Genomic DNA, 118,098 nt, shown 5'->3' with positions numbered 1-118,098 from the left:
GCTGGTTATTTTGCCCATTAATTGATATGGTTTCTTCATAGTGTCGATAGTCTTTACAATTTGCCCTGTTTTTGCAGTGGCTGGTACTCGTTGTTCCTTTCCATGTTTAGTGCTTCCTTCAGGAGCTCTTGTAAGGCAGGTCTGGTGGTGACAAAATCTCTCAGCATTTGCTTATTTGTAAAGGATTTTATTTCTCCTTCACTTGTGAAGCTTAGTTTGGCTGGATATGAGATTCTGGGTTGAAATTTGTTTTCTTTAAGAATGTTGAATATTGGCCCCCACTCTCTTCTGGCTTGTAGGGTTTCTGCCGAGAGAGCCACTGTTAGTCTGATGGACTTCCCTTTGTGGGTAACCTGACCTTTCTCTCTGGCTGCCCTTAACATTTTTTCCTTCATTTCAACCTTGGTGAATCTGACAATTATGTGTCTTGGGGTTGCTTTTCTCAAGGAGTATCTTTGTGGTGTTCTCTTTATTTCCTGAATTTGAATGTTGGCCTGCTTTGCTAGGTTAGGGAAGTTCTCCTGGATGATATCCTGAAGAGTGTTTTCCAGCTTGGTTCCATTCTCCCTGTCACTTTCAGGTACACCAGTCAAATGTAGATTTGGTCTTTTCACATAGTCTCATATTTCTTGGAGGCTTTGTTTGTTTCTTTTCACTCTTTTTTCTCTAATCTTGTCTTCTCACTTGATTTCATTAATTTGATCTTCAATCACTGATAGCCTTTCTTCCACTTGATTGAATCAGCTACTTAAGCTTGTGCATGCATCATGAACTTCTTATGCCATGGTTTTCAGCTTCATCATGTCATTTTTGGTCTTCTCTACACTGTTTATTCTAGTTAGTCATTCATCTAACCCTTTTTCAAGGTTTTTAGCTTCTTTGTGGTGGGTTAGAACATGCTCCTTTAGCTCGGAGAAGTTTGTTATTACCGACCTTCTGAAGCCTACTTCCATCACCTTGTCAAATTCATTCTTTGTCCAGTTTTGTTTCCTTGCTGGCGAGGAGCTGTGATCCTTTGGAGGAGAAGAGCGCTCTGTTTTTTGGAATTTTCAGCTTTTCTGCTCTGGTTTCTCCCATCTTTGTGGTTTTATCTACCTTTGGTCTTTGATGTTGGTGACCTACAGATGGGGTTTTGTTGTGGATGTCCTTTTTGTTGATGTTGATGCTATTCCTTTCTGTTTGTTAGTTTTCCTTCTAATAGACCCCTAAGCTGCAGGTCTGTTGGAGTTTGCTGGAGGTCCACTCCAGACTCTGTTTGCCTGGGTATCACCAGCGGAGGCTGCAGAACAGCGAATATTGCTGCCGGATCCTTCCTCTGGAAGCTTTGTCCCAGAGGGACACCCGCCTGCTTGAGGTGTATTTCGGCCCCTACTGGGAGGTGTTTCCCAGTCAGGTTACAGAGGGGTCAGGGACCTGCTTGAGGAGCCAGTCTTTCTGTTCCTGGAGCTTGAACACCATGCTGAGAGAACCACTGCTGTCTTCAGAGATGTGAGACAGGGACATTTAAGTCTGCAGAAGCTGTTTGCTGCCTTTTGTTCTACTATGCCCTCCCCGCAGAGGTGGAATCCATAGAGGCAGTAGGCTTTGCTGAACTGCAGTGGGCTCCACCCAGTTCGTGCTTCCTGGCCTCTTTGTTTACACTGTGAGCAACTCAAGCCTCAGCAATGGCAGACGCCCCTCCCCCAGTCAAGCTGCAGTGTTGCAGGTGGATCTCAGGCTGCTGTGCTAGCAGTGGGCAAGGCTCCATGGGCGTGGCACCCACCGAGCCAGGCACGGGATGGTATCTTCTGGTCTGCGGGTTGCTAAGACTGTGGGAAAAGTGCAGTATTTGGTCAGAAGTGTACCGTTTCTCCGAGTACAGTCTGTCATAGCTTCCCTTGGCTAGGAAAGGGAAATCCCCTGCCCCTTGTGCTTCCCAGGTGAGGCGATGCCCCGCCCTGCTTCAACTTGCCTTCCGTGGGCTGCAGCCACTGTCCAACCAGTCCCAATGAGATAGACCAGGTACCTCAGTTGGAAATGCAGAAATCACCCGTTTTTTTTGCATCAGTCTCGCTGGGAGCTGCAGACTGGAGTTTTTCCTATTTGGCCATCTTGGAAGCGCCCCTAATTATTTATTTTTAAGACTAGGTCTTGCTCTGTTACCTGGGCCAGTGTGCAGTGGTGCAATCATAGCTCACTGCAGCCTTGAACTCCTAACCTCAAGCAATCCTCCCACCTCAGCCTCCTGAGTAGCTACACGTGCATGCCACCGTGCCCAGCTAATTTTTTAATGTTTTGTAGAGAAAGGGGTCTTGCTGTGTTGCCCAGGATGGTCTTGAACTCCAGACTCAAGCGATCCTCTCACCTTGGCCACGGAATTGCCTTTTAATATCTCAGAATATCCGTGTTATTCAAATACAGTTTGGGAAAATCTTTTTTTTTTTTTTTTTTTTTTTTTTTTTTTCCTGAGATGGAGTCTCGCTCTGTCACCCAGGCTGGAGTGCAGTGGTGTGATCTCGGCTCACTGCAAGCTCCGCCTCCCGGGTTCACACCATTCTCCTGCCTCAGCCTCTGGAGTAGCTGGGACTACAGGCACCCGCCACCACGCCTGGCTAATCTTTTTGTATTTTTAGTAGAGATGGGGTTTCACCAGGTTAACCAGGATGGTCTCGATCTCCTGACCTCGTGATCCACCTGCTTTGGCCTCCCAAAGTGCTGGGATTACAGGCTTGAGCCACCGCGCCCACCCGGGAAATTCTCTATGCTGGCTTTTTAATGTCTTTAATCTGGTTCTCAATTGCTTGAAGACAGGAGTTGTGCATTATTCATCACTGCAGCTCCAGGGCATCCCACAGGGCCTGACTCCAGTACTGACTCAGTAGATGTGTGTTAACCAAATGAGTGGGCATACAGTAAGTGCTGATTTGGCTATTGCCATGATAGCACTCACAGTTGGGACCCAGGAGCCATATGCCCCATAGTTCTGTCAGCTTGCTGTAGATAATCATGCCCCATGAGTCAAAAGCCCTAAAGACAGCACATGTGGCCAGAATTCAGTGTCTTCATCAAATTGGACTTTAAATGAAGTAGTGCTGACCAATTTGTAGCTATAATCATCATGGCATGGCCTTTGGGCTCAAATGAAGAGCAGTTTACAGAAGCAACAGGTTTATGCAGCCAAACCAAACATTTATGTGGTCATCTAGCAGACGCAAACTCCTAGCAGAAAGATTCATGGCACCACCATGCCTGGCTAATTTTTTATTTTTTGTAGAGACAGAGTCTCACTATGTTGCCCAGGCTGGTATCAAACTACTGGACTAAAGCGATCTTCCCCTTCCTACCTTGGCCTCCCACAGGGCTGGGGTTATAGGCATGAGCCACCATGCACAGCTGAGAAAATTTATTAAAAGAAAATCTTTTCGGTAATCTTAGCTGTGCAGAGGCCTCAAGAGTTGCGTTTAATATGACACAATCCACTGAGGCACAAATTCCTACAAAGGCAAAGGGAGCACCCCCTCCCCCTGTGATAAGGCTGCAATGAAGGAGGCAGGATGTCTCTGTGATGTGAGGGAAAGACAGAAGAAAGATGGGAAGTAATTCCTACACCAAGGGATGGAGCCTGTATTTGTTTGCCAGGGCTGCCATAACAAAGTGCCACAAACCAAGTGGCCTAAACATCAGAAATGTATCACCTTGGCCAGGCGCGGTGCCTCAGGCCTGTAATTCCAGCACATGGGGAGGCTGAGGCAGGCTGATCACCTGAGGTCAGGAGTTTGAAACCAGCCTGACCAATGTGGTGAAACCCATCTCTACTAAAAATACAAAAACTTAGCCAGGCATGGTGGTCCATGCCTGTAATCCCAGCTACTCAGGAGGCTGAAGCAGAAGAATCACTTGAACCCAGGAGATGGAAGTTGCAGTGAGCCGAGACTGCACCATTGCACTCTAGCTTGGGCAACAAGGGGGAAACTCCATCTCAAAACAAACAAACAAACAAATAAAAACCAGAAAAGAAATGTATCACCTCACAGTGCTGGAGGCTCAAAGTCTAAGACCAAGATCTCAGGGGCTGGTTTCTTCTCAGGGATGTCAGGAAGAATCTGTTCCCTATCTTTTGTTAGTTTCCCGGCAAGCTTTGGTGTTTCTTGGAGTGTAGATGCATTACCTGATTGGTCTTCATGTTCACATGGTATTCTCTCTGTGTTCATATCTGTGTCCAAACTTCCCCTTTGATTAATAGAATGGGTACCGATCATATTGGATTAGGGCCCACCCTCGTGACCTCATCTTAACTGGTTACATTTGAAACCCTATTTCTAAGGAGGATCACATTCTTAAGTACTGGGACTTAGGACTTCAACGTCTGAAATTTGGGGGCACGAGGGCACACTTCAACCCACAACAAAACCCTGCTGGGGTTCTCCAGAAACAACCCCTAAGGCTGAACCAAGAAAAGACCCTATTAATTCTGGGGGAAGACAGCAAGCCCCTCTGCACATGAGCACAAAATGCAACAAAATCTCTCTTTTCATGGTAGGAGAATCACAAAGCAGCCAGCACCTGATCACTGGCTCTGCTCACGCTTTCCCACCTCCTCGCACAGGACTCTGAGCCTGCCTATCTAAAGGGTCTCCAGGCCAGTGGCAGAGGGGATTACCGCCAGGGAGGGTCTGGGCTGGCCCAGGATGGCTATAGGCAGGCGGTCTGTGGTGATGGTCATAGGCTGTCCTGGGCCCAGGATGCCCTGTAGCCACATGCAGGGCATCTTGAGCAGACATAAGGCGGTAACCACAGCCTGCTCCCCGGCATCCTTGTCAGTGCTGCTTTTCATTCTTCAGCCATTCTGAAGGTGCCACAGCCCACTGAGTTTCCTGCACCTGTCAGGAGCTTGTTTTGGGTTTACCACAGCTTCTGAGAGAAGTGGAGCTACCTAGAATGTATTGTTATATTCTACGCCCCGGTCATAGGTGGGCTTGAGTTGCAACCAAAGCTTTTTTCGGGATGAAACAGTCTGGTTGGAGATCATCTTGTCCTGATATAAAAGGGGAGGTATTAGCTCATTTTACTGAATTCAAGTTCACAGATGAACAGCAAATCCCTTTTTTCTTCTTCCTCTCCCAAAGTAGTTTCCAGATGTCATATATACGTTTGCACTTAACTGGGTGCATGCATGGTTATTGTTAGCAAATTACTTAGATTTGGGCTTGGGGGAAATGCAAAATGGTAAAAAAAAAAAAAAAAAAAAAAAAAAAAAGGAGTCCTCAGAATTTTGGGTCATTTCTTTCCAGTCCAGGGAGCAGGGAAATTTAAGCACGTTATTGTATACATTTTAAGAAAGGTGTTGGGGGCTTACCTGGGGGTGTAAATACAGGACAAGAGTCTCATTTCTCCCCCATTAGGGCAGGGCAAGAGTGTCTCTGATCAGAATGGTGCTGCTTAGGAATGGCGTAGTTGTAAAACCTTGAGTAGAGATTTAGCCAGGGAGATACGAAGTTAGAACACTGTTCCACGGTGAGCAGGTCTGTGCAAACCTATCCCAAAGTCTGAGGAAGCTGAGAGGCCAAAGAAAGAGATTGTTTCTTAGACAGAAACATTGAATAGGGACTTACGTACAGAGGCCACGTCTGTGACTCAGGTAACCGCAAGACTAGGTGGTGGATAGCGGTACTACTACCCCCTAGACTCAGGGCTTATATACCACAGGAGAGGGGCATGTAGGACAATTGAAGTCCACCCCCCAGGTAAAGGTAAGAAGGCACTGTGAATCTTCCTAAGGGGAGGATTTATGGTCAAAGTTGTTTTGACTTAAGGACAAGATTTACTTTAAGTACATGCTCTTACACAAGAAACAAAATATAAAATAAAAATCTTAGAGGCATTCCTGGAACTCAGGTTAATCAGATATCAGTATGGCTGATTAGCATCCTGAGATGGAGCTGCTTTCACTACCAAAAACATTTAACAAAGGAATGGTTGATTTGCTTCCCCAAGGAGTGGGTCATCCCCAGTAGAAACTGTGATACTCTTGCTTTGAGGTTGGAGAGCCCAGGCCTCCTTCTACTGGCTATATATTCTCTGGCGATTGCATGTTGGGAGCAAATGGAGGTAATGGTAAATGACTTTTATCTACTTTCAACTTCCTCCCAGATGTAAAACACGTATGCTAACACCATCAATCTTCACACACTCACCACTGCGTGGTTAATGCTTCTGCAGCTTGACTACACCAGGAAAAACACAGATTCAATTCAGAAGGCCTGAGTTTGAGTTCTGGCTCTGCCAGTAACTGTATGGCTATATAACCTTTGCTAAGTAAGACTCTTAGTTGTCTGGACTCATCTCTAAAGTGTAAAATGATACCTGTCACCCAGGATCATGGTGAGCTGCAAATGAAATTGCTCGTGTTCAAATGAAATTGTGTATGTCAACATACCCTGTAGGCTTCAAAGCAGCTCCACAGGGATGAAAGTTGGGACTACATCTTACTGTATTTTTATAACTTGGCATCGAATTCACAATGAATCCAAAAATAATAGCAATGGTTAAGCAAAATGTACTATACCCATATTTATTAGGGTTCTCTAGAGGGACAGAATTTAATTTATATATATATAATATTAAGGGGAATTTGGTATTAACTCACATGATCACAAGGTCCTACAATAGGCCGTCTGCAGGCTGAGGAGCAAAGAGAGCCAGTCTGAGTTCCAAAACTGAAGAACTTGGAGTCTGATGTTCGAGGGCAGGAAGCATCCAGCATGGGAGAACGATGTAGGCTGGGAGGCTAGGCCAGTCTCTCCTTTCACATTTTTCTGCCTGCTTATATTCTAGTCATGCTGGCAGCTGATTAGATTGTTCTCAGTCAGATAAGGGTGAGTCTGCCTTTCCCAGCCCAGTGACTCAAATGTTAATCTCCTTTGGCAGCACCCTCACAGACACACCTAGGATCAATACTTTGCATCCTTCAATTCAATCAAGTTGACAGTATTAATGATCACACCATACAATAGGATATAATTCATCAATAAAAGCAGTAAGTCTTGATACATGCTACAACATGGGTGAGCCTTGAAGACACTGGGCTAAGTGAAAAAAGCTCATCCTAAGAGACTATGTATTATATGGGTCCATTGATATGAAATGTCCAGAACAGGTAAATCGATAGACACAGAAAGTTTATGGCTAAGAGGAATGGAGGGATTGGGACATGTTAGGTATTAGGTACAGGGCTTCTTTCTATAATAATACAAATGTTCTAAAATTGTGGTGATGGTTGCACAACTCTTTGAACATACTAAAAGCCATCAAATTGTATACTTAAAATGAGTGAATCTTATGGTTTGTGAATTATATCTTAATAAAGCTGTTAACAACAACAACAAAAGCAGCAATTGAAATTACTATTTTTTTTTTTTTTTTTTTAAACAGAGTCTTGCTCTGTTGCTCAGGGTGGAGTGCAATGGCGTGATCTTGGCTCACTGTAACCTCCACCTTCCAGGTTCAAGCGATTCTCCTGCCTCAGCCTCTCGAGTAGCTGGGACTACAGGCACGTGCCACCACAACTGGCTAGGTTTTGTATTTTTAGCAGAAATGGGGGTTCACCCCATTGGCAGGCTGGTCTTGAACTCCTGACCTCAGGTAATTCGCCCACCTCGGCCTCCCAAAGTGCTGGGAATACAGGCGTGAGCCACCTTGCCCAGCCACTGTAGGGTTCTTAATATGAAAATGTATCCTTCTTTCTTTAAACTCATTAAAAATATTTAGGTTCCTCTATTGAAAATAATAGTAGCTAAATTTAACAAGCACTCATAAAGTGCCAGGTACTGAGCTAAGCATGTTATACACATTCTCTCTGTTATCCTTACAACACAGATTTTTGTCCCTGTTTTAGAGATATGTAGCAGAAACTCAGAGGGGTTAAGCAAGTTGCCCTAGATCACACAACTAGTAAGTTGCCAAGCTGGCATTTGAAACCAGGCAGATGGACTCCACAGCCGCCATCCTATTACCCAGGTCTGCCTTTGTCTTCATTGAGAACCACTGTTGAAACATCTTTACCTTCTAAATACCGGGCTACTTAGGTCTGCCTTTGTCTTCACTGACAGCCTCCACTGAAATATCTTTACCTACTCAGTACTGGGCTTTATTCTGTCCTATGAGCTTTCAACTGAGTTTAAATGGATATGGCTAATTCTGCTTAAATATTTACTATGTGATTTACCATTAGGGAATAAAAGCAGAATCTATGTTTTCTGGGGACTAATTATTATAGAAAGGTATAAACTTGGTCCCAGAAACTCCATCTGACTCTACTACTGCCCAGCATATGTTTTGGTCTGGGGATCGTTCCAGGAAGGTGGGAGTTTCTTAGTCCCTTTTTTTCTCTACCCACCTTGTTAGAAAGCCGGAGTTTCTGACCATTTAAAGCCTCTGTATATACCTTTTTTTTAGAGAGAAAGTTAGGCAGGCTAGGTTGATTCTTCCTGGGGAATCATTTAATATTTTTGTAAGATATTTGTGGCTCACATATTTTGTGACAGAACTCACCATGAATACAAAAGCCACAACTGATCTGAGGCTCCTCGACATGCTGGAGATTGCTTTCCCCTTCGACGCAGGGTCGGATGCTGTTTTCCAGCCCGATGGCAGGCCTTGCCATCAGAATAGATTAATTTTGTCATTACCCTTTCTCAATTTCTGCCTTTGACCAGAAAAAGGAGGTTAATTGTGTGCCATTTCTCAGGAGAATGAGGTATCAGCATTTTAATTCCTGATATTTTATGAATTGTGGGCAGCTAATTAAAACTTAAAGATTAGAGGAGCTATTTTGACTAAGAGGCCATTTGCAGGATTGTGAAATAAAGAGAACAAAGGGTTGTCTTTTCTTTTTATTCCTACAGCTTAAATGGAACTTCATGCTGAAATAGAGCCTTGAATTGTTTTGCATACTGAGTACTCGTATTGACTCTAATTTTAATTTTGCAGCAAATGGTATAATATCTGAAAGCTATTGAGGGGCTAACACTGAGATTATTGAGAATGTTAAATAGCAAGATTTGTGTTTTGAGGCTCTGTTTGACCCTTCTTGACCTCAGAGAGACATCTTAAAGTCAGATAGGGACCACTTAAAGATTCTATTAGATGTCCTTAATTGCTACCTTAGAACTCAATATGTATTTAGACTTTCTCGTCAGTTCTCCCTCATAGTTAACTGTTTGAGTAGCATAATAGTAGAATAATGGACATATCTCAAACCTGGGGCTTTTTCTGGGTTCTACTACTACCTGTCTGAATTTTAGGCTATTGCATTTCTTTAAGCACCACCAAAATCACCCAGGACCCACATGTTTGGAATGTGAATCAAGGCAACCACTGGCCTCTACCATACCTTTGCACAAGTTAGAAAAAGGACCTAAAACCATAAAAATCCTAGAAGAAAACCTAGGCAGTACCACTCAGGACATAGGCATGGGCAAGGACTTCATGTCTAAAACACCAAAAGCAACGGCAACAAAAGCCAAAATTGACAAATGGGATCTAATTAAACTGAAGAGCTTCTGCACAGCAAAAGAAACTAACAGCAGAGTAAACAGGCAACCTACAGAATGGGAGAAAATTTTTGCAATCTACTCATCTGACAAAGGGCTAATATCCAGAACCTACAAAGAACTCAAACAAATTTACAAGAAAAAAACAAACAACCCCATCAAAAAGTGGGCAAAGCATATGAACAGACACTTCTCAAAAGAAGATATTTATGCAGCCAACAGAGACATGAAAAAATGCTCATCATCACTCACCATCAGAGAAATGCAAATCAAAACCACAATGAAATACCATCTCATACCAGTTAGAATGGTGATCATTAAAAAGTCAGGAAACAACAAGTGTTGGAGAGGATGTGGAGAAATAGGAACGTTTTTACACTGTTGTTGGGACTGTAAACTAGTTCAACCATTGTGGAAGACAGTGTGGTGATTTCTCAAGGATCTAGAACTGGAAATACCATTTGACCCAGCCATCCCATTACTGGGTATATACCCAAAGGATTATAAATCATGCTGCTATAAAGACACATGCACACATATGTTTATTGTGGCACTATCCACAATAGCAAAGACTTGGAACCAACCCAAATGTCCATCAATGACAGATTGGATTAAGAAAATGTGGCACATATACACCATGGAGTACTATGCAGTCACAAAAAAGGATGAGTTCATGTCCTTTGTAGGGACATGGATGCAGCTGGAAACCGTCATTCTCAGCAAACTATCACAAGAACAGAAAACCAAACACTGCATGTTCTCACTCACAGGTGGGAACTGAACAATGAGAACACTTGGACACAGGAAGGGGAACATCACATACTGGGGCCTGTCGTGGGGTGGGGGGAGGTGGGGAGGGATAGCATTAGGAAATATATCTAATGTAAATGACAAGTTAATGGGTGCAGCACACCAACAGGGCACATGTATACATATGTAACAAACCTACACGTTGTGCACATGTACCCTAGAACTTAAAGTATAATAAAAAAAAAAAAAAGAAAAAGAAAAAGAAAAAGGACATCTTCAGCAGATGCAGTCCCTACTGATGTGTAGCTGGGAAAGCTGAGCATTGTTGGATTGAAGCTCCTAACCCACCTCCTGGCACCGTTTCCTTGTGCAGTGTAAACCCCACATAATTTTATAGTGGCCATGCTGAAATAACCCTTTTTAAATTGCTTAGGTACTCATCTCAATATGCTTCTTGATAAACAGTCATTTCTTTTTTCTGGTATGGGGTTAGATGAAATGAGATTTGAACAAGTATCCAAATGCAAACTCCTTGGGTACAAAACCAGGTCTTGCTCATCTTTTATAACTCCCAAGCTTCTAAGTTTTCCATTCCATCCAAAACTGAATAAGCACTCACCTACCTACTAGGGCCCAAGCACTGTTCTAGGTGCTGGAGAGTCACCAGGAATGAGATAGACAAGGCTCCAGACCTTATAGAAATTATAACCTAGGAAAATGAGATACATTAAATGAATCAAATACCCAAGTAGTTCACAATTTCACTTGGGTATGTGCCATAAAGGTGAAGCATAGGAGGGCCTTAGGAGGATATCATTAGCAGATGTGACCTAGACAGGGAGGTGGTAGAGATTTCCATGAGAAGGTGACATTTGTGCTGGAATTTAAAGGAGGAATAAGAAATAACGAGGTTAGGTGGAGGGGGCAAGGGTGGGTGGGGCAAGGAAGAAAGAACATTCCATCCAAATAGAAGAGTGTAGGCAAAGGTCCTGGAGCTGGAAAGAACTTGATGCATTCTAAGAATTGAGATAAGGCCAGCAAGGCTGCAGCTTAAAGGGATGAAGGAGAAGCACAAATCAAAATGAGGCCAAAGAGAGAAGAGGCCAAATCATGAAGCAGGGCTGGAGTCCATGATAAGGATTTGGGACATCTATGAAGAACTGGAATCTATTCAGATACTCAATTTTAAGCAGAGAGTCAAAATGATTAAACTTGTATTTTAAACAATAACTCTGCTCATGACAAATGAACCAACAGGAGGAAAGCAAGAATGGATGCAGAGATGTGTACAGAGGCTATTGTCCCAGCTCAGACAATTGATGACAGTGAATTGAACATTACATTGGTAAAAAGTGGAGAAATGTGAACAGGTTTTAGAAACTTTGAGGCACTGAAATCAACAGAATTTGATGATGGATTGGCCAAGGGATGAGGGAAGAAAAATGTCAAGGATTCTGACATGAATACCTGGACAGTATTAGGGCCATTTTCTGAGCTGTGGAACATGGAGAAGTAGGTTTGGAGAGTGAGATCATGAGAAAAGTTTTGGATACATTGAATTTAAAGTGCCTCTGTGACTCCCATGTTGAGTTGACAGCGATATACATATAGTCTAGAACATGGCTGAGGGTAAGCAGATGGAGGGTTCAGCTGAGGTTCCCAGATGTCAGTTTTGGGTGGTATCAATCTTCCTGGTTGTATAATTGTTTTTTTAAACAACACTTAGTTGCCAGTTGCTGACACAAAGACGACCAATGGTGGGGCTCACTGATGACAGTGAGGAGGGAGGAACAAGGGAATTATGAATATTTGCAACATAGTAATGATGGACAATGGAACTTAGGATGGATAAGAAAGGAAGTGAAGTCAAGTAGGAGGAGAAGAGGGCAGCAAGAAAGCAGATGAGTTGTGGAACTGAATAATGCTTGCAGCACAAGTATGCGTTAGTTTTCTGTGGCTGCTATAACAAACTACAACAGAAGTCATTCTTTAATCCTTCCCTCTCCTCCATTCCCCTCCTCTCCCCTCCCCTCTCTCCCTCCCTCCCTCTTTTCTTTTTATTTTTTCTTTTCTTTATTTTCTCCTTCCTTCCTTCCTTCCTTCCTTCCTTCCTTCCTTCCTTCCTTCCTTCCTTCCTTCCTTCCTTCCTTCCTTCTTTCTTTTCTCTTCTCTTTTATTGCCCAGACCGGTCTTGAACTTCTGGACTCAAGTGATCCTCCCACCTCGGCTGCTCAAAGTGCTGGGATTTGAGGTGTGAGCCACTGTGTCTGGCCCTGAAATCATCTTCAATGGGGTGAAATCAGTGGGGACCATGCTTTCCTTTGAGGCTCTAGTAGGGAGAATTCATTCCTTGCCTCTTCTAACTTCTGGTGGCTATCAGCATTCTTTTTAAATTTTTAAAATCTAATTAATTAGTCAATTTATTTTGCTACTATCATTCTTTGGCTTGTGGTTGTGTCATTCCAATCTTTGCCTCTGTGTTCACATTGACTTCTGTCTTCTGTCTGTGTTAAATCTCTCTCTGCATATCTCATTTAAGGACACTTGTGATTTCATCTAGGGCCCACTGGGATAATCCAAGGATACTCTCCCCATCTCAAGATCCAGAATTTAATTGAATATGCAAAGTCTTTGCCATATAAGGCAACGCTTACAGGACTTAGGACTTGCTGTCTTTGGGTATAATTATTCAGCCTGTTACAGAATGCTTGAGCAAGGGAACTGGAAGGATGTGAGGGTATGGTCACAGAGGTGGATATTTACATGTTATAAATTTTAGAAGTCTCATTTTTGAAAATGACACAGTTTCGGGTGATGAGAGTCAAGAATGAGACCATGAGGGTGGTATCTGAGGTAGAGAAAAGGAGTAATTAACTAGAAATGAAGTCAAGAAGATGAAGGTCCAGGATATTGGGTGAGTGTCAACATGGACTTTGAACCCTCATTGGAAAATGGCAAAAATTGTTGAGGTTAATTGTCAGTCTTTGGATAGTGAGTAAAAGTGATCAGATGTTAGGAGACAGAAATGAAAAGATGTTGTTGGGTGGAATAAATAAAAAGGGTGGAAGATAAATTGCTAGAAAATCATTTCTAACCTATATAATTCTCCTCAATCCCTTACTTCGCTTACCCTCTTATATTTGGGAAATGACCATATTTGGGGGGAAATGTTAGAAACTACATAATTAGTATGCCTTGAGGTGCATTATTTGCAATAATGTATCTTTGTACAAACTTGTTTCGTAGAACACACTTTTGAAATTGGTTTTGACTTTCTTTGAACAATCTTGTAAATTACTTGGTTAGGAAATGTGGTTGTGTCTTAGTCTATTTTCTGTTGCTTATAACAGAATACCTGAAACTCAGTAATTTGTAAAGAAAAGGAATTTATTTTTTACAGTTGTAGGGGCTGAGAAGTCCAAGGTTGAGAGGCTACATTTGGTGAGGACCTCACTGCAGAGGCCCAAGCTGGCACAGGGCATCACATGGTGAGGGTGGGTGGACTCAAGTATCTGTTCCTCTTCTTATAAAGCCACCAGTCTCATTCCCATGATAACCCATGAATCCATTCATTCATACATGAATTAATCCATTCATGAAGGCAGAGCTCTCATGACCTGATCACCTCTTAAAGACCCTCCCTTTTGGTAATGTCACATTGGGGATTAAATTTCAACATGAGTTTTGGATGGGACAAATGTCCAAAACCATAGCAGGTTGTCTCTTAATGATTTATTCTCTTAAAAATTTTTCCCCCATTGCAAATGAGAAAAACCATGAAATCTTTAGCACAAAGAAAAATTGTTTATTTCACTTAGCTTGAACCATGTGATTTTCACCAGACGTACTTCTCTTCTGGGCAGCAGTTATAGCAAGGGTTGAAATTTAATATAGAAAATAGCCTACCTGATTTGTATCTTTCCTCCTAAAGCCTTAATTCTGCCAGAAGTTTTCCTTCCTACCCACCTGCACTTGACCATCATCTTTTCCTAGTTGGAGCAAATTCAGGCTTACACTATCTGCCAGGCACACTCAATCCATATGCCACCTCTTCCATATATAGCCCTGGTCATGCGCTAGAGAACATGAGACTGAGGGCTTGCACTGGGACCACCTGAATCTGGCTTCCCACCACGAGACAAAGGAGCTCCTAAAGTTAGAGGCTAGGTGGGGGTGGAGGCGGGGCAGCATCAAGAAGCTTGAGTTGCTGCTTATCATTGTCTTATTTGGACTCCTGTGGATACTGTCCTGTTCTTTCTCACTTTTCTGCCTATGTTCTCTCTGGGTGATTCCATTTATAAGCCCCATGACTCTCAAATCTGTCCTTCTAGTTCAGAACTCTCCCTTGTTATCTGTATGTGTGTATCAAACATCTTCCTTGGAGATCACGTTGCCTACCCCAACTCAACTTTCCATTCTCTAGCTGAACTCCCAGGTGAGTATCTGCTACAGTGCTGTAGGCAGTGTAGACAGCTGCAGTGGCTTCTTGGAGATGACCTGAATTGCTGCTGTAAGCTGAGGTCCAAGCTTTCTAGAAGTTCTTAAGATTCAAAGAAGCTTCTCTTTTTCTGAACAGCAGCTGTAGCACTTCTGAAAACCACTCCAAGCCCTCCTTGAGGTTTTGTAAACCTCTACTTCCTTGTATTAGAACCCATCATGCTTGGAATACATATAGCAGCTTAGCACTGACAAGTACTGATTCAGTATTTGGTAAGTGGCATTACCAGCTACTCAGTTAGCTAAGCCTTAACCATGGGGTTTACTTTACTTCTCTTGTTCCTCACCTTCCACATCCAATGGTTTGCAAATTCTGTGTATTCTTTTGTACCTCCTTGTTGCAGTTTGAATCTATCCCATCCTCTTCATTCCCCACTGTTGCCAATTTGGTTTAGAACCTTGTTTATTTAGTACTTGGATTATTGCAGCAGTTTTCTTACTAATTTTACTGCCTTCTGTATCCCCCTTGAACTCTGTCTTAGTCAGTTGGGGCTGCTACAGCCGAGTATCATAGACCAGGAGGCTTATAAACAACAGACATTTATTTCTTACAGTTCTGGAGGCTGGAAGTCCAAGATCAAGACACCAACATGGTTGGGTTCTGCCCAGGGTCCTCTTCCTGGTTCATAGACTGCCATCTTCTGGTTGTGTCCTCACAAGGTAGAGAGAGGGCTAAAGATTTCTCTGCAGTCTCTTTTCTAAGGGCACGAATCCTATTCATGAGGGCTCTACCCTCATGACCTAATTATCTCACAAAGGCCTCACCTGCTAATACCATCACATTGGGGTTTAGAGTTTTCAGCATATGCATTTGGGCAAGAAGTAGGGGGTACAAACATTCAGTCCCTAACAAACCTAGTTAACTTTTTCCATCCTGTCATCAGAGCAGTCTTTCTAAAATACAGCTCTAATTATGCTACATCTGCTGAACGCCTCTCTGTCTCCAGTCTAATTTGCAGGCTCCTTTGCCTGCCATGCAAGGCTAGGTCTCCACGTCCATCTTTTGTCTTCCCCCTTCCCACCCTGCCCTACAGCCGTATTGAGGGAACCGAAAGGCCCAGCCTTTCTCACATCCCTGCCTTTCTTCCTGCTGGTCCCTTTGCCCACGTGCTCCCCACTCTGCCTGGTTAACTCCTGTTTAGCTTTTGCATGTGAGTGCAGCCTCTTCTGACACTGCCCTGGAGTCTGGGCCACACGTCTTACCCTGTGCTGCAGCAGCCTCTGAACACACACAACCTTCCTGTCGCTCAGCCCAGCCAAGGCTGCTCGCTTTGCTTACTAGCTGCTAACTTTGCTTACTCCTCTCGGACTCTGCAATGGTCAGTACAGCCTCTCAGGGCAGGAAGGGAAACAAGAGGTTGGGGTTCAGAAAGGCTGCTTGAAGTCAGATGTAGTGAACCTCATCGATACCCACCCCTGTTCCTCTGTGAGGAAATTTGTATTTTGCCACCTCCCCTTCCTTGTACTGTCATTATGACGTCACATCTGCAGTCTCCATATTTCATTAGGATGGAAGTGGTGATGTTCCCGGCACAGTAGGCAGCTAGGTCTTATACTCAGAGCTAAGTGTCGCTGGCTTTTGCTTTCCATCTCTGGAAAGCCCAAATGCACAGCCCATGATCCTAGTCTCAGTGTTCTGGCTGCCCCATCTCCAATCCCTGACCTTTTACATCTAAATCAAGAAAAGAGATAGGTATCTATCTTGTGTGTGTGACAGAGTTTCATTCCTGTTGCCCAGACTGGAGTGCAATGGCACAATCTTGGCTCACTACAACTTCTGCCTCCTGGGTTTAAGCAATTCTCTTGCCTCAGCCTCCCTCAATAACTGAGAATACAGGCGCCCACCACCATGCCTGGCTAATTTTTGTATTTTAGTAAAGATGGGATTCCACCATGTTGGTCAGGCTAGTCTCGAACTCCTGACCTCAAGTGATCCACCCACCTTGGCCTCCCAAAGTGCTGGGATTACAGGTGTGACCCACCATGCCTGGCAGTATCTATCTTTATCTAAAGGCCATCTCCCAGCCTGACTCTCTGGGAACCGAGTAGAGTCTTTAGAGCCTGCCTAGCCCTAGTGTGTGGACCTCTGGCTGCTCCCTGCTTGTTTTGTCTCCCTGTAACAGAACATTCCCTGCCAAATCTCAGAGGTATAGTAAGTGCCTAACAAATGCTGCCCATTGTTTCATATACTGTTTCTGAAAATTAGATAATTGGAGGTTGGTTGTTATATAAATTGCTTGGTGTGCTAAAATTTACTCTAAGCTCAGGATTATTCCACAGACACCAATAAAACTGTAACAGACCATAGTTACCTCTCTACATGATAAATTCTTGTGCTCTACAAAGCACTTTGAGTGGAGAGAGTCATTTATATGCCCAGGTGGAACCAGTACACAAATCTGCTAACCAACTATAGACTGGAATGCGATCTGGAAAGTAGCCTGTTAGCATCTCAAAGGAGATAAAAAAGGATGCTTCCTTATTTTTATCTCTGACAGAGCTGTCGCCTTGGGAATGACTAGCACACATCAGAGAGGCACCTTCTTTCACCCAGCATCACAAGTGACACAAAAGCACAGACATGAATCAGGAGAAATGAAGAAACCAGCCCTTTGTGTCTTTAAAGACATGGGTGAGACTTTGACTTAATACAATGGCATGTTCTCTGAAAATGTTCATGGTCTCACTCATGCTTTTGCTTATGCTATTTCTGCTGCCTGGAAAGCCCTTCTTTCTACCTTCTGTATATTCAGCCTTCCACAGCTTCCTCTTCAAATCTTGTTACTTGTATGAAGGCTCCCCTGGCTACAATGATCCTCACTAATCTCTTCCTACTCTGAAGTTCTAATGGGTCTGAATACTTAGTTTGGCTTTGTTGTTTTAAATCTTTCATGTGTTTCTTTTCTAGCTCCTGTGTATTTTCACATAAATACACATAGGGGTGTGTGCATGTGTGTGTATATATATATACACACACATGAGATACCTATTCATTGGCATGTTGTATTGTAAATATTACATAGATTTGTTGGATTGATGAACTAACAGGGATTATTTAAGACTGAATAGAAACATTCCGTACTTAGTCAATGTTTTGGTGAACAAAGTCATGCCACACTACGTGTTTCACTAAATAGTTTGTAGTTTTTTCTCACTTCTGGCTTTTCAACTGTTCATAATAATTATAATTCCAGTTGACATATTTTTATTTTTAAATGGCAAGAACAACTCTTCCTTTAATAAATTAGAAGTTATCTGAATGTCTTTCGCTGGGTGGTAGTTTTGCTTGAAAGAATTGTGCACTATTTTTGTTACTTGATGATATTTCCAATTTCTTCAGATTAGAGAACCTGCTCCTTAGTGTGTCTTGTAGTGTTTAGCACAGTCCTAGGCCATGCTCAAATTTTATTATCTCAATATCTTCTAGAAAGTTATTATTAAAAGAGGCAATCCATGTGAAGCAGAGAGCAGTTTCTGACATGTAGTAACTGCTCAATCCCTGCTGCTATTATTAACGTTGTTATTATTGTTGCTGTTGTTATTATTATTATTATCATTTTTTGAGACGGAGTCTTGCTCTGTCGCCCAGGCTGGAGTGCAGTGGCCGGATCTCAGCTCACTGCAAGCTTCGCCTCCCAGGTTCACGCCATTCTCCTGCCTCAGCCTCCCGAGTAGCTGGGACTACAGGCGCCCGCCACCTCACCTGGCTAATTTTTTGCATTTTTAGTAGAGATGGGGTTTCACCGTGTTAGCCAGGATGGTCTTGATCTCCTGACCTCGTGATCCGCCCGTCTCGGCCTCCCAAAGTGCTGGGATTACAGGCTTGAGCCACCGCGCCCGGCCGCTGTTATTATTATGCTGTATCCGGTACTCGGTGAGGCACTGGGGATACAAAGGCAAGTCAGGAAGGGCTACTGCCTTTAAAAGCCTTATGGTCTAGTGGGAGTAGACAAAGTAAAAGGGCAATAAAAGGCCAGGCGTGGCGTCACGCACTTGTGGTCCCAGCTACTCAGGAGGTGGAGGGGGAAGTATTGTTTGAGCCCCAGAATTGGAGGCTGCAGTGAGCTATGATTGCACCGTTGCTCTCCAGCCTGAGTGACACGGCAAGACCCCCATCTCTTAAAACACACACACACACACACACACACACACACACACACACACACACACACACACAGAGACAGTGCTGGGCGTTGAGGTGTATAGTGGGAGGAGACAATACACCTATGGTATGAGAACATGGAGTGGGGTGAGAAAGAGTTTCTTCTTTAGTCAGAGGGAGGGGGTGGCTGGGGAAGTTTTCATGGAGAGCAAGCTGGGAGTCCTGAATGATGAAAGTTATGAGGCTGGGCGCGGTGGCTCACACCTGTAATCCTAGCACTTTGGGAGGCCGAGGCAGGTGGATCACTTGAGGTCAGGAGTTTGAGACCAGCCTGGCCAACATGGTAAAACCCTGTCTCTACAAAAAATACACAAATTAGCCAGGTGTAGTGGCACGCGCCTGTAGTCCCAGCTACTTGGGAGGCTGAGGTGCAAGAATCGCTTGAACCCAGGAGGTGGAGGTTGCAGTAAGCCAAGATCATGCCACTGCACTGCAGCCTGGGTGACGGTGAGACTCCATCTCAAAAGAAAAAAAAAAAAAGAGAGAGAGAGAGAAAGAAAGTTGTGTAGGTGCAGGGGAACAGGAAGAGCATTCCAGGAAGAGAGCAGTTTGTCCAAAGATCCAGGGTCCTGAGAGAGCAGAGTGTATTGGAGGAATCAGCAATTCAATGTAGCTGGAGGGGTAGGGCAGCCCCCATTTCTCAGGTGGGAATGTGGGAGAGAAAGGTAAGCACCTTATCAGGAAAGGCCTCATAGACATTGTTAGGACTTTAGATTTTATCCTCAAGTCCATTGGTGCCATGAAAGCATTTTTAAACAGAAGAGATTTGCATTTTGAAATGATCCATCTCTTGCTAGGTGTCTACAATAAATTAGAGGGAAGATAGACCACTGAAAGCCAGTGAGGACAGAAACAGTGGGAATGAAGAGCAATGCAGAGTTTTGAGAAATATTTAGGAAGTAGAATGCGCAGGAGGTGGTCCATGTGGTCGGGGGAAAATGTGGAGAAGTGGAAGGAATTGCAGGCTTTTGTCTGGTGAACAAGTAGATGTTGATGCTCCACAGGCGGCACCAGGAGGAGGAAGAGCCAATTTTGTGGAAGATGTGTGTTTGGGTTGGATGCGTGAGCTTGGAGCTCAAAAAGAAGTAGGTGCTGGAGAAGTATATTTGTGGATCATAATGTACAGTGGCAAAAGCCATGAGAAAGCTGGCACCACACAGCAGGAGTGTCTAAAGCAGCTCTGTCTACTAGAAATATAACATAAGCCACATATGTAATTTAAAATTTCCTGATAACCACATCAGAAAGTAAAAAAAAAAAAGGTAAAATTAATTTGAGTAATATATTTAACCCACTACATCCAAAGTATCATTGTTTCAACATGTGCTCAGTATGAAAATTAAGAATGAGTCAACTTCACATGCTTTTCTTCATAGGAGTCTTTGAAACCTTGTATGTATTTTACACTAACAGCACACCTCAGTTTGGACTCACCACAATGCAAATGCTTAATTGTCTTATTTGGTCATTGTGGTGGACAGTTCAGGTGCAGGGCATTAACTCTCCACTTTGGCTACACAGGACAATCACAAAGTATCACAATGATACTTTGGATGTAGTGGGTTAAATATATTACTCAAATTAATTTTACCTGTTTTTTTTTACTTTCTGATGTGGTTATCACATTAAATATCCTGATGCCTGTGATGCACCCTAGTCCAATTATATCAGGATACCTGCAGGTGGGAGCTGGGCATTAAGACTTTGTAGAGCCATCTAGTGACTCTGATGTGAAGAGGGCCAAAGACATAACTCTGGAGAATGCCGTTGATAGTAAGAGAGTAGAAAGAGGAACTGGAAAAGGGATTGAGGAGAGGCCAGAGATCTAGGAGGAAATCAGCCAGGAGGAATATCTTAGAAAACAAAGGAGTTTCAAGGAGGACGCTGCCATGAGTAAGATTACAACCGAATATCATTCATCAGATTAGCAATAGTGTGGTAGGTGTCACTGATGCTCCTTGTCAAGAATGACTTAATTTGATTTTTCAACAAATTGCTATTGATTGCCTGGTCAATAGCCACAAATTGCTATTGAGTGTCAGGCACGTGATTCCTGACCCAGTGGAGCTTATGGTATAGTGATCATAGTAGATAACATTTTTGAGCACTCACTTATAAACCAGGCACTGTGTTAAGACTTTGTAGGCATTAACTCTCTCACTTGATTCTCACAGCAGTCCTAGAAGATGAGTGCTATTATGATTCTATTTTATGTATAAGAAGTCTGAGATTTAGCAATGTCAAGTAACTGGCCCAGAGCCCATGTATCAGTCAGGGTAAGCTAAGTTATGCTAAGATAACACTCCTAAAATCTAAGTGGCTTAAGACAAGGATTTATTTCTCACTCATGCTGCATGTCCATTATGGTTGTCAGGGGGCTTTGCTCCACATTGTCCACTTTGGGGCCAGGCTGAAAATCACACACTGGCTTTACCTCTTTTATTTTACTGGCCAGAATGGGTCACATGGTCACATTCCTCTGTGTGTGTCGGGGGAGGGGGTGGTGGTGTGGGGGAGATGTCAATTCTTCCCAGGAGAAAAGATATGGAAATATTTGAGAGAACAATACCAGTGACTGCCACAGCCAGGAGATGGGAACCCAGGATTTGTTCCCAAGCAGGCTCTCCACAACTGACATCCTATCCACCATACTGCATGGCCTCCCACTTAGAGAAAAAGAAGAGAAGTTCACAAAGTTAAGAGTCTTCCAAATTTTAGATCTCATACAGGTCTCTGTCAGCTCTGAAAGACCTCACAGCAATGCATTGGTTGTCTGAGTCAGCCTCTTATCTCCAAATACCCATTGTTTCCTTCTCTCAACTCAACATAATAGGTAGCCCAAAGCTAAGACACCATGGAGGAAGGAGTTGGAAACTGACCTCTCTCAGTAGGGTCTGATTCAGTGGCAAAACAAAGGCTCAGAATTTCTCACAGAGCATCCTGACTAGAAGAGACCTTCAAAGTCATTTAATTTAAGTACCAATTCCCTGTTTTTATTCTTCTTCTCTGAGAGTTGGTCATCCAGCCTCCTCAGTAGCACTCATGGGACCAAGAGCTCAGCAAGTCCTGAGGCAGCATCTCCTGTAATTGGACTATCTGGTTAGAAAGTGTTTCTTTATAATGAGCTACAATGTGTCTGTGTGAACCTCCACCCATGGGCCCCATTCTTCTTTCTCAGGTCACACACAACAATTTGAATCCCCCTTTCCCAGAACAGCCCTTCACATTTTAAAAGCTGCCTTTCATGTTCCTCCTGAGTCTTTCTCCTCCAATTGGAAACTTCTCTAATTTTAAACACATCAAACTGAAAGTTATATTTTTATGACAAGGTTGAGACTCTTCAGACAATTTGAGATTTTTTTTCCTTCTTTCTTTCTTTCTTTCTTTCTTTCTTCCTCCTTCCCTCCATGCCTACTCCCCTTCCCCCAGTGCTAACAGAGTAAACTGATTTAAAAGACATAAATAGAAGAGAATTGATCAAATAGTGGCTGTTGCCATGACAACTCAGTCATTTCTCCAGCACAAACCTTTCCTGGGGTCCAGTGTAACCCACCTAGCTCTTTCTCTGATGTCAGATATTACTAGTGAATATATGTTTGCAGACTCATCTGTGCCTAACTCATAGTGTTATTGAAGGAATAAAAGAAATAATCTATAAAGTGGTCTGCTCAGTGCTTCCTATGTAATAGGAATAAAATGTTAGTTATTATGACAAATAATTAGGGCAATGACAGACAGTTTCTACCACCAACATAATACATAATAATTACTAGTTATCACTTTTTACTAACAGCATCATAAAATGAAGCATGCTATGATCTTTGCAAATAACTGATTATGTACGTATGATTATGTATGTCATAGTAAACAATGTAAACTTATAAAACTTATAAACTTATAAAAATGTGACTAAAGAGCAGTATATAGGGGCCTTTCATGTGCACATTTTTATCTTGGCTAAAGATTTGGATGAGCAGTTTCTTCTATCATGAATGAAGTGAAGGATAGAGACTAAAACCTGTAGACTCTTGACTCTATAAAGTTAGAAGTGATTAATTAAGACTGAGCTAATGTCTTCTAAGAGTTTAGATAAAAAATAGTCAATATACCAGAAATGCAAACTCCACCTGTTGTTCAAAAGCAGGCTGTTCTTTGATATGGGTTGATTACTGTCTGTCAAGGAGGGACTCTTTTGTAGCCCACATCAAAGGTGTTGCACCTGTTTGCTTGTGGTGTGAGACTGAAAGGCCACCAGAATGTCCCTTTAGAATACCAGATGTTTTTTATTATTAAACTTTTTATTTTGAAATAACTTTAGACTTGTAGAAAAGTTCCAAAAAAGAGTAGCAAGACTTTCTCTTTACTTTTTACCCCCAGCTTTTCCTTATGTCAATACTTTACATAACCCTAGCATAATTATCAAAGGTAGGAAATTAACATTGATACAATGATGTTTCCTCATCCAGAGATCTTACTTGAGCTTTGCCAGTTTTCCTTCTAATGTCCCTTTTCTGATTAAACATGTCATGTAGTTGTGTCTCCATAGACTCCTTGATCTGTGCAGTTCTTAGTCTTTGTCTTTATGACTTGAACACTTTTGAAGAATACTGGCCAGTCCAACACCCTTATTTTCCAGATAAAGAAACCAAGACTCAAAGAGCTCATTGGAGTAAGATAATAGTAAAAACTCTCGATGTGCATCAGCCTGATTTTTAAAATAAATGTTAATAGATTGAAGCTAAACATTTTTGGCAAAGTGATGCTGTGCCCTTCTTAGTGAATAACAGGATGTACCTGATGCTGATCTGTTACATCTTATCACCGGTGATGCTAAATTTGATCGCTAGGTTAAGGTGGTATCTTACAGATTTCCCCACTTTAAAAAATTATTTTTTTCTTTATAAGCAATAAATACAAGAAGATATTTTGAGACTATGTAAATACACTCTTTTGTCATGCAACAATGTAATCCATAATGATTCCTGTGGAATTTGTCTAATAGTTAGTTTCTATTTGCATCATTCTTTCTATATTTACTAATTAAATTCTGCTGTCCCTTCTCACATGTTTATTTTTTTATGTGTTTATTTATATAAGTATGAACTCATAATTATTTATTTTGTTCTATGGGTTATAATCTATTACAATTATTATTTAAATTCTTATTCACATTGTTTCAGATTTTACCACTGGGGGCTCTTCAAGTTGGTTTCTGTATCCTTTTGACTTGCCTCATCATTTTAGGGAGCACTCCTTACTTTGTTGCATCAAAAAATGTTTCAGGCTCTGCTTTTGCCTTTTTCTGCCCCAACCCTGGAATCAACTATTTCCCCAAGAGCCCTAGTTTGTTTTAATGGAGAATGGTATTTAGAAACAAAGAGCTAGGTGCTAGGTGACCAGATGGAGTTTTAAGCAATTAAGTAAACGCCAGAGGGAGAAACATAAGATAGTCACTGGTGTTTAGATATCTGTGGTAGCAGATAACAAACTATATGTGATTTCTCAATATCAAATATATTAGTTATATATTGCTGTGCAACAAATTACCCCCAAATTTAGCAGCTTAAAATACATGTATTATCTCACAGTTTCTGTGGATCAGGAATCCAGGCAGGGCTCAGCTGGTTCTCTACTCCCGCATTTCTAACAAGATGCAGTCAAGTCAGCTGCGGGGGGTCGTAATCTTAAAGCTCAGCTGGAGAGAATTCACTTCCAAGCTCACACAGATGTTTCCAAGATTTGGTTCCTTGTGGATTGCTGGACTGAGGGCCTTAGTTACTTGCTGGCTGTTGGTTGAAGACTGCTCTCAATTTCTTGCCACGTGGGTCTCTTCAACAAGGCAGCTTGCTTTATCAAATTGTTCAAGCTGAGAAGACAATAGGGTTGGCTAGCAAGATGGAAACCAAAGTTTTTTGTACCAGCTCACAAAGTGATGTCCCATCATGTTTGCCATTTTCTCTTCTCCCCACTTTTGTGCCATACTCACTTTCTTTCAACTCTGATTACGTAGAATAGCTCTTGATATCCTCCCTGCCTTCCTCAATGGCTGAAAAGGAAAATATGCTCCCATGGAAACCAGGATAACACATGACCACATAGCTTACATTCTCAAGCTAGGTACATTTGTTTCTAAAACTGTAGCTTCTACAAATGGACGTTCGGCCAAATCTAGACTCTGACATTAAATAAGATAATGACTTATGTTAGAGGATTAGTAGAAAATCTAAAAATAGCCTGCACTTGGCAATAGAACTATGGTGTCTAATCTTGAGGTAATATTATCTTTATCTAACAAAGAAGTAGAATTTTTGAAGCTGGAAGAGACCTTAGAATAATGCAGACCAAGCCCTAATTCCCCTTATTTTCCAGATGAAAAATCTAAGACCTAGTAAGATAATGATAAAATGCACGTGTCAAGAACCCTAGACCAGGATAGCAGATCTGGTGTCCTTTCCCCAAGACCAAACCAGGGCCTTCGGGATAACAAAGAGTATTTCTGTGACAAAAGAGACAATTCATTCTTGTGAACATTTTTTAACCTTTTTTGGTGTACCAGGCTTTTGTTTGTTTTCAGTCATCAAGCCTAACTGAGCATCCACTCTGTTGCTGAAATGCTGCTGGGGATACAAAGACGAATGAAGTGCCGTCTCTGTTCTGATGTCACACACAGACTAGAGGAAGATGAACATGTGAACGCACACAGTCCGATGAGAAAAGGTAGAAGGGAGTTATGCAGAAGGTGCCTTGAATACAAAGAGAAGAAGCCAATACAAGTCAGTTCTCATTATTTTTCGCACACCTAATAATAAATGGCATCACCTTGGCAAGTCACAAATGTTGTATTGGAAATCCTTAGCGAAATTTTTCAGAGGGTTGCTTATGGGCATTTTGGGTAGGATTACTCTGCCACCTGCCCATTGAATGCCAGTAGCAAGTATCCCCCCAGATCAAAAACAAATGCTGGCCAGATGTGGTGGCTCATGCCTGTAATCCCAGCACTTTGAAAGGCCGAGGTGGGTGGATCATCTGAGGTCAGGAGTTTGAGACTAGCCTGGTCAACAAAATGAAACCCCATCTCTACTAAAAATACAAAAAATTACCCGGGCATGGTGGCGGGCACCTGTAATCCCAGCTACTCAGGAGGCGGAGGCAGGAGAATCACTTGAACCCGGGAGGTGGAGGTTGCAGTGAGCTGAGACTGCACCACTGCACTCCAGCCTGGGCAACAAGAGTGAAACTCCATCTCAAGAAGAAAAACCAAAAAAACAAACAACAAACAAACAAACAAAAAAACCAAAAAAACCCCAAAACCAAAAAACTACGAAAGCCCCAGCACCACCAAAGTTGTGCACAGCGTCGGTTGAGAAGCTCTACCAAGGCTAACAGGTAACAAGAATCTACCTGCAGTACACAGAAGCAGAATGCTGCTTTGCAAACATATTGAAGCATTGAAAATGAGTGTAAATTTGGAACGGATGATTTTAGCTGCAGATTAATTACATTAGCCAAACACAAGAATCACAGTCTTTAAAAATAGCAAGGATTATACCACTTTTCAGCAGCATCTTATTAATTCCACATTTTGCAAATTTGACTTTGGATTAAGATGGACTAATGTTTATTTTTGCCTTCACTTTGATAAATGAGTTCACCAAGCAACAACATAAACAAGACAGAAAGAAAATGTTTACTTCACTTATGCACAACCAACACCATTCATTTTACAGGTAAAAAACAAACAGTAGTTCATCAATAACTCTAATAGTTATGAAAGCCAGGACCCCCACTTGAAAACTGTATGAGCAATTTTTAAAAAGAGAATAATGGGTACATACCTGTATTAGTTTTCTAGGGCTGCTGTCACAAATTACCATAAACTGGGTGACTTAAAACAACAGGAATTTATTCTGTCACCGTTGTGGAGGCCAGAAGTCTGAAATCAAGATATAGGTGGGTCCCCAGAGCTTCTAGGTCCCCAGAGGTTCTAGGGGAGAACCTGTCCTCTCTTCTAGCTTCTGGCAGCTCCAGGCAGTCTTTGGCTTGTGACAGTATCACTCCACTCTCTGCCTTTGTCTTCACATGGCCTTCTTCCTTGTGTCGCTCCAGTTTTCTGAGGCCTATTGTTTTATGAGGACACCAGTCAGATTTTGTGCCCACCCTAAATCCAGTACTGTATCATTTTAAGATCCTTAACTTTTCCCTTGCCTCTCCTCCCCTCCCCTCCCCTCCCCTCCCCTTCCCTTCTTTTTTTGAGATGGGGTCTCTGTCACCCTAGCTTTAGTACAGTGGCATGATCTTGGCTCACTGCAGCCTCGACCTCCCAGGCTTAGGTGACCCTCCTACCTCAGCTTCCTGAGTAGCTGGGACTACAGGCATTCACCACCATGCCCAGCTAATTTTTTTTTTTTTTTTTTTTGTATTTTTAGTAGAGATGGGGTTTTTGCTATGTTTCCCAGGCTGGCCTTGAACTCCTGGACTCAAGTAATCCATGTCCCCTTGGCCTCCTGAAGTGCTGGGATTATAGGCATGAGCTACCGCACCCAGCCTAACTATATTTTCAAAGACTTTATTTCCAAATAAAGTGACATTCACAGGTCCCAGAGCTTAGGACTCGAGGACATCATTTTGGCAGACATTATTTAAACCACCACAGTGTTTCTAACAATATTTTATAATTCACCTCTTTGCTAGTTAAACCAGGTTTTCCCTGCAATGAGCCTGACTTTGGGAAGCCTCACTGAGTCACAGTAAGGTGGGGACCTGGGGTGGCAGGCTCACAGTGGCTGGAAGTCAGAGGATTTGTCTGCATGAGCAGATGTGGGCTGAAGATACAGATTTTGGAGAGAGTGCAGTGAGGAAAGGACAGTCACACGTTGAAGGGCTAGCAGACGAGAAAGATTTATAAAGATGGCTAAGGAATATGAAGAAAAAAAAGGAGGACACAAGGAGAATGAGGTACCTGGAAGCCAAGGGAAAGGGGTGAACCAAGAAAGGAGAGAAGGGGGTCAGAAAGCTATGAAGAGGCCAAGCAAGCTAATGACTGGCCAGGTGCCTGCTGGGTGTCATCACAACGAGTTCACCAGCTCCTCACAACTGAGTGCTGAGGGCTGATGATTGAACGCAGGTGCAGTAGGTTAAGGAGTAAATGGAGAAAGAGCAGGTGGAGGCTGGGAGCTCAAGCCACTCTCTCAAAGAGTCTGGCTGGGAAAGTGAGCTGAGAACTATGGCAGTACCTGTTGGAGGAAGGTCCGTGTCCTGCCCCACCACAGAGTCAACTGGAAATGGCAGAGGCAACAGAATAACATGATGGTGAGGGAAAGGGACAAACTTCTTGGGAGGAGGGGGACATCAGGGAGGGCTGTGGAACAGTGAAGACGCCCTCAGCAGAGCCTCAGAAGTGGGGGCTGAGGCTATGGAAACAGTGGGAGACCCAGCAAGGGCAGAGTGAGGGAGACAATAATACTCACAAGATAGTGAACTTTGGGCTGCCTTCAGCTTCCTTAAGCTGAAACATGAGGGCTTTCCTGACATGGTCTCTACTCAGTCTGCAGCTTTGTCCCTCATGAACTCTTCCTTTCTTGTACCCAGTGCGTCACATTCTGATGGTTGGCCTTTTGTAATGCTGTGCCCTCTGCTTGGGACACCCTCCCTCACTCTCTCAGGTTTGGTGGTCTTGCCATGAGTTCCTGCAACCCTTCCCTTCCCTTCTCCCTTCCCTTCTCCCTTCTCCCTTCTCCCTTCCCTTCTCCCTTTTCCTTCCCCTTCTCCCTTCCCCTTCTCCCTTCCCCTTCTCCCTTCCCCTTCTCCCTTCCCCTTCTCCCTTCCCCTTCTCCCTTCCCCTTCTCCCTTCCCCTTCTCCCTTCCCCTTCTCCCTTCCCCTTCTCCCTTCCCCTTCTCCCTTCCCCTTCTCCCTTCCCCTTCTCCCTTCTCCCTTCTCCCTTCTCCCTTCTCCCTTCTCCCTTCCCCCTTCCCTTTTCCTTTCCCCTTTTCCTTCCCCTTTTCCTTCCCTTCCCTTCCCTCTGCATAAGTACCGTGACTGCAGGATCCATGGCTGTCTTCTTCCCCATCCTTGTGAGCCTGGTGCCTAGTGCAGGGTCAGGCATACAGCAGGTGCTTAATAAACATTTGTTCAAGGCATAAATATAAAAGGAAGGAAAGTAGAAAGGAGGAACAGATGGCGAGTAGAAAGGACAACTTAACTTTTTATGTACTAGAGGCACTAACTTATTTAATTTTTCCAACAGCCTGATCAGAGAGAGGTACTATGAACACCATCCACTTTTTATAAACAATGAAAATAAAGGCTCGGAGAGATGAACATGTCCAAATTCTTTTATTTATTTTTAATTAATGAATTTTGAGACGGAGTCTTGCTCTATCACCCAGGCTGGGGTGCAGTGGCATGATCTCTGCTCACTGCAAGCTCTGCCTCGCGGGTTCACGCCATTCTCCTGCCTCAGTCTCCTGAGTAGCTGGGATTCCAGGCGCCCGCCACCACGCCTGGCTAATTCTTTTTTGTATTTTTAGTAGAGACGGGGTTTTACCATGTTAGCCAGGATGGTCTCGATCTCCTGACCTTGTGATCCACACTCCTCGGGCTCCCAAAGTGCCAAATTCTTTTAGAACCTATAAAAGAACAATTATTTAGAAAAAAAAGAAACTAAAAATCACCGTGTGAGGATGGCAGTGGTAGACAAGTCTGGAAAGATTGTCACCAAATGTTAATGGGGTTGTCACAGAGTGGTGCATTGTGCTATTCTGCTTTTGTTCCGTTCGCCTATCTGAATGATTTTTTTAAATGAAAATATATTTAGAAAGTGAAGAGCAATGTTTACTGCAGCATTATTCTAATAGCCAAGAAAAAGAAACCAAGCTAAGTGTCCATAAACAGTTGAATGGACAAAGAAAATGTGGTACACAATGGAATAATATTCATCCTTAAAAAGCAAGAAGATTCTGTCATTTGCAACAGGATGGATGACTCTGAATGACACTGTGCTAAGTGAGATAAGCTGGGCATAGACAGACAAAATCTGCATGATCTCACTTATATATGGGATCTAAAAACATCAAACTCTTAGAAGTAGAGAGCAGAATGGTAGTGATATTGTTTGGTTGTATCCCCACCCAAATCTCATTTTGACTTGTAGCTCCATAATTTCCACATGTTGTGGGAGGGACCAGGTGGGAGATAATTGAGTCATGGGAGGGGTTTCTACCATACTCTTCTCGTAGTAGTGAATAAGTCTCACGAGATCTGGTGCTTTTCTAAGGGGCTCCCCCTGTTGGTTGACTCTCATTTTCACTCTTGCCTTCTGCCATGATCGTGAGGCCTTCACAACCACGGGGAACTGTGAGTTCATTAAACCTCTTTTTCTTTATAAATTACCCAGTCTCGGCTATGTCTTTGTCAGCAGCATGAGAACAGGCTAATACAGGTTGTTGTCAGGGATGGGAAGTGAGGGAAACAGGGAGATGTTGATGAAAGGGTACAAAGCTTCAGATGTGTAGGATGAATAAGCTCTGGAGATCTAGTGGATAGCCCGGTGACCATACTTAACTATACTCTATTGTATACTTGAAATTTGCCCAAAGAATAGATCTTAATTGTTCCCTCACACACAAAAAAGGTAACTATATGTTACGGGTATGTTAATTAGCTTGATTATCATTTCACAACATATATGTAAATTAAAACTTCATATTGTATGCCTTAAAAAAAAAATGTATATATATAAAAAATATTTGTTTGTCAGTTATAACCTCAAGCTGAGGAGAAGAGGGAAGGCCAGCTGTGCTTTGGGTTTGAGCATGGTGGGGGCGCAGCCCTCTCCTGTGGAGAGGGTGAAGGACTGGAACACAGGGTTGGCCAGAGTCATGAGGAGAGGTCAGTTTAATATTCTCCATGGCTTGGACTTGAGGCTAGCTCTGGGACTCAACTCATTTCTAACTTCACTTATTGCTTCCAGTGTAAAACTGAAATGGTGTCTAGGTCACTGATGGTGCACTTTGCTTGTTTGTTCATTAAGAACTAGAGGTGTTTTGTACGTTTAAAATTAGGCCATCTAATTCATGCGGCCAGGTTTGCTTTTGAACATCCTGAAGAGAAACTTATTTTATACTGCCATCAACAGCCACTGCTTGGTGCTTTGGAGGGAACGCGCGCACACGCACGCACACACACACTCACACTTTCATGCACACTCCTTTGGTCCTTTTATTGCTTTGGGAATGGGAGCACATATCTTTATGCTTTTAGTCTTCTTTATGCTAAATGTTTATGCTAAGTTTTAATCAGGGAGCTAAATGTGTGTCTGGAGTTGGTTCCTTCCGGTGGGTTCTTGGTCTCACTGACTTCAAAAATGAAGCTGCAGACCTTCGCCGTGAGTGTTACAGCTCTTAAAGATGGTGTGTCCGGAGTTCCTTCCTTCTGGTGGGTTCGTGGTCTCGCTGACTTCAAGAATGAAGCCGCAGACCTCTGCAGTGAGTGTTATAGCTCTTAGAGGTGGTGTGGACCCAAAGAGTGAGCAACAGCAAGATTTATTGTGAAGAGTGAAAGAACAAAACTTCCACAGTGTGGACGGGGACCCCAATGGGGTGCTGCTGCTGGCTGGGGTGGCCAGCTTGTATTCCCTTATTTGGCCCCACCCACATCCTGCTGATTGGTCCATTTTACAGAGCCTGGCACATTTACAATCCTTTAGCTAGACACAGCGGTGATTGGTGCGTTTTTACAGAGTGCTGATTGATACATTTACAATCCTCTAGCTAGACAGAAAAGTTCTCCAATTCCCCACTTCACCCAGGAAGTCTTCAGCTGGCTTCACCTCTCAAATGTACACAGCTCCTGTCATAGTTCAGGCTGCTGTAACAAATTACTGTAAACTGGGTCGCTTCAACAACAGGTGTTGATTTCTCATTTCTGTCTGGAGGCTGGAAGTTGAGATCAGGGTGCTAGCTGGGTCAGGTTCCTGGTGAAGGCCCTCTTCCTGGTTTATAGAGGGAAGTTCTCTCTCTGGCCTCCTCTTTTTAGGGCACTAACCCCATTCATGAGGGCTCTACCCTTGTGACCTTATCATTTCCCAAAGGCTCCACCTCCTAATGCCATCCCATTGGGATTAGGGCATCAGAATGAATCTGGAGCAGGGAGAGGGGATGCAAATATTCAGTCCATAGCAGGTCCTAAAGATTTTCTGCTCAGCTCTAATTTATTTGTTCACTTCTTTGACAATTTTAACTGTGGATGAGGAGAAAATCTGTAAAGTCCCTCTCATTATGCTTGGTTTACCTGTTTTCCCTCACTAGTGGAGTAGGCAGGGCGCTTCATCTTGTGGGTTCCTCACATATTTTATCCACATGCAACTCTTGACACACCAACTTTGGGGATCTCACTCATCCAAGATTGTTCCCTTCCTGAGGGAGTAGAGGTTTAGAATTCTGTCTGGCTGTTGTCCTCGATTCTAAGTTTGCTTCCTGAGGACAGCAGCTCTTACTTAGTCCTCCACAAGGTAGCTTGTTCTTTGCATTTGAGAATATCCTCCACTGAAAAGTGCAGAGTAGACATATTAAGGTACTCCAGGGAAACTGAACCAGTAAGATGTATATGTGCATGCGTATGTGCACACACACACACATATATAGGTGACCCCTGAACAACATGGGTTTGAACTGCATGGGTCCATTTGTACACGGAGTTTTTTTCAAAGTTACATGGAGCATGCTTGCCTCTGCTGCCTCCCCTTCCATCCCCTCTACCTCCTCCACCTCTGCCACCCCTGAGACAACAAGACCAACCCTTCCTCTTCCTCCTCCTCAGCCTACTCAATGTGAAGATGAGGATGAAGACCTTTAGGATGACCCATTTCCACTTGATGAATAGTAGATATATTTCTCTTCCTTATGATTTTTAAGTAAAATTTTCTGTAGTTTGCTTTGTTATAAGAATAAAGTGCATAATACATATAAAATATGTTATTGGTACGTCTTCCAGTCAGTCGTAGGTTATTAGTAGTTAAGTTTTGGGGGAGTTAAAACTTGGATTTTTGACTTCATGGGGAGTTGGCGCTTCTAACCCCATGTTGTTCAAGGGTCAACCTAGAGAGACAGACTTATTTTAAAGAATGGGATCACTTGATTATGGAGGCTGGCAAGTCGAAGATCTGCAGAGTAGCCTGGCAGGCTGGAGACCCAGGGAAGGGTTACCATTCAAGTCTGAAAGCAGTCTGCTGGCAGAACTCCCTCTTGCTCAGGGGAGGTCATTCTTTGATCTATTCAGGCCTTCATCTGATTGGATGAGGCCCACCTACATTATGAAGAACAGTCTGCTTTACTTAAGGTCTACCCATTTAAATGTTAATTTCATCCAGAAAATACCCTCACAGAAACATCTAGAAAAATGTTTAACCAAATGTCTGGGTGCCCAGTCAAGTTGACACATAAAATTAACCAACGCAGATTTCCCAGAGGCTAGACTGAAGAACATTTATAAGATACAATTTAGTTCAACTCTTACTGTGTTCCCTATGAGTCTTGAAGGAGGTCCAGCACTTGTGTGGCCACAGCAAGGAACACTGAGGCCTGTAGCTTTCCTCTCTCTCCTCTGCTCCAGGTGTATTCACAGCCCACTAGACACTCTTTCCAGAGCCTGCAGAAGCCGATGATCCATTGTGCTCTGAAGTCCTGGTATCTAGAAGCGTGTTGCAGCCTGCTGTTATGCGTTTCCCATGGTGAACATGCAGGTTGGGCATGTTACAGTTCTAGTGCTTTAGCAGTTAAAAAGGGATGCTCAACCTATTAAATGCAAACTATACCACATATAAATATCTTCCTTCACGTCTCATTTTTCTATGCCTTAGCATATCCAAATTATGTCCCTTACCACAAGCCCATGCTTGAAGATCAACCAAGTCTGTACATGCCACTGTGAGTTCTTTGAGGTGAGTGAAAATGTTAATAATGCCAGAAACCGGCCGAGTGTGGTGGCTCACGCCTGTAATCCCAGCATTTTGGGAGGCCGAGGTGGGTGGATCACTTGAGGCCAGGAGTTGGAGACCATCCTGGCCAACATGGTGAAATCCTGTCTCTACTAAAAATACAAAAATTAGCTGGGTGTGGTGGTGCGTGGCTGTAATCCCAGCCATTTAGCAGGCTGAGGCAGGAGAATCACTTGAACCCAGGAGGTGGAGGTTGCAGTGAGCCAAGATCATGGCACTGTACTCCAGCCCTGGTGACAGAGTGAGACTCCATCTCAAAAAACAAAAATAAAAATAAAAACAAGTAATGCCAGAATCCATTCCAAAAACAAGTATAGACTACAGCTCTTAATCTCTGATTAAGCTGGATCACGCTTTATAAGGTTGAGAATACGGTCAGAAGAAAGGGCTGGGTAACATCAGCATGTTGTTGACAATAAGTGAATACTGATGGCACAATGAATAGGGCAGGGAAATGCAGAGAAGAGTCAACTGGCAATGAACAGAGGCATGCAGGCACGTCGTTCCTTTCTGGGAAGAGCCTGCTCTGTAGACTTTTAGGCAACAGACTTACCATGCAGCTTCACTAGACCTGCAGACTCATCCCTTCATGAATTCTAAGGGGGTGCCATATCAAATTATTTATAACCAGATTTAAAAGAAAACCCTCATAGTTGAAATATGAAGTTACTGTGTTCAACTTCTTATTATTCCAAAAAGCTTATACAGTTAAACCATGTCTCCCTCTCCTTTTGAGCTACTACATCCTCCACAATTGTGGAATGATTAATACAATTGGAGAGAGGGGAAAAAGTAATATTTTAACAGAAATATTGTAATATTAGTATCATGACATCTTCCAAAAAGGTATCATGTTTTATTCCTCTTTTCTCTTTGAATTTTTGCATCTTACATTTTGACAAGTACTCCTACACTCACTAAAATTTAAACTTTGATGATACATGGAATATATTTTTTATTTGAAGTTTTGGCTTAAATATGAAATTATGTCTTGGGCACTCTGCTTTTGGGAGTAGAAGTGGGTGCATTCTTTCTGGAGGGCAATTTGGGAACTTATAACAAAAGCATTAAAAATAAGCATGTAAGGCTGGTTGTGGTGGCTCACACCTGTAATCCCAGCACTTGGAGAGGCCAAGCTGAGTGGATTACTTAAGCTCAGGAGTTCGAAACCAGCCCAGGCATCATGGTGAAACCCTGTCTCCACAAAATATACAAAAATTAGCCAGGTGTGGTGGCACATGCCTGTATTCCCAACTACTCAGGAGGCTGAGTTGGGAGGATGGCTTTAGCCTGGCAGGCAGAGGTTGTAGTGAGCCAAGATTGCACCACTGCATTCAAGCCTGAGTGACAGAGCCAGGCCCTGTTTAAAAAAAAAGGAAAAAATAAATAAGCATGTAGTTGAACAGTCTGCTTCTTGGAATTTAACTCATGGAAAATATCGTAGAGGAGGGCAAAGATTGACAAGGATATTTGTTGCAGAATTATTAATACAAGTGACAAGCTGTAAATAACACTAAATATTCAAAAACAGCGAAATTAAATCAATTACGACATCATAATTATTATCCAATGAGAATTCTATAACCCTTCAAAATCATATTAGAAAAATATGCATAATGTATTGTTAAATGGAAAAAGTCATAATGAAGAATGTAATATGATCATTTTGTTTCAATTATGTATATGTACAGAATAAAGATTGAATGTATAAATATCAACATGTAAGCTGTAGTTATCTCTGAGTGAAGGAGTAATGATTAGTTACTTTCTTCTTCGGTTTTTTTTAACACTTTAAAAGCTTTCTGTGATGGAGTGAATCATTCCTTCATTGTATTATAGAAAGTTTTCAGAGTAAATGAGAGCTTAGTGCTAGGGAAGACCTGCAGGAGGCTAGAGAGTAAAGGGTTAAACAAAATTCCACACATTGACTTCCTAGTTTTGCTGCTGCAAGGAGAATGGGTATACAGCAGGAAAGAGACAAAACTGAGTGAAAGCAGAGGAGATCAGCAAATAATATCAATTAGGCGTTCCCTGCCTGGGAAATCCCTGAAGATAGAGGAGAAACTAGTCTTGGAGAACCCCTAGTGAAATCAGTGAGGCCGATTGCACCTAAAATAGACTTAAGGAGCCCAAACTGATGAAAGGATGCAGATTGGGGAATAGTGACAAAGGAATCCAAGCATCCCTCTAAGGAAACTGTTTCCTGGGCTCTGGCCAGGAGCCAGGATTGGGGAGGCCAAGCACAGAAGGCAGATGGTAAAAGCTGTGAGGCCTGCAGGGCCAGGTGGCGAGGTACGGGGACGAGGAGCACTAGCTGTGAGATCCTGCGTAGCCGTGAGTGGGCTTAACGCAGGGTTTCTGGAGCTTCTTGTCTTTTGGGATGAGCTTGAGATCTAGACTTTTAGGTGGAATCTCCTAATTTTATAGCTGTTGGCATCTCTAAACATTAAAAAAATTAATAGCCTTTATTCTTTAGGGTAGTTTTAGCTTTACAAAAATTGAGCCGAAAGTAGAAAGAGTTCCCATATAGCCTCTTATGGCCCCACTGTTTCCACTGTTTATATAATCATTAGCCTAGGCCCATAGTTTACATGAGGGTTCATTTTTTGTGTTGTGCATTCTGCGGGATTTGACAAATGTATAATGACATGCATTCACGGTTACAGTATCACGCAGAATAGTTTCACTGCCCTAAAAACCTGCTGCATTCCACTTGTTTATCTTTTCCTCCCTCCCTATAAGCCTCTGGCAACCACTGATCTTTTTACAGTCTCCATAGTTTTGATGTTCCCAGGATATTGTGTAGTTGGAATCCTATTGTATGTAGCCCCTTCAGACTGACTTCTTTTACTTAGCAACATACTTTTTATTCTGTCCATATCATTTTGTGTATGTCACCATAACTTGACTGAGGTATAACTGATGTATAATATACTGCACATATGTTAAGCCTGTCACTGGATGACTTTTCACCTAAGAATTCACCAGTGAAACCATCATCACCCTCAAGGTAATGAATGTTTATCTGTCATAGTCCTCATATGCCTTGGAAATTCCTTTCTCACAGCCCTACCTGCCGCCCTGTCTGGCCAGCACTCATCTACTTTCTATCACTTGAGATAAGCTTGTGTTTTATAGAATTTTATATAAATAAAATCATATGTACTATTTTTGTCAGGGTTTTTTTCACTCAGCATAAGTCGTGGGGGCAGACATTTCCCTTGGATCCTGTAGAAGTCTAAACTTTGAGAAGCTGACAAGTCTCCTCAGGATGGTGGCTAATAATGTGGACTCAGAGATGTGCCCTATTATCAAAAAACATCTTATAAAGTATATTAGATCTGAAAATAGCCCACAGTGTTCTTTTCTTCAGGGTCACGTTGCAAAAGAATCTCTCTCGTCTTGAGCACAGATGTGAAGCATTTTTCACCATAGGATACAATGAACCTTCCAAGCACAATGAATGCCTTGGGTGCTGCCATTCTTTATGACTGCCATGTTTTGATTGAGAAAAGGTTTCAGACTTCCTCCTCTGTACTTTGACAACTGCAAATTTGGAAAAAGCATTTTCAATATGTACTTCAATTGGGGGGTCAATGTAGACTATGGAAATACATATACTATAATTCCAATTAGGTTTTAAAAAACTATTGAAGGAATGAATATTTTCATCTGGAATGATAAACACCCAAGGATTAATAAGAATAATTTCTTGATGGTGAGATTATGAGTGATTTACATTTTCTTTTCTGTACATCTTTGTGTTCTTCAGTTTTTCTAAAATGAATGTGTTTCTTATAAATGTGAAAAAAATTTATATTAAACCTCACATTTGGGGGTTTGATTTGGAAGACATTAACAAGTTAAGTTCCCACCCCCAACTGACTTGGATCCTGTAGTCCAAGTAATAGTCATTGTCTGTCATTCAGTTACTTGTGCTAAGCACTGTGTTGGATATTGGATATAAATATTAACAGAAGGCAGGGAGTGCAGCCCCCAGGCGTAGCCAGTCATGTTGCCCTGGAGCACAAAGAGGTGTCCACATCTCCTGCAAGAAGAGAAGCTGCTGCCATTCTGGGAACCTCAAGCTCAGTTCAGAGGAAACATCTATGAGGAGAAGACCCAACTAGCTTCAACTTAAAAGAAGCAAAAGAGCTCTGTGGACTCCTCTGTAGAGTGGGAGGGGCATGTGAGTTGAGAGGCCACCTGGATGTTTCAGTTGAAGAGTTTATCCTTAAGGCTCTCTGGTTCTCTGCTGTCATTTATAAGTTCATTTAGTAAATACTGAGCACTTTCTATGTATCTGCCTTTACTGTTGAGTTGGGAGAATGATGAGCTAAGAGTGAGTTTTACACATGAGATGCTTGAGACAAAGGTGGGGGGAGAAAAACGTGTCCATAACAGATAAGAGAGATCTCATATTTTACTCACCCCTGGTTGTCCAGTGAGAGAAAAGAGCACTGCGCTATCAATCAGGATGCCGAGGCTCTATGGTCTTGAATGAGTTATTCTAAACTCTGGGTGGGCTTTGGTTTTCTCACTTGAGAGTATTGGTCTAAATGATCTTTAACTTCTCATCCAGATCTAAAATTTATGTGATAATACGGTTCACAGAGACCATGCATAGGACTAACTGTAGAATTCTAAGAGGAGCTCCGGTACTGATTGACAAATGCTAACCCTTGCAGAAGTAGACTTCCCTATACCCAGTTTGGTACTTCAATGAGATTCAGCAGAATTAGCAGAATTCTTCATGTCACCAGAAAGCAGCTAAGTCTTGTGATGATGACCCCCTTACTTCTCTTCAGTTTCTCTTCCACACCAACATTACCCATACCAACTCTCCTTCTAAACCCAAAAGTTTGAGGATGTGTTCAGCATGGCTTGGTTGTAAAAAGAGAATGAGGATTTGAGTTTTGATGCCAGTTTCATGATTTGTTATCTGTTATGGGTTGAATTGTGTCCCTCTCAAATTTATATGCTGAAGTCCAAACCCTGAGTAACCCAGAATGTGACCTTATTTAGGAGTAGGGTCATTGCAGGTATAATTAGTTAAGATGAGGTCATACTGGAGTAGGATGGGCCCCTAATCTAATCTATTGGTGTCCTCACAAAAGGGGAAATTCAGACCCAGAGCCTTGAACACAAGAAGAACATCATGTGAAGATTGGAGTTCTATATTACAAGGCAAGGAACTACCAGAAGCTGGGAGAGAGGCCTGGGAAAGATCTGCCCCTATCACCTTCAAAGAGAGCATGGCTCTGCTGACACTCGATCTTGGAGGTGTCAGGACTGTGAGATGATAAATTTTTATTGTTTGAGCCACTCAGTTTGTGGAAGCTTTACTCTTGAACTCTTTACCCTCTATGGTTCCCAGTCCCTAAAAGCACCCTGACTTTTCTTGCTCACTGACATCTTTGTATTCCTTCAGGTCTTCGGCGAGGACTAAATGTTTCCACAAGAAGGTTGCTCACCCCTCCATTATTAAATACTCTTCTGCTGAGCTCCAACCTGGCCTTTTAATCATTGGTGCTCAAGGTAAAATCCATTTCATGGCATAAATAGTTAACTTTCCTAAATTCAGTAGATCTTGTGACTACAAAAATATTACATATTATAAACTTCTAATTGAAGGTAAACCAAAACCTCTAAGAAATTATCTTGTTTTCTACTACTTTTCAGTGTGTCTTCCTTCTTGTACTAGAATACTTCTTAGAAATGAAAAATTCATTACAACAAAATTTACATTTACTACGCAGCTGTCTGCTATGATTTGTAAGTACATATATCTTTTCTATTGCTTATGAAATGAAAGTTTGGAGGTTTTGTTTTATTTTTTAGCTCTGTGTGTGTGTGTGTGTGTGTGTGTGTGTATGCACATGTGGTCTATGAAAAGTAACTGAATGAGTGCAGATGAGATTCAATGAGAGGAGCCATTTTCAAAGCGAATGTCAGACAGACACAGACACCATGGTTAGTTTTTTTTTTTTTTTTTTTTTTTTGAGACCGAGTGTCACTCTGTCGCCCAGACTGGAGTGCAGTGGCGCGATCTTGGCTCACTGCAACCTCCACCTGCCGGGTTTAAGCAGTTCTCCTGCCTCAGCCTCCTGAGTAACTGGAACTATAGGCATGCACCACCATGTCCAACTAATTTTTATATTTTTAGTAGAGACGGGGTTACACCATGGTGGTCAGGCTGGTCTGGAACTCCTGACCTCAGCTAATCCACTCACCTCGGCCTCCCAAAGTGCTGGGATTACAGGCATGAGCCACTGCATCCAGCCTTGGTTAGTTGGTTTCTGACAGCAATGATGAAGTAATGAACTTGGTGTAAAAGCACCAGATTCAGATCAAGACATTTTTGAAAAATATATTTTTCCTTATTTTTAATAATAGCATTTATTTTTGGCAGCTCTTGAAATTAATAAGAGGGCTCCTATCTGGTTTATTCATTCTCTGTGGCTTCTTGAAACCTTGTCTCCACATGTATTTGTCATAATTAGTGATGGAGATTCCTAAGTTCCAAGGCTAACAGAATAACATAGCTGTAAACATAGCATATCATCATTTGACTAATTAAGTGGAATCTAAGAAGAAAACAGTTAACTTCATTTCTGGGTAGTAATATTGCATTATGAACAAGAATATCTTCGATGTGTTAGAGTTATAAATACTTAGTTTCCAGAAAAAAAATATTAAAAGTACTTATACTTAGATGCTTAGACATGTATATGAGTGTGTGTGTGTATTAATCAGATCTTTTAGCCTTTCCTGGCTGTCCACTGAAATAGAGGTCATATGGGCTATTGATTAAGAGGGTAGTAATTTTTCAAACACATAAACAATAATATAATGAGTCAGACCAATGGTTTGCCTGTGTAGAAATTTGAGACATTGTTTAATGGGAATAATAAAAATATGCTGAGTACCTTCTGTGTGCCAGATTCTGCTAGGCAATTTATATCCAATGCCATATTTAATCCTTAAAATTATATCTTATTAAGTAGATATCTGCATCTTAGGTTTACAGATGAGGAATCTGAGGCTGAGAGAGAATAACCATTTGTCCAGGATCATAGAACTGGTAAGTTTCTTGCCTCTCCATATAAACTTCTACTGTTTGTCCTTATTCACAAAGTAACTTGCTGGGATTTTGACTGGGTTATACTCTTTTTAATACTTCCAGGAAATTCCTCCTTTATGTAATGTCATCCTCACAAGTACTCATCATTCTAAATTGTTTTAGCTTGAATTTTTTATTAACGAATTTTTTAAACTAAGTACTATACGTGCATGGTTCAAAATTCAAAATGTAAAAAAGTATAGAATGAAAATAATTGTTCTTTCCTCTCCTGTTCCTCACCCCATTAGGCCCATTCCCAGGGACAGCACTCAACCAGTTTCTTGTGTTTATTCTATACATTGCCACACAGAGATGGGCAGATAGACACAGACAAGTCACAGACACAGATATACTCCCTGCCCCCACTCCCTCACATGTACATGTTAGCATAAACATAGTGAGTTCATAGCTATATACCTTATGTTTTTCTCTTGACTATATATATGTGTGTGTGTTTGTGTATATATGTGTGTGTATATGTATGTGTATATATGTGTGTGTGTATGTGTGTGTATATGTATGTGTATATATGTGTGTGTATATGTATGTGTGTATATATGTGTGTGTATATGTATGTGTATATATGTGTGTGTATATGTATGTGTATATGTGTGTGTGTGTATATGTATGTGTATATATGTGTGTGTGTGTGTGTATGTGTGTGTGTATATATATATAAGACAAGAAGGTCTGGCTGTATCACCCAGGCTAGAGTCCAGTGGTGCAATCTCAGCTCATTGCAACCTCTGCCTCTTGGGCTCAAGCTATTCTCCCATCTCAGCTTTCCTGAGTAGCTGGGACTACAGGCATGCACCACCACGCCTGGCTAATTTTTGTATTTTTTGTAGAAATAGGTTACGCCATATTGCCCAGGCTGGTCTCAAACTCCTGAGCTCAAGTGATTCTCCTGCTTCAGCCTCCCAAAGTGCTGAGATTACAGGTGTGAGCCACCGTGCCTGGCAGACAATAGATTTTGGAAATCCTTCTAGACCCTAAACAGTCTAAATTGTACATCTATAAGCCCTCGTAGATCTGTTAATACTAAAGTTGTCTAAAAATATATATGTTTTTTCAGCCCATACAACCTCTTACAAATGTATAGGTGGTATTTTCTGGATTTGATCAGAATTGAGCAGGAAGAGAGTGATTCCCTCCCAGAGAACTGTATTTTGAAGAAAGAGTAGCTCTTGCTTACCCAAATCAGTCATTAATTTATAAGGGTACACATAAAAATCCAAACTGAATATTCATGTACCAGAATGAAGCATAAAAAACAAAATGATAAAATAAGAATTAGAGGGCACAGTGTGCATAACAAAGAACTAAGATGAATATAAAGATAAATGATGCAAAATCTGAAACTAAAAAGTGTTTGTTGTATAAACACAGACTTAAGGATGAACTACAAAAATGCATTCAAGATGAAAAAAATGCACTCAACTGAAATAACAGACTGCACATCCTATTTATAACCCTTAGTTCCTCTGAAGAACAATTCATACCACCAAGAAGAAAAAAGGCTCTTAGATGTAGAAAGCAAAACCCTTATCAGGACAGATGTCCAGCATTTAGGAAACAACTTGGTCATGGGGAAAAAAAATAATCTCTTTTCCCTATGATGAGGCAGCAAAGAATAGATCAAAAAGCATCAGACAGGGAAGGTGTACAGGGGGCTAAAAAACGGGGAGGATTTTCACATTCAGAGGCACAGGAGAAAAGAGCAGGCGACTCGTTGGCAAGCAGAAAGATGCATATGTTTTCTCTGTATTAATCTTAGCCATGGCTCTAACAAATCTACTGTTCTCTTCAATTGCTTCCCAGGCTTTGAGCCATTTCTTCCTCCTTTGAACACACAGAGTGGCGTAGGAAGGCATAGGCTGGCATCCTACTTCCAAAGTTATGCATGTCTACCCTGTATCATTCACTCACAAATTCTCTAAGGTATCTAATTCAGTATGTCATGAACATACATTGAGTCCTTCTTATGTGCAAGTTGGTGCTAGGTGCCAGCATGCAAAATGAAAGTATGCAGAACATCCCTTTTCACTTAGTCTTGCCTCAGCTGTAAAAAGAGATAGTAAAATGAGTTGCTTTCTAATAAGGCACTTTTCTACTCTCAGACTATTAAGCTCTATGATACACAGCTGCCTCTCTTTACTGCGTTTCAGAACATTCCTTGTAACAGTCCTTGATTCGATGGCTTCCATTGATAACCAATGGTCTCAATACACCCATGAGATATCCCCCTCTTAGATTCTGCTATTCGATTTCTAACAAAGACTTTCTCTTTTGCAAATAATGCAATGTTTAGTTACAGTCATACTTATGATCTGAGATCTTCTTAGCTTATGTCCTTAGATCTGTATTCACTTATACCAACTTTTTAGGGATTCTTCTCAAACTCTTCTCTAAGCCCTGTTTTGTAAGCAACAACTTGGCTGGGTGTTTGTTACCTTTGCACTTATACAGAAATGTGTGTGTCTGTCTGTCTGTCTCATTTCTCAAAGGATTCGAGACAAGCTAGAGAAATACATAAATTTGCAAAAGGATAAAATAAGAATCCCAGAACCCAGGAACATAAGGGAAGAAAATATTAAAGTCGATACTGCATGAATCAGTTGCTTGATGTGGGGGCTGCAAATTTGGCTCTAAGCTTCATAACTGGCCAAGGTAAAGAAAGAAACACCATCCTAAGATTCACATGGATCAACAGTCCTGGATAAACTGGTTTCTATGGGGAAGTACAGCCTTCCTAAATCCTGAAGCCTGCAAGAAATCTCTCCCTGGATCCCCATAAAATGACACTAGGAAATGTGTTTGATGATATTAAAAATACCTTACAAGTTTCACAGGATGTTTTTCCAAATCATGCCCTAATGCAGGCTGATGGCTTAATACTAAAAGGTAATTTAGTTACTGCAAGGCTAGGAAGAGCCCAACCCATATTCTCAACTTCAATCAATCTCCGCCATCAGAATGAGGATTTCTTCTATTCTGATGTGCTTAGGGCTTCCATCTAGGGTAGCAATGTTAAATCAATTCACTTAAATTAGAAATACTAAAATTTTAAGCAGCAGTTTCTTGGAATTTAAATGAGATAATAAAGGGTAAGGAAAGCAAGCTTAGCATAGTACCTGGCATGGAGTAGGAGATAAGAGATTGTAAGTTTCCATCAGTCCCTTAGTATGAGGCACTGTGCTGACTTTCCCAGAGAAGATGATGAGTTTGACAACTCGACATGGTGAAAAGACAACAACTTTGGAGTCAGGAAAACACAACTCTGTCACAGGGCTTGTTACCCGAGGTCTGGCAGGCTCTGTTTCCTCTTCTGTAAAATGAGGATAATAAACAGTGAATAAATAACTAGAAACATTACATACTCACCCTTAGCTTAGTGCCAGGAGCATAGTAGGGACTTAATACATTAGGCTGCTTTCTTGCTTTTAAAATCATGCAATCAAGCAACACATAGGAACTAAAAAAGACCGCAAACCCAATGACATTGAGCACTTAACAACATATAGATCACCTGTAGCCCTATCCTTCCAAATCCACAGAGTAGATGGCTTAAACAACAGAAACTTACTTTCCCACAGTTCCGGAGACTGAAAGTTCACGATCAAGGAGTAGGCAGGGTTGGATTCTTCTGTCAAGGCCTCTGTCAAGGCCTCGACTTGCAGAGAGCTTCCCTATTGCTGCCCTGTGCCATGGTCTTTCCTCTCTGCACATGCACTTCTGGTGCCTTCTTGTGTGTCTAAATTTCCTTTTTCTAACATGAACACTGGTCAGATGAGATTGAGGCCCATCCTGACAACTTCATTTTTAACTTAATCTCCTCTGTAAAGGCCCTATTGCCAAATACAGTTATATTCTTGGGTGCTGCAAGTTGAGACTTGAACGTAGGAATTTTTGGGAGGACCCAGCTCAGCTCCTAACAGGTTGTAAATGAAAGGGTTTATTTCACTTCTGTTCAAAGTTGTCATATTAAATGGGTATAAGCAATGGGATTTCTTTCATTCCTGCCTTTGTCCTAACTACACATTTGGTTGGCCCGTCTTTATGGTCTTCATAACCCAATTCATTGATGAAAATGACCAATGTCAAGGTCCATGGCAGGACTTGAGACATGTCACCAAACAAAAGGGTCTCTCTGGCATTCTCCTGGGGGGTGGGTGCGGGGCGGGGCAGGGCAGGGGGACAGAAGAGGAACTTCAGGGGGATCTTTGAACATCCTGAAATTGTGTGGAAAATTTAGCATGGGTCTTTTTCTGTCAAGAAGATTCATAGATTTTGTTAGCTTCTCAGATGGATTCACGACCCTGCCCTTGAGACTCTAGCACAGGTAGAACCTTGGAGGGCTCTGTGAGAGAACTTAGAGACTCTGGGCATCATCGGTGTTTCCAAAGGATGCCATGGCCATTAACTACCAGTCTGCTTGTTCACAATGGAGGCACCTGTATAGCTCACTGCCTTTCTCCTAGAATGGCAGAGCCCCTGAGCTTTCCTGTACTCACCTGGGCTTAGAAGAAAAGCCTTAAATACTTTAAAAAAAAAAAGGCTTAAATGAAGCTGCAACCCCATCAGCCTTGCACAAATACAGTGTCTGGCACATAGGAAGCACTTATCAAAATATTTGTTGAGTAAATGAACCATCATCTATAGTATCCTCCCCAAATTCACAATCATTCCTAATAAAGGCAGGTCACTCTTTATTTCATGGAAACACCCACTTCAAGGGCCCATACCTTGAAGGAGAGCAGAGAAAACAAAATGGGACAGGAAGTAATAATACTAATGCTTGATAGGTGAGAAAGGACTAAAAGTATTGATTATTTAGCCAGGAGAATTGCTAAGGAGTGACAATGATTTTCAAAAAGATACAGTGTACAGCACAGTCACAGCTGACAGACATGTGGTGGATGTGCAGGCTGCGTAAGAAGTAAACATTTCTTTCATAAGCCAAATGACATTTTGAGGTCTTAACTGCAGCATGAGTTACCCTGAGTGGATGTAGACAAAATTGATGAGGTGATGTGACTATCTAGCAAAGCTTACAAGGTAATTCTTTTTCAGTTGTCTTTGCTTAGATTGTAGCAGGAACGTCGAATTAAGTTATGGGAAACCTGCATTCAGAGGTCAAATCGTGACCTGTGTTGTCCATAAAAAAGACCAGGCTGATGGGGACATTTAAAACTAAGTCATATGGGCCGGTCACTGTGGCTCACACCTGTAAACTCCCAACACTTTGGGAGGCTGAGATGGGAGGATCACCTGAGGTGAGGGGTTCGAGACCAGCCTGGCCAACATGGTGAAACCTCATCTCTACTGAAAATACAAAAATTAGGCAGATGTGGTGGTGGGTGCCTATAGTCAGGTACTTGAGGGGCAGAGGCGGGAGAATCGCTTGAACTGGGAGGCGGAGGTTGCAGTGAGCCGAGATCATGCCACTGCACTCCAGCCTGGGTGACACAGCGAGACTCTGTCTCAAAAACAAAAAACAAACTAAGTCATATGAAAGAAAATGGAAAGGAATGGAGAATATTTAGTCTGGAAAAAAAAAAAAAAGGGAGAAACGCCTGTGGAAAATGTACTGTACCTGTTCTAGGGAGCCCAACTGGGTTACCAAAGGCTTTTGATGAAAGCATTGGGGAAGGAAATTTTATTTAACATTTATATTTATACATTTAAATTTAAATTTATATTTGAATTTAGTTGAAATTATACTTAAGGTTAAAAACTTATTTTTTTTGTTGTTTATTTATTTATTTGAGACAGGGTCTCACTCTTTTGCACAGGCTGGAGTGCAGTGTTGCAATCACGGCTCACTGTAGCCTCAACCTCCTGGACTCAAGAAATCCTCCTGCCTCAGCCTCCTTACTAGATGGGACTACAGGTGCATGCCACCATGCCCAACTGATTTTTGTGTTTTTAGTAGAGATGGGGTTTCACCATGTTGCGCAGGCTGATCTCAACCTCCTGGGCTCATGTGATCTGCCTGCCTTGGCCTCCCAAAATGTTGGGATTACAAGGCATGAGCCACTGTGCCAGGCCAAAAACTTATTTAAAAGGAAGAATTTCCTCACCCTTAGAATTGTTCCTGAAATGTTGTGAGAACCTCCTCACTAGTGATGTTTTGTTGGAAATACTGAGGAGGGAGTTCATGGGTTATAGTGATGTCGGGTTGGTGGTTTTCTTTTCTTTTCTTTTTTTTTTAGAGACGGAGTCTCGCTCTGTCGCCCAGGCTGGAGTGCAGTGGCGCCATCTCGGCTCACTGCAAGCTCCGCCTCCCGGGTTCCCGCCATTCTCCTGCCTCAGCCTCCCGAGTAGCTGGGACTACAGGCGCCCGCCACCTTGCCTGGCTAGTTTTTTGTATTTTTTAGTAGAGACAGGTTTTCACCGGGTTAGCCAGGGTTGGTGGTTTTCAAACATTTGCAGCAGTTTAACAAAACCTAACATGAAACCCCCAGCATAATAGTGGTCATTAGTAGTCTAAATGTGTTTTATATATTCAAAATAAAAGCATTTAATTTGTATAAAACCAGTCACTATAATAATGAGGCCCTTTTGATGAACATAAAATTTTGAATTGGGAATATTTATTCATCAACTATTTATCAAGTAGCCTCTATTTGCCAAATACTGGTGCACATGTTGGAAAAACACAGCAGAGTTAATGAACTTATAGCCCAGTAGATGAGACAAACTTTCAGCCACCTAACCAATAAGTCAGATAACTTTAGATGGTGACAAGTGCAATTTGACATTGGCATAATATTCAGGCATATGTCAAATTGCTGTGAAAATTTCCCAGCGTTGACTCTCAATTTCTGTTCTCATTGTTCTTATGTTGATGTAAACCAGGAACACACTATTCATGGATCTGTTGGCCACACTTTGAGTAGCACATGCAAAGTACCTTGGATTTTACTTGAAGTGCATTGGAAAGCACACATACAGAGGTGGGAAAGAGAAGACTCAGAGATGACTTGTAGGGTTGTGGTGATGCTCTTTGTGGAGATAGAGAAGACCAATGGAGAACACATTTGGGAGGAGAGAGCAAAAGTTCTCAACTTGGGTGAGAAATATGTAAACCTTCAAGTAGAGAGGTCCAGTAGGAAGTTAAATAATATGACTCTGGTGCTCACAACTGAGGTCAAAGTCAGAGTTGTAATTTTGGAAAGTCATGATAGCCTGCATTTAAGGCCTCAGACTAGCTGAGTTATCTAGCAAGTGTGGAAATGAAAGAAAAGAGATCCTAGGACTTAGACCTGGGGCATTCTGACATGAGAATTATTGACTCCATCAGTTTTAACATCCAAGAAATTTTATCTTAACATATATGGAGACCCAAGGCTTCACAAAAACATAGAATAAAATTCCCAAGTGTCACAATGCTGGCATGAAGAGGCAGTCAGTAAATACACATGGAAGGAACGAATGAGCTCCAAAATCAAGGTTTCAAAAACCCTTGAGATTTTGCGATTTTAGAACCCCAAGTTTCTTCCCACCCATGATGTGTTAGGTTGAATGTTGACTTCCCCAAAAGATACGTCCATGTCCCAGAACCTGTGAATGTGACCTTATTTGGAAAAAAGAGTCTTCTTTGCAGATGTAATTGAGTGAAGAATCTTGAGATGAGATCATCCTGGATTATCTGAGTGGGCTCTACATCCGATAAAAGTCCTTATGAGAAACAGACATGGAGGAAAAACACAGACAGATGGGGAGAAGGCCATGGGGCTGTGGCAGACATTGGAGCTGCAGTTTCAAGCCATGGATTGACAGCAGCTGCCAGAAGCTTGAAGAGGCAAGGAGGATTCTAGCCTAGAGTCTCCAGGGAGAGTGCAGCCGCCTGGCTGACACACGCCAGTCCAGCCAACACCTTCATTTCAGACTTCTGGCCTTCAGAACAGTGAGAAAATAGATTTCTGTTGTTTTCAGTCATCCAGTTTGTGGTCATTTGTTACAGAAACCTCAGGAAACTATTACACATGGTCTCTTTTAGCTGATGCTGTTGCAATATTTCCTTTGGCGCTCTGCTGTATTCTGATTCAGTGATTCTCAACTCTGGCTGCGCATTAGAATTGCCCAGATATTTTCTAACAAAGGCTGGTTGGTATCTGGAACATCCTCAGAGATTCTGATCCAGTAGGGCTGTGGTACAGGCTGATATTGGTGTAGAGCCAGACATAAGAACTACCATTTAATTAGTCATAGCAACTTAACACCAAGGGGTGGCACAGAGGTACGGGGGTGGGAATACCTGTGTAATTGTTTTCACATTAGGAATTTGCTTTGAAACATAAGAATATGTGTCTTTACATTCAAGTATATTCTTAGAAACTAGCTGAAGCCGTTTCTCATCCTTGTGGCACCAAGTCCTCTTTCCACCATGAAATAGGTGCAAAGACAGTCGTATTTCCACTGTGAAAAAATAAAAGGATACTCTGACAGGTGGCCGCTGTTGCTGACCTGACCATTCCCCAGAAGCACCAGGAGGCATTGCTTTCTAGACTGAAGTTCGGTCATGCTTCCCTTTAGTCTAATCGAAAAGATTTGCTTGCAAATCTTCATTCCAGATGGTTCCAGTGCCTTCCATACAATCAGATAATGACAATTGTGAGTTTCTGGTGGCATGCTACTTCACGTAATTAAAAAAAATATTGCTGCATAGATGTGCTGAATAGGAAAAGAGTAAGTTATTATTTGGAGGGAAGAGGATTCCCAATTGTGGAACAAAGCAATTCCTTGTACCCTGGTTCTAAATAAATGTTTCTTTATTTTTGAAGTTGCGTGACCCCCTATTATGGTCTTTTTTGCACACATGTCAGAAAGCAGCCATGAGTGCATTGTAGTTAGCAAAGTGAGCTTGTCTGTAAAGGGTCTTTGACGAAGAGCTCACTGCATCCATTGACTCCCCAGGATGTCTGAGGTCACAAGTTTGGCTGGAGCACATGAGCCCAGATAAAGAAGATGGTTTTGCCCTCCTGAAACAAAGCCAGAAATGATCTCCTTTATTGTGCACTTTGGGTCATGTGCTAATGATGAGGGTTTCTCTAATACTAATCCCCCTAATGAAGCCTTCTCCCAGCCCTTACACAAGCCCACAAGACCCCGTGGCTTGGCAAGCCAGAGAGAATAAAAGCAGCCTGGTGTTTGGCTTTTGAACTGAGTTCAAGGCAATTAAAGTCAAGAGCTAAGGAGGGAGGGAGAGGGTTTAGAAATACCAGCATAATAAGTAGTATGACTGGGTATTCTGTAAATTAACTCAATTAGACAAAGCCTGATTTAACGGGGGAAGATGGAGAGAAGCGCTACCCTCATTAAATTTGGTTGTTAGAGGCGCTTCTAAGGAAATTAAATCTGTTAGTTGTTTGAATCACATAAAATAGTGTGTGCATATTCAGGTACACATGTGCACACTCTGATTCTTGTGGTTATGTTTTTAAGAAGAGAGGAATAGAATGCAAAGAAAAAGAAAATATACTGAAAAGAAAAAAGACTGAAAGAGTGGAAGATAAGGAGAAAAGTGGGATAGAGACAAGGGAAGTAAGAGAGAGAGAGAGAGAGTTCTCCCAATTATAAAGCCATGAGCCCCCTTTGGTGGGGGCTTCTGCTCAGTTGCTTGGACTGCAAAATCCTGCCAGGAGCCCAGGCTCAGTTCCCCCGAGTCTGCATGACGGTGGACAGCCTGGTGAACAAGGAGTGCTGCCCACACCTGGGTGCAGAGTTGGCCGATGTCTGTGGCTCTCAGCAAGGCCGGGGACAGTGCACAGAGGTGCGAGCCGACACAAGGCCCTGGAGTGGTCCCTACATCCTACGAAACCAGGATGACCGTGAGCAGTGGCCAAGAAAATTCTTCCACCGGACCTGCAAGTGCACAGGTGAGGCCCATGCTCCAAGCTTGGTGGGGAGGGCCAGAGCTGGGAAAAGAGCTCCTTCTAAGGAAAAGATGAGACTCTTGACAGAGACTCTTAGATTAGACTTTGAAAGGCAAACCAATGATGGTTTTGGTTGGAAGCATATTTAATAAGCCTGATGTACTGTTTTATTCTTCACACCCTCTAGTAGATCTAATTATGAAGACTAAATAAATATGGCGTGGCCCAAGCCTGCTTATATGAATGCATGCCAACATACTATTGGCTTGTTTGTTGGAAGGGGAATTTAAGAGCTTAAAAGACTGAGCTTTGAAACTCAGAGCAAGTCCTTTCAAGATAGATTCGGTGCCCTCTCCTGAAATGGGTTTGCACTTGTTGAAAAGGGATGGGTGAGGCAAGCATTTAGAACACAGGGGTCAAAGGCAGGTGTTCTGGTCTCAACATTTCTCATGATTTGAACAGATTTTTTTTTTTTTTTTTTGGAGACGGAGTCTCAGTTTGTCACCCAGGCTGGAGTGCAATGGTGCTATCTCGGCTCACTGCAACCTCCACCTCCCCGGTTCAAGTAATTCTCCTGCTTCAGCCTCCCAAATAGCTGGGATTACAGGCACCCACCATCATGCCTGGCTAATTTTTGTATTTTGAGATGGGGTTTCACCATGTTGGCCGGGCTGGTCCTGAACTCCTGACCTCAGCAGAGTGCATGTTTCTTGTTAAAGCTTATGACTCGGTTGGAACTTTGACAAAATTGTCGAGCGACGGCAAGATGGAGCTTTCTCAAGGAGCTATGGCAGGGACGGTCGTTATTAGATAACAATGGCTTTTTGTCACTTTTCTCTGGACTTGAACTGGACATCACAAAATTTGCTCAGTGTCCTTCCTTTAGACTCTGGTCTCTCTCATTACCTGTTACTTTGACGTCTCTGTGCATTTCTCATTCCTCTAGCTCTTTGGGGCTTTTTCAAATCCTCCTCAGTCTCTCCCATCTCCAGTTTCCAGCAACCATGCCCTTCGGGGATAAACACTCAAAGCCTGGCAGGGGGCCACTGAAATACAAAAAACACAAGTGGCAACCTCAGCAAAGCCCTTGGACACTGTTGTAGGCTGGGTGGTTGCAGAAGACTTCTTCCTTTTAAAAACACTTTTTACTTCTGTTCTCGCAGGATGCTGGAACATAGGTGGATATAGGTCATTGAGCTTCATAAGGTATTGAATAGGTATTACTAACGGAACATACAAAGGCCTGTGATGTTGGTGTAGGAATGACATTCGATTGTTTTTTCACTTTAACTTTCAACTTTATTTTAGATCCAGGGGGTACATGTGCAGGTTTCTGACATAGGTATATTGCACGGTGCTGGGGTTTGAGGTATGATTGATCCCGTCACCCCGGTTGTGTGTGGAGCACCCAGTAGGTAGTTTTTCAACCTTTGCCCCTGCCTCCCTACTCTAGCAGTCTCCAGTGTCTATTGTTGCCATCTTTATGTCCACGAGTGCCCAGACATTAGATTTCTTTTTTCACCTTAAAAGTTCTGGCTTTAGGCCGGGTACAGTGGCTTACACCTGTAATCCCAGCACTTTGGGAGGCTGAAGTAAATGGGTCACTTTGAGGTCAGGAGTTTGAGACCAGCCTGACCAACATGGTGAAACCTTGTCTCTACTAAAAATACAAAAATTAGCCAGGCATGGTGGTGGGTGCCTATAATCCCAGCTACTCTGGAGGCCGAGACAGGAGAATCACTTGAACCCAGGAGGCAGAGGTTGCAGTGAGCCGAAATCGTGCCACTGCACTCCAGCCTGGGCAATGAAGTGAGATCTGTCAAAAAAAAAAAAAAAAAAGTTCTGGCTTTATAATCATTTTGTAGTAATATTTTTAATTCTGTCATTCAGAAGAATACGTAGGTCCTAGTTTTGCCCTGGATATTAATCATGACAAAAATTTCTATAACGTAATGGATATATATTGCTCAGTTTTTCTAAGTTTATTTAAGCATTTGCTTCTATAGACCTTCTCTCAAAATTATCATGGTTTTTTTAGACGAATGAGGAGGAGGTTGCTGGTGTGGTTAGTGTGACTGAAAACCACACTAACACAGTAACTTTTTTGTTCAAAACCCCAAAATACTTCTAGAATAATTATTTCTATGTCAATCAATGAAAAAGTGCTGGCCAGGCACAGCGGCTCACACCTGTAATCTCAGCACTTTGGGAGGCCAAGACGGGTGAATCATTGAAGGTCAGGAGTTCAAGACCAGCCTGGCCAAATGGTGAAACCCTGTCTCCACTAAAAATACAAAAATTAGCCAGGCGTGGTGATGGGCACCTGTAATCCCAGCTACTCAGGAGGCTGAGACAGGAGAATCACTTGAACCCGGGAGGTGGAGGTTGCAGTGAGCTGAAATCGCGCCATTGTACTCCACCCTGGGCAATAACAGAGCAAGACTGTATCTCAAAAAAAAAAAAAAACAAAAAACCAAAAAACAGTGCCAACACTTTCAAAAGTTGTAAATCTCCATTGCATAGAATTCTGAGGCAGAGGACTTTAGGAAGTCACATATAACCGTTAACTCTTTTTGTTACCAGCTTCTTTATATTTTTGCCCTGGCTAGCAAGTTTTTTGCTTGCTTGTTTGTTTTAGGTAGGGATAGAAAGAATAGAGGATAGTAGAATAGAAGGGATCATTGCTATTTCCCTTTGCTGAGGAAATGTTTATAAATATTGCTCTAGAAGTTAACAGGAACTTAGGATCACGGAGACCTACTTTCAAAATGAAAAAAAAAAAAAAAAAAAAAAAAAGGATCCCCTACTCTAAAAAGGCATTGGGCCAGAAATAGGGCCTGTCCTTTAAGTCCAGGCTGTAAGGAAATCCCATGTGCCTAAGCCAGTCCAAAGAAGCAGGGCTTCCTCCAGGGAGATGGTCTGCCTCTCCAGCCATTGTCAAGGCCAGGCCTGGCCCTGAGATCCCACCTCCAGGCTGTGGCTCATCTCCCCCCACGATCTGCTCAGTCCAGACTCATCAGGAACAGAACTCTTTCCACACCTACATTTTTTGAAAGGTAACTTAAGATTTGCTGTATCTATAGATTCAATTACTAGGCTTTTAATGTTTCTCAGTTTTATTGAGGCATAATTGTTACACGGAACACTGCACATAATTAATGTGCACAATTTGGTATCTGGACATACCTATACGGTTGCGTTGCCATCCACAATCAAGATAATAAACATATCCATCATCTCCAAAGGTTCCTCATGGTTCTTTGTTTTTGTTTATGTTTTGCTTTTGTGGTAAGAACAGTTAACATGAGATCTGCCCTCTTAACACATTTGTAAGTGCCGAATGCCTTATCGTTAACTATAGGCACTATATTGTACAGCACATCTCTGGAACTTGCTCATCTTGTATCGTTATAACTTTACAACTCCCCATCACCCCTCCCCCATCCCCTGGTAACCACAATTCTGTCGTGTACTTCTCTATGTTTGGCTACTTTAGATGCCTCATGGAAGAGGAATCATGCAGAGTTTGTCCTTCTGAGACTGACTTATTTCACTTAGCGCAAATGTCTTCCAGGTCCATCCATGTTGTCGCAAATGGTAGAATTTTTTTCTTTTTAAAGGCTGAATAATATTCCACTGTATTGTGACACCAACTTTGGATGGCTCTACTTATCTTGCTAGATGGTCTTTTTCTTTGAATCTCAGGGCACGAGACTAAGTCCTTCGTGACTGAGCTGGGAAGTTATTTTGTGTATGTTGTAATTACCATTCTGTGATGTGCTGTGTGTCCCAAAGCAGGACACATGTCCTTCAATTAATTCTCCCCCAAAGAGTAAGTTGCTAGCCTTCCTAGGGTAGCTTTTTTGTGGGGCAATCTTTGGAATTGAAACCTGATCCTGAGCCTCCCAAAGAACCTCCTCTATAGTAGCCTGATGACTCTTTTGCGAATGGAGTCACTGGGCCACTCCTGGATGATCCAAAATTTCTCAAGGAAGAGATGTAGATTAGTGTCTTGTAACAGACTATTGACGACCCCGAATATTGTTAATTCTTTGGAAAATAAACACCTCATAGTTTCCATCATCATGAAGCTGGTAAAGTAATTTCAGCCTAATAAGTAGAAACACATACAGGTTCTGGGATTTGTTTTTTAAAACTCTAAATTCTATGGTGAAATTCTCTGTAGAGAGTTTCTCTATAGTCTCTGTAGGGAGAAATCGAAACAAAAAAGTCACTGAGCTTAATTGTCAGGAAGAGCTGAATGGCAGGAGACTGTGAATTTGCTGTTCACCTTATAAGGCTTACCTGCCAGTTGGCTTTATGAGAATGTGCCATTTGCAGCTATGTCTTTTGGCTTCTGAGAAACTTGAACACCAAATAGTTTTTGAACAGTTGACAGTGAACTTCTTGTTTGTACAAGTGACTAATTGCCTCCATTTTCCAATCTCTGAAATGGGGATAATGATGAAACCACACTTGTAAAATCCTTTTGAGTTCTGTAGATGAAAGGACCTATGTAAGTATAAAGTATTGTTATTAAAATAATAGAATCTCTAATTAAAAGGAATAGGCTATTTAGAGTTCCTTGTAAATTCACTAATCGGTGGCCTTCAAGCTTATTTAGTCTAATGGCTTTCTGAGGTTGAGCTGATGCAGTTCACGTAGGAATGTGTGGTGTTTAGATGATCTCACTCTTTTTCCATTTTTATCCTAGTCCTTTGTAAGCATAAGACTTCGACTCTTTAAATTTAATTTTCACTCAAGAACATACTCAATGGTCGAAAGATTGATATTATCTAGGAATCTTTTTTTTTTTTTCTTTTCTCTCTGTTTCCCAGTAACAGAACACAGTTCTTTCGAAAGTCCTTCTCTTCTTATATTTTTTTGCATTGGTAGATTAAGAAGAGAAAAACTAACTTATGTTAAATTGATGGAAGATGCTACTAGGAAATCTAAATTAAAGAAATAAACATTTTGTCTGCTAGACTTTCATGTTGTTACACTTTTCAGTCACCTCCAGCATTTCAATAAATTCTTCAGGTCAGGTCTGTAAACTCAGAAATGAAAGGGACCCAACTGCAGAGCTGTGGAAGAATTTCTCTGAGACATCTTGGAAAAGGAATGTTTTAATCGAATACATTTCTGGGTCATAAATGAGCTCCAAAACAGACACAAGCCTCTTTATTTTCCCCCTCCCATTCTTTTCACAGGTGTTGAAAACTTTCTTATTAGAACTTATACATTGCCTTTTGGAGGCAACTCTGGTTATGTTAAAGTTTCTTGTTCACTATAGTTGTGAAGCATCTCTGATTTTCTGAATCAAGATTAATCATTTCATCATTTGTCATCCGATGGAGCTTGATTTATTCCTCTGTATTCACTTTTCCCACAGTTTGACTTGTGTTGAAAACGTCCTTCATTTCCACTAGACTAAGGTATTATGCCTCATTTATACAGATGCTTCCTGACTTATGATGGGGTTACATCCCAATAATCCATCATAAGTTGAAAATACCGTTAAGTCAAAAATGCATTTAATACACCTAACCTATGAACATCGTAGCTTAGCATAACCTACCTTAAATATGCTCAGAACACTAACATTAGCCTACAGTTAGGAAAAAGCATCTCACACAAGGCCTATTTTATAATACGGTGTTGAATATCTCATGTAATTTATCAAATACTGTACTGAAGGTGAAAACCAAAATGGTTACCTGGATATTCTAAGTGAGTTTCTACTGAATGCATATTGATTTTGCACCATCCTAAAGTTGAAAAATTTTAAGTTGAACCATCATAAGTCAGAGGCCATCTGTGTTTGTATCCACTAGTGTCTGATCCCTTTTATTCAATTATTCATTGATTCTTTCACCACCTACCCAACCAACATTTATTTAGCATCAATTAGGCCCTTCAGATATGGGGGTGGGGGGGAACTGACATGATTCTTAAGATGTGCACAGTATAGTGATATGTAAGACAGATATGAAGACAAACAATTGCTGTACTATTTGATAAGTGGTCTCTAATAATACTGGTAATAATAACACTTAATATAGAACTCACAGCAAGGTGCGGTGGCTCACGCCTATAATCTCAGCACTTTGGGAGGCCAAGGCAGGCAGATCACCCGAGGACAGGAGTTCAAGATCAGCCTGGCCAACATGGTGAAACCCCGTCTCTACTAAAAATACAAAAATTAGCCAGGCGTGGTGGCATGTACCTGTAATCCCAGCTACTAGGAAGGCTGAGGCAGGAGAATCGCTTGAACCCAGGAGGTAGGGGTTGCAGTGAGCTGAGATTGCGTCACTGCCCTCCAGCCTGGGCAACAGAGTGAGACTCTATCTTGACCAAAAAAAAAAAAACCAAAACACACACACAAAAACCCCACTATATATATATATAAAATAAATATGTGTATATTATTTAAAAATAAATAAAATATTTACCACTATATACCAGATGTAGTTCTAAGTGCTCCACATTAATGTGCTTGTTTTTTATAACATAAAAGCTATGGTAGCATAAAGGAAGACATGTTAAATTGTTGTATTTTTTAATAGACTTTAGAGCAGTTTTAGGTTCACAGCAGGCGCGGTGGCTGAAGCCTGTAATCCCAGCACTTTGGGAGGCCGAGATGGGCAGATCACGAGGTCAGGAGATCGAGACCATCCTGGTTAACACGGTGAAACCCCGTCTCTACTAAAAATACAAAAAACTAGCCGGGCGCAGTGGCGGGCGCCTGTAGTCCCAGTTACTCGGGAGGCTGAGGCAGGAGAATGGCGTGAACCCGGGAGGCGGAGCTTGCAGTGAGCTGAGATCTGGCCACTGCACTTCAGCCTGGGTGACAGAGCAAGACTCCGTCTCAAAAAAAAAAAAAAAAACTACAGAGATTTATCTACCACCTGCCCCCACACACTCACACCACCTTCACTGTCAGTGCATGTGTAGTGCTGGATACCTTTTAGATAGTAGGTATTCAATAAATTATTAAATAAAAACATGAGAGAGTCAATTATTTTGTTTCTGCCAACTACAAAGAATCATGACAAAGAAAATAGAGTAGTCCTCCAACTCATGGCATAAATTATGAATTACTCAGTTTCAACAATCAGACCCCCAACTCAAAAACAAGTGTTATGCCTTTAAATGTAAGAATGTATTATTATTCTTAAATTTAGGTGTGTTATTTATTAATATTTTTAAATATTGAGACTTTATTATTTTAGTCTTGGGTTCACATCGAAATTGGGGAGAAAGTACAAAAAATTCCCATCTACCTTCTCCCTCACACTCTGCAATCTTCCACTAGCAACTTCCGCAAACCAGGGTTACCATCAGTGAACCTCTAGCGACATTATCATCATCCAAATTTCTCAGCATTGTGAAGCACGGAATTACTCTTCTACAGTAGAGAGGTGACTAGACATTTGCCTCCAATCAGCTATAGATCGCAAGCTGGAAATTTGACTGAGTTTTAATCTGGGTAGCTACTCTTCTTTAGACACAGCATTTTGTTCACTCAGTTCTCAAAACAATGTTCCGTTCCTGTACTGCCAGAGTAGGTGATATGTTTTAATCAAATCTGTTTTTCAAACATAGAGTTTTAGTAAGGTTGCCCCAGGGAAAACAGACTTCAAGGTCCATAAAACTTGAAGCATCTTGCATAGCATCTGATGAGATAGAAGCCGCTTCATAAATATTTGTTAAATAAATAATTTGTATTTAATTATCTCCAGGAATCAACATACATTTTAACGTTAAACTATTCAAAAACATGCTTTTTAGTCTTGGGAAGAGTAGAATTTTTCCTTTTTTTCAACATTTTTACTTATGTTCTCATAGAGTGCTGTAACAGAAAAATACAGATAATTGAGCTATGTAAAAGGTGGGATATAAAATATAAAAAACAAAAAACTCAAATAACCGATACAATTAGAAAAAATTCTCCCTACATTTTAAGGAAATTTTCTTTAACCACGAAAAAATCCAGTATAGAAAAGGAAGCCTGTGCATTTTCTTTACAGAGTGCTGTTAATCATTTCATTTTCATGCTATTGGAAAATTTTCCTTTCCTTGAGAGATCCAAATAACCCTCCTTCCCCTATGGTCATAGTACTTTTTACTTACCTCTATTTTGCTACTTGTAGTTTACCAAAATTGTTTATAGGGCTGCTTTTTCTGCAAACCCACAGAACAGGGAGAGAAAATGTATGTGGCATCGTCTGCTACATGCTCGATAGTCACTCAACTTATTCACTCAACACATGTTTGTTTAGGACAAGGCTAAGCACAGGCCTAGGCAGTGAGTTCACAGCCTTCCAGCTGCCTGGAGCTGAAACAAGTGTAGAGATGTTTACAATCAGTGTAAATAAATGTGAAGAAAGGGGATGTATGAGGTGCAAGGAAGTAACCGACCTGAACCCCGACCTGTGGAATCAGGAATGACCTTAGAGAGCACCAATGTGAAGCTTAAAGGAGAAATGGGTCAGGCGGGTAAAGAGGAATTTAGGCAGACAGTGAGGGAAAAGTGTTCCAGGAAGAAGGAAAAGCAAGCAATAGGCCTAGGGCATGAGATAGAGGAGGAGGAGTAAGTGAGTTGTTCACCCTCTTTAAATGCTTTACATAATCCCTTTAATCTTCTGGGAGATAAGCATTATTATCCCCTTTTGTTTCAGCCTTTTGCTCTAATGATATTCAAATTTTACCCTCTAACCTAAGGAATGAAGTGTTGGTCATACTCAATGCAATAAGTTGGAAGGCTAAGAAGGGAAAAGTCTGGGGCGAACTACAAGGATGCAAACTTTAGATGCTGATCAGAGATGCCCAGAGCTTCATCTTATTAGTGCTGTCCTCCTTCCCTGGACTTTGAGAAAGCAGGGAGCTTTGTGCAACTGACAGAAATCCCGTGGTGGTATGCACTTCCTGACATCATGGCTGCTGATTCACCTTTAGGACTTGCCAGCTTCAGTTGATTTTGTCTTAATGCTGTTAAATTTGTGAAATAAGCCAGCTTTTTAAATGTGAGATTTCTTCTAAATTCCTGGAAATCAGCTAATTCATGTATTTTTTTTCCTTCCTTCCTTCCTTCCTTCCTTCCTTCCTTCCTTTTCTTCCTTCCTTCCTTTTCTTTCTTCCTTCCTTTTCTTTCTTTCTTCCTTTTCTTTCTTTCTTTCTCTTTCTTTCTTTCTCTTTCTTTCTTTTCTTTTCTTTCTTTCTTCCTTTCTTTCCTTTCTTTCTCTCTCTCTCTCTCTCTGTCTTTCTTTCTTTTCTTTCCTTTTCTTTATTTTATTATTATTTTTTTTTTGACAGAGTCTTGCTCTGTCGCCCAGGCTGGAGTGCAATGGCATGATCTCGGCTCACTGCAACCTCCACCTCCCGGTTCAAGCCATTCTCCTTCCTCAGCCTCTGCAGTAGCTGGGACTACGGGCATGTATCACCATGCCTGGCTACGTTTTGTACTTTTAGTAGAGATGAGGTTTCACCATATCGGCCAGTCTGGTCTCAAACTCCAGACCTCAAGTGATCTGCCTGCCTTGGCCTCCCAAAGTGCTGGGATTACAGGCGGTGAGCCACTGGGCCTGGCCATGTATTTATTTTGGTTTCATCTTTAGCTTGCTGTGTATTTTCTTCCTCTCTAAATCAAAGAACTGTTCTGTGTCATCCCTTTTTGTGGGCGTGAAGCGGGCACGGGAGGAGACACCTCTGCGATCCTGGGAGGAAGGAGTGTGTGCATGAGTCTGCTAGTGCTGCCATAACCAAGTCCCACAGACTAGGCAGCTTAAACACTGAAATTCACCCTCCCACAGTTCTGGAGGCTGGATGGCTGAGATCAGGGAGTCGGTTTCCTCTGAGGCCTCTCTTTGGCTTGCAGATCACTGTCTTCTCCCTGTGTCTTCATGTGGTTTTCCTTCCAAAACTGTGTCCAAATTTCCTCCTCTTTTGAGGACACCAGTCATATTGGATTAGGGCCTACTCTAAGGACCTCATTTACCCTTAATTACCTCTTTAAAGGCACTATCTCCAAATATAGTCACATACTAGGTATACTGGGGGCTAGGACTTGGGGTAACACAGTTTAGCTCGTTGCAGTATACAACGTATTTCATATCCTGTTTCGTTGCTGGGAATGTGTCTAGGAAACTCTCTAGTGCTTAGTCCAGTTGGAGATAGAAACATTTAAGAGAAGACCACGGGAGGAAAATGGACTTTCTTTGCCTTTGTGTAAGCACCTTCATCTTCACTTCCATTCAAATTTCAGAGAACAAATTCAGAAATTTCTTTCAAACGACATAAACCCACTTCCCTTTCCATCTTTCTGTTTTGTGAACTAGGAAACTTTGCCGGCTATAATTGTGGAGACTGCAAGTTTGGCTGGACTGGCCCCAACTGCGATCGGAAGAAACCGCCAGTGATTCGGCAGAACATCCATTCCTTGAGTCCTCAGGAAAGAGAGCAGTTCTTGGGCGCCTTAGATCTCGCGAAGAAGAGTGTACACCCCGACTATGTGATCACCACGCAACACTGGCTGGGCCTGCTTGGGCCCGATGGGACCCAGCCGCAGTTTGCCAACTGCAGTGTTTATGATTTTTTTGTGTGGCTGCATTATTATTCTGTTAGAGATACATTATTAGGTGGGTTTTTTCCTTGGCTGAAGGTATATTATTACAGATTTTGTTTGGGTTGAGGGTATGGCAGTGGGAAGTAATTTCATGCAAGTTAATTAACAAGAGAGCAACCTCAAGGCAGCCTTAGGTTTATGAAAGTCGTAGAATTATCAAATACTGCCTGGAGTTAGAAAGACGCAGTTTCTTCCTGCACATTGGCTGCAGACACTTTAAATGTTCTCTCCTCTACTGTATCTTCTTGGTTCAAAGGGTAAACTCTTCTCTGTGAAGCTGTTAATCATCAAAAGCGTGAGTTGGTGAGGTGAAGGTGAATTCCTTTTGATTTCAGAAGAAAATATTTGCAAATCTGGCCATGGAAGCCCTCTCTGACCTTTTCTCCAAATTAGAGGAATTAACTGAACATGTGCCAAGGCACATGAAGCTTCTTTGTGCGGAATTAGAGTGCTCATGTTGGAAGTGGGTATCTTGTTAAACTCACATGATAGATCAACTTCGGGTGGATTTTAGGCAGCCTATCACATGATTGACATTCAGATAATCATTTATGGTCCTCCTACATGGTCCAGAACCCCCCAGTTTCTTGGAGCTGTATTGTCAAGGAAAAGTACAAGCTTAGCCACAGCAATGTAGAGTTTCTGCTGCTTAGCTATTTGCAACACAGTCATGTTGGATGCTTGAGAAATTGGTGACCTGCCCTTCTAGGTCTTAAAAATTGGGGCCTGCGGCCAGGCGCGGTGGCTCAAGCCTGTAATCCCAGCACTTTGGGAGGCCGAGATGGGCGGATCACAAGGTCAGGAGATTGAGACCATCCTGGCTAACATGGTGAAACCCCTTCTCTACTAAAAAAAAATACAAAAAACTAGCTGAGCATGGTGGCAGGCGCCTGTAGTCCCAGCTACTCGGGAGGCTGAGGCAGGAGAATGGCGTAAACCTGGGAGGCGGAGCTTGCAGTGAGCTGAGATCCGGCCACTGCACTCCAGCCTGGGTGACAGAGCGAGACTCTGCCTCAAAAAAAAAAAAAAAAAAAAAAAAAAAAATTGGGGCCTGGATAGGACTTGGAATGAGGTAGTTGTCTGTTACAAACTTCATGGATCAGGTAGGTTCAGCTTTGTCCTTATTTTTCAGTCAAAGGAAAGCCACAGACACCAATGTATTCTAGGAGGGCTTCACTCCGTCCTAGATTCTTCTCATAGCAGTCCTTGAATGCATGGCTGTACGTGCCCCTGTCCCCATTTTTGGGGTCCTTCATTCGGGTCAGGATGAATGAAGACATCAAGCTCACTTTGAAGAGCGAGATTCTGATTTGGACACGTTCATCCCTCTGCTCATCACTTGTTCCCATTCGCTTGATACCCTCTTGTGGTTGGGTTCTGAGAATTTGAAACCTTGCTCTGGATTAAACATGAAACACGGCTGTGTAGCCAACATCAGGGACAGCAGTGCTTTTCTCAGTGTGAGTCTTTTAAAACTTGCCTTACGGGTAAGCATCTGTCTTTCTTTATCGATAGATAAGGAGGCTCTTTTGGCTATAAACCTTTATAGTTTTCCTGTCGTCACTCTGAGGAATTTTTGCTTTATGAGGGGGTAGTCTCTCAAGAGGAAAAGAAAATGATAGTTTCTGGTCATAGCTAGGAATTAAATTTATATTCATGTCTGTTCAACTCTCTGAAGTTATTATAGGTATTTTGAACAAGAACTGAAGTTAGCTAAAGTTTCTACATAACTATCAAAGCTGTTATGAAAAAGGGAAGAAGGATGGACCAGGCAGTAAGGAGGTCATTAAATCGTCCAGAGCTTTTCACTAAAATTGGCAGTTCCAGTGTCCAGCCTAAATGGCTTGAAGGTATTTTTCTCTCTTCTGGTCTCAGCGAGCGTGCTTGTCAGCTAGTAGTTATAACAGATTGATGGGTGAGGCAAAATACGTGAAAGTTCTTTTTGGTTGCATAAATACTGCATTAGGACTAAGTGCAGTAGAAGTGACGATATTATTAATCCCTCCCTTTTAAATTTATACCTTTGTGAAGCATAGGTTAGCAAATGCCTTTTACAAATATATTTCATTTAGGTCTTAATGATCTATTCTTTTGGATAGTTTATTTCACCTGAATGGATTGTTGCTTACAAATTAAATATGTATCAGGGGCTGAAAGTCACCTGAATTTCCTGGATCTCTGCTAGAAATCAACCTTTTGATAGATAAAGGATGGTTTATCCTAAAAGTACTAGTTACTTCTGAAATTCATGTCATTGCTATTGCTTTTGGAGAGAGAAATAACAACAGACTTTTTTCTTATTACTATAAAACATCATGGACTTATTGGCTCTATAGATACAGCCTAGGTAAGATTTAACATTTAAAAAATTCTATTCTGTCATCTCTAATATGTTTCCCAATTGTTTCAGGACCAGGACGCCCCTACAAGGCCATAGATTTCTCACATCAAGGACCTGCTTTTGTTACCTGGCACAGGTACCATTTGTTGTGTCTGGAAAGAGATCTCCAGGTAGGTCAAAACTATGCATTTAATACTTTTATTTTTTTAAAAAAAATTTATTGTATATATTTAAGCCATACAATGTGGGTTTTGATATATTTATCTTGATGTTCATATAAGGTAAGTGATTAGTGCACTAAAGCAAGTTAACGTATCCAGCATCACATAGAGATATCTCTTTTTGTGTGTGTGTGGTAAGAGTACCTAAGGTCTACTCTCTTGGCAAATTACCAGTACACAATACAACCTTAACTGTAGTCTCAGACCTCTAGACTTATTTATCCTACATAACTGCAACTTTGCACCTTTCAGTCTACATCTTCCCATTTCTCCCAGTCCCTTGTAACTACTATGTAACTCCCTTTCTATGTATTCATTGTTTCTTTTTCTTTTTTCTTCTTTTCTTTAGATCCCACATGTAAGTGAGATCATACAGTGTTTTCCTTTCTGTGTCTGGCTTATTTCACTTGGCATAATGTCTTCTAGATTCATCTGTGTTGTTGCAAATGGCAGGATCTCCTTTTAAAAGGCTGAATAATATTCCATTGTATACAGTATATATATGTATATTACATATATAATATACACACACTGATTATATATATAAAATATATAATATGTATTTTATGTATATATAATATACACACACTGATTTATGTCACAGTTTCTTCATTCATTTATCCATCTGGTACTCTTAGTCTTGGTAGACATTTGGTTGAGATACATATCAGTCTTTGCCTTGTATGCTTTCTTGTTGTATCTGATGGCATGGATTAAATGACTAGGCCTGCCCTTTGCTTTTAGCGACTCATTGGCAATGAGTCTTTTGCTTTGCCCTACTGGAACTTTGCCACTGGGAGGAACGAGTGTGATGTGTGTACAGACCAGCTGTTTGGAGCAGCAAGACCAGATGATCCGACTTTGATTAGTCAGAACTCAAGATTCTCCAGCTGGGAAACTGTCTGTGATAGGTAATGGCTCCTATACCTGCAATGGTGTCCAGAGATAGTCTTTTCTGATGTCTGAGACATGGAGAAGTCACTTTATAGTTCTGTTTCTTAGGCATGTGGTATCCTATTTACATGTTTCTGAAAACAGTTTTCCTATGGGAGGTGGGATTTCAAAAATTCTAAGCTCTTTAATTAATAGATATATCAAAATCACATTTGTGAATTGGTTATCCTTGGTCGTCATTCATTTTGAAATCAGGTTTATCAGGTTAGTGCAAATGTAATTGCAGTTTTTGCCTTTAGAAGTAACAGCAAAAACTGCAATTACTTTTACACCAACCTAATCAAATTAAGAGTAGTTCTTGCATTCAGTCAACATTTGCTAAGCACCACCGTATCCTACGTGATATAGTTACTGTCGAGAACACAAAGATGAGTGAAATAAAACCTCCCTTTTGAATATTATCTTGTATTAACAAAGATAGATTTCTTGTAAGTAAATTACAATTGAGTGGGAGAAGCACTGTAACAGATGTATACACAAAGACAACAAGAGAGTCTGGGCAAGTCTCAAAGAGGCAGAGATGGTGGTTCTGAGAAGGGAAGGGGCACAGGCCTTAGTCAGGTGTAGAGGAGGTGAGGGGAGTGTGGGAGGGCAGTGGGTGGGTCCTTGGTAGAGGGAACATCATGCGTGAAGTTAGATAATTCTCTGGAAACAGCCTGATATGGCTAAGCCATGGGATGCTGGTGAGTTGAGGAGGACAGGGGCTTGGGGACAGCCAGGGAAGGATGGTCTCTGGCATGCTAAAGACTTCACACACAGGTCAGTGGCCTGGCCTGCAGCCCATGAAGAGTTCTGTCCTCAAAGACTCCTTAAATTTGTTTCTGTGTCCTGGAACACATTTCAGCAAAAAATTTCCCAACAGGCTCCTCACCTTCCTTTATTCATTTTTTCCCTCCAAAATCCATGTCCCCCCTCCCCCCGCACCTCTTTATTTTGAAATGGGGTCTCACTCTGTCACCAGGCTGGAGTGCAGTGGTGTGATCTCGGCTCACTGCACCCTCTGACTCGATTCTCCTGCCTCAGCCTCCTTAGTAGCTGGGATTACAGATTTGTGCCACCACGCCTGGCTAATATTTGTATTTTTAGTAGAGATGGGGTTTCACCATGTTGGCCAGGATGGTCTCGATCTCCTAACCTCATGATCCGCCCGCCTCGGCCTCCCAAAGTGCTGGGATTACAGGCCTGAGCCACCATGTCTGGCCTCAGAATCCCCGTGTTTTAAAACCCACTGCTCTACTTTCCTCCCAGGTCCTTAGACTGCTCCAGGGCACAGAGCTCAGGCTTCCCCTGCCCCCAGGCTTCACTGCCAACACCCTGAGCCTGGGTAGGTATGCGTTTTGAGGGGCCCATGCCCAGCTAGCAGGGACTTTGTCTTCCACATCCTGTGCTTCTCCTCCGGTGCTCAGAACAGTGCTCCACGAGTAGGGACATCATCAGTGCTCTTTCCGTGACTGAGCTTAATTCCGTCAAGCGCTGTTTCCCACCGTACTTTGGGATAGTAGAGGCTGGTACGTGAACAGAGATTTCTGTCATCAAGCAAATTTACAGAGGGCTGAGTTTAAAAGGTTTTTAAATTTTTAGAATGTCTTCAAGCCTTCCATAGATAAATGTGTTATGCTTTTTCAAGAGGAGCCTAACCTTCCCTGACCCTGGAGCTCTTACTTCACGGGGCATCCCATGGGAATCCACTTTGGGAAATGCTGCCTGGGAGCCCTTGGAGACCTTTTTTAGCTTAGGGTTTAGGTCCTGGCCTCTTTCATCCCTGTGGATGTGCTGATTCTATTCTCACATACTCAGTCCTACCCCTAATCATGAAAACCCTCACAATAACATCTTTAAATTTTTATCTCTACCAGTGAAATAATGGTCTGCCCTTTGGGAGACCAAGGTGTGAGGATTGCTTGAGGCCAAGACTTTGAGACAAGCCTGGGCAATGTAGTGAAACCCTGTCTCTACAAAAAGTTTAAAAAGTTAGCCCAGCTAACTTTTGACTTGTAGGCGCGGTGGCTCACGCCTATAATCTCAGCACTTTGGGAGGCCGAGGCGGGAGGATCATCTGAGGTCAGGAGTTTGAGACCAGCCTGACCAACATGGTGAAACCCTGTCTCTACTTAAAATACATAAATTAGCTGGGCATGGTGGTATGAGCCTGTAGTCCCAGCTACTCAGGAGGCTGAGGCAGGAGAATTGCTTGAACTCAGGAGGCGGAGGTTGCAGTGCACCATTGCACTCCAGCCTGGGCTACAGAGTGAGACTCCGTCTCAAAAAAACAAAAATAAAACACAAAAATTGGCCAGTTGTGGTGATGTGCACCTGTAGTCCCAGCTACTAGGAAGGCTGAGGCGGGAGGATTGCTTGATCCCAGGAGTTCAAGGCGGCAGTCAGCTGTGATAGTGCCACTGCACTCTAGCCTGTACAACAGAGTGAGACCCTATCTCTAAATAAAAAAGAAAAAAATAAATAGAAAGAAAGAAACACTATTCTGATGGTGGAATCCAGGCCACAGCAGGCATGTAGGATATAATGTCTTATGGACATGGGACCTTCTCAGTCCGTGCTGAGCACATAACTATTGATACTCTACTACCTTGGAACATTTTCCAACACAGCGTTTCCTCTAGTATCTCCCCTTTGTGTACTTTCATCTGCTTTTACTCTGACCTCCCCTGTTTGCCTTCAATTTGCCTAAAATACTTTCGTAACTTTACATGTCACTTCTGCCAAAACTGGCTTAGCTCAGCATAATATGAACCATCCTATTCTCCCTTCAGTTATTCAAGATTCAAATGCACACAATAGGAGTCATTTTGCCTTGTAAACCCTCTCACTGTCCTTCCAACAGAATGATAATGATTATTCATATTTATACCCACGTCCATATTTTGTGCATCTACATTTTTGGAATTTCTCAACCCATAATGGCTTTCAGGTATAGTACTTTTTACCACGTATTGTTAACGCTGGTAAAGTAATTGTAATAAAATTTTCCCATGATTGTGACTCTGATTGGTTTGCTTGGCACAAATTTATAATACCATCCACAAGTTAAGACATATTACTTTTTGTTTTTGTTTTTGTTTTGTTTTTCTTCTTCAGACAGGGTCTCACTCTGTCACCAAAGCTGGAGGGCAGTGACATGATCTCTGCTCACTGCAGCCTCTGTCTCCTGGGTTCAAGCGATTCTCCTGCCTCAGCCTCCTGAGTAGTTGGGGCAACAGGCACATGCCACCAAACCTAGCTAATTTTTGTATTTTTAGTAGAGTCGAGGCTTTGCCATATTGGCCAAATTGGTCTCGAACTCCTGGCCTCACGGGATCCACCTGCTTTAGCCTCCCAAAGAACTAGGATTACAGACGTGAGCCATCGCACCCAGCCAAGACATTATTTTAAATTTTATTACAAATCTTAGCTTGGATGACTACAACCACCGGGTCACCTTGTGCAATGGAACCTATGAAGGTTTGCTGAGAAGAAATCAAATGGGAAGAAATAGTGTGAAATTGCCAACCTTCAAAAACATACGAGATTGCCTGTCTCTCCAGAAGTTTGACAATCCTCCCTTCTTCCAGAACTCTACCTTCAGTTTCAGGTGGGTGCTCTGAGCGCTGCTGGACCTGCATGTACAGTACAGGTTTTCATGCATCTGGTTGTGATGAACTGGAAGGAAACCCAGGTTTTGGGGGTTGACTACGAAGCTAAGTGATGGAGAGAGGCTTAGTAAGAGAAGTTAGCAAGGGATTGGTGTGAGGAAAGTCTTTACCCATCTACTATGACTGACAATGTGGTTTTAATGAGTTCTAACTTAGCTGTTCAAAACCACCTTTTGTATTTCTAATTGCTGTACATCAATAGGTCCAGTCTTCGGAACCAGGGTGCTTCATTAAATACAGTGTTTTCTCAATGCCCAGACTCTTTCTCTTTTCTTTCTTATTTTTTAAAACGTTGATATTAGAAATTTATCAGCCATACACCTTAATAGTGGGGTCTGAGATCTCAGAGGAGTATTGCAGACTAAATTCAACTCAAATCATAGCACAGCAATGACATTACAATACTTAACATTTAAAGACCACTATTAATCTACCACCACACGTTGGGCATGGTGCTCATGCCTGTAATCCTACTGCTTTGGGAGACCAATGAGGGAGGACTGCTTAAGTTCAGGAGTTTGAGACCACCTGGGCAACACAGCAAGACCCTGTCTCTACAAAAAAATATTAAAAAGCAGCCAGGTGTGGTGGTATGTACCTGTAGAGGCGGGCCTAGAATTTAAGCACATCTCAAAATCACTAAAGAAAAACATATTTCATGCCCTGCTCCCAGAGTTTCTGATTCAGTAGGTGTAGGCTATGTCTTAACAATTTGCATTTCTAAGCAAATCCCAAACAATGCTAGTTAAGGTGTTCTGAGCACTGCATTTTGAGAACTCCCCTAACTCAAACATATAGGAAATGCAATCTATTTTAATAGCACTTTTGTCACAATGAAAAATTAATTCATCCTCCTTTTCAAAACAGCCTTAAATGTTATCCTTCCCCCACCTTTGACACTACTCTGAAGGCTGTGTCCAACCCCAATCTGAGCCATGCTACACTTAGCAGAACCTCTATATGTGAGTTCAGCCTACCCTGCCCTGGTCCCATACAAGTTGTCTTCTTTAAACACAGTTAAGAGAGAGAGAGAATCCAGTTTTGGAGAAGATCTTTAATCTGTCTACCACCCCCTTTTTGGACCCATCTTTGTTTAAAATCTTATTTATAAACGTATTTCTCATAATTCTTAAAGTCTTTTTATGGTGGTAGAAATTTTTTTTTCTTTTTTCGTAGAGCCAGTGTCTTGCTGTGTCACCCAGGGTAGAGTGCAGTGGCACAATCATGGCTAACTGTAACCTCAAACTCCTGGGCTCAAGTGATCCTCCTACCTCAGCCTACTGAGTAGCTGGACCTTCAGTCAAGCTGAAGGTCTATTTGGTTGAGAAATATAAATATCAGATTAAATGTTAAATAAAATATTGATCGCAATCATGTGGTGGGCATGGTACTGAACCCTGGCAATAAATATCTGAAGAAAACACAGAGCCTGCTCTCCAAGGGTATGAGAGACAGGTATGAAGGTTGTCACACAGTACACAAAAGAGATATAATTCAGAAATAGCATTGATTAGGAGTTCTCTCCCCTTACAGAGGATTATCGTTAAAGTTTGGGGCTAATTCTTGGTGAATTTGTTATGACAGAGCTTCCCATACACCTACCCAATCTCAAATTAGAAAACTATCATCTAGGCTGAAAACGACAAAAAAGAGACCTTTATCAGTCTTTGTCTGTTGTCACTGATATACTTGTTTCTCCCAGGAATGCCTTGGAAGGGTTTGATAAAGCTGATGGGACTCTGGATTCTCAAGTGATGAGCCTTCATAATTTGGTTCATTCCTTCTTGAACGGGACAAACGCTTTGCCACATTCAGCTGCCAATGATCCCATTTTTGTGGTATGTCAAAGACTCAGAATGCATGAAAAGTTTCTAGATAATATGTCAGATTTATTTTTTTTCCATACAATTAAGATTTGGCGGTGTTTTATCCTCTGTTGAACAACGTGATGTGTGCAAATGTAAATTAATTTCAATCTATACCATACAGATGGTTAGGTGGCATTTGAAGGCCCTACTCAGAACCTGTGCTTCAGGGATGGTTCACTTTTGGATGATCTTAGACAAGAGTTTATAATTCCACTGGTGAATTCATAAGTTAGCATAATAATAAATGATTTTTCATTGGCTAAATGAGTGTTGTTGAGGTCCATTAGTCCACACAAACCACCTTCAATGTGTTACCTGTAGGAAAGAGAGGTTTTGTTAGCCAGAAAAGGGGAGGAGAATGGAGAGGGCATGCTGGACATTTAAACCTCCTATGCCAACTTGAGTGAGCTTTACTTGAGAAAGAAGAAAAGCAGCCCCTGATATCCAAGAGCTGGCCTGGTGCTATCAACCAGGTGTTGATGTCCCCCGTTGAACATAAACAATCTCGTAGAACATCGACGGCAGACAAGGCCACTCTGTGCCCATGATGGATCAGGACAAAAATAAGACAACTCCATAACCGTGTCTGAGCACAGACAAATTACGAACATTGTCCAAGTCACAAGATGCATGACATCCCCTTTCCTGGCTAATATAAGCAAAAAAATGACAAATGCCTTCACCGACGGCATTAATACAAAAAACTCACATTTGAGGCAATTTAATTCGTTAATCTGATTCATACCTCTGACGTGTAATAATACAGACAGTAAACAGGATTGCTGTTGACTGTGCGGGAGCCTCACCGTTGTTTAAATTTCAGTGTGATGAACTCCTTTGGTATATCAGTTTAATTTCTGTCTCACTTTAAAACAAAAGAAGAAAACTGCCGGGCATGGTGGTTCATGACTGTAATCTCAGTACCTTGGGAGGCTGAGGAGTTCGAGACCAGCCTGGGCAACATTGTGAGACCTTTTCTCTACCAAAAAACTTTATAAATTAGCTGGGCATGGTAGCATGCACTTGTGGTCCCAGCTACTTGGGAGGCTGTGGTGGGAGGATCACTTGAACCTGGGAGGTTGAGGCTGCAGTGAGTCACGATCGTGCCACTGCACCCCAGCCTGGGCAACAGGGTGAGACCCTGTTTCAAAAACAAAAACAAACTGACCAAAACTTGACAAAAAGATTGTAAATTTTACATTTCTGAACTTTTTTAGTGTGTGTGTTTGTTTTTTGAGATGGAGTCTTGCTCCATTGCCCAGGCTGGAGTGCCGTGGCGCTATCTCGGCTCACTGCAACCTCTGCCTCCTGGGTTCAAGTGATTCTTCTGCCTCAGCCTCCCAAGTAGTTGGGACTACAGGTGCATGCCACCATGCCCGGTTAATTTTTGTATATTTACTAGAGACAAGGTTTCACCATATTGGCCAGGCTGGTCTCAAACTCCTGACCTCCTGATCTGCCTGCCTCAGCCTCCCAAAGTGCTGGGATTACAGGTATGAGCCACCAGGCCCAGCCTTTAGTTTTTAGAGTATGTTCATCCCCTCGTGAACTCAAAATATAATATATTCAGCGTGGCCTTGTCTGCTGTCGATGTTCAATGAAATTGTTAATGTCTGATAGGGGGACATCAAGGCCTCGTGGATAGTGCCAGGCCAGCTCTTGAATGTCAGGGACTGCTTTTCTAAGTACAGGTCACTCAAGTTGTCATAAGAGATTTAGACAACATAAACATTCTTGTTTCGGTAGCCAATCCCCAACAGTGCTTCTGCTTTACAGATACTAAACTCACCATCGTCTATTTTAACCCTGTCTGTGTGTCTTCTGAGTTGTATGTCTTGAATAGATAGTTTTGGAGCAATTACAAGAAGAAATTTCACCTCTTCTCCTTTCTTATTTTGCGAGTATTTTGAGTTTATATTGTTATTCAGTTAGATTGTATGGTATCCAGAGACTCTCTGTTTTTTTTTTCCAGATTTTTCCTCGCCTTAATGTTAATCTTAGCAATGTGTCTTAGTCTGCTCAGGCTGCCATAACGGAAGACCACAGAGTGGATGGCTTAAGCAACAGAAATTTATATCCCACAGTTCTAGAGGCCAGGAGGTCTGAGACCGAGGTGCCAGCTGATTTGGCTCCTGGTGAAGACGCTCTTCCTGAGCCTTCTAGCTGCGTCCTCACATAGTGGAGAGAGAGAGAGCATAAACTCTGTTGCCTCTTTTTACGATAACACTAATCCAGGGCCCTACTGTTCTGACCTCATTAAACCTTAATGACCTCTTTCTAGGCTCTATCTCCAAATATAGTCACATTATAGGTTAGGGCTTCAACATATGGATTTTGGGGGAACATAATTCAGTCTGTATATAGCATTTATAATGCATCATCAAACCATCAGTTTATAGAAGTTTGTTTTTCTTTTCTTTTTTTTTTTTTTCGAGATGGAGTCTCACTCTGTTGCCCAGGCTGGAATGCAGTGGTGCAATTTTGGCTCACCACAACCTTCACCTCCCGGGTTCAAGTGATTCTCCTACCTCAGCCTCCCAAGTAGCTGGCATTACAGGCACGTGCCACTGCACCTGGCTAATTTATGTATTTTGAGTAGAGACAAGGTTTCACCATGTTAGCCAGGCTGGTCTTGAACTCCTCACCTCAAGTGATCCTCTGGCCTCGGCCTCTCAAAGTGCTGAGATTATAGGCGTGAGCCACCGCGCCCAGCTGGAATTTTGTTTTTCTAGACTTTTGGGAGGCTTCATGACTGATTAGAAGTCAATCAGTTTTACTTGATACAGACCAGGGCAATCTTGGGAATGTAACTGAACCACATGGAGCTTCTGCTTCCCACTCTGCAACGTGTGGGTCTCGACCCGATCTGGCGGTGAAAATGTACTCAGTGAAGTGATTCTTAGTAGATTAGGACAACAGGAAACCGGTCTAGAGCCTGTCAAGTACAATACAAATGTTATAAAAATAATAACGTGCTTTATAATGGTCAGAATTAGAGAACCATATGTTAGGTTTAGATTTTCAAACCTTAATTAAGATTTCTTATCTTGTTCTCCAAAGCAGATAGTCATGCCCTAAGACGTTTTACTAATAAGCACAATGTCAGAAGTATTTCACAGGTGATTATTATTGTTACTCAACCCAGGTACAAAAAGAGGAGCTATGAAGAGGGAGAGTGAAGGTATAGCTTTCAGTGACTCTAAGCTTGCCTGATGGGTGTGAAGTAGCTTTCTGGGGCTCCTAGAGAGGTTAAAGCATAGTCAGGTGAGCTTCAAGAAATCTTGAGATGGAATTAGTTGGTAAAGTTGTTCTTTCCTTTGAAAAAATGTTTCTTTCCTCATATTTGCATAGTAGCAATAAATGAAAGGGTTGTCAGAAGTCTGAATTAATGGTCTAACAAGGTGGGGGCTTATTTAACAAGATGGGGGCTTATCTGTGATGCCGCCACAGCGATCTTTGCTTTTCTCTAGAATGCCTGCCTTGTTCGATGATTCTAACTTGATGGTTCAGATCATTTTTTCTGGCTGTCGTCTCAGCCATAGCTTACGCCAAGCATTTCTGGTGTCTGCTTTCTCAGCCATACATCCGTACATCTATTTATCTATACTATACGTCTCTAAGTATTTATTAAAGCATACATTGTCAACTGTACAATTTATACATACAATTCATATTCATAAGGAAAAATGTCACAGTACTCCTTATCCAGTACTCCAGTATGTTATAAGTAGAACAGCAGAATCCTCTGATAAATTAAGGATTATACTCCAACTCTTTCTCTCCTATTAAAAGTGATGCTAGTAATTTGATTTTCTGCATCCCAAGTCTCCAGGATTGCTAAACCTTATCTCCTTCTTTTGAACAAGCCCACTAAGTGGATGGAAATTGGTAACATTTTTCTGTAAATAGCCAGGTAGCAAATATTTTGGGCTTTGGAGCCAGATGTTCTCTGTTGTAACTACTGAATTCTGCCCCTGTAGCATGAAATCAGCCATAGATCATGCATAAACAAATGAATGTGGTGTTGCAATGAAACTTTATTTACCAAAATAGGTTGTAGGCTCTGTTAGGCCCTCAGGCTTTAATTTATCAGCCTGTGGTGTAAAGGATTCACTGCTCTTCTTTGTATTAGTTTGTAGTAAGGATAGTAGGAATCTCTCTCTCCCTCCCTCTCTCTCTCTGTCTTTTTAAGAGACAGTCTCTCTCTGTTGCCAGGCTGAAATGCAGTGGCGTGACCATAGCTTACTGGAGCCTCGAACTTCTGGGCTCAAGTGATCCTCCTACCTCAGCCTCCCAAGAAGCTAGGACTATAGCCACGTACCACCATGCCCAGCTTTTTTTTTTTTTTTTTTTTTTTACTTTTTATTTTTGTAGAGATGAGGTCTTACTATGTTGCCTAGGCTGCTCTCAGAACTCCTAGCCTCAAACAACCCTCCCACCTTGGCCTCCCAAAGCACTGGGTGAGCCACCATAGCTGGCCTGTAGTAGGGATATCCCTTTAGTCATATTTCTCCTTCTGCTTTAGGGTGGAAGCTCACATTGTAACTTAATGGATGAGAAATCCCATGACTTAACGTGGTTCAGAGATATAAGACATTTTATCATCTTTGTCTTCGTTGCTTTTAATGTACTTAATGTTAAAATTTTATTTTCTTTAGTAGTATGTGTAATATACAAATAAGCAAAAAGCCACAGTCTTTCGTTAAAGGCATAGAATGAATAATGTTTTGGCACTAGTTCCAGAACTCACAATTACTTCAGGCTATTTTCAAAGAGTTTTATGCTGAAGCCAATTCAGCTTTAAATGATTTTTCACATATTGAGATCCAGGTTAAAGCATTTCAGTTAACAGAGTTATAGCTTCTGGAATTTCAAATTCAAGAGTCAATTCATGCAAATATATTGCACATGACATTTATTAAAATTATTTTTTGTGAAATCTCTTCAAGCAATAGAGCTACAAAATTGTATGTGATCACAATAATGAGAAAAGAAGGCAGAACATTAAAGTGCAGGAAAAACTCCAAAGCAATCTCTAGTAATTCCTAAGGTAATTGAGGCAAATGCACACATTTATCATGGAAAATAAGATTAGGCCAGAGAAATGCTAAGTGCTGTCTTCAATATTAAATTTAGATATAATCCAGAAAGGAAAAAAAAAAAAAAAGGAAACCAACAGACTTAAAGTTGTTTAAATGCCAAGAAAGAAACTATGTTACATAGTGGTAATTTCCTTCCAATTCCTAAAGATACTATTCTTAAGCGTATACTTGGATGTTATCCTTTTAGAAAGTATATTTGGTGAGTTCTAAGTTCCTTCAATTCCTCAGTGACTGGGGGGGGGGGGGGGGGTCCATAGTTTCCATGATAAATACTAAACAGCTCATGCCTGTTTTCCTCCTTGTGCATTGACATTCTAAATGGAATACAACATACAATAGTCTTATTACTCATCAGTGTATAAAATAGGTTCATTAATTTAGAAATATGCAGCAGGAGAAAATGAATTTCTAAACCACACATAGCTGATGGACTACCCTAAGTTAACCCTGTAAGAGCCTTTCTGAGTCTGCTGTTCTAGGCTACAACAAAGTTAGTGAAATCAAAAGCTCACAATTACAGGTATAAATCATTCTGTGTTAGAGTGAGTTTAGTTGAAATGTAAAAAAAAGAAGGATAGGTGTATCAGTCTGTTTTCACGCTGCTGATAAAGACATACCCGAGGTGGAGTAATTTACAGAGAAAAAGAGGTTCAATGGGCTTACAGTTCCACGTGGCTGGGGAGGCCTCATGGTCATGGTGGCAGGTGAAAGGCACATCTTACATGGTGGCAGACAAGGGAGAACTTGTGCAGGAAAACTCTCATTTGTAAAACCATCAGTTCTCATGAGACTTATTCACTATCATGAGAACAGCATGAGAGAGACCCACCCCCATGATTCAATTATGTCCCACTGGGTCCCTCCCACAACATGTGGGAACTGTGGGAGCTATAATTCAAGAATGAGATTTGGGTGGGGACACAGCCAAACCGTATCAATAGGGCATTGCTTTTTTCTTCCCAAGAGTGAAGCATTTAAAGATATATCCATTTTGCTTTACTTTAAATATGAAAAATCATAATTAGACTAACATTTTGAAAAATTAACATTGTTTTATGTGAAATTTTTATTTTTAGTGGTTTTATGATTTTTATATTATTTATAATTACAGAAATGTTGGTGAAAAAAGTTTTTAAATGCCTGTAATTCCATCTCAATGTTTTTGCTTATTTCTTTTCATCTTCTCATATGTTTTATGCAGTTGCAATTATAGTCGTCCCTCAATATCTTGAGGGGATTAGTTCCAGGACCCCCCACCATGGGTACCAAAATCTGTGGCTACTGAGGTCCCTTATATAAAATGGCATAATATTTGCATATAAGATACACACATCCTTCTGTATACTCTAAATCATGTCTGGATTACTTATAATTGGATACAGAGGACCATCTGTATAAGGCACCTATTACATATGATATCCCATTATCACTTAATTTATTTAGTTTTTAGGTCATTGTGTGGTTTTCTAAATTTTTTCATCTTAAAATCTTAGTGCACATAGAGGTTTCAAAATATAAAATGTACAAAACGAAGTCCATATTATCACTACCACCTTCCAGCAAACAATACCATTTTTTCTAATTTTCCAGATATATTTTATAAATACACAAATATGTTTATATATTTATCCACATGGTAGCATATTATAGACCCCTGTGTCCCTTTGCCTTCCCCGCACTTTTTTTTAAAAAAAACGTATTCCAAATCATTTCAGTTCCAAAGGGCGTTCTTATTCTTTTTTTGTATAGCTGTATAGTATTCTGTTACATGGATTTATCCTGAAATGTATTATTTTAATTTTAAATTTAAGATTTTAACTATTTTCTATGGATGGACATTTAGGTGATTTCTAATCTTTTACTTCACAATGCTACAACAAACGTCCTTGAACATGTAAGCTAAGTAAAGAAAATAGAATCCCTGGCTTAAAGGGTAAAAAAATGCATTTGAAATTTGATAAATGTTACAGAATTGCCTCTAGAAGGTTGGACAATATTCCCTCCTAATACTGTGTTTCACCTATGTGTCAGAGCCACAGTTCCCCCATCATTCCCTCTCATTATGCTCTTTGTCCCTGTGTCATCACACTTTTTCATCTTTGTCAACCTGATAGGCGAAAGGGCATTTTAACAAGTTTTAATTTGCATTTCTTTTCTTATAAGTGAAGGCCAGGCCAGACGCAGTGGCTCACACCTGTAATCCCAGCACTTTGGGAGGCCGAGGCAGGTGGATAACCTGAGGTCAGGAGTTCAAGACCAGCCTGGCCAACATAGTGAAACCTTGTCTCTACTAAAAATACAAAAACTAGCCGGGTGTAGTGTTGGGCACCTGTAGTCCCAGCTACTTGGGAGGCAGAGGCAGGAGAATCACTTGAACACAGGAGATGGAGGTTGCAGTCAGCCAAGATTGCGCCATTGCACTCCAGCCTGGTTGAGAAGAGCAAAACTCTGTTTAAAAAAAAAAAAAGTGAAGTTCAGCATCTTTTCAGACATTCAAAAAAAAAAAAAATCAATTTGCACCTCCTTTTCTGTGATCTGTCTGTTCATAACTTGTTTGTGATCATGACTTCTGGAAAAAGAAACAAATAACCCTAAAGATCCAAAACAAATTAGTGAAAGTAATTTGTTCTCTGTGTGAGTAACAAAATACAACATTCTCTTTTAATATTTTATTTTCCTGGAAAACCTAATATTCTGGTCATGTAAAGTTGTATTTTGTAGGTTTTATTAGTTTATGGAAAAAGAATGTGATCACTGAAAACATATTCAACCTCTAGAACAGTACCTGACACTTAGTTCTGTACATTTTTGTGAGGACAGTGTCTTATTATTGTAAATCTATTCTGTGACAGCTCCTATGTGAGATGTCATGCAAAGCCCACCTCTTAAATGAACAAATCCGTATATAGTAAACTACTCTTCTTGTTTTAAACACAGGGAAAATAAAGTTTAGAGAGGCTAAGAAATGTGTCAAGGTCACACCAACCAGTAAGTGGCTAAGCAGAGATTTATAAGAAAAGTTTCCTATTAAAAAATCTCCCTGTGTTCAATCTTTCAACTACCATTTTGCCTTTTGTCAGTTTAGACAATTCTTAACTCAATCTCTTCACAATTGCATTCATTATAGCTGAGGATATTAAGTCCCATTAGGTCATATTAATAGGAATTAACATGAATTGGTGAAGGGCAGATCTGAATAATTTTGCATGGCTTTTGAAATGACAGAGTCATTGCTTTTATTGTGAGCATGTATTTATGCTTTTTAAATGTCACATTTACTTATTTAATACTAGTTTTTAAATAGCAGGTACACAGTTACTACCTCCTAAGTAGCATAACATCTTGATGAGTTTTGTAAGAGCTGAGGTATCAGAGAGGGTGGCTGGACCCCTCTCTGGTTCCCCAGGGTGGCAGGATTTCTATGGGCTAGGCTGGGGGCTGGCTTGTTTTCTTTAATCTTACAGGTGGTAAATGTTACCTGAATGGGTTCTCTTCAACTCTAGACTTTATAAGGATAAATGCATACTCTACTGAGAAGAACTAAACCTATGAATTACATCCAATTCATTCTTGATAAAGTATGAATATAATGACAAACCACAACTTACATACAAATCTAATATGGTTCTAGCATTGAGTTGAGTTCCTCTCTCCTAGAGTTTTCATGATTAGGTAGCCAAGAATGGCCTGAGAGGTAGCTTAGTCTCTATTTAGAATCTCTTCTAGCATCACCTTGGTTCTGTTTCTCCAACCTGTAATGTCAGCTTATATGCATGTTGAGCTGGTCACTTCTTTTAAAGTTGAGCTAGCAGAATCTTCCTGTAGTCCTCTGCATCTGTTCAGAGTTCAATTCTTGAAGAACAAGCTTTTTTTCCTAAAGGGTTTAGAATTGGCATTTCTAATTCTCTTGATTTTTTTTTTTGTATGCATGCTGTTAGAGCTTATATACAATGTATATTGTGTACATTTTTACACACATATAGTATACAAGGCTATTATACAAGTCTATGTGGGAGGATGTGTTCCCGATATAACTCCTCCAAAATACCTGAGAAATGCTTTCTGTTTTGCCTGCTCAGGGTGCTATAAAAGAATGGATAGGGAGATATAGGGAGAGAAAATTTTAGCACCATCCTTGCTGCGCCCAGCCTGGAAGATGCTATTATTGCTCCAGTATCTTTTTTTTTCCTTCCATGATTGTGTCCATTCAGGCTGCCAAAACAAAAATTCCAGAGACTGAGTGGCCTAAACAACATTTATTTCTCACAGTTCTGGAGGCTGGGAAGTTGAAGATCAAGGCACTAGCAGATTCAGTGTGTGGTGAGGAACTTCTTCCTGGCTCATAACGGCCATTTTCTTGCTTGTCCTCAAATGGTTGAAAGGGAGAAGGAGCTCCCTGGGTCTCTTTGGTAAGGGCACTAATTCCATTCATGAGAACCCCATCCTCACGGCTTAATTATTTCCCAAAGGCCCCATTTCCTATTACCATCACCCTGGGGGTTAGGATTTCAAAATATGAATTTGTTGGGAGGAGGGGAACACAGTGAGTCCATAGGAGATTGTTTCTTGTCTATTACTGAAATATTCTCTCTGTGTAGTACCCTCCTCCTTGTGGCAGAGCTTAGTTAATTAAATAGAGGCTTGGTGTTGTTTAACTATTTCATGCCTATTACATATGGCCTAGTTAGAGCAATGTGAAACCAACATCCAAATTATATTTGTTTTCAAATCTTTGGTAGAACAAGACAAGAATAGATATTTCCCTAAAATAACAAGCATGATGAAATATGTTTTTTAGGAGTTGCCATTAGGAATTCTCTCATTTAAAAATTCCAAACCAACTTTTTAATGTATGCCTTCTACTTTAAGTTTTAAATTAGAGTTCCCATATGGACCTATGTGTGCTTATATCTGTCATGTGGCTTTTAAGTGATCACATTTGAATTGTCACTTAGTTCTGACTCTCAGAGTACCAGAGCCATAGCATGTCACCACAGTAGGATCCAGTCTGATGACAAAGGATGCCTTCTGGGCAGTAACCTATGAACTCAAGTGGTGAAAACTACGGTGTGCTGGTCTTTAATGATTTACACACATCTTTCCCCCAACCGGCCTCATATTTCCAGTCCTTTCTCCAGATGCAGACACTTTTCTTATTTCATCTATGTGGTGGGAATCCAAATTTATAGTCATTTAAGCTAAGGCCCTTTGATAATAACTTTATCCTCCAATGGTCTTGAAAAAAGAATGCACACTTCCTTGTATTTTATTTTCTATATCCTGCAGGTACAATATTTTTTGGTTGATTACTTTCTTCTGCATGGGGTTACATTAAAAATCTTTACCTTCAAAGCCCATGTTATCACAATTTTTTTTTTCAATATGGGCTCTACTTTGAAATTTACTTTTTTTTTTTTTTTCAATTTCTGTACCTATCCTCATTTTGTTGGAACAAGATAGGATAGGTTTATATGCCAAAATTTGGAACCTCATTTCTGAAGTACTCAATTTCTAATACCAAAACATAGCCATGTAGCCCTCGAGCAGATGAAAGGCACCAATGATACAAATTTATTTATTGTTTGTTATTTTTTGAGATGGCGTCTTGCTCTGTCATCCAGGCTGGAGTGCAGTGGCGCCATCTTGGCTCATTGCAGCCTCCGCCTCCTGAGTTCAAGTGATTCTCCTGCCTCAGCCTCCCGAATAGCTGGGATCACACGTGCACACCACCACGCCCATCTAATGTTTTGTATTTTTAGTAGAAATGGGGTTTCACCATATTGGCTAGGCTGGTCTCAAACTCCTGACCTCAGGTGATCCTCCCACCTTGGTCTCGCAAAGTGCTGGGATTACAGGCATAGACCACCATGCCCGGCCCAATGATACACTTTACTTAACTTCTGCTTCTGCTTCCTACCCGCAAATGACATTTGACCTTTTACAGAGATATAAACTGAGCTCATTTTTAACTTGTATTTAACAAAGATACAATTAGTTTCTCAAGAGCAATTCAACGTATCTTATTGAGGAATAATGCCCACAATTTTAACAAAACTACTTATTCCGTAGATTGTACTACTTCTCTTTTTAGGTTGCAGATATGTTATTGCTTGCAGCATTTTGTTCGTTGGATTCTTTGCGTTTTCTCAGTGCATACCAGTCTTTTCAAAAAAAAATTGGCCGGGCGCGGTGGCTCAAGCCTGTAATCCCAGCACTTTGGGAGGCCGAGATGGGCGGATCACGAGGTCAGGAGTTCGAGACCATCCTGGCTAACACGGTGAAACCCCGTCTCTACTAAAAAATACAAAAAACTAGCCGGGCGAGGTGGCGGGCGCCTGTAGTCCCGGCTACTCGGGAGGCTGAGGCAGGAGAATGGCGTAAAAACCTGGGAGGCGGAGCTTGCAGTGAGCTGTGAACCGGCCACTGCACTCCAGCCTGGGCGATACAGCGAGACTCCGTCTCAAAAAAAAAAAAAAAAAAAAAAAAAAAAAAATTACATTCTATAATTTGGGTGCTCTATATATTGTTCTTACTAGAGCTTTGTTTTTGTTGTTGTTATTGTTGTTGTTGAGATAGTATCTCGCTCTATCACTCAGGCTGGAGTGCGGTAGTACAATCACAGCTCACCGCAGCCTTGACTTCCAGGGCTCAAGTGATCCTCCCATGTCAGCCTCAAGTAGCCGGGACCACAGGCACACACTACCATGCCTAGCTAATTTTTAAATTTTTGTAGAAATGGAGTCTCACTCTGTTGCTGGGGCTGGTCTCAAACTCCTGACCTCTCACGTGATCCTCTTGCCTCAGCTTCCCAAAGTGCTGGGATTACAAGCATGAGCCACTGTGTGCAGCCTTACTAGAACATTTATTGTACATTTTATAGCCCTCCTGAGAGCTACAATTTCAATTACTCCTTATTGTTTCTCCCCCCTTGTTTTTTCTCTCTCCAGATTATTAATTGCCTTAGAATCTTGTCTTCTCCTTTATTATTTACATTTTTCCCTTGGTGAATTCTGATGCTTTCTATAAGTTATTTGCCTCTTACAGCACTGAATCTGCATCATCTGCATCTTCCTTATGTCCTGATAGTCTCTTGTCTCTTTCTATCATCACAATTTGATCCCTGACTTGAACTCAGGCGCTATCTAAAAGTTCATGATTGGTTTAGGACTCATAGGTCAAACTATACTCTTTCTGCATTGTTAAGATTTGAGAATACACCTTCAAAATCAATTTTTCTTATTCTAGGTGGTCCTGAAGGTTGTACTACAGTGTGGCGGTATCAAGCAGGCCACGGGCCCATACTGGTCTGTGGCCTCTTAGGAACTGGGCTGCACAGCAGGGGAATGGTAGGCAATCGAGCATTATTGCTCGAGCTCCGTCTCCTGTCAGATCAGCAGCATTCGATTCTCATGAGTGCAAACCCTATCATGAACTGCACCTGAGAGGGCTCTAGGTTGCACGCTCCTTATGAGAATCTAACTAATGCCTGATGATCCAAGGTGGAACAGTTTCATCCTAAAACCATCTCCCTTCCCATCCACCGCCCCCGGTCCACAAAAATTGTCTTCTTTGAAAACCAGTCCCTGGTGCCAAAAAGGTTGGGGAGTGCTGGTGTAGAGGAAGCAGGGTACGTGGATTAAGAACTCTCACTTTAGAACCAGACTTCCTGGGTTCAAATTCTTACTCTACCATATATTAGCTGTGTGCCCTTAGGCAAGTCACTTAACACTTTTGCGCCTTTTATTCCCCATCTATAAAACAGGATAATACTGTTAGGGGTTGCATTGTCACCTGCAGAATTCATATATCAAAGTCCTAATAGCTAATAACTCAGAATGTCACCTTGTTTGGAAATAGGATAGTTGCAGATATAGTTTATTAACATAAAATGTCACACTACAGTAGGGTAAGTCCCTAATCTAGAGTGAGTGGTGTCCCTATAAAAAGGGAAAATTTGGACATAGGCACCTGCACACAGGGAGAACACTACATGAGGATGAAGATGGAGATCTACAAGGCAAGGAATGGAAAAGATTGTCAGCAAGGCCCGAGAAGGTAGGAGTGAGATCTGGAACAGATGTTCCCTCACAGTGCTTAGAAGGAACCAGCCCCACTGACATCTTGGTGTTGGACTTTAGCTGCCTAGAAGTGAGGCACTGTCTCCAACTGTAAGACAAATGCCTGGTGTCTAAGCCACCCAGTCTGTAGTACTTTGTTACAGCAGCCTGAGCAAACAAATAATATTCACCAAATCAGGCTGTTTTGAGGTTTCAATATGTCATTATGGGTAATTGAGCAAACACTAATAAATATTCACTAATTTACTTATCAAAAAGCACTAGGCATGTGCCACATGCATTCCTAAATGCCCAGTTCCTCATTGGCTATATGTACATAATGTGTGTGATTTCAGAGGTGCTTGCAGGCCCCACCCACCTGCAAAATGCAAATTCCTTCATTCTTCTTCCATAAGTCCTTGTTCCAAGTTAAAATAATAATAGTACTGATGGTATACTCATAGTGATAACCACCATTGAATAACAATTTCCTACAAGAAAGGTGCTGTGTGCTAGGTGCCTAATAAGATAAGATCATACCTCCCTACCTTCCCAATGCCATGTTATTGGTGTCCACTGTTGAGGTTTACAGACCTCGGTGATCCTGGATCATCAGCTCCACAGGCTGTGTTTTATTCATCTCAAGCCGCATCACTACCCCCATTTCACCACCTCTGCCTTCTTATTCTGTCTGGATCTCTTAGCTCCCCTCCCACCCAGGAGGCAGCAGTGTGGAGGAGAAGTCTCAGACCTGACATTCCATCTGTTCTCCTTCGTGGAACCCAGGAGAATGGGGCGGCATCTCTAGCCTTCCAATGCTGAGGAAGAATGGGGCTCTTCCCATTTCACCCCTCCCTTTCTCCCCTGCCTCCAGGAATGGGCCACTTCTGCATGGGGCAGCAGGTCCCAATTCAGCTCACACTGAGAATGTAAGAACCACAAACAAAATTTCTATTGAATTTTGTGTCTTAAAAAAGGGGGAGAGAGAGAGAGGAGAGAGAGAGAGAGAAGGGGACCAAGGAACTCCCTTCCCTACACATGCTGGTAACCATGGGCCTGTGAGGCTCTGCTCAGGCTTTTTTCCTTTGTTGTGCTTATCCATTTCTGCAGAACAGATTACCCAAATACTCAATGGCTTGAAGGTGACCATTTCATTTCTTACCATTCCTGTGGGTCAGGAATTTTGGAAGGGCTTGACTAGGCAGTTCTAGCTTAGCATCTTTCAGTGCAGTTGCAGTCAGATGGTGATAGGTGTTGGAGCAGCTGTGGACTGGCCCACCATCTGTTTTTCTTCCTGAAATCTTGAGCCTCCCCATCATGGTCACTCTATGTGAGTTGGTTTGGGCTTCCTTACGGCATGGCTGCCTCAGGACAGCTGGACTGCTTATTTGATGGTCAGGGCTCAGGCATAAGATAGGACCTGCAATACACTTTATGATTTAACCTTGAAAGTCACAAAATGTCACTTCTGCTGCATTTTATTGGTTATAAAAGAGTCAGAAACTCACCAAGTTTCAAGGGAAGGCCAGTTGAAGCCAACCTTCAATGAAGGAGTGGCAAGATTCTAGAAAAGCATGTTAGTCAAGAAACATTGTGTGGCCTTCTTTGGAAAATATATTTTTGTACATCCCTAGACACTCTGTTTATTTGCACAAACTGTTTATGTAAATAAAGCTGCATGACACTGTCATCAGCCAACACATACTTAGTAAACATTGACTTCGTCCAGGTTGTATGCTAAGCCTGAGACTTCAAAGGTGAAAAGTCCTTATCTTAGAGCTTAAGGAGTTAGGATCTTGTTAGGGGACATAGATACATAAATAACAAGTTATAGTATCATTTGATCAGTGCTATAAATGAGGTACAGGGTACAGTGGTGAATGGAGGAATGAATACATTGAATAAGTATTTCCTGAAATAAGTACCTCCCTTTCTCCATGTGAGATACCCTGGGGTGACAAGCTCTGGGGATCCGGGCAGGGTGGGGGGATGAGAAAAAGACATTGCCCCTGAGCTCCTTGAACTTATCGTCCAGGAAGGAGTGAGGAACTCCAACCACCACCATCGAGATGGGACGAACTCTCAAGTTTGTATCATGTTACAAAATCAGGTCTATCAATGTGCAAATTTTGCTCTTAATATTTCAAAACATACAGTAATTGCTATATTTTAAAAGGATTTTAATGGCTTCCTTGAGAAAATGTAAATGAGCACTTTGTACATTACATTTCTAGACTTTCTTTTGCTGGCATAACAGCAAGAATTCAAGTGAGAGGTTATGAAATGAGTAGACAGAAGAGTATTCCTGGCGAGGAAAATTTCCTGTTCCTTTATATTATAATATTGATACAGATTGAGTATCACTTATCTGAAATGCTTGGGACCAGAAGTGTTTGGGATTTTGAATTTTTTCAGAGTTTGGAATACTTGCATTATACCAGTTGAGCATCCCAAATCCAAAAAATCCAAAAATGCTCCAATGAGCAATGCCTTCATGTGTCATGTTGGCACTCAAAAAGTGCCAGGTTTGGGGGGATTTTAGATTTTAAATTTTCAGATTTCAGACACTCAACCTGTAAATGCAACTTTTTCTTTCTCTCCTGTTAAACCAAATCATCTCAATACTAGAACATGTATCTTATCATACTTGCCTTTTTTAAAATTTCACAGTTAACACATATATGTTGAAGGCCTCCAACGTTCAATCTGCAACCAATGTTAAATCCAACATGAACTTTCATTTTCACCCTTGACAAAGCGGTTTATCATCCTGCTTGGAGAGAGAGGTTCATACATCATTGAAAACTTCACTGTTTTTCTTCCTGAAATCTTGAGCCTCACCATCATGGTCACTCTATATGAGTTGATTTGGGCTTCCTCACGGTGCTATACAGAGGGCGGTATTCCACACATGGGTATACGGAAGATCCCATGTCAAGAAGAAGTTATTCCACTTTAGAGAAAGCTGCAGTCAGGTTGGTGTGATCGAAACAGACTGATTCATGTTAAACGCTGTGTTCAACTGTCTTGCAGGTTCTTCATTCCTTTACTGACGCCATCTTTGATGAGTGGATGAAAAGATTTAATCCTCCTGCAGATGCCTGGCCTCAGGAGCTGGCCCCTATTGGTCACAATCGGATGTACAACATGGTTCCTTTCTTCCCTCCAGTGACGAATGAAGAACTGTTTTTAACCGCAGACCAACTTGGCTACAGCTATGCCATTGATCTGCCAGGTAACTAACACAACTTCTAAATGGGTGATTCATTCATCTTCTAAAGGAACTAGCTTTCTTTCTTTCTTTTTAATGTAAACCAAGACCTTTAACTGAAGCTTTCAGGTCTAGTTAGGTTTATTGACCATTTTTCTAGCATATGCGTATTTAGCAAAACGAGCCTTTAAAAACATCAGAAAGGCACTAATGAGCTGACTCTTGTTTTAGAAAACTGAAAGTTTTTAATAGATCTTATTAAAGGAACTATCTACTTCTACACCTGACTTGACAATTCTCTCTGAATTAGTTGGATTAATAAAAAGCCTCCCTATGGTTGTTTCAAATTTCTAACCAATGAAGTAAACAGGCCTGCCTCAAGGAATAATCTCTAAATCCAGCTAGTCCCTGTACAGTGTATCTACCCAAAGTCTCGGCCTAGAAAGCAATCAAGATGATTTCAGAGCTCAATCTCTCCCTCTTTGACTTGAGTCTTTCAAGCCTGGTTGTAGTGGGATGCTTGGGCAGAGGATTACGTCAAATCAAGTTCAAATTTATGAAAGAGCCTAGGTACAGAGGGCCTTAGATGCCAGGCAGAAACTCCAGTAAGATACCACCTCATACCCATTGGGATGACTGCTATCAAAAAAATAGAAAATAGTAAGTGTTGCCGAGGCTGTAGAGAAATTGGAATCCTTGTGCACTGCTGGTGGGAATGTAAAACGGTGCAGCCACTATGGAAAACAGTACGGGGATTGCTCAAAAAAATGGAACAAAGAATTACCCTATGACCCAGCAATTACACTTCCGGGTATACCTAAAAGAACTGAAAGCAAGATCTGGCAGAGATATTTGCACACCCATGTTCATAGCAGCATCATTTACAATAGCCAAAAAGTAGAAGCAGCCCAAGTGTCCATCAGTGGATGAATGAATAGACAAAAGGTGGCGTATACATACAATGGAATATTATTCAGCCTCAAAAAGGAAGGAGATTCTGATACATGCCACAACATGGATGAACCTTGAGGGCGTTAAGCTAAGTTTAATAAGCCAGACATAAAAACAAATACTGCCTGACTCCACTTATATGAGACTATGAGATAGTCAAATTCACAGAGACCCCTGGTTACCAGGGGTTGGGAGGGGAGAATAGGGAGTTACCGTTTGGTGGGCACAATGTATCAGTTTTACAAGATGAAAAGGTTCTGAGAATGGATGGTGCTGATGGTCGCACAACAATGTGAATGTACATAATGTCACTGCATTGCATATCTCTGCTAGACCTTGCTTTCAATTCTTTTAGGTATACCCGGAAGTGTAATTGCTGGGTCATAGGGTAATTCTTTGTTCCATTTTTTTGAGGAATCCCCATACTGTTTTCTATAGTGGCTGCACCGTTTTACATTCCCACCAGCAGTGCACAAGGATTCCAATTTCTCTACAGCCTCAGCAACACTTACTATTTTCAAGGTGGTCAAATTTATGTTACGTGTATGTTACCACAATTTCTAAAATATAATTTTTAAAAAAACTAGCCAGATGATTTGGACAAAAGCAAAAGGCAACCATTTTTGGGTCTTGAACAAAGAAATGGCAGAATCAAAATATCTGTGTTTTAAGAAGATGAAGTCGGCAATAGGTGCTGCTGGATTGAAGCGGGAGGAGACAGATCAAAACCCTCTGGGAGGAATCCCATCAGGACAGGTCAGGACTTCCCGGGGGATTGCAGAAAAAGGACTAGAAAGATAATCTTATATTTAGGTGAGTGTAAGCTATAGAAAAATTCAGAAGAGCTGAAATTAAGAACAGTTGGCCAAAGAGAATATAATTTTTTAAATAAATGACAAGTAGGCATACGTATATTAAAAATGAAATTTGGCCAGGTGCAGTGGCTCACACCTGTAATCCCAGCACTTTGGGAGGCCGAGGCAGGTGGATCACCTGCAGTCAGGAGTTTGAGGCCAGCCTGGCCAGTGTGGCGAAACCCCGTCTCTACTAAAAATACAAAAATTAGCTGAGCATGGTGGCGGGTACCTGTAATCCCAGTGACTCAGGAGGCTGAGGCAGGAGAATCGCTTGAACCCGGGAGGCAGACGTTGCAGTGAACCGAGATCACGCCACTGTACTCCAGCCTGAGTGACAGAGCGAGACTCCGTCTTAAAACAAAACAAAACAAACAAACAAAAAACCCCAAAAATGAAATCCACCGATTTTGTGGAAGAGTGCTTATAAAATATGTTTGAGTAGAGGACTGGATTTATCATGTGGGAGATTGACATTTTATTCACAACTTTTCAAATGGGTATAAATATCTGCTTGTTTATTGAATGTCTCCTAGTGTAACAGCCAGTCTGATCCCTCTCACAGGCTTATCATTCTATAGAAAAGGTAGAGACAACAGCAGAATTTCTCTACCCGAGGGTTGTATATTTTGCAGCTCCCCAGATGCCATTTTAGCATGCACTTTTACAAATGAGTTTCTAACTCACAAAAGTAGTTACATTCTTCCTTAGAGGGTTTCTTCTGCATAAGCATTTATTGTAACAAATTTTTAAAATGCAATAAGCTGTATTTAAGTAATGGGATGCCATTTCCGACTTCCCCAAGAAAAACAATTGTGGATATGATAAATGGTGAGAAAGGAGAAGATAAATTTTAGTCTAGCAAGAGTAGTTTTGCTTTATCAACACAAAAGCATGTGAAAGCCAAGTGCGCTTGCTCTTTTTCTCTTCTGAAAGTATTCAGCTGATGAAAATGCTGACGGTAGACCCTTCTCTTCTGCTTTAGTTTCAGTTGAAGAAACTCCAGGTTGGCCCACAACCCTCTCAGTGGTCATGGGAACGCTGGTGGCTTTGGTTGGTCTTTTTGTGCTGCTGGCTTTTCTTCAATATAGAAGACTTCGAAAAGGATATACACCCCTAATGGAGACACATTTAAGCAGCAAGAGATACACAGAAGAAGCCTAGGGTGCTCTTGACTTACCTAAGAGAAGAGGCTGGCCAACCCATAGTTCTGACCCTGACAATAAAGGAACTAATCCTCACTGTTCCTTCTTGAGTTGAAGATCTTTGCCATAGGTTCTTCTATAGTGATGATGATCTCATTCAGAAGATGCTTAGCTGTAGTTTCCACTTTGCTTGCTTGTTTAACAAACCCAAACTAACGTGCTTGAGGCTACCTCTATCTTCAAATAAAGGTAGACCTGACAGTTTGTGATATCTGATAATAATCCCCCATATTGATTAAGCCTCCTCCTTTTCTGAAAGCATTTTAAAAAACAAACAAAAAAATCCCAAAACATTGATCCGGAGGAGTCATTTAAATTTGCAGGTCAGTGCAATTTGAGACCTGGCCAAGACCATGCATCAATCTTTCTTAGCCCCAGTGTCTTTATTGGTAATGGCGTGGAGGTGGGAGGTGGTAGGTGCTAGATGAATCTCCAAGATCCCTTAAAGCTATAAACATCTCTGCTTCTAGGCACCCTCCTGATTATCTTCCTTGGGCTTCTTTTTCTTCTGTCCTCTATCTTTTTCCTCTCCAGCTTAGAAGATGAGAATAAGCCTTGTTTTCTTTACAGGACAGAAAATGACTAAATGAAGGATCAATTCCGCTCTATTGTGTAAATTAGATTTTACGGATTTTACTTAAAATCTGCAGTTTTAAACAGTAGACCTATATTACAGGATTCAATAGCTAGATACACATAGATTCTATAGTGATAAATAGAGAAGATAATAAAATCATAGAGCTTCCTGGTTTGTTGATATACTACTGTAAACCTATAACAAATACAGAATTACTCTTTCCAAGAAAGGCTGACTGAAAGCTGGCGAGGCTATAAACCTGAACATGAGACAATTTGACCTGAGTCCTATTAGTCTGAGGTCTCCTTGGCTGATCCTGAACCAATTTCTTTACTAGGTAGCCTCAGATGAAAAATTATTCCCACATAATGCACTTGGCTTATTTTTAAGCATTGATGTTAGATTCATTAATGTTGCAGTATACTCACAGTTTCTTACGAATGCTGACCAATTAAGCCTTATTTGAAAGCAAACCATCTGTACGAAACATGGCAATTCAGAATTAAGTGGTTATATTCTGCTATGCAATCATTAGATCATGAGAAATAAGAATGAGGCAATCTTTACTACGATGTTCAGACTTATCAGGATGGACCCCACTTCAGAGAAGTTAATGGCTCTTGAGATTTCCACACAAATTTCATCTGTTCATATCTGGTTTCTGTGCATCAGGAGTGAAACTGAAGTTCTAGGGCGTGGCTTGTCTGTCGGGGTCCCTCTCTACTGGAATGAATGTCTGTAAAGAATGGGTGTTAAGAGGTCCCTGGAGCTGCCTTCTACATAAAGGGCGCCTAGAGAGTGCAAGACTCACCAAGAACCAGTTTTCCCCCTGCAATAGGACTGCTAAAGCCAGAGAAATGGACAAAGCCCAGTTGGAACTGAATTTGAGTTTGAATCTCATAAAGTTACAGGTGCATCTGAGAGCAGGCTCAGTGGTGAAGATCAAGATAGCCCCGAGTCCTTCATGGGGGTAAAGCCCTGCTTGGCCTTTTTAGCTTCAACCACATGCATACCTCTCAATTCCTGCCATTAACAATATTCATGGAAAATACAGCACTGTATCTTTCACAAGCTCCACTCTGGAACGTTTATGCTCTGAGCTCAGGACAGTTGGGGAACACATTTTTAAATCTTGGTTTTAAACAAAAAGAGAAATTTGTTAAAATGAAGATATAATTGTGCATGGTATATATATTTCTGAAAAGTTATGTATTCAATTATATATTAAAAGCACCAGGAAAAACTGCTTTTTATAGGTGAACTATTATGAATAATTTCATAAAGCAAATAACCACCTCTAGCTTATCTGTCAGGTATATCAGAATTCTCATATACCGTATTCTCATAAGATTTGGTTAAAGCAAGATCTATCTTAGGTAGAAAAATAGTAATCAGTTATACTTAGCTACTTTTATCTATAGTGTGGGCAACTTTTTATAACTATTATGTTTTATAATGTCTTCCTGAGAACATTTCCTGATTTTGTAGTTCATGTAAGAGAAATACAATTTTCTAGCATTTTCTGACCTTACAATAAATCAATTATGAGCACGTTTTAAGAAATATTAAGGTAGCATAAACCAACAGAATAAAATGTTGGTATTTACTTACATTGAATATCATGCAAATAAACTCAGAAAATGTCACCAAATACTGTGGGCTATATTTCTCAATGATGGGGGAAAGAATTCATCCTTGAAGAAAATGATCAGATCACTTTATGCTTATATCTTCAGTATTAGAAAAACTGCATATATGATTTTAATAGAAATGATTTTTATAAAGCTAACATTCAGAAATGGGGTAAAATGCAATAACATGTTTCCTTTGTGCATTAAATTCCTTTCTAATTCTAAAATTGACATTTGTATCTTGCTTACGATTTAACATTGTTAATTATAATACTTTTAGTGACTAGTTTTAATCTCACATTATTAAGAAGTAGAAAACTTACTAAAAAAGAAACAAAAAATAAATGTTGTTTTACAGATTATTGTTTATGTTTTGAGGATTATTGTTTTTTGTGTGCATCAATTCCCATCTTTTGGGCACTCAACATGTATATTGAAGTATATATACATGTAAAATACATAACCTCAGTCTGAAAAGTAATCTCTTGAACTGATATGCTATTTTCTGGTGAGTTTCCAAACAATTGCTATTTTCTGAATCTGTATTGAACAGGTAGGAAAAGGAGAGCCAGCCTTTCCCCAGGCGAAGTTACTTTTGATATCCCCACAGTCCAGTGACTAATCCTGGGGTGGAAGCAGGCGGCTACTTCAAGTGACCGACCAGGGAAGAGAGGTCCTGGAGCAGCTAACTTGGTGATCCCCCAGGTAAGCCTTCAAGATGGGTCAATTTGTTGGAGACCCCTAGAAGAAGAAAGTTAGAACCAATGTAGCAATGGTTATGTGAGGTTTGCTTCCACATCTCGACCTGAAGTTAAAGGTCAGGTTGTGTACCCCTCTGTACAGCTACACAGTCATTATATCAAAGCACCTTGCCTTCAGTACTCAGAGAATGTTGGTGGTTGATATATGTGCATAAATGAACCAATTCACCCCTAGTGGGAGGTAATTACTATCTGTAATGCAATGGCAAAATCTGAGGTTGAAGCTCTTCCTATTTCTATAGTGCCTTACTTATCCTGAGGATAAGGATTTATAAATATTCTTTGAATGAATAAATGAGTGAATAAACTAATCTCAAAGTAGAACGTTTCTTTCAGAGCTTCTGACATCTGTTTTAAGATGTACTGGAGAAAACATAAGATCCCTGCCTTGAAGTTACCACACAACCTATCCTTCGGATTTTGAATTGCACATATGCTAGGTGGAATTATACGCTGTGCAACCTAACACAAGGAGACACTCTTCAGGCGTATTTTCTTTCCAGATGCATCTTCTTCCTACTCTTGGTAGGCCTTAATTCTACCACTTTTAGGGACTAGGATAGAAAGCTAAGATTTCCACCTACCTCTCCTCTAAGTCTTCACACATGCCATTTTAGGATCCTCCACTGTCTGATATCCTAAAAGCTTTGTTTCAGTGGAAGGAGTTAGTGGGCAAATTATTTAGTCAGGCAAACCAATGCCTGTCTCACACTGATGGACTCAAGCAGCAATTTTTTTAGAAACTCTCCAAAGATGACAATACTTCGACTTAAGCCGTAACAGCAGTTCAAGCTGAAAAAAAACCCTCATGAATTTAATTCTGCTTTGGCAGGTCATTAAATGAAATCTTGAAAACCATATGCAAGAATATTGTGAACTATAAGTTAGAGTTTTCTAAAAACAAGGTTCCTATTCAATACTTGCATGCTCTGTATAAATGTTCACCACAGCTGCATCTGTTCGGTAGAAACCATTAACCCACTTATGTTATTTGCTGCATCAACTTTAGTCAGACTTCTTAAATCTAATATGACTGAATTTGGTCATTCTGTTAGCCATTTTCTGCTCTTTTGGCAGTTTGTAAACAAACTAAAAGCATCACAGTGCCTCCCAAGTATAATTGTACTGGTTGTAAATAATGCTAAGTAGAGATGCTTGAGCTTGGCCTTCTTTATTAAAACAACAGATTTCACTGCCAGAGTTATGCACCCTGATTACTCCTTCACTTTGTATGTTATTGAGGTTTTCTGAATTTGCAATTAGCCCAATGACCAATCTTGATTACTAGGGGAGTGGAATTAGGCTTACAGTAAAGCAAAACCTGCCCTCTTGTGTTTTATTAGAAAATTGCACAATGTAGTAAAGTTCTTAAAGCTATTTTCCTCGACCGTGGTTGATTGCCTACCCAGAGTGGAAAAAAAGGCTGGAAGATTTGCCATGAATTCAGAAATCAGAACAGATAAAGCCCAATATTTAGAAAGAAACAGTTTCCTACATAGGCTCTCACAACTCCCCTTTTAATCTATTTTGAAATGTTAAATGTTTACCAGTAAGCCAGAAAAGTTTGGAGGAACATTTCAGGCCACTGGGCAAAAACGCTTTTAGGGTTGGCAAACACACACAGAATATAATTTAGTTAAATATTGTTCATATGATCACATTGCAGCTGGAAATTGGGGGAACGTATTTTTTCTATTAAAAACTGCCATCAAGAAAATTTGGGGAAAGTATTTAAAACAAATGTTGGATCCATGTATTAAAACTATATATAAATATTTGAACTCAGGTGTGGGTGTGAGCAGTGTCTGAAGATGTCCTTTGGTGTGGAAAATTTGCTTTTCAAAACTAGGAGCCCACGGTGGATTATATTAGGTGATTGGTAAACTCAAATGATAAAGAAAACATGGCCTCTTTCTAGTTTTTATAAACCTTTCCCCTCTGGGGAAATACACAGGTAAAGATTAAAGAGAAACACGTGCACATGTAATTTACTTGCTTATTCTGGCTAGTTTTCTTTGTCAGAAAATTGGGGCTTCGATTTTCCAGCTATGTCTACCTGCTATTCTTTTCTGGGGTTCTCTCTGGAAGAATACTACAGACCTGGTGGTAGTCACTGATTTTATGGAGAGAAAGGAAAAGGAAAAATGTAAGTGAAGAAACTGGAGTTTGATTTGAAACACATCAAATGCTGACAGAAGATGCAGTCTTTCCTTGAGAAGAACCATTAGCTTACTCCCTATTGATACGTTACATAGCATGCTTTGCTGAAGACCTATTTTCCAATGCAGCAAATGTATTATTATTATTATTATTATTATTATTATTTTTCCTTTTTGAGACGGAGTCTCGCTCTGTTGCCCAGGCTGGAGCGCAATGGTGAGATCTTGACTCACTGCAGCCTCTGCCTCCCGGGTTTGAGCGATTCTCCAGCCTCAGCCTCCCGAGTAGCTGGGACTACAGGTGTACACCACTATGCCATGCTAATTTTTGTACTTTAAGTAGAGATGGGGTTTTGCCATGTTGGCCAGGCTGGTCTCCAACTCCCGACCTCAAGAGATCCATTTGCCTGGACCTCACAAAGTGCTGGAAATATAGGTGTGAGCCACTGTACCCCACCCTGATTTATTATTTAATACTACTACTTAAGGTTTCATTTCATATTTTTGTTTTTTCAAATAGCAAGATTTGTCCTGATGGTGATTGCCACTAATCAGTTTTTCCTTCCTAAAATTATTTTTGTATTTTGAGTCTTGCATTTCACATCAAGGAGGTGTGCACAGCAGAAACTATGTGTGTTGGTGCTTTAAGTCATTAGGCTCATTTGTACGAGCAAATGACTGGTCTTGAAAACAGAAACGTAATCTCTATAATAATCCGTGCAGTTAGCTATTGCTTCTTTTTCTCTTCTTCAGCTGTGGCAAGCACACAACTTTCAGGCTTTCCTAGCTTGAAGTCTGATTTGAGCTGCCCATTTTCTTTACGTTTTAGGCATTTTACAATTCCGAGACGTGTAGCATTTTTATAAACTCAAGGTCGTCGTCTTTCTTTCTGTGCATATCTCTCCTCACTGATGTCCTCTTATCAAGATGCAGGCTTCTTTGTGTTTTTAACATTTTTACTTGAGATATTTCCAACCCTTTGATTCCATGCTGACTCTAAATCGTTTGCTGTCAGCTACACTGAGTGCAGATCTGGTGCGTCTCATCTGGGCTGCCGCTCAGTCTGCTGAGCTCTTGACAGCATTATCAGGCCTTTCCAACAATCAAAGGACTCTTGCAACCCAGTAACATGCAAATTTGTTCTTTATCTGCTTCAGTCTGTCACAGCGCACATTTTGCAGCTTAGCTGCACAAAAGCGGGCATGATAAAATCGTTCTGAAGTTGACGCTGGGAGTAATGGGTGTAAATTCATTGTTTTTAAGCAACAGCCACTCACAACATGCAATTACAGTGAACTCACCTTGCAACTAGATGGCTGCCTTTGAGCTGGTTTCCCTTTGCTGGAGAGATGATGCAATTGAGTGGCTTTTATCACAGGGCAATCCGCTCACCTTTGTTGTACTTGTCAGCAGGTAACACCCCTGCTGCTCTCTGGATTTGCCCAGGCTTTTGGGTGTGTGCTTAACTATACACAGTCCCAGGAAAAAACAAATCCTCCTCTAGGTGCAGCAGCTCCTTCCCTGTTTATGTCTGTCAGCTTCCCCGACTAGAACTTGTTCTTTTCCAATGAACTCTAAAAATGCCACCAGGAAATATTAATATCAAAAAGCCCACTATATTTTTTTTCTATTTGAACCACCAGTAAGTGACTTGACCTCACTGTATGAAATCTCTGGAATAAGGGTTTTTGGCTCCCGTGAATAACATCGTCTTTCCTGAGCCCAGTGACAAGTTAGTTTCAATACACTCTGGCGTAAGTTTCTCTGTAGACGCGAGCACTGAGTCTGTGGTCAGAGAGGGTTCTCAAGGGATATTTTCAATGGCAAAGAGGCACTTTGGGAATAAAATATGAACAGGCCTCAGCCGACGTGGAAGTGAAACATGTTAGGAGAGAGTTTTTTCTTTTTCCCTTTCCTTTTCATTTATTATTATTATTATTATTATTTTGTGGTAAGAGAAATGTAAAATTTCCCATCTGAACCTTTTTAAAGTGTACAATGGAGTGACACTCAGCACGTTTACAATATTGTACAACTGTTACCACCATGTTTCCAGAACTTCTTCATCGTCCCAAATAGAACTCTGTACTGTTAAAAGAAAACTTCAGACAAATTACATTTGATGGAATTTAATTGAGCAAAAAGAAGAATTAACCATTCGTGAATCGGCAGCCCCCAGATTCACAGCAGATTCAAAAATACTCCAGGGGTGCCTTATGGTCAGAAAAAAATTATAGATGAAAAAAGGAAAGCGATGTACAAAGATTGGAAGTGGGGTACAGAGACAGCTGGATTGGTTACAGGTTGGCGTTTGCCTTTATGTGAACGCAGTTTGAACACTCAGCAGTCTATGCGTGGTTGAAGTATGGCCGCTGGAATTGGCCATCACTCAGCTATTGTTACAGGCTACATACTCCTAAACTAGGTTTTCAATCTCGTCTTCCTATTAAGCTAGGTTAGGTTTGTCCGCAAGGACTCAAATATAGAAGTACGGGGTCCTTCTCAGGCCACATTTAGTTCGCTTTAACAGTACCCGTTAAATGGTAACTCCCTCCCCATGCCTCCTCCCACCAGCCTCTGGCAACCTCCAACAAGGCTTTGGGAAGTTCCTTCCATCTCCATCCTGAGACCCTCAGCTCTGTGATTTGGATGGGAACCTAACTGTCTTAAACCAATTACTCTATTCCAGACCCTTGGCCGTGGTGTCTCAGCCATGAATGTGAAACTGAAAGCCAAATAATGGAAAGGCACTTTTGCTGAGGGTTCTGAGAAATGAAGCCCAAAGACCAGGTCTCATCCCTGAGTCACATGATGTGAAGATGTGAGGGCTGGAAATGTAGCAGCCGTCTTACCTGCTAGAGAGCTTATAGCAGGTAAACTCTTTAAAACTTTTTAAAAAATTTAATTTAGAAGTGGCCACTTAAAAAAAATTAATTTAGACCAGTTTGAGTTGGGGATTTCTCTTACAAGATAAAGAATCTTAACTAATGAACTCATCTTCAGGGAATTTAAAAAGAAAATGAGGAAACAGAAACATTGGCTTGCTTGCTTGTTTATTTGTAGACACCATATTCCATGTTTTTAAGTGAGTAAAAAAAGTTTTTTCCTTGTTCTTTAAAGATTGCAAGAAACGGAGTGATGTAGCAATTCATAGTGAAGGATACCAGCAATATATAGAAACAGGAGCTTGTAGCGGTTGAGCATGGCCTCTGGAGGCAGACAGAGAACGAGCGTTTAAATTCTAGCTCAGTCATTTATTCAGCATGTAATTTTTCTTTAACTTGTACTTTCTAACTGCTCTGCACTTTAGTTTCCCTGTCTGCAGAAGGATGTTGATGCCCCTCTTGTTCCATTTACACACGCACAGAGGCTGTTGTTAGAATGAATTGAGTTGATCTACGTAACTTCTTCAGAACAGTGCCTGTCATTAGATGGGGTGGTTTAAACAACGGAAATGTATTTCTCACAGTTTGGAGGCTGGAAATCCAAGATCAAAGTGTCAGTAGGGTTGGTTTCTCCTGAGGCCTTTCTTCTTAGCTTTCAGGTAGTCACGTTTTTGCTGCTTCTTCAGTCTTTCCTCTGCACATCTGCACATGCCTGGTGTCTTTTTGTGTGTCCAGCTTTCCTCTTCTCAAAAGTGCCCTGGCCAGTTGGATTAGGACCCATCGTAACAGCCTCATTTAATGTACTCTCCTCTTGAAAGGCCCTGGCTCCAAATATGGTTCCTTTCTGAGGTCCTGGGGGTTGGGACTTTAACATATGAATTTTGGGATTCAGCTTGAAACAGAGAAGTTGCTCAATAATATTTAGTGTTTTTTTTTTGAAGTTTTAGATCTGGGGTTACACATGCTTGTTTGTTACATGAATATTACATGTGTAATGGTGAGGACTGGGCTTCTAGTGTACCCATCACCCAGATGTTGAACACTGTACCCAATGGGTAACTTTTCAACCCTCCCTCCCCTTCTACTCTCCCTGCTTTTGGATTCCCAGTATCAATTATCTCCTCCTTCATGTCCATGTGTGCCCACTGTTTAGCTCCTACTTATAAGTGAGAATATATGATATTTGATCTTCTGCTTCTGAGTTCACTTAGGATAATAGTCTCCAGTTCCACCCATGTTGCTGCAAAGGACATGCTTCATTGTTTTCTTATGGCTGCATAGTATTCCATGGTGTGTATGTACCACCTTTTCTTTTCTTTTTCTTTTTTTTTTTTTTTCCAAGACAGAGTCTCGTTGTGTCACCCAGGTTGGAGTGCAGTGGCATGATCTAGGCTCACTGCAAGCTCCGCCTCCTGGGATCACGCCATTCTCCTGCCTCAGCCTTCCGAATAGCTGGGACTACAGGTACCCGCCACCACACCTGGCTAATTTTTTGTTGTTGTTGTTTTTGTACTTTTAGTAGTGACGGGGTTTCACCGTGTTAGCCAGGATGGTCTTGATCTCCCGACCTTGTGATCCACCCGAGTGGCCTCCCAAAGTGCTGGGATTACAGGTGTGAGCCACCACACCTGGCCATGTACCACCTTTTCTTTATCGGACTCACCACTGGTGGACACTTAAGTTAGTTCCATGACTTTGCTATTGTGTATAGTGCTGTGATAAACATCTGAGTGCAGGTATCTTTTTTTTATAGGCTTTCTTTTCCTTTGGGTGGATGCTGAGTAGTGAGATTGCTGGGTTGAGTAGTAGTTCTATTTTTGATTCTTTGAGATAGTCTCACACTCTATGTTTTCCACAGAGGTTGAACTAATTTACATTTCCACCAGCAGTGTATAAGCATTCCCTTTTCTCCACATCCAAGCCAACATTGTTGTTGTGTGGCCTTTTAATAATAGCCATTCTGCTGTAGTCCCAGCACTTTGGGAGGCCAAGGCAGGCAGATCACTTGAGATCAGGAGCTCAAGACCAGCCTGGCCAACATGGTGAAACCCCTTTTCTACTAAAAGAAAAAAAAATTAGCTGGTTGTGGTGGGGAGCACCTGTAAAACCAGCTACTCAGGAGGCTGAGGGAGGAGAATGGCTTGAACCTGGGAGGTGGAGGTTGCGGTGAGCTGAGATCATACCACTGCACTCCACCCTGGGTAATAGAGCAAGACTCCATCTTGGAAAAAATAAATAAATATAAGTATAAATATAAATATATATCCATTCTGTTTAGTGTAAGGTGATATCTTGGTATGCTTTTAATTTGCATTTCTCTAATGATTAGTGATGTTGAGCATTTTGTCCTGTGTTTGTTGGCTACTTGCATTTCTTTTATAAATGTTGCTATTATTTGTAAAATCTTTTTGGAATATCTGGTAGGTAAATCCAGTGCAGCAGGTTAAATTTCATGGATCAAGACAAGAGATCCTGGCTTCAGGACTCAAATATAGGCTCTTGAGAGTATGGAAATAGATTTGAAAAGCTAAGTGGGACTTAGCTCTGTGAGCTCATTGCTCTTTCATTCATGGCAGAAGAACCCATGTGATTTTTTGATGCGCAGGTGGGTCGCTGAGGTACAGATGGTTCCAGTTGGCATCAAGATCTCTTACCACTGAGTGAGAAATGAAGAAAAGGAAGAGAGTGACAGAGAGGGAAGCACTTCAAGGAGATCCAACCATCCTGCTAAGCCCCAAGGGGCACCATTGCCTTTTCTACTTGGTGGAGAGAGAACTGGAATGCAAATGGTGTGTGAAATGTTAAATGTGAGTGAACTTTAAGCAATTGACATGGTGCATCTGCTTCATTACCGATTTCATTTTTTCTGCTAGTGAAGCCAGAGAAAATGTTCCCAGTTTCCAATTCTTTCTAAGAGATCAACAACTTTAATGGCAGGCTCAGGTTGGACTTACCACAGGCATACTTTGGATAATCAGAGCCTCCCCTTTTCTTGGTTTGCCTCCTGGGCTTAGCTTCGGGGTGGGAGAGAGGCAGAAGGGTTTGGATGATTGGCAGGAAAAGAGCTGACTGGCTCCTCACTGCTCGACCTGGAGCTTCAGCTATTTACTGCCTTACAAAACAGGCAAGAGAAATGAAGGTCTTCTCTCCGCTCAGCATGTGTCCAAATCCTGGGAGGCTTTGATTTAGAATTTTAACCTTCCAGAGGTCATTTATTTGTCTTTGTATATTTTGTTGTCTTTCACACATTGGACTGTTGTAGTATAACATATTCTTCCAGAAAGTACGCACTGACACTTTTAGCCTGCCTTACAAATTGCACATTGGATTTGCTTATATCGTTGAAGCAAGAAAAATTGTGAGCTATGCTGTGCTATGTGTCGCCTGTCAGGTAACAGCTCAGTTTCAACAGAATTGTTGGGTTTTTCTCTCCTTCAGTATTTGTGCACCTATTTGATTATTTAATTTAATGTTTATCCCTTAATATTTTAGAAAAGTGAATGCCAAATGAAGCAAAAAAAAAAAAAAAACAAAAAAAAAAAACAAAAAAAAAACAAAAAGAGAGAGAGAAGGGTTAATACTGGTGATAAATTTCACAAATAACACATGTGAGACAAAGATGGAAACCAAGTAGGGGTAGATTTAACTTCACTGGAATGAAAGGTGATTATCCATGGATTTCATTGTGAAGAAAAAGAATAGAAAGAAATGCAAAGTCCTAAAAATATATCCTCAGAAATTACACCATAATGGTGAGGTGTAATTAGGAATTTTTGTAAGTATTTTAAACTCTCTGAAAATACATATTTATTGTTGAATCTTTATTTCCAACTTCTTTGGATATTCACTGTGATTAACATTAGAATCCGCTGCTCTCAGATACGTGCTGTTGGGCCAAGGCTAATTTTAACCTGCAATCCTAATCTGAACTTTTTTTTTTCATTAGGCCCTAAAACATAAAAATAATGTCTATTTATTTAAATGAAGGAAATAAGCTATTATACATCTCCCTCTGCCCCCACTGGAGATTATACACTTCCTGAACAAAATTTAAAGAAACAAAGGCAGATATAATTTGGCTCTTTTACCCCTCATCACTATTACGAATTCAACACTTAACAAATGAAAATCATATTCCTAACCCTGATTAAAAAGACTTTTTTTCCCCCCAGAAAGTAGCAGGCATGACTGAGATAGTAACCTTGGGGTCCAGATATGATTACATCTCTTTTTTTCCAGTTAATTGCTATGTGACCAGCTTGCTATATTAGTGGGAAATCCAGAATATCTTTCTGAGCTTTCCCCTCTTGATTACTCAAAATTGCCTGAGGCTTGTGTATCCTCAGTCTGATTTCCACCCCTAGGAAGGAAGCACTGGTGATTTTTTAATCTCCTCTTGCTGTTATTTCTCATTAGCCCATGGTGTGGATTTTGAAAGCTGGCTGTTAACAGTCCAGCAGGTGACGATGGTCCACTCTATACTGCAAGGATCATGCGCCGTTCACTCATTTGTTTACCGCCGCCTTCTCAGGAGTGCTGGACTTTTCCAGCGTGCAAGGTGTGGCCTCCTCTGGTGGCAGCTGTTGAGTTCACCTCTTTCAGTGCCACATTCAGGCCTTTCCCAAGGTACCAGTTACCCCAGGGTTTGGCACTTCTTCTTCCTGAACAAACTGATCCCTTTCCTGCAGAGAAAGGGGTGTGTTTTCTCTTTGGGCCCGGGAGCTTTTTCCTTTACAAATCTTAGAACTCAAAATGCTTGATTATACTTCTTTTATGGGTCAATGGCATTGCCTGTTCTTATTTCCAAGAGAGGCAAAACAGGATTTTTTTTTTTTTTGAAACAGGATCTCCCTCTATTGCCCAGGCTGGCATGCAGTGGCATGATCTTGGCTCACTGCAGCCTCTGCCTCCCAGGTTCAAGCAATTCTCCTGCCTCAGTCTCCCAAGTAGCTACAAGTACAAGCACCCCACCACTACACCTAGCTAATTTTTGTACTTTTAGTAGCGATGGGGTTTCTCCATGTTGGCCAGGCTGGTCTCGAACTCCTGACCTCAAGTGATCCACTCGCCTCAGCCTCCCAGAGTGCTGGGATTACAGGCGTGAGCCGCCGCACCCAGCCCCAAACAAGATTTTTCATGGGACCCTACATCCACTCCCAAAGGGACCCAGGTTCAGGGACTCATCTTCCTTAGGATGCCCCAGGTGATGTTCAGGTATCTTTCTCTTTGGAGAAAAGAAAAAGAAATCAACCCACACAACAAAATAAATCCAGTCTTTAATGGAGCATCTGGTTTTATAAGTCAACCCAAATTTTGGATCCTGAATCTCTTCTGGGATTGTTATAACCCTCTGAATTCTGTAAATATTGGTTATTGACTTTCTAGCAAAATTTCTTTGACTACTCCTTGGTTTCTTTTCTGATGGATTATTTACACCATTTTTTTCCATCTCTCGTTTTCAATTCAAATGAAAATATTCTACAGAGGTGGAAGATGGAGGTAAAGAGGTATCTTTTGTTGTTGTTGTTGTTCCTAGCTTCTTATTTGCTTTTTAAGAAAATCTGGTTCAACATAAACAGAAGTGATATTAGATCACCTAAGCTTGTCCCTATATAGACCGTAGGAAATTTTGTGACTCCTTCTGTTCCTGCCTATCCCTCTTCTTTCTCCCAATTTTCTTTTTTTTTTTTTTTTAAATTTATTTATTATTATTAAACTTCAAGTTGTAGGGTACATGTGCACAACGTGCAGGTTTGCTACATATGTATACTTGTGCCATGTTGGTGTGCTGCACCCATCAACTCGTCATTTACATCAGGTATAACTCCCAATGCAATCCCTCCCCCCTCCCCCCTCCCCATGATAGGCCCCCGGTGTGTGATGTTCCCCTTCCCGAGTCCAAGTGATCTCATTGTTCAGTTCCCACCTACGAGTGAGAACATGCGGTGTTTGGTTTTCTGTTCTTGTGATAGTTTGCTAAGAATGATGGTTTCCAGCTGCATCCATGTCCCTACAAAGGACACAAACTCATCCTTTTTTATGGCTGCATAGTATTCCATGGTGTATATGTGCCACATTTTCTTAATCCAATCTGTCACTGATGGACATTTGGGTTGATTCCAAGTCTTTGCTATTGTGAATAATGCTGCAATAAACATACATGTGCATGTGTCCTTATAGCAGCATAATTTATAATCCTTTGGGTATATACCCAGTAATGGGATGGCTGGGTCATATGGTACATCTAGTTCTAGATCCTTGAGGAATCGCCACACTGCTTTCCATAATGGTTGAACTAGTTTACAATCCCACCAACAGTGTAAAAGTGTTCCTATTTCTCCACATCCTCTCCAGCACCTGTTGTTTCCTGACTTTTGAATGATCGCCATTCTAACTGGTGTGAGATGGTATCTCATTGTGGTTTTGATTTGCATTTCTCTGATGGCCAGTGATGATGAGCATTTTTTCATGTGTCTGTTGGCTGTATGAATGTCTTCTTTTGAGAAATGTCTGTTCATATCCTTTGCCCACTTTTGGATGGGGTTGTTTGTTTTTTTCTTGTAAATTTGTTTGAGTTCTTTGTAGGTTCTGGATATTAGCCCTTTGTCAGATGAGTAGATTGCAAAAATTTTCTCCCATTCTGTAGGTTGCCTGCTCACTCTGATGGTAGTTTCTTTTGCTGTGCAGAAGCTCTTTAGTTTGATGAGATCCCATTTGTCAATTTTGGCTTTTGCTGCCGTTGCTTTTGGTGTTTTAGACATGAAGTCTTTGCCCATGCCTATGTCCTGAATGGTACTACCTAGGTTTTCCTCTAGGATTTTTATGGTATTAGGTCTAACATTTAAGTCTCTAATCCATCTTGAATTAATTTTCGTATAAGGAGTAAGGAAAGGATCCAGTTTCAGCTTTCTACTTATGGCTAGCCAGTTTTCCCAGCACCATTTATTAAATAGGGAATCCTTTCCCCATTTCTTGTTTCTCTCAGGTTTGTCAAAGATCAGATGGCTGTAGATGTGTGGTATTATTTCTGAGGACTCTGTTCTGTTCCATTGGTCTATATCTCTGTTTTGGTACCAGTACCATGCTGTTTTGGTTACTGTAGCCTTGTAGTATAGTTTGAAGTCAGGTAGCGTGATGCCTCCAGCTTTGTTCTTTTGACTTAGGATTGTCTTGGAGATGCGGGGTCTTTTTTGGTTCCATATGAACTTTAAAGCAGTTTTTTCCAATTCTGTGAAGAAGCTCATTGGTAGCTTGATGGGGATGGCATTGAATCTATAAATTACCTTGGGCAGTATGGCCATTTTCACGATATTGATTCTTCCTATCCATGAGCATGGTATGTTCTTCCATTTGTTTGTGTCCTCTTTGATTTCACTGAGCAGTGGTTTGTAGTTCTCCTTGAAGAGGTCCTTTACATCCCTTGTAAGTTGGATTCCTAGGTATTTTATTCTCTTTGAAGCAATTGTGAATGGAAGTTCATTCCTGATTTGGCTCTCTGTTTGACTGTCACTGGTGTATAAGAATGCTTGTGATTTTTGCACATTAATTTTGTATCCTGAGACTTTGCTGAAGTTGCTTATCAGCTTAAGGAGATTTTGGGCTGAGACAATGGGGTTTTCTAAATATACAATCATGTCGTCTGCAAACAGGGACAATTTGACTTGTTCTTTTCCTAACTGAATCCCCTTGATTTCTTTCTCTTGCCTGATTGCCCTAGCCAGAACTTCCAACACTATGTTGAATAGGAGTGGTGAGAGAGGGCATCCCTGTCTTGTGCCAGTTTTCAAAGGGAATTTTTCCAGTTTTTGCCCATTCAGTATGATATTGGCTGTGGGTTTGTCATAAATAGCTCTTATGATTTTGAGGTACGTTCCATCAATACCGAATTTATTGAGCGTTTTTAGCATGAAGGGCTGTTGAATTTTGTCAAAAGCCTTTTCTGCATCTATTGAGATAATGATGTGGTTCTTGTCTTTGGTTCTGTTTATATGCTGGATTATGTTTATTGATTTGCGAATGTTGAACCAGCCTTGCATCCCAGGGATGAAGCCCACTTGATCATGGTGGATAAGCTTTTTGATGTGCTGCTGAATCCGGTTTGCCAGTATTTTATTGAGGATTTTTGCATCGATGTTCATCAGGGATATTGGTCTAAAATTCTCTTTTTTTGTTGTGTCTCTGCCAGGCTTTGGTATCAGGATGATGTTGGCCTCATAAAATGAGTTAGGGAGGATTCCCTCTTTTTCTATTGATTGGAATAGTTTCAGAAGGAATGGTACCAGCTCCTCCTTGTACCTCTGGTAGAATTCAGCTGTGAATCCATCTGGTCCTGGACTTTTTTTGGTTGGTAGGCTATTAATTATTGCCTCAATTTCAGAGCCTACTATTGGTCTATTCAGGGATTCAACTTCTTCCTGGTTTAGTCTTGGAAGAGTGTAAGTGTCCAGGAAATTATCCATTTCTTCTAGATTTTCCAGTTTATTTGCGTAGAGGTGTTTATAGTATTCTCTGATGGTAGTTTGTATTTCTGTGGGGTCGGTGGTGATATCCCTTTTATCATTTTTAATTGCGTCAATTTGATTCTTCTCTCTTTTCTTCTTTATTAGTCTTGCTAGTGGTCTGTCAATTTTGTTGATCTTTTCAAAAAACCAACTCCTGGATTCATTGATTTTTTGGAGGGTTTTTTGTGTCTCTATCTCCTTCAGTTCTGCTCTGATCTTAGTTATTTCTTGCCTTCTGCTAGCTTTCGAATGTGTTTGCTCTTGCTTCTCTAGTTCTTTTAATTGCGATGTTAGAGTGTCAATTTTAGATCTTTCCTGCTTTCTCTTGTGGGCATTTAGTGCTATAAATTTCCCTCTACACACTGCTTTAAATGTGTCCCAGAGATTCTGGTATGTTGTATCTTTGTTCTCATTGGTTTCAAAGAACATCTTTATTTCTGCCTTCATTTCGTTATGTACCCAGTAGTCATTCAGGAGCAGGTTGTTCAGTTTCCATGTAGTTGAGCGGTTTTGATTGAGTTTCTTAGTCCTGAGTTGTAATTTGATTGCACTGTGGTCTGAGAGACAGTTTGTTATAATTTCTGTTCTTGTACATTTGCTGAGGAGTGCTTTACTTCCAATTACGTGGTCAATTTTGGAGTAAGTACGATGTGGTGCTGAGAAGAATGTATATTCTGTTGATTTGGGGTGGAGAGTTCTATAGATGTCTATTAGGTCTGCTTGCTGCAGAGATGAGTTCAATTCCTGGATATCCTTGTTAACTTTCTGTCTCGTTGATCTGTCTAATGTTGACAGTGGAGTGTTGAAGTCTCCCATGATTATTGTATGGGAGTCTAAGTCTCTTTGTAAGTCTCTAAGGACTTGCTTTATGAATCTGGGTGCTCCTGTATTGGGTGCATATATATTTAGGATAGTTAGCTCTTCCTGTTGAATTGATCCCTTTACCATTATGTAATGGCCTTCTTTGTCTCTTTTGATCTTTGATGGTTTAAAGTCTGTTTTATCAGAGACTAGTATTGCAACCCCCGCTTTTTTGTGTTCTCCATTTGCTTGGTAAATCTTCCTCCATCCCTTTATTTTGAGCCTATGTATGTCTCTGCGTGTGAGATGGGTCTCCTGAATACAGCAGACTGATGGGTCTTGACTCTTTATCCAGTTTGCCAGTCTGTGTCTTTTAATTGGAGCATTTAGTCCATTTACATTTAAGGTTAAGATTGTTATGTGTGAACTTGATCCTGCCATTATGATATTAACTGGTTATTTTGCTCGTTAGTTGATGCAGTTTCTTCCTAGCCTTGATGGTCTTTACATTTTGGCATGTTTTTGCAATGGCTGGTACCGGTTGTTCCTTTCCATGTTTAGTGCTTCCTTCAGGGTCTCTTGTAAGGCAGGCCTAGTGGTGACAAAATCTCTAAGCATTTGCTTATCTGTAAAGGATTTTATTTCTCCTTCACTTATGAAACTTAGTTTGGCTGGATATAAAATTCTGGGTTTAAAATTCTTTTCTTTAAGAATGTTGAATATTGGCCCCCACTCTCTTCTGGCTTGAAGAGTTTCTGCCGAGAGATCTGCTGTTAGTCTGATGGGCTTCCCTTTGTGGGTAACCCGACCTTTCTCTCTGGCTGCCCTTAAGATTTTTTCCTTCATTTCAACTTTGGTGAATCTGGCAATTATGTGTCTTGGAGTTGCTCTTCTCGAGGAGTATCTTTGTGGCGTTCTCTGTATTTCCTGGATTTGAATGTTGGCCTGCCCTACTAGGTTGGGGAAGTTCTCCTGGATGATATCCTGAAGAGTGTTTTCCAACTTGGTTCCATTTTCCCCCTCACTTTCAGGCACCCCAATCAGACGTAGATTTGGTCTTTTTACATAATCCCATACTTCTTGCAGGCTTTGTTCATTTCTTTTTCTTCTTTTTTCTTTTGGTTTCTCTTCTCGCTTCATTTCATTCATTTGATCCTCCATCGCTGACATTCTTTCTTCCAGTTGATCGAGATGGTTACTGAAGCTTGTGCATTTGTCACGTATTTCTCGTGCCATGGTTTTCGTCTCTTTCATTTCGTTTGTGAGCTTCTCTGCATTAATTACTCTAGCCATCAATTCTTCCACTTTTTTTTCAAGATTTTTAGTTTCTTTGCGCTGGGTACGTAATTCCTCCTTTAGCTCTGAGAAATTTGATGGACTGAAGCCTTCTTCTCTCATCTCGTCGAAGTCATTCTCCGTCCAGCTTTGATCCGTTGCTGGCGATGAGCTGCGCTCCTTTGCCGGGGGAGATGTGCTCTTATTTTTTGAATTTCCAGCTTTTCTGCCCTGCTTTTTCCCCATCTTTGTGGTTTTATCTGCCTCTGGTCTTTGATGATGGTGATGTACTGATGGGGTTTTGGTGTAGGTGTCCTTCCTGTTTGATAGCTTTCCTTCTAACAGTCAGGATCCTCAGCTGTAGGTTGTAGCTGTAGGAGATTGCTTGAGGTCCACTCCAGACCCTGTTTGCCTGGGTATCAGCAGCAGAGGCTGCAGAAGATAGAATATTTCTGAACAGCGAGTGTACCTGTCTGATTCTTGCTTTGGAATCTTCCTCTCAGGGGTGTACTCCACCCTGTGAGGTGTGGGGTGTCAGACTGCCCCTAGTGGGGGATGTCTCCCAGTTAGGCTACTCAGGGGTCAGGGACCCACTTGAGCAGGGAGTCTGTCCCTTCTCAGATCTCAACCTCCGTGTTGGGAGATCCACTGCTCTCTTCAAAGCTGTCAGACAGAGTCGTTTGCGTCTGCAGAGCTGCTGCGTTTGTTATTATTTACTGTGCCCTGTCCCCAGAGGTGGAGTCTACAGAGACAGGCAGGTTTCCTTGAGCTGCTGTGAGCTCCACCCAGTTCGAGCTTCCCAGCAGCTTTGTTTACCTACTTAAGCCTCAGCAATGGCGGGCGCCCCTCCCCCAGCCTCGCTGCTGCCTTGCCGGTAGATCACAGACTGCTGTGCTAGCAATGAGGGAGGCTCCGTGGGTGTGGGACACTCCCGGCCAGGTGTGGGATATGATCTCCTGGTGTGCCTGTCTGCTTAAAGCGCAGTATTGGGGTGGGAGTTACCCGATTTTCCAGGTGTTGTGTGTCTCAGTTCCCCTGGCTAGGAAAAGGGATTCCCTTCCCCCTTGCGCTTTCCAGGTGAGGCAATGCCTCGCCCTGCTTCAGCTCTCGCTGGTTGGGCTGCAGCAGCTGACCAGCACCGATCGTCTGGCACTCCCCAGTGTACTCCAATGAACCCAGTACCTCAGTTGAAAATGCAGAAATCGCCGGTCTTCTGTGTCGCTCGCGCTGGGAGTTGGAGACTGGAGCTGTTCCTATTCGGCCATCTTGCTCCGCCCTCCCTTTCTCCCAATTTTCTAATCAGAAGGAAATAATTGTTGGTTACAGAAAAGTGAAAAGACACTGTTATTCACTACTGTTATTCACTGTGTTAGTGGGTAATTTAGTTAGTGATCTATAGTTAACCACTTTATATGGTACATATATACCTCCGCTTTGGGGCATAAGTGTCATGGCAAAGGAGGCATAAAAAATGGTTTTTATTACTAGCTCATATTTATATCAGAATAAGAACTAAATCTCACCAGATTTTCAATAAGAAGACGTCAGATTGTCTAATAAATGGAGCTTGGATAAATGGCTAGCCATTTAAAAAATTATAAAGCTGGCCTCCTAACTTTATTCCTTTCACCAAAATAAATTACAGATGGATTAAAATTTAAATTTAAGAAAGAAAATTATGAGAGTACTAGAAGAGAATATAAGTCAATATGTTTATAATGTGATGATAGGAAAGACTGTTTCTAAGGACCACACCACATTAGGAATCATAAAGTAAAAGATCAACAGGTTTGACACCATTCAAGTGTGAAACATTTATGTTTTGAGCATTGATCATGTGTCAGGCACTATTCTAGAAGCTTAGGATACAAAGTAATGAACAAAACAGAAAAAAAAAAAAAGCACCAAAAAACGATTTCTTTACACTCCACTGGGCTCAGGAGGAGGGGTGAGACAGACAACACACAAACAAGTAAACTATAAATATGCAATATGCTGAAAAATTCTTTAGAGAAAAACGTTGGAGAATGGTGCTAAGGAATGCTCCATATACTCGACTTGTTGCTCTACCTTCCTGCTGGGGTGTCTAAAGGACAGTTTACACCTAACATGTCCAAAGCTGAGCCCTAGATAGTCCGCTCCCAATTCTGCATTGTCCCATTTCACTGAATGGCAACTCCATCCTTCCACTGGTCAAGCTAAAGTCGGGCTTCTCTCTTTTCCTCACATTCCATGTCTAGACCATGAGTAAGTCTAGTCGGTTCTGCCTTTATGTAGCCCTATATGGGGATCACCTCTTATCATCTCCAAGCCCCCATCACCTCTCTTCTGGACAACTGTAATTGCCTCCTAAGCAGGTCCTGCCTCTGCCCTTGTCCTCACACAGCCTCCCTCAGCAGCAGAAGTCATTCTGTCACTCCCCATTAAAACCCCCCAGCTCATGCCCCCCTCACTCAAGGGAAAGTCAAAACCTTACAATGACTTAAAAGACTGATGTGATCTACCTCTCTTTTTCCCTTTCTGAATTCATTCCTGCAACTCCCACTGTCTTTCTCACTCCATGCCAGTCATGCCGGTTTCTTATCTGTTTCTCAATAGTGTGTTGTGTCTCAGGGCCTTTGCACATACTGTTCCCTCTCTCTGGAATACTTTTCCCCCTGACACGGGCATACTTGCTCTCTTACCTCTCTCATGCTTTTACCCAAAAACTACCTTCTTGGTGGAGTCTTTCCTGACCACCCTGTGTACAATTTCAACTCCCCACTTTGGTACTTCATATCCCTCTCTGATTTGTTTTTCCCTTTAACACTTAACATTATCTAACATCCTATCACTTTCCTTATTCATATTGTTTATTGTCTGTCTCCCACATATAAAGTAAGCATCATGAATACAGTGCCCAGAACAGTGCCTGGCACGTATAAATCACTTATTATATTATATATTATTTGGATAATTGAATAAATACATAATAACTGTTTAAATTATTTTATTCGGTGACCTTTAGGGAATTAAAGATGCAAATTGGCACCCCAGAGGAAGTCCAGAGCTAGAACTACTAGTTTGGGAACTCATCTGCCAGAAGTGATCACCAAATTGTTAAGATAGAGTTAATGAAATCAACAACACGGTCCTGGATGTCAGGAAAATGGAAAGGATTAAATAGCAAGGAGGAGGGAAAGACAAAGAGCTTGGGGAGAGCCAACATTGTGGGCCCAGAGACAGGAGACTGGGGACATCTAATCCCAAGTTTTCCATTGGCTAGCAGCTGGATCTTGGGTAAGCAAGGTGATCTCTCGGTGCTTTATTTTGTCCATCTGTAAAATTGGGGAAGGAGGTGTTGGGATTAAATGATCTTCAAGACCCCATCAAGCTTACAAGGAGAAACTCAATAATACAACAGAAAGAACGCAGAACACAGAACTAAAAGGTAGAGATCTCAGTCTAAATTCCTTTTCTAAGCAAGGATTGGCTTAGTAACATGTATGAAAACACTAAAAAAGTTGTTGGCATGTAGAAAGAGTTCAGCGATCATTCACTGAATCTGAACTAATGTTTGTGAATCTGAAGTTCATGATTTTTGATGATAAAAAGGAATGGAGGACCATTTTGTTTCCATGCAATTTTTGCCTTACTTATCCTCAGAAGCTTTGGCTGACAGAGGTAAATAAAATGGAAAACAGAGAACAATTAAAAACAACAAAAGGACAACAACAAAGCAGAAGGAACACAGGAATCAATAATACCTTGTTCCTAACACAGTGTAGTTATGGAGTTGGACACTGAATCTGGCTCTGAGTTTCTTAGCAGATAAATTAAACCTAGGATTGTGTCACCTTCTATAATCAGCATAGAGCCTCCTTCCAGGAAGCACACATACTCATTGGTAGGGACATTTCTTGCACATGACCTACAGTTGGTCATGTCATTATGTCATTACAGAAGGAACACTGATAGCCTTGGGCAGTCTCTTCATTCACGGTTTGGTAATTTATTGTGAACCAAAAAACCCACAAAGATGGAGTAAAGCGTTTTTGCTTGTTTTCAGATTCAGAGAGTGGGAAAACAAAAGTGGTTTTAATATGTGATAATATTATTAGCTGGACACATACCAGCATGTCCAGCTAATTTTTAAATTTTCAGTAGAGATGAGGTCTTGCTAGCCTTGGCTTCAAGGAGTAGATGAGGTCTTGCTAGCCTTGGCTTCAAGGAGTGTAGGGAAAAGCATGAGATCAAAAGTAAGCTTAGTTCTCCTTAGCTTTTGGGAACCCTTATATTACTTTTGAATAAAGGACAGTCTCTACTGTTTAGCCCTCAGTTATAAGAATTTCATTAGTCCTAGTGTGAAAACAGAAACAATATTCTTAAGGTATAAAGGCACTACACAACTTGAATGCTTTAAACAGGTTGAGCATCCCAAATCTAAAAATCCGAAATCTGAAATACTCCAAAATCTGAAACCTTTTGAGTGCTTACATGACGCTACTAGTGGACAATTCCACACCTGACCTCATGTGACAGGTTGCAGCCAAAATGCAGGTGCACAACACATAGTTTGTTTAGCAACCCCAAGGAAAAAGACCCTCACATCCCGCTTCAGCTGCAATGTATCTTTTCTGAACATACCCAGATTCTCCTATGCAAGCACACCCACAAATGGTGGTAAAATGGTTCAGTGTACACACAGTTTGTTTCATGTACAACAATATTAAACATATTGTATAAAATTATTATTGGACATACAGGCTATGTGTTTAAGGTGTCTCTGAAATATAAATGAGTATCATGTTTAGACTTAGGTCCCCGCCATGAGATATCTCATTATGTATATGCAAATTTTCCAAAATTAGAAAAAATCTGAAATCTGAAACACTTCTTTTTTTTCTTTTATTTGGGACAGGGTCTCACTGTATCACCCAGGCTAGAGTGCAATGGCACAATCATCACCCATTTCTGCCTCTACTTTTTGTGCCCAAGTGATCCTCCCACCTTAGCCTCCCGAGTAGCTGGGACTACAGGCATACACAACCATGCCCGGCTATTTTTTTTATTTTTTTATTTTTAGTAGAGATGAGGTCTTGCTATGTTGCCCAGGCTGGTTTTGAACTCCTGAGTTCAAGTGATCCTCCTGCCTCAACCTCCCAGAGTGCTAGAATTACAGGTCTGAGCCCTGCCTCCTGACCCCAAGCATTTTGAATAAGCGTTACTCAATCTGTATACAGAAATGAGTTGTCTCCTCCATTTTGCCCCTGAAAATATTTAACAGAACCTCTCCTTCCCCTTCATACACTATCATATAATTTTTAAAAAACTCTGAAAGATATTATGATTATGTTTCAAGCATTAATGAAAGATGTGGTGGGTTCTTACTAGACTCTTAATTTAGGACTTTATTATGCCTTCAGGGAAAGAAAGCAGGGTTTGAAGAAAAGGCAAAATGGGGAGGAAAGTTAAATGACCCAAAACTCAACTTCAACTTTATAAAGTACTGTACACATGTATTGGTTATTGATGCTGCATAACAAATGGACAAAAACTTGAAGGTGCAAAACAAAAAACATTTATTATCTCATAGTTTCTGTGGGCCTAGAATCCAGGCACAGAATAGCTGGATTTTCTGCTCAGGGTCTCACAAGGCTGCAATGAAGGCAGCAGCCAGGGCTGATGTCTCATCAGAGGCTGAACTGGGGAAGGGTCTGCTTCCCAGCTCACATGGTTATTGGCAGCATTCAGTTCCAGTGGTCTGTTTGACTGATGGCCTCAGTTACTTGCTGGTTGTCATCTGGATGCTACTGGGCCTTACCAACATTTTTGATTGTTTCTTTAATGCTAACAAGGGGGAGAAACTTTTGGCAAGATAAGTATCACAATCTTATATAACATAATTTCATAATTCACATACCTCATGTACTTGCCTTTACCTTTGCTATTTTCTATTGGTTAGTGATATGGTTTCACTTGAGGCATTCTTCCCTGATATGTTTTGGCTCTGTGTCCTCACCCAAATCTCACCTTGAATTATAATGTCCACAATAGCCTCATGTCAAGGGTGGGATCAGATGAAGGCAATTGCATCATGGGAGCAGTTTCCCCCATACTATTCTCGTGATAATGAGTGAGTCTCATGAGATCTGATGGTTTTATAAGTGTCTGGCATTTCCTCTGCTTGTACTCATTCTCTCTTCTGCCACCGTGTGACGAGGTGCCATCCACCATGATTATAAGTTTCCTGAGGGCTCCCCAGCCATGCAGAACTATGAGTCAATTAAACTTCTTTTCTTTATAAATTACCCAGTCTCAGGTACTTCTTCATAGCAGTGTGATAATGGACTAATACAGTTAGAAGTAAGTGACAGGTGCATGCACACTCAAGTGGAAGGGACCACACAGGGGCATGAAACTGGAGGCAGGAACCATAGGGACCACCTTAGAGTCTGTTTGCCACAAGACACAACTATGTGTAGCAATCCATTTCAAATTTAAAAAGGACAAATGATTTTGGAAGGACAATCAAATCTGCAAAGCCAAACCATCAATTAATAACCATGTCTGGCCTCTGTTGTCTTACTCTTCCTTCCATCTACCTTTCAGAGCCTTCCACCAGCATTATCCTCCATTTGATTGTTCTTCTCTCACTACCTGCACTCACAGTTTCTGGAAATTGCTTCCTCTCATTTTCTCAAGTTTAAACGCTCATCCTCACCTGCAGAGTTCAAATAACAGCACCTCACATGAAACCTCCTATCCTCCCTCATTGTCAAAGGTACGTGTGTGGCTGCTTCTAAAACAGGCTCTTTTCCTTCCTCCTTCTCTTGTTCTGTTTATCACCGTGACCCAACTTCAATCTTTCTGCTTTGAACAGTTTTTCACTTTATACACTGGAAATCCTCTCTTTTCTTCAAATCATTCCCTACAGGCACCATTGATTTTGAAACACCTGCTGATGCTCATCTTTTTCTGAAGATGTATATATTTTTCAGAGCTGAGCTGATCTGTGTGGCATCTCACTCAGATCCAGATTTCAGATTTCTTTCTTTTTTTTGTTTTTTTGTTTTTTTTTTTTTTAACATGAGATCATCTCAGTGCCTTTTTAAGTGACTTCCTGCAATTTGCTCAGCTAGTTCTAGGTCCAGAGCTTCCTTTTTGATAACTGGGACCAATCTAGGCTGAATGACCACATTCACTATTGCAAGGGCTTATTATTCTCTGGGAAGTAGTTCCTTATTTCAAGATTACCCTTTCTAGGTTAGTGAGTATTTTCCATAAGTAATTCTAGAAGCCACACATGGGTTCCAGATGCATGGCCCAGCCTGGGCTGGGTACCAGGGCCAGCTTCATTGGTGTGTTACTTGTATAGTTTCACAGGGTCTTATGCTCAGAAGGGCCCTGGGCTTGCTTCAATGCTCCATTGTCATTATCTTGACATTCTTGATAATTTTATCTTTGAACTTGTACTTTGTATGTAAAATATGATGGGACAATGCAACATTTATGTGAGCAGAATATAGGTGCAAAATATACATGTCTGCTGTTCCTTGTCACCTCTTTCAATTGTAGCATTTGTAATGTCCCATAAGCACAAAACTCCAGGGAACCTGTGATGTGTGGGAGTTCAGTGAGACTCAAAGTTAGTATTAGTAAACATGTCACAGCTATGACTAAGTAGGGGTGCTGACACACAGAGGGACCATGTTTCTATTTGAATGAGAATTTGCTTCAAATGCAATAAGAAGAAAATTCTAAGTAAGACAAATGACTAAGGAAACTTATCATATGTTTCCTTACTTGTATTACTTCCGTATTAGTCAACCATTTACCCTGAAAATGACATAAAAAGAAAAGAAAAAAAAATAAAAAAACCCATAGTTATTTTTCCTTTCACTTCTTCCTTCCTGATCAGTAGGCTAAAGATAGAGCATGTTGGTAGAATTTGTGAGTATCAAGAAATGAAATAAAAACTCGTTAATTTTGTGCAGTGTTTTCACTGATTTGGTAAGAACAAAATAGATATGTATGTACAAACTATGAAATATGGATTGTGTAATTTCAGGGATTTCTGTTAAATGCACATATATCTTCTTTTAAAACTGGCAGTGCTTAATTAGAAAATGAACAATAAAGTGTGTGCTAATATTTTAATTTTCTTAGAACAGCATTAAATAGCAAGTTAAAAGGTGCCGTGGCTGAGGAAGAGAGACCATAGAGGAAAGGAAAAGGGTTTATATTTTAGCACCTATAACTGTACTTTTTTCCTACATAAGGCATCCCATGTTTTCATTTTCAGTGGGCCAGGTAAATTATGTAGCCATGCCTGCTGGGGGTGCTGGCTGAGATCAGAGTTAAATTCTCCGTATTCTACAAAGGCATATGTGACATCAGTGGAATTCCCAGACCATCAAAAGTCTAGAAGAAGGCTTCCAAGTATTCCTTTGGATATAGCTCATGTCACTTCCTGTCACTCCTTAGAATGGAGTTAAGGCACACCAAGATATTAATTTTCTCAGTCCTCAGGGTTATGAGCAGGGCTAAAGCTGGTGAAATCATCCATTGACATCAGAAAGCCACATATATAGAGGGAAACATTGTGTTACAGAGGTCTAGTTGTGGTTGAGATCAAAAGACTTGTTAAAAAAACTATACTCTAAAATGCCAAAGAGAAAACTAGGGAAGACATCTCCATTAAAATGGATGTGACTTAACATCAAGACTATTGCAACTGTTATCAGTTTTGGTTAGAGTCAACTGAGTAGGGAAGTACATGAAATAAACAATTTTGATGAAAGTTGATTCTCATTATGGAAGTTATGCTCTATAATTGTAGAGAAGACTGAGTCATTGCCCCTAGGGGGAAATACAGGGTTCCTAAAAGCCTCTGGTCATAACATTTTAATCAACTGATCAACATACAACTATTTAATTGTGTTTCTGTTTAAAGACATCTTATTTGACATATATAATTTATATTGTTGATTCATTAGCTTTCAGCTTGCCACCACAAACACTGTAACGTGCCTGAACGAAGCCTGTCTGACATGTGCATTTTCTCTGTAAGACACCTCACGGACTCCTCAGCTTTAGGAACACTATGCAGCACTGCAGCATCACATTTGGTGGGGGACATTGTAAACAGCAAAATCAACAGAGAGCACAAAATTGAGAAAAAGATGGCACTAAATAGACTGTGAAAAGAACACTAGTTTTAGTATGAGAGTTGAAATGAGAAGGTAGAGCATCACCTTGTTGAACCTCAGCTGGAATGTGAGCATCAAATGACTTAAATTTGTCACTGCTCTGTGCATACGTATGTCTGCAAATCACTATGAAAATGAATTTTAATGAGTAGGTGAATTAGCAAGTATGAAATCTACAAGTAATGAATTACAAAAACAGCAGTACTATATTTAATTCCTATACTTAATGAAGTCTTTCAAACCACCAGATTTTGGCCTCTTTGTGGAGAAAAATATCAAATGAAAGTGAAATGATAAATAATATGAAGTGAGTTGGTAGTATGCCATACTTATTTCATATAAT

The 118,098-nt window shown here is 41.2% G+C and overlaps 1 protein-coding gene across 2 annotated transcripts; it reads left to right on the top strand.

Moving 5' to 3' along the window:
- The first annotated feature begins 25,502 nt into the window (after positions 1-25,502).
- On the top strand, positions 25,503-92,427 carry DCT (dopachrome tautomerase). 2 transcript variants are annotated; one of them, XM_073014434.1, is made up of 8 exons: positions 25,503-25,656; positions 61,274-61,573; positions 63,971-64,071; positions 64,867-65,033; positions 68,486-68,665; positions 70,429-70,564; positions 86,787-86,988; positions 89,755-92,427. In XM_073014434.1, exons 1-8 carry the CDS (start codon positions 25,551-25,553, stop codon positions 89,931-89,933), a joined length of 1,371 nt encoding a protein of 456 aa, XP_072870535.1. In that variant the 5' UTR covers positions 25,503-25,550; the 3' UTR covers positions 89,934-92,427. The 2 variants fall into 2 exon arrangements, with proteins under 2 accessions (XP_072870535.1, XP_007958877.3); XM_007960686.3 differs by lacking the exon at positions 25,503-25,656 and adding an exon at positions 50,164-50,939.
- The last annotated feature ends 25,671 nt before the right edge of the window (positions 92,428-118,098 follow it).

This window comes from Chlorocebus sabaeus, chromosome 3 (genome assembly GCF_047675955.1).
Source record: "Chlorocebus sabaeus isolate Y175 chromosome 3, mChlSab1.0.hap1, whole genome shotgun sequence".
Lineage (NCBI taxonomy): Eukaryota > Metazoa > Chordata > Mammalia > Primates > Cercopithecidae > Chlorocebus > Chlorocebus sabaeus.
This window is presented reverse-complemented; position numbering and strand designations above follow the sequence as displayed.

Bases quoted from the DNA above. Each gene is read 5' to 3' on its own strand.
- DCT (XM_007960686.3), top strand. From the start codon at position 50,645: ATGAGCCCCCTTTGGTGGGGGCTTCTGCTCAGTTGCTTGGACTGCAAA. The intron at 61,574-63,970 runs GTGGGTTTTTTC...CAATTGTTTCAG, and splicing joins TGTTAGAGATACATTATTAG to GACCAGGACGCCCCTACAAG. The intron at 70,565-86,786 runs GTATGTCAAAGA...ACTGTCTTGCAG, and splicing joins CCAATGATCCCATTTTTGTG to GTTCTTCATTCCTTTACTGA.